Source organism: Watersipora subatra, chromosome 2 (assembly GCF_963576615.1).
Source record: "Watersipora subatra chromosome 2, tzWatSuba1.1, whole genome shotgun sequence".
Classification (NCBI taxonomy): domain Eukaryota; kingdom Metazoa; phylum Bryozoa; class Gymnolaemata; order Cheilostomatida; family Watersiporidae; genus Watersipora; species Watersipora subatra.
In genome coordinates, this window is record NC_088709.1 from 57,769,664 (window position 1) to 57,900,528 (window position 130,865).

Consider the following 130,865-nt stretch of genomic DNA (forward strand, 5'->3'; position numbering starts at 1 on the left):
AACATATCTATACAACATTAAACAATTTACAAAAATATGGCGCTTTCTAGAGAACCGCGAAAAAATAGTTTAGCTTTTGTAGAAACTGAGATCACTTTCACTAACTGCACATTACAAGAAGACATAATGAAAAAAACAATTATGTTTCCAATTATAGTTTATTAGTTTTTTATGATAAACTAATTTTTGTTATTTTCAAGACGGCCAACATGCACCGTGATTGACTCCAAAATGTTTTTTTTTAATGTATATTATAATTATATTATTTTTATGTATAGTAATTTTTTGTAATCTGTTGGTATTGTAACTTGTTGACCCTGCGTACTCTTAATAAAAGTATACACGTTTTAGTGTTCTTTTTGACGACGCATAGATAATAAAAAAATTCTGAGGGTTGTCGCTGTATGAGTTTATATATTATGTTCAAGAGGAAAGCAAATAACAAAAGTACACTAGAGTACAATAAAGTTTTGATTGAGGAAGTTTATCATTACCCATCAGCATCGGTTTGGCCAGCAAAATTCAGCGCAGATCCGCACCGTGTAGCATGATATCATACGAAATCTTGATCAGTGTATTTTTGCATTTACTGGGTCAATGATAATTATTAATTAGTTGCTATTATTGTTTCAGAGGAAAGCAAAAGTGATGTCAGTTATAATAGTGACAGTACAGCCGAATAGTGCCTTACCACCGCTGATGAGAGAACAACAATTGCAGAAGCTGAAAACCAACTGCAGGAAATAGTGAACCAAACGGTTTGTTAATTCTATCACAAATGTTTCATTATATAAGCAAATGTTTCTAGTCGATCAAGATAGTTTTCAGTAACCTAAATTGTTAGTAACCTAAGTTTTATATTACTGAATGCAAAATACAAAAGCAAGCATTTGTCATTTTATTTTATTTATATCTAAAAAAACTTTCAATTCTGTTTTCACTTGCCCCACATTAACTAGCTTATTTAACTTTTAAGGGCAGTTGAGTAATGACATGTGAGTCATCCTATTCTATAGCATATTGGATGTTTTTAAATGATAATTCACATTATTAATAATTTTGGTCAGCAGGGACCAGTGGAGTACAGAAGAAATAGAATTTTATGACCACTTGACTGAAAAACCTGGGCAGCTGTCAACAATATCAGTGTTGGACAGAGTGTTCCATGAAAGGGCTAATCAAAATCTTCAACAAAATCTCTGTAAAATTAAGTTATAGTGGTACCTCAAACATCAACCCCATAATTACCAGGCATAACAAGCCAGTACTATTGCAACCACCCCACATCGACAGGAAATGCAACTTGCAAAAATCATGAAAACTGCACCCTAAATGGAGAAAGCCTTTCAAACTGCATAATATATCAGTCAACTATAGAGTCCGAGAGATGCAATATAACTGTTACAAGCATATTTAGGCCTCACTGAAACTACTTCTAAAACAAGATTAGCCAACCACAAAACATCATGTAAGTATCTTACCTAACAACTGTGAAGAGAATTCAGTAAATAAAGATGGGATTTGAAAGACAAGAACATTCACCACAACAACCTGCAAGATCATCAAAAAAGCTTCATACAATATATCAATATAATCTTGCCAGCTCCGCCATTGAGCAAAGCATTTTAGCATATTTGAATCCAATTTAACCAGTCTTAACGCTAGTAGAACAGGCTGATATCATCAAGCCGACACGTTAAAAACTCCTAATTAGCTCAATAACAAAAGTTGACAATTTTACTGTACACCTATGCTATGATTATATAAAACAAAAATACTAGGCAAGTGCTTTACAAAATTGTATTATAATTTTATAGCTTATAAACTTTAGTCATTCTACCTAAAGGTTGCAGTGCAATTGCATGAAAGTATCTGTAGTAACGATTTCAACCTGTAATTTTCTATGAAAAGCTCAGACTCAATTATTGAGCCCTTTACAATGTAAACTACATACCAACTGTTTGTTTAAAACAAACAGAGACAATAAAAAAAGAAATATGCAAAAATTTTAAAGATAATGGGTTAAATATCACAAGTGAAGCAAACACGAAGACAACTAACTATCTGGATGTAACGCTCAACCTGAAGACTGGCAAACATCAACTCTACGTCAAACCAGGAAATACACCTACATACGCGCATCAGGAATCAAATCAACCCCGTTCTATCCTTAAAAGCATCCCAGAATCCACTAATAGGAGACTATCAGCTATATCATTCGATCGAGGAACTAGACAGCCAAGATATACTAAGAAGCTACTGATAAGAGTGGATATAAATATAGAGTAGAATACAGAAAGGAAACACGTAGACAATGTGGAAAACAACGCAAGCGTAGCATAATCTGGTATAACCCACCATACAGCAAGAGTGTAAAAACCAATATTGGCCGCGAGTTCCTGAAATGTGTGTCAGAACAACTTTCAGCCAATCACAAGCTATGCAAAATCTTCAAATGCACAACACTGAAGCTTAGCTACTTATGCATGCCAAGCATTGCTAAAATCATTGACTGCAAAAATAAGAGAACTCTAAGCAACAAAGAAAGCCCACCACCTTCAAAGGAATGCAACTGTCGACAGCCTGCACGCTGCTCGTTAATGGAAAATGCATTGAGAGCAGTGTCATCTACCAATGCAATGTAACATCTAACAACAAGACAGAAAGCTATATAGGACTCACTGAAGAAAGCTTCAAGACACGGTTCTCCAACCACAAGTCATCTTTTACGCACACAAAAAACTAAAATGCTACTGAGCAAACACATATGGAACCTAAAGAGCAACAATATAAGATATACAACATTATGGAACATTGTCACCAAAGCGCGGTCATACTCAAACGTAACCAAGACTTGTAACTTATGCCAGACAGAGAAACTGTACATTATATTTAGACCCGAGCAGGCCACTTTAAATAAACGGTCAGAACACATGTCATCATGTAGACACAGAAACAAATATTTACTTGAGAACACATAATGGTCAATTAAACCTCTATAGAGAGCAATTCCAACTTTGAGTTTCAAGCTTTCAGCTTTTTAAATCTTTTAAACCTCTTAACATTTAGTGATCAAAACAACTGCTCTGTACACATTCACACTACCTGACAATTGCAGCTAGCTCGCTGGCTGTATGAAACCAATGGTTGTAATACTAAATTGAATAAACTTTACTCAAATACTTATGTATTTTAGCTTTATTTTATATTGAGCACTCTTAGTGTACATATATGAAACGAAGTATATAAATATATTATCCCACGACCAAACGAGCAGAGCAAAGTGTGGGAGTTTTTATGATAAATGCATGTTCACACAACTTACGAAAATTATTCATCAACAATGAGACGAACCCTCGTCAAGAAATTTCATCAACAAATTTAAACATCGTTATGTAAAGTCGTTTAAGTATAATAACGACACAAAACACATTTAAACCTATTTAAATATGTTACCAAGTCTTTTTAAACCGTCGGTATTATTTTAAAACTTACCCATCCAATCGGATTATATACAAATAGACAGATTAATTTCAACGAAATTCGCCACAAAACACTTGAAAAGCTTGGTTTAATAAAAGTTAAGACCGAAAACTGAAACGCCAAGGGACAGATAATAGAACGATGAAGTCTTGCACATTTCACAAAAAAATAACGTGCACTTTTCACCAGTCTATAGCATTGTCGAATTGTCGAAGGTTTTGGCAATTAACATAGGAGTACAGAAATCGTTTCATTTTTGCCGATTTCAATTTTTTCATTTTCATTTGGTGACACATTTGAAAACTTTCTCATTTTAACTGAGGTCCAAGGCAGTATAAGTAAAGCAAATGACGATGATATTTATTAACGTTTCTTATGAGATTATTACAATAATTAATTATAAGTTTGGATGACTACAGAACAATGACTACGTAGTACAGACTTTCTAAAAATCTAACACAGTGTAAGTAAAGGCATGACGATGATATTTTTTTAACGGTTCAAATGAGATTATTGCAATAATTAATTATAAGTTTGGATGACTACAGGACAATGACAACGTAGTACAGATTTTCTAAAAATCTATATAAATATCACAACTTCGTGATATCGTTAGCTATGCCGTTTTGAAATGTAAACAAAATTGTGCATTGGTTTTTTATTATTACTATATAAATAATATTGGTTATTCTAATAATGTCAGTGCATTTTACTTCTAATATTGGCCAATATTGCATTTCTTTTTTGCAGGAGGAGAGATATAAACATATAATCTTTTCCTTTCATTATTACTATTTGTTGTATATAATAACACCCAGTACATTACAGCTACCATTGCAGTTATCCTATTGCACTGCAGTGCCTTCTGACTGCTAATGTTGCATTTCTCAACCAACAGTACCTTTTCTTTTACAATATCACTTTGGTCGTGGGCTGTATGACAGTGGAATTTCTAGTCTATATATATATATATATATTTCTCAAAGTCCGTATGTCTGTATGTCCGTCTGAAATCCGGCTATATCTATTATTAGAACAGCTGAGCTTGACAACAATAAAGACTCAAATTCATGGAATTTCATGGAAATACATGGAAATTTATAGAATTCTTACTGTCATTAGAAGCCTAACCTTATTAACTAGCTTAGTGGAGTTTCCATTGGCAATATGCCAAGCCACTAGCTTGAAAGGTACAGTTGTTTGACAAAGTTTTAAAACCTTTACAGTTGTTTTTATTTCTCTCTTAATTTAGTTCAACTACACGGACACACTTCTCTCATGATATGTAGTTTGAAAGTTAGAATGGAAAATGTTGGTATATGTTAAATACAAATCAATTTTCTGTCCAAATACTCTTCTATTACACGGGCAACGCCGGGTGGCACAGCTAGTATAATATATATATATATATATAATATATATATATATATATATATATATATATATATATATATATATATATGTCACGCTTCTCTAGCATAGTGCTCTATTACTTGAAGTTAGAGCCAAAGTATAGCAATCTGCTGCATACAACCACACATGTAATCTGTGCAGCTTGTGCCTGCTAGAAAACTATCACGTTGTTATGCACCATGAAAAAAGTAATCTGAAAAAACGAAAGGATATAATATCAATCTGCAGACATGATAGGAAATTTATTTTAGCTGACGGTATAACATAAACACTTTCTGTATAACTTTGTTTATGGATAGTTACTTTTATAAGCTCTCTCTATCCCATACGTAAGCTACAGGCCTGTACCACCTAGATTTTAATTTTAATCTTTTAATGATGCGGTTTAGAATTCGAGCCCTAACATTGGCTGTAGGGTAGTCATTTTAGCATGAGTTGTTGTCTGACGATTGTACTCTGTACATGAAACTATATTAGTAACAAAACTCATTTTAGTCATCTCCTACTTTTTATATATATATATATTATATAATATATATATATTATATATACTATACAATGTATATATATGTATGTATAATATATGTATATTATATATATAATATATATAAATGGTAACAAGCGAATCGATGTTTTCTTCAATTAATTTGTTCAATTGTGACCTCTACACAGAAAGCCATTACAACCATGCATATAAACATACACAAAATGTGCACAAATATTGTCAAAATAATACGTAATACAGAGTGATAGTAAAACAGGCAGATGTATCCATTAAATATACCATGTGGTATTTTATTGCAACTTACAGCTTTTAGTGTACATGTGCCTCACTTAACATAGGTAAGACATAATAAAAACTGGTTGTTGCATGTGGATCAATTGGCCAGTAAAGATTGCATTCTGGAAAAAAACAGCCAAGTCTGTTTTAATACATTTGTGACAAAACATTAAAGAAAGGGAAAAATTCTAGTATGAATGCCTCAAAACACATCTGGTCAAATCGAGAAACTTGACTTACACACCTTAAAATAGTCATTGAAAGTGATCTTGCAAAGCAACTAGTGACCTGACTCGTGTTAAAAGCTAAAGTCATTATAATGATAAATAGTAGTAATGATTGTACCACCCCTAAAAAACTAATGTGGTTAGTATAATGAAGGACACTAGTACTGCTTGTAGCAAATCTGGAAAAAACATATATGCACACAGGTTTACTAATTATGAAAAATAGTTGCACTTATCTTTGCTGCAGCTACTGGCAGTTTCATGACTTCTCCTGTCCTTCATCAGGCTGCTACTAAAATTCATTATGGTGGCTAATATTCCCTCCCTTTCTTCTGACTAGCTAGTGTTCTATTTGGTTGGCTGGTGGTACTGCTTCTTGCTGATTGGCTGGCTCTAAAATAAAAGAAGACAATTTAGAGAGTGTGGACAGGTTAATATGATTTCTGATTGTTTATCGAGTGTAGACGACTCTGGCTTGTCAATAATATAAATATTTTTTGCTTAACAAATGTTGGATCATTTAAATTATTAAAGTTTTTGTTCGAAAATGTTTCAACTTATTTTGAAGTTCGCGTTATTATCTTTCAAGTTTTAAGTATGCTTGTCAAGTTAAGTTGCGTGTGTTTTTTGTTGTTTTTGAAGCTTGCTTTATTGTCACGGATGTCTGGTCACATAACAGAAGTCAGTCTCACATAACCCTATAAGTCTCAGTGGTTTGTTTATCGAGTCTAATTATTGTTGGCTGGTACACCGCGAGATTTTGCAGGCGGCTTTGCTGTTAAGAACATTCTGCTTTCTTTCTGCAGTTGAAACTTTTACTTATATTGGTTGTTGTTGTTGTTGTTGAGTAGTTAGCCGTTGTCTTTATCTATGTTGCTTTTCATACCAAGCATTGAGTAGCTGACTTTCGATGTTTTTTGATTGAATACTTTGCTGAGGGGCTGCCTTTTTAAAAGCTTTTATCTACAATTGTAGGAACTGTTTTGCTAAACTTTTTCACACATTTGCATTAAATGGTTTGTTGTACATGTACCAAATAGTTTTGCGGATCTTTTTTTTCTGTTGGTGTTTACACTGTTACTCAGTGACATATATTTCGGTTCATAGTTGTAGTCGTTATTTGTGAGTGTTGTTCGTTACGGCCTTTTGCACTATTAAACTCGGCAGCAGATTATGACAGGTTGCTGACTCATCTATGTTTGCAAGTAAATTTTTTGTAATTGCCAATAGGTGGTTGCTCAGTTTGTGAACATGTTGTATGTTTTTATTTCATGTATAAAAACATTATACATGAAATAATGTATAGCAACATTATACATGTCTATTTTAGTATACGTTTATAAAAATATATAGAGTTTTTACACATAAATATAAATATTTAGAAATATATATATATGTAAATAAAATATGTGTAAAGGGATAAATAATCAAGAATAAATTTTTTGTCATCTAAAATGGTAAAAAAAGCTAAAGAGAGAAATACTTCTTAAAAGCAAAAAATTATATGTACAAATGTGCAATCTTACTTAAAAATAAATAAATAAACAAATTTAAAAGTTTAATTTGTTTCTTAAAATGAACATGATAATTGTGCATAGACGGCATCTTCTTTCAACTTGTTAATATATGTTAAGAACTTCTTGCAACTAAACTTTTAAAAATGTGGTCGAACCTAAACAACTAGTTTTTTATAAGTTGTAACAGAAATCAACACGAGAAAAATGTCAAAGTTTGTCAGTTCATTTGTAGTTGTGATTTTCTTCCTTTTCAAAAATTTATAGCTAACCAAAATAGATTACTATATATATTGTTATTATTATCACATCAAAAACTGTTTATGTTCAAAATATTTGACAAATAAATAGGTCCCAATTAGTTTTGCATCACATTAATACTAATTAAAATTATCTTTATCATAGTATATTATGCATTCAAACTACAAGCTAAGTTTTTAGCATAATTAAAATATTCCTTTTTTTTTAGTTTCACATATGCAAATTTTGTTTAATTTTTAATTGATTTAAAACTATTCAATATACATTAAAAATACACTCGCATAAAATTTTAGTTTATTTTTACAAAAAAATAGAATTTTTTTATCATTCATGATTGTTTTTTTACGTTTGATGAGCTTAGACTTCCAGGGTATTTCAAGGATGAAATCAAAATAATTCGATACAGGTTAAATGCATTGATCAATCAACTGTGCAGTTATGATGTTGACAGATGTAAAGAGACCAACAGAAAAGACACACATAACAATGTCAAATGAGTAAAATAGCCAACATCAATTATCACAGCGATTACAATCAATAAAATTATTTCACACATGTTTTTCTTTTGAGTGGTTGAATTGGGATTTGACTTTTTAAATTTTTATCCTAAAACACCCTCACGGTCAGACTACTTAAAACATTAAAGGAGTTGCTAATGAAAAATAATTATCAATAATTTCTGATAAAATCTACTAAAACTTTTGTGTAAGTTCATTTTCACTAAGAGTATTTGCTCAAATACAACGTGATTATTATATATTATTGTCATTATTTAATTGTTGATTGTAACTTCTACACAAAAAGAACAAGGGCTCTAATATTTTGAATATACAAAATTACCATTAACTTGTAACAATTTTCAAAGTATCAATTCCATGGTTAATGGAGCTGGCACACTACGGTGTTTGCGCCGTAAATTACAGGAAACAGGCACTCTTATCAATGATGGCGCATTATAATGAAGAGAGTTAGCGTAGTTTCGTGCGTGCTAAATTATGAGAGCAAGTAGTTAGCTCTTATTTGTAAGCTTAGTCAAATTAGCCATTGGCAATGTGCCAGGTTAATAGCAAGCGGCAGGCAACTAAATTATATCATTGTTTATAAGCTGATTGTTAATACCCTTTCAGACTAATACAGAGACAATTACCTTTTAAATATGTTTATTGCATCAAGTCTATTGTTATTAGAACTAGCACACTTACTGGGTTTGTACCACAAAAGGCAGGGCGCATGCCTAAATTGAATATGGTTTCATAAATCAGCATAGAATAGCAATACTAATGAGTTATAGGTAAGGTAAACTGACCATGAACATTTCACTTTAATTTAAACTTTTTTGTGACAAAAGTAGCAAATGTGTATTATTGGATAATTGAGCACCAGTAAACTAGTTGGTGGAAAATAATGTTACAGGTAACAAAAAAGTTTAATAAATAAACATAGTGCACGAGTTATAAAAACTTCATAGGTAGTTTTAATGTGATTATCCGATTCATTTTTACCGTTTCTTTTGTTTTATTGTATTTTTTTTAGAGATTATCAGCTAGCTATTGTCTTGCAGACCAAAAAAATTTAACCAATAAGTGATAGATTTTGTACCCAAAACAGTAGGTTTAAAGACGAATGCTAAGAACGCACACCGGTGAAGCAAACATAACCTTTAACCTAGAGTTAAAAAATTTTATTGTGCTACATGAAGCAATCTGATACTCTGACATACTTTACAGGGTTAAAAAAGTGGGAGTTTAGGCTAAAATATATAATTTGAGCTAAAGAGCAACAAACTGTTACTGTTACAACAACCATTTAAAATCAAAAAGTTTTACAATGGTGCTAGCATCTGGGTAGCATATATGGATGGCGACAAACTAATAGATGCTTTCGCTGGCTGATTTTTTAAAATTCTATTTTGTTTTATTAAATTTTTGTTCATTGAATTTGCTGAATTGTGTCCTGTATGTAGCAAAATATGCACATCACAAAAATAATGTGCACAAATATTATTATATACTGTGTGATTATTAGAAAAAAAGTCCATCCATGGAGTTGAAATATGGTATTAACGCTTACAATAGTTAGGAGATATCCTCCAAACACAATTAAGACGGTAAAGTGACCCAGTTAAAGAAGGGGGAGATATAATAAAGACTAGCTGTGGTGTGTGAATTAATTGGCCAGTAAAGGTTGCAGCATAGAATATGACAGTTACACCCATTTTAATACATGCGTAAAAAGACATTAACAAGAGTGCAAAATTACATGATGAACATGCCCCGAAACACTTGTAGTAAGGATAGAAAAAGATTAACTTACTATAACATCAGATCCTTCTTATGATTCGTATAACTAAGAGGTTAAACAACTTGTACACTTTTAATAGTTCTTTGAGGTAGCTTTGCAAACCAACTAATGACCAGCATTGAAAGCTGAAGCGTTTATATAAGCTGAAGTCCTTATAATGATGGATAATAGCACTGCTTGTAATGAAAAGCTAAGCTTGTTAGCTTAATGACAACCGATAGCACCGTTTGTAGCAAACCTGAAACAACCATTGACAAAAAGAGTAAACGCTTTTGCAATGAAAAATCTAACACCTTTCAGTAAATCAAAATTGTGAAGGTTTTGGCGGACTAGTAAGCATTGAAGGCTATGCAGAACAAAAGACTAGTGATTTTAGGACGTATTATAGTCTTTCACTTGGTGACATTTAAAAATATGAGCTGAAACCAACCCTACACTAGCAAAGTGATCTAGTACACAAGCAATTGATATCTAACTCAATATAAAAAAACAGCTAGATATACCATATTAAAATAAAACATTTTGTAGCTGCCCCAACCTCGCTGGTATGTTTACGAAAATTATTGCAGTTGGAATATAAATCCTAGTAGGAAGTGCAGGCTTGTTAAAATTAGCTCAGTACAATCTTAGTGAAATTAAAATAGAGAAATTTTATTAAGGTACAAATTGATGTAATTGAGTTCAAAACAGTTTTACGCAAATGAATACTAACACTGAAGACAAAGCAACAACTTGAAACAATAATCTTTGCCATAAAAGGTTTTTATAACAGATGCATCCTTGTGTCTGCCTATGGAGTAACTAAAACTGACTGGTTGACAAGTACTAACCAGCTTCAAAATGTGAGTGTCTGATTGCTCAAAGTAAACCAGTTTAAAAATAAAGAGTGTAAGATGATGATAAAATTCAGCATGCATTGTCTGAGAAATAGTTTTCCGCCACGGAGTCTTATTCAAAATTTAGATAGAATAAGTTTTTTATGGGATACTTTTTGTTTTCTCCTTTGATTATTCATAATCAAACCAAGAAAAATGGGGTTAAAAGGTAGGTGTAGTTGAGTTTTATTATTTTTTAGAGTAATCATATGACCCATAAGCCATGAATGGTATCCTACCACCCAGCCACACATAGCAACTTTAGATAAGATTCAAAAGTGTTGCTCAACAGTGTACACTCTTTCTCATGTACACTGTAGCTGCATGTTGTGCAAATAACTTGTTTTTTTACTCGGCTTGATGCTCTTATTTTCATCAGTGCATTGGCGTTATTTCGGTTCATGCCTGTTAGCTAGAGCATTATTAGGAGCGAACTTTGTGCTCTGATTGCCCTTTGGCAATGCAAATTTATTACTATGGCTGGCGATATTGATCAAAAGGTATTTTAGTAGAAATGTGGTCTAAGCCAATTTTGTGTGGGTCGTTAATTTACGAAAATAGCTGCATGCAATCATGGTCTACATCAGAGTTGCAGTAAACTTACATGTACTATCAAATGAGGTTATTGCATGAGTTTTGGCAAAATTTAGCATTGACATGGTTGCATGGACTTTATTGATAGCTTTTTTCAAGTGCTCTTTATTTGGCTGTTGACTTAATGGCCTGGCCGTTTGTTGGCTTGGCCAATAAGTTTCTTTTATGTTTGTGCCAAGCAAAATTTTCGAAAGTTTACTGCACGCAGTTAACAGACTAAATACATCTGTACTATTCATAGATAAGAGTAATAGAGGCCAAAACACATTTACAATTTTGTTGTTAAACAAGTGCGTTTTCATCCCATAACAATTTACCATAAGATTTTAAAAGGCTTCAATTGCAAGCTTCTTATTATTAGTTACCATTACAGTATTACATTATACAAATTTTCCATCTTTATTACACAAATTAAACATAAAAACCTGCTGGAGAACAAAATGTAGCTAAAATAAAAGCTTCAAATTTTTTAAACTGTACTCAGAAAACTTTATTTTCTATGACTTTATGAGTTTTTATGAAATTATTAAAACAATTCATATTTTCCTGCTTGTTAAATCAAACTTCTTCTTGTGATTTAACTCAATTGTTTGTGGGTTTTCTGTAATAAGTTTTATCAAATTTAAAGTCTGCCTTCACTCATGTGTTAAACGGGAGTTAGAATTTTACCAACAGTTTTGGTGCATAACATTTATTAACGGTAAACTTACATAAAGTCTGTTTTAGATATTTATTTTATGCCTGTCTTTGAATTTTAGCCATGATATTGTTGCTAGGATGACTTAAGATCAAAAAATGATAAAACTTGGAAGCGATGGAAATGCAGATACAAATTAAATGTAAAATGCAGTCATTAGTTGCTATTGTAAGAATTGATATTGGCTATTAACTTCATAAGTCGTGTTGCATGTTTCTTTGTTTTTGTTCCTTTGAAATTATAAACATTATAATTGAATTTTCACTCAATTTGAGCATTTTGATTACAATCAAGTTTTCCCAAAGGTAACCTTAAAGTGTCCTGGCAGCCAGATTACTTTAAACATCAAAAACACTCGCTAATGATGAAGAAATGCAAATAATACCTGATAAAATATACTAAAGGTTGTGTGTAATTTCTTCTTCAAAGAGTTATGTCTGCCAGTGCAAATTAAAAGTACACTTCAATACGAAAAGTTTAAAACAAAAAAAACAGCAAAAACACATATGTGTAAAACATGATTATGAAATAATAAATTACTCACAATTATTGAATAGAAGTAGTTACTTTCATCTAATAATTTGCAAACAACTCTGAACACTTCACTTTCCTGAAGCATAGCCTGTATATAAAGACTGCCATGTGGTGATCAAGTGCATTGCCTCTAACAACATTTATAGCTTTATCACCAATCCGTTATGCAGAACTATGAAATTCATAAACGGTCTGTCTGTGACTATCTTATTTTACCTCAGCTTTTACTTCTAGCTTTGTAGCAAATATTATTATCCTTTAGTTAATACATATAATTAATAGATAACAGATAAGATGTATAATTGGAAATTATGCTCTCTTTGCATCAATGACAGGCAATGACATAAAAAAAAAATATATGCATTTTTTACCTTTATAAAGAAAGCACTTCTAAACTTGCAGTGTATTTGGTAGAAGTTACCTAATATTGATTGGATTCCCATGGTTGTCATTTAGAAAACATACCGTTTTGACAAATTTCTCATCACCGTTATGTATTATAGTTAAGATGTTTGCAATTTAAACAAATTATTTATTTTAACTAAAATAAACCTTTTAGGAAACATGGGTGAGTCTGTTTATCGATTTACAAAAAAATTGCAAAACATACACGCCAGAACCATAAAAAACGTTTTTTCTGTCACTTTTTCTACTTATACGTCTTTTTACGAAAGTTCATAACTTTGTAAAGGCTGTTTCACACTACATTGTCGTATGTAAACATTTTCTTTCCACCGTTCATTTTTTATTATGTGAACCGTAAACTAATGGCATCAATGAGGCAATGAGGGCACGTTGGGAAAGTTTGCAGCTGTCAATCTCTCCGCTATGCAAATGTGAACCATTTCGGCGATGGAAACTCGAGGTCACAGATAGCATGATTTATTTATTTTTGCTTACAATAATTGCTGCCAGACTAGTAATTAATACTGGCACGCAAAAATAAAAAGGTTTCTTCAAAAAAATTTAAAAACAAAAATGTGAACATTACGTCATGTAGTATATCCTGATGCAAACTCTGATGGGTTTGTGATAGTTTGAAAATCGTCGTCAGCGATGATCACCAAAGTATTCTGGCATCAACACAAATAACTGCATTATATTGTAGACCAGCTTTAAGCTCTCTGGTGCTCAGTCAAAACTGTGTGGTTGTGATAGAACAATTATAAGATTTACATGCATTCTAAATTAAACTCTAATTATCGCAAGCCTTGAACTTTTTCTGATAATTACAAACAAGGTAAAACCTGATTCTGTTTTAATACAAAGTTTTGCCTGATTATTATACACCAATTTGCATTGGTACAAACTTTCCAAAAGTTTTACAAAATAAATTGTTAAAGTTTTGTGCAAAAGTGATATTTTTGTGTGAGCAGAAAATATTTGTAAAAGTATATTAAAGTTGTTGGAAGCATTGCTATTAAAATTCGAATACACCACAATATTACACTCAAAGCAAAGGTTTCTATAGTGTCCTATGTCACATATAATATACTTGGTATTAATTTCACTGAGGAAACATTTGATGAAACATCAGTGAACTAAACTCAGCATTCAGCAGAAGTGTATGTCTAAAATAATTCAAAGTTGTTGAGTCAGCAATTTTAAAATCATTCAATCACTGGTTCAAAGATGGCTGGTCTATGTGTGTTTCTGCGATAGCTCCTAGCAGACCTAGGTGCTGGAAATGGGTAAAACTCAGGAAGGTCTTGTTCGTAGGGTCCGAAACTGTCATAATATTCTCTGCCAGGTTGCCTAAAAATATGCTAGAGGTAAATAATTTTAGTTTTAGCTAAAGTAACATTTGTAAACAAATAACTCAAGGAAAACTACGGATTTGCTTACTAAAAAATCTGATAAATAATTTACCTTCAACATGTACACTTTAGCTTATTTTCCTCCAATCAACTTAAGATGAGAGAAATTATTTATTTAGGAAATATATTAACTTGTACTTTTAAATTAACAAGCCAATTTAGCTATTTTAAAAATTTACACTATATCATGAAGCTTTTGCTGAGTTTCTAAAGTGCTTGGAAAAGAGCTAATAATGCTTTCATTTATCCTAGATACTTGTGAACTAAAACACAACTTTACATAACTGTTGTTGTTGCACAGAAAGTTGATGTTTAGAAAACAATCGGAAACAATCAACGACTAGTTGTTACTATTAGTCTCCTTTGATGATAATCATAGTTTATACTAGAGTGTAGGCACTGATTACATTCGATATAGAACCATTATATTGGTCTAAAAGTACAATGCCCAGTTTATTGCTTTAATGAGAAAAGCTATTGCAACACTTTATAAATCACATTATTCTTGTAAGGAATTAGATCGATGTCACAAACTAACTTTGAAATCAATTCTTTGATCCTCATATGTTTTAATATAACACCATAGTTTCTGACATAAATATTAGTTCATTAGAATCTCGAGAATCTTATGCTTACCGTTAACTGCTTGTCACAAAACTGACATAGGGACTCATTCATGTTAAAGAATAATGTGGAATGTTTTACGTTGGAAAGATGAAATAAAATAATAGTAAATATATATATTTAAAAAAAATAAACTAGCTATATAGTCAAAAGTTATAAATATATTTTACCTTCTCATACAGAATCGTACAATCAGCAATATAATAGCGATAGTTATTGTGAAAAAGACAGCGGCTCCAAGAGATACAGCAAGAATTATGGTTGAAGATATCATCGGTAATGCCTGAAAAAAATTAAATCTATTTTAAATGAATCATTCTTTAGTTTACCAAAATGATCAAGTAATGTTACCAGTACACACTAGTTTGAAAATAACAAAGAATTTAGTGTTTAGTCAGCTCTACTAGCTTCTAAAACATTAAGTTTAAATCAAGGTTCTGTGACAATATAGGCAGGCTACTAAGTTAGTATCCTACAGCTGAAAATAAAATTGGTAAACAATGCGGGTTGCATGGTATTAAAATGAACCAGATTCAGGATAGGCAAATCAATTAATTGCGTGTTCTTGAGATAGTGAAAGTAAAAACCGGCGCATTTGATGGTTGTAGCAGCTATGCAAACAAAAGCTTTAAATCGAAACTGTTAAAGCACAGAATAAATTTTAGTTTTTAAACAAAATGAAAAGTTGAATTTGCACATTTTCATTTTAGGTAGGATATTTATTTGAAAATCAGTAATCACCAGAATTATGAAAATTCTCATTCAGAAATTGTGCAAAGCATTGTTGCCATTATCCGGGCAAATACTTGAATTGATTTATGGCTCAGCCAGCTAATAAAATCTATAAAACTATAACATTAGCTAATAATGCCTACTTATCAAAATGGTTAAAACCGATGTATTTACTAAAAATTCCACTGTCATACAGCCATCGACCAAAGTGATATTGGAAAAAAGAAAGGGTACTGATGGTTGAGAAATGCAATATTAGCAGTCAGAAGGCACTGCAGTGCAATAGGATAACTGCAATGGTAGCTGTTATGTACTTGGTGTGGGTTTTATTATATATAACAAATAGCAATAATAAAAAGAAAAGATTATATGTTTATCTTTCTCCCCCTGCAATAGGAGAAATGCAATATTGACCGATATTAGAAGTAAAATGCACTGATATTATTAGAATAACCAATGTTATTAATATTGTAATAATATAAAGCCAATGCACAATTTTGTTTACATTTCAAAACTTTATAGCAAACAACATCAAGAGTTATGATATTTATATAGATTTTTAGAAAATCTGTACTACGCAGTCATTGTTCTGTAGTCATCCAAACTTATAATTAAATATTGTAATAATTTCATAAGAATCATTAAAAAATAACATCGACATTTCCTTTACTTACACTGCGTTGGACATAAGTTAGAATACCAAAGTACTCAGAAGTGTCTAAAATGTCAGTTACTTTGAAATCGGCAAAAATGAAACAATTTCAGTACTCCTACAATAATTACAGAAACCTTCGGCAATTCGACAATGCTACAGACTAGTGAAATGTGCACGTTATTTTTTCGTGAAATGCATACGATTTAATTGTTCTATTCTCTGTTGCTCGGCGTTTCAATTTCCTGTCTTAACTTTGATAAAAGTAAGGCTTAACAAGTTTTAATAATGATGTTTGGTCAAATAAATCTGTCTATTTGTTTATAATCTGTTCAGATGGGTAAGTTTTGAGATACTGTCGACATTTTTCAAAGACTTGGTAATATAATTGAATAGGTTTATATGTATGTGTTTTGTATCGTTATTTTACTTAAATGACTCAACAAAGCGATGGTTAAGTTTGTTGATGAGATTTTGAAACGAGGGTTTGCAACGTTGTTGATGAATAATTTTCGTAAGTGTTGTCCACATGCATTTATCATAAAAACTCTCAAACTCCGCTCCGCTCGTTTGGTCGTGGGATGATTTAACTGCTGAGGCTAGAAGCAAATCATTTTTCACTGCGAAACACCCAATGTTCATGATTCATTGCAAGCATCACTTTAAAATTAATTGTTCTTTTCCTTATTGAAAACTGTGTAAATGATGTAGTTTGTAAAATTTTGCAAGCTAGTTCATTGTTTTATTAACTAAATATTATGAAAACCTAAATGCAAAAGGGCAAGCAAAAAAGCATAAGACGTACATAACTAATGGGTTATTTAAGTAGATATTGATTAAATATTGCAGAAAGAATTGTTTCAAAAAGTTTGGTTAGCACTCAATGTAATATGATTGGCTCACTATAACTTAGCCCTTGACTGGAAGGGGAAAGAAAATGTGATACTGTAAGCTAAAACTTTACATTCTCCCTTACTCCCTTAACTTGATTACTGCAGATTTTTTTTCACCTGTAGCATTGCCTTGTAAAGGACCCACTGAACTAAAAGCTTCTTAGTACACATTCTACACTTACTAAACTAATTTAATACTAAAACTTGTGAAGTTTTTGATCTAATGATTTTTGGCCTATTTACAATTAGTTTAATTCACTCTGATTCAACAATAACCCTTTAAAAAAAAACGCATCTAATGATATAATTTGTCCAGCAACACGATTGGTCATATTTGCACAAACTATATTGTTTGAATATACAGTTTAGTTAACTACTGTTAAAGTAATTTTGGTCAAAATGAGTATTTGGTGTGTGCGAGTGTAAATTTTTACTGTAAATACTGTAATAATTACAAATTGTTTATAGTTTTTGCTTAAAATTCATTATTAATTGTTAGCGTGATGTATATGACAAGAATTTATATTACTTATTGACTCCTAGTAATTCTTTTAAAAAAAACTTCTAAAAACTAAAAATATTTGAATTATTTAACTTTGTAATTAATTACATGCAGATTTAAGACAGCTAGCAATATTTATAGAAGGGAGAAACAACTAGAATAAGACAGTTTTGTATTTGTGAGCCTTTTAAAAATGCATCTCAAATAACTCTACTGCAACAAGTAAAACTGTATCACTATGTTGAGGACTTTGACCAAAAAATGTTATGAAATGTAAGTCTTTTCTTTTTCTAGATTTTAACGATTATATTTTTGAGTGTATGAAATGATTTAAATCTTCACACTCAAAAATGAAAAGTGTGAAGATTTAAAGCACACACCAAATTGAGTTAAATGGGTTAATTTTTTAGTGTATTGTAATGAGCTCTGGTTTGACTGTCATTATATTTAACTTAGCCCACATATTTCTTTTCAAAGCGGTATCTTAAAACTGCCTTTAATATAAATTGGTAATTTACAAATACTAAATGCTTAATTTTTTGAACCTGGAAGAACTTCAAATAGTTAAAAAGTGAAGCTCACATTAGCTGTGCTGTTGAGAGTAGATTCTGAAACTGGGGATATGCTGGTGTCAGATCTTGTGATATCCATGGTCTGTTAAAACATGAAGCATCGAAATTAGATATGAGAATTTCATTCTAAGTCTAACACAAAACAAACATCTTAAACTATGGAAACTGTTTTATGATTTATATGAAGCCAAATAATACAATTATTCATAAAAAATCTGGTAATAACCAAGCGTTCTACCCAATTGTTTTATTTTATAAAGTAGTTGTGTATCACTGTCATAAAATTTCATAGACACCATACAAATTTTTATGGATTCCATAGCGTTTCAACAGTTACTTCATCAATTAGATTAATTACTATCTTGATACAGCTTGTTATCAGTTTGGCATAGCCATAAATGATTGATATTTGATTATCAGTTAGAAACTTGATACAAACGTACTTCTGAAGAACTTGCTGGGTTAGTTCTAGGCATTTCAGTGGTACTGGTTGTGGTCTTCTCCTATTAATTCAAAGGCAGACAACTGCAACAAACTCAGAAACCTTGTTAGAATATTGAGCTGAATACTGCGTATCATGAGATCTTAATGGTTCAATCTCAAATAATATGTAATTCATTTTGTCTTCGGAGATCAACTTTTTTAATTTTTCATTGCAGTATGTGTTTCCTAGATTTTACAAAGCATTTTGTTGGCTCATTAAACTAGATCATCATTGTCATTGTTAGTTAGAATAAATTCTGGTAAAGGCTTTCTTAGCATAATTTAGTTAAAAATTTAGTAGCGTAGTTTTCAAACAAGGTTTCCTTAAATATGAAAACCCTTTATGTAAGTAAAATGAATTTTAGCTACAAACTTTGCTTAGGTGTATGTTTCTGCACAATCATCAGCAACCAGGCTGTACCTTCAATGTCAGTTTGATCCTATCTAGGTATAAATTACGATTATCTAGAAAGGTTGTTCTTTTTAAAGATGTTCTATTAAATATGTCGACCGGATCAGCATTTTGTTTTTACACAAAAACCATGATGGATTATAACTAAGAGGAGAATAAATTGCGCATCAGCCTATATATATACATTTATCAATAATTTGGTGTTAATAAATAGTGGCGAGCTACTTTAGTTTGGCATCAAAAAAACTGTACTGTCTGTGTGATCTAAATGTAAAAGTTTAACTAGAAATTTACTTCTTCATTGTCGAGTGAACTGGTTGTTTTCATTTTGGTGATGGATGCCACTAGTTAAAGAGTTGCTTGTCATCTGCTATAAATACAGCAGGTCAATTTAATTCAATTTTTGGAGTCGGTGAAGTAGCAATACTACGTAAAAAAATTGTAACGGTGCTACAAGCAGTCTTATAACTAAAAAAGTTATAATAGAAAAAATGTGAAACTTCCTATAAATAAAATCAACTCTCATTGCTCAACCTACATCTAATACACACTTGGTCATGTTTGGCAAGTAAAAAATTAAGGCATTAAAATTGAGCACCTTACAGCACTGCCCTTTTTAAAGAGCTTTAATCGTCTCACACACAGTCTGTATGGTCCTGTGCACCTTATTTTAGGCTACCATACAGCATAATATGCATACACAATTTACTGGTGAAAGTAACAAGTATTTATGCCAACAATAAGCTACAGAACAATCTTAATAATCTAAATATTTCAAAGGGTGCAGCAATATTTATCTTGCCTATATTTTTTAACCTTTGGTTGTACAATCAGTAATCATGTCACTGTAGTCAGCATCTTACTTGATTGTTTTTTAAGTTATGGTAAAATATCAGTTCAAGTTAATCATTAGACTACTTGATGTAAGACCTATCAGACTGAGAGATTTATTACTTATTCTGATCACGTCACTTTTAAAACTTTGAGAAAAATAATGCTAGAATTATGAAATGTACTTTAATAACAATCGCTGTTACTTATGCTGAAATGCGGCTGTTAGAGCGAGAACTCAAACCGTTCACCTTCACTAGCTAAATTTGGGAGGTTTTGTCCCGAATGCCCATATGATCAATATAAAACCACTGGGTTAATTTTTACTTTTGCAATTTTATATCACTGTGTAATTTGGACTAACCTGATAATTGGCTTTCTAAAGCACACTCATCACTAAAACCAGTGCAATCACGGCAACCACAAAAGAGAAAAGATAAATATTTTGATGCAATCAAGTCCTTATTAGTGCGATTTTAGACAGTATTTCTTACTGATCATTGCATTGTTAATTTTTGAAGAATCATAGTTACCTTGCCAACATGAAACATCTGAAATATATTTTAAGCCTTACCAATCTTTGCACCGGGATTCATAAACTTCTCAAAACAATTGCTATTCCTTTCTTGTATATAAGCAACTTTTTAATGTTACGGTACACAGTTAGACGTCTGAGGTAGGCTGTAATGCAAAGTTTATTTTCTACAGAAAGCTAAGTGCCCAAAATGTGCTTGAAAAATAACTGATTTAACATAGGAGGCAAACTTTTAAACAATGGCACAAGGTGCTTTTTTGTGGTTTCGGTGCTTTGTGGCAACAACGCAATGAAAATAATCTCAATTTTTTTATAATATATTAGATAAAAAATTAATTTTTAAGTTGAACAATTTTAAACATGTATCTATACCGTACTAGCTACAGACACAGCACTGGTCAGTGCTTGAGTTTCTTTAGTGGTATATGTAGAAGTGGTCATTTCCTTCAAACATGAAATTGTGTCAGGAACTCATATTTACCTGGCTGTTCTAATAGAGCATAAACTACATTATATGAGTGATAATATAAAATTATTTTGAATATTTGCATTTTGTTGACACTTTGATTATGTAAGCAGTGTGTGCAGTTGCTAACAAATTAAAAAAACTCCCAAAACTTTGTGATCAATAACTGCAGTTTCCTATTCAGAACCATAGCATGTTTTTTGTTTGCCATGCAATGCTAATCGGAATGGAAAATAAAATAAATTGTAGTCCATTATTATGGAACTCGGAACTTCTAGTACAACTCTTATAGATGAGCTGCGCTAGAAAAGTTTTGGAGATTCTGAACCATCTTGTGGTGGTAATGGCACTAAAAACTATACCACAATTAGGGCTGGGAACGTATGAAAAAACTCGTTGAACTTGTGGTTTATCGTCTCTCGAGACTCGGGTAATAGAAATTTTGAGCACTTCAATCTTGTTGGCTCAAGTTTTGACTGGTGAGTTTAGGTTTTGGTACATGCATATGTTGAACAGAGTAGAAAAAAACTTGATCAATTGCCCCCTGCACTAAGAAATGTTTAACATCCACCTGCTAACGCTGTGAGCATGAATATCGGTCTATTGAAACCAGTAAAAAATAAAAAATAAATTAATAGAGTTGTAATAATATTGTGAGTTTTAAGATATTTCTGTTTACAAATTTTAGACATCTAACCTGTATAAACAAACCTACTTCTCAAAAAACCCGCTGGCCAAGACGTACTGGTGCCAAGCACTACCGGCTACTCGATACTTAAAAAACTCGAATGAAAGGGGGTGAGTCTAAACTTGTTGACCAGGAAGTACTCGTGCCCAGCATTAATTACACTGGGATTATTTAGCTTTTAATAGGAAGCTTCAATTTTATTACTGAACAACTTCGGTGAATATATTCAAATTGCCAAACTTTTGCAAGACAGTAGGCCCCTACTCAAACCTTCATATTTATGACATCGAGATAAAATTGAAACATATTGTGAACAAAAAAACCTATATGAATGCAGAGGCATGTGATTTTATGTTGATGTTGGACTGACAAGAAGTGTTCCGTGCTCAAAAAGCTTTGACAAAAGTTTCAGTAATTCTTTCTAGTTTTGTTTGAGCAGTTTTTTATCTGACCGCTTTACTACATACAAATTAAAAATTTGAAATAATTAATAGCTTGCAAAAGCTCTATAAGTGAGTACATATATGTACCTATATCTTATTGATTTTTTTGTATTTGTAATATAACTAGTTGGCTGATAATTTAAACACTATGAGAGTCATAACAGAAAAACGAAAAGCGGCCACAAATAATGGTTAGCGAACGTCAAAGATCTTTTAATTCTGTTAAAAAATGTAGATAATGCTATTTCGCTCTCAGATTTTTGCGTGCAAAAGTTTAAAAACCTTACTAACTGTTTTCTTGAGTGAAAGTTGATATTTGTATAATCACTTATTTTATTGCTCAAATCATTAAGTTAAATGACTAATTTTTAAGTAGTAGGTAATAATTCATGATTTCCTTTGAGCTTAATGAGTATTAATCCTTGGAACCCTAATTGTCGTATTCTGGTATAGTGTAGATTGTGTCAGAACCCATAATGGCAGATATAACATTTGCATAACTCTGTTTACCAATGCTGTTTCTAAGCAACAGACTAAATCAACCAAAAACTAGTTTTTGTACGCAGCGGAAGACTTGCTGCGGACTTGCTGCTATGATACAACAGCTGGAACAATCATACAGGAACAGTTTTGCTTTGACAATTATGTTAATAACAAACTTGCCTTTGTGGTGCGAACGGTATTATTAGTTAGTGTCTGTGTTGTAGTGATAGTGAAGGAGTTGGTGAAAAAACCCTCAGAGCACATTCAACTTTTAGAATTAAATTTAACTTTTAACAGGAAATTGTAGGGAAAAAAGAAAAATTGGTTTACATGTAATTTTTCAAGTTTACTAATTGTGAAACTAGTTTAACCGAGAAATGTGTCTACTCACCATTGTTTGATATGCAGCAATATGCTTAGTTCTAGACTGCTTCATCACTAGCGATGCTCTTACGAAAATGATTTTTAAGAATCTTTGGTAGTTTTGAAGAAATTCTTTTGCTTGTATTGAGACTCAAATATTTCAGAACTAATTACATTCGTTGGCAGAAACAAGTCTCTATTTTTTGTCTTCTTTAAGTCTTCTAGTTTTTTCTAATTTTAATCGATTTCAAGTATTTTTAACCACTTTCTTCGTTATAATAACAGTTTTACTGAGACAATATTGCGAAGTCATTGATACGAATCATTTTTTGATATTTAATAGATGATTGCAATTCAAATAGAGATCTGTATGATACTAATTATGATTTTGCAGACTATTTTAATTTGTAAAACAAAGATGAATGTCTGCATGGTTGATATGATGCAAAGATATGATGTTGATATGATGATGTCAAAGATTTTTAGAAAGTTTTAAAAATGTATGAACTTGTATGGCTTTAGGCCTAACAAATGTGAAAATCTTTTTTTATTTATCTGTAAACATTTTCTATGTGTTTTTCATCTTTTTACTAGCCTTTCAACAAATTTGTGAATTATTATCAAGTTTAGATATACATGTAACATATAAGAGGTACAAAACTTCCAATTATTTGACAAGTTGCTTTACAATACCAAAATACACTAACAAGGGCAACCGGAGTTCAAATTTGGCAAATCTGATAATTTCACAAAAGGTTACCTTCCTGGTATTCGGAAAAAATTGTTAGTACATTGCATAAAGATTTTGATTGTCAGGCTTTATAAATTTTTACAGCAATTGCTAGGCGAGTATAAAAATATTGTTACAACAAATGATTGTTTGATGAACATTAAAAAATTAATAGTCATTTTTGCAGCAAACATACTTCCTATGAAAATGTTGCCAATTTATGCATGAAGCGCCATCCTGTTAATCAAGACTCTTTGAGTAAGCTCTTGTTTACTATGTTCAGATTTATATTATCATTAAGATGGTTGATCTATCTTGAAAATAACCTGTCTATTACATACTGCATTATTTTTAAGTTGAAGATACATTTTCTGGCTTAAAGAAAAAGTTCTGAACTTGAATATAAGTTAAAACTAAATCAAAAACAATAATTATTGTTATCATTCAAGATTGATTACTCGTTCGTTTAAAGTATCATACTATCAATCTGAACAATTAGATGATAAAGATAATAAAAAGATTAATAAAGACTTTTAGTTAGTTTTACAAATCTGTAAAGTGCCAATTTGAAAAAAAAAATTAACCTTTCTTGTAAAACTATTGACCAACAATTTTCAGGGACAAGTTTTATCAAGCACTAACAGAACACTTGCAAAGTTTAAAAAGCATATCAGAAAACATGTTTAAGCGCAAACTACATACTATTTGTCTCTTTATGATATAATTTTCCTACTTTTCTGAAAGTGTGAATGTTAAAAACTCACCAGTGTAGTTGGAACAGAATTCATGGTTGCTGCTTGGCTGGTACTGGTAGTGGAAGTAGTCAAAGCCTGGTCCTAAAAAGTGAAACATTGTTTTCATAACATTTTAGTCACAAAATGTCCTAAATTGTATTATAATCTTTTGAAGTGTTTTTTATTGTTGCATTCATGATGGTTGCCAATTTTTTTTGTAACAGCATTTTGGTCAAAAAATACCAATAGCAGAAGTTTTGAGTTTTGTTATTTACTAAGTTGAATGATTATCAGTAAATAACAAACAGCAAAAATATAGGAACTCATTGGCAAACAAGTATTATTAGAAAAGATTTGTAACTTATGTATTTTGAATTGTCCAACAGTCAATTTGGAAATATTTAATAAATAAAACAGCATTTCTTCAAGAAGGAAATATCTCACAATAGACTGCTGTAAATTACAGTTGATAATGCTTTTGAGAATGTCCTCTACCGTAATGGATAATCAAAAAACAGAAATAAACTTGTCAGCAAAGCTTGGACATGGCGAATTTGTAAACGGTTTAGATTTTGATTGAGCTGTTAGTAGATACACTATTACTAAAATTCTTTTAAACATCATTTACACTCCAAATTGTTTAAAATTATTTTTATTGAATTTCTCACAGATAAAAGTAGTTTCGCTAATTATTCTTGAACTCCCAGTTAGTTATAAGATTCATAGTTTTAACAGAAACTCCTGTGTTTAATATTTCTATGTTTCTGCCAATTGTGTAACTACTGTAGTCTTTCTTTGATTGTCTCACTTGTAAATGCTTGTACCAGCTTTCTTAAGCAAAGTTTGTAATAATCAGATATAGTACCATGAATTCCAAACATATTTTTAAGAAAAACTATGCATTAAGAAAAGTAAGCTCTCAGTTTAGTTTGAGCCAATGCTATAAAAAACTCTATACAAACGCTAGCCATTGTTCATTGATTCTAGAAAATAACACATACCATGGTAGTCTGAGACTGGCTAGTTGACGGTACTGGAGTAGTGATTTTAGTTGATGAGGTAGTAGTTACATCCTGCAAACACTAAATAGGTTCACTACTTTTCTAATTTTGTTTTCACATAGCGATCAATGGAACACTTGGTAGGTGAGTTAGAATAGCTGCTATGATACAACAGCTGGAACAATCATACAGGAACAGTTTTGCTTTGACAATTATGTTAATAACAAACTTGCCTTTGTGGTGCGAACGGTATTATTAGTTAGTGTCTGTGTTGTAGTAATAGTGAAGGAGTTGGTGAAAAACCCTCAGAGCACATTCAACTTTTAGAATTAAATTTAGCTTTTAACAGGAAATTGTAGGGAAAAAAGAAAAATTGGTTTACATGTAATTTTTCAAGTTTACTAATTGTGAAACTAGTTTAACCGAGACATGTGTCTACTCACCATTGTTTGATATGCAGCGATATGCTTAGTTCTAGACTGCTTCATCACTAGCGATGCTCTTACGAAAATGATTTTTAAAAATCTTTGGTAGTTTTGAAGAAATTATTTTGCTTGTGTTGAGACTCAAAGATTTCAGAACTAATTACATTCGTTGGCAGAAACAAGTCTCTTTTTGGTTACCAAATAAATGAAACACTTGCTGATTACACAAATGGATTTACTAATAAGTAAGCTACAATAGACGATAAATTAACATTTTAGTTCCTATTAACAATGGATTTGCTTGGTAGTAGCAAAAAACAACAACTTGAAAACTGTTCGAGTTTGTTGGTTACCATTTGTTTTTAAAAATACAACAATATCATCAAGTATGTGTTTTTCTGTTAGCTTAAATTTATGGTTTCAATTTTTTTCTAGTTTTTAGTATAGTAAAAATAGAGCTGTTAGTAGATGTAATTGTTTCTGCCAATATTTCAAATCTTTCATGCATCTAAACACGCTTATTATTAAATAAAAGGAAAAATAGGCTCAACTATAAAAGCTATGATTAGGATTACTAAAATTTAATTTTCATTAACAGAATAAGAAATTAAAATTTGATTATTACAGAATACTTTTAAAATCATGTTTGCGTAGCATTTTTTAAGTTTCTAATTGTATAGTACTTTAAATTACGTAGTCAAAAAGCAGCAATCTTATTAAACCATTTTTTACATATGGTTTATCCAACAGAAACTAAATCCACATGACAACTTTTAGACCCATCATTTGGAGCCTTTCCTGTCATTATTTTAGTAGCAATTAAACTGCATGTAAAACTTGTTGCATTATGTTTTTTTCTAAGAAAAATTTTTAAAGAATGGCAACAAGAAACACAAACTTGTCTAAATAAGTTAAGGGTTTGCTCTGGACTTATCAAAATATAATATCCAAAACTGGATAGCTTTTGTTTTTTTATTATTTAGATAACTGATTGAAAGAGCACATGAGAAAACACGGCAGTAAATAGGTGTGATTGCTGACTCCACCTTTATATACATGTATATATGTCTACCGTAAACCTCTCAAGACAAAAACTACATGTACAAAACTGTATATAATGAACAGCTATAATATTGTTAACATTATAGCTGCTTATAATATTAACAATATTTAGTTTATTTGGTTTCAGAATTTTGCAACAAACATTTAGTATGTAATGTCGCATGTTTTAAAAATTGCATTGTAAAAACTAAAATCTTTTGTCACACTTTAGTTAGTTTTCAAATTTTATGCTTTGAAATAAAAATCCATCATCATTGTTATGAACCGCTAACAAATCAACTGATTTTAAACTGTTTATTCTGATATTATATAAATTTTAATAAAATGTTCAAAAAGCTATGATAAATGTAATTAAACTGAAACCTGTCTCAATAAAAAGAACACAATTGCTAAAATATCAGCTTGCTTTGGTAGCAGCTAGTGTTTAGAAAAATTATTTGAAACTTGCATCAACAACTTCATGAACTAACTCTGTATATCCACAGAAACATACACACATCCAAACTGTAGCTTCAATCACAATTTAAGCTCTAACAGTAAAATATAGCAACAAGTATTCATGAAGGGCATTTAACACAAATTCAGGGAATCATAGGGAAGTACATTTTTTAAATGTCTTGATGAATAAAGGTTGTAAATGGTCTGCCAAATTATAGATTATATTTTTAGCTAACTGACATCTATAGTACTGACTTTAGTCATGGTAAAATTTCAATAGAGCTCATACTGAAATTACTACTCCATAAAGATCCTAATATCATCTCGCTATGATATTTATGTCATTTTTTGCAACAAGCTATATTTTTTATTGTAAGATTTGATAATCAGCAAGTATTTCAAGTTATTAGAGCCATAGTTAGTTTTTGAGATTTTGTCCCAACTTAAACCTTTGCCAATTGAATACGGATTATTGATAAATGGGTGATCAGGCAAAGGTCTAAAACATCAATCGATGTTTTAGTATGCCATGCTTTTACAGAGATTTATCATGAGTTCTAAACGTTTTATGATGAAACAACTATCATAAACACTTATTGATTCCATATTAGCACAATAGTAAGCATCTGCCATAATTAACTGGAGTCTGAGTTGCACACATACTATTGTAGTCTGAGGCTGGCTAGTTGATGGTACTGTAGTAGTTGTTCCAGTAGTAGAAGTGGTAGTGGAGCTCTGCAAACACAAAATATTAGTGCTATCTTTGATGTTATGGTTTGACATAGCGAGACCAAACTACAATCATTAGATTGAGTACGATGTAAAAAATGGCCGCTATGAGGCAGCATCTAAAATACTGGTTCAGATGCCATTTCGCTTCGAGTGTAATGCCTAATGCATGCAATGCTACAAGGATAGAAGTTGGTGTCTGTGTTGAACTGTTTGTCGACTGACGTGTGGAAATGTCAAACAATCACATCGGATTTCCTTGAAGGATCTAATAGCTTTCCTTTATATGAATGTTTGACCAAAAAATGTATGTCTTTTTTCTGTTTTACAGACATCAAGAACAATTTCTACTTTTTTATGCAAAAGGAATGTTGAGTGATTGCAGATAGTTTGTCGCAAAGATTTTTTAAACTTGAGTTTTTTGAGCAAAGAAAGCAGCATTATAAAAATATCCCAAATGTTTATTAACCTTAACGCAATGTTTTTAACTAAGCTGCAGTGTTATCATAATTATTTTTAGTAAAATATTTTATTTAGTAATTGTACAGTTAAATTTTAGACAATTTTTGTGATTTTCAGTTTAAGATAAACCTACACCAAGTTTTAATAAAATTTTTCAGAAACTTTCAGTGGAACAAAAAGTAAACCATTAGGTACATATTGTGGAGGACCGGGACATGCCTGTGTACTATTTACTGCACTCATATGTATATCCGCACTATCATTTAACCGAACTTCTCGAACTTCCCTTATTGCATACTTGAACTGCCTTTTTATGATTATATAACTGTATTACTGAACTGCCCTTGTATTACTGAACTGCCTTTTTATTATATAACTGTATCACTGAACTGCCTTTTTGTTACATAACCATCCTGTTATATCTGGCATATCCTTTGTGATATAAATAGATCAGTAGGCAGAGTTAAACGAGAGGCGCTGGCTATATAAGCCAGCGCGGTAGACAGGCAGGGTGTGCTTGATTCCACTCATACTTGTGCGTACTTGTATTGAAGATATCAATAATAAACTGCTATATACTCATACGAACTGCTTCTATTTGACGCCTGCCTGGTTGGCTCACCGATTGTACAAGCAGGCTCAGTGCAACCAACAGACGGAACTGCCAGGGTGACTCTAAGAAGGCTAGGAGGCGATCCACGGCCTTGTCTAGACTCGATCGGGTGTGCCATGGCACTAGAGATCCAGTCTTAAGACCAGCCATTAGTGGATCCAGACTAGCCTGGGATAGAGATCCAGAGGCAGGCCGGGGGTTTGGTTTCGGAGCAAGCCTGACTACTAGATTCTTGTCTTCGACTGACTTGACCGCCACAGGCAGGTCAATCAGGCCTCGGACAAGGTCAGCCAGTAGCCCAGGTTGCGACTCCCTTGTTAGGAAGTAAAGCTGACTCAGCTACCGGAGTCAGATCCTTTACAATATATTAGTATGTGGGAGGTTGGTTACCTGGATTACTAAAGATTGTCTTTTTAAAATTTTTAAAAACTGCACAAAATAAATTTTATTTGTTTAATTTTTGTTGCTTTGCATAAACTGAAAATATTTCTAACAAATTCTCTCCTTTTTCTTAATAATCAATCTTATTAACTGCTTTCTTAAATTTTGTTATACTATTAAAAGCAGAACAAAAGGCTTAGTGTTCCCACTTGTAAATTTTGGTTACAATAAGTTTTACGCTAAAAAGCAAAATGTATAATTTGAGTCATTAGGTGAATACATTTAATTAATTTACCTATTGTATTGATAAAAGAAAATAATTCAAAATGATTCAGTTTAATTACATAGTTTCTTATTATGTAAAAAAAGTTCGAAAATCTCTATTCTTTAGCTTTTTTAGATACGATGCTAACCAGCAGCAACAAGAAGAATTATAAAACTTTAAATTTTAGTAATGTTTTAAATAAATTCAGAAATAATTAATGGCAGGTATTTTCAAAAGTGTGAATCTTTGAACAAATGTGTTTAGATCGTTAAGTAGGTTATTAGGATTTTTTGATGTCTTGATCAAACCATCCAGCAAGCTTCCAAACAAAATTACAAATAAAATTTTCAACCTGTCAATTTATCTGTGCTGTCTTCAGTAGTGCTTGCATTTTTGATTAAGCTTTCAGTAGCCTGCTACTGTTTAGATCTTGGAGTTGTTTATCTGTCTAGAAATTGTTGAAAGTTGGTAGTATTTGATATTTTAATAAACAGAAATTTTTTCTAGTTTTGATTTTGCTCATAATTAGCTATTAAAACCAAGCTTTCGGTTAAACCCAACAAATTCTAATTTGCTTTGCTTCAATTAAAAAAACTAGCTAGCTTTTGATATATTACGTTACAAACAAATTTCTTAAACAACCAACCTGTTTTAACACAAATTGAATAAAAAAGAAAGCTTGTCAATAAATCAAAGAATTTTTTAACAACCCACTCTATCTTAAAAATGATCTTCATTTTCGATTTCTTTCTATAAACCCTCTAGTTGGCCACCATACTTTTGTGAAAACCACTGCCATTGGGCCACCACTAAAATAGAAGGTTTGAAAAATATAGTGTCACCCTTTAATTGAATGCTACTTCTATTTGACAACCATTTTGACATACTTTGATCTTCACGAACTCAAAATAGCAAGTGATCAGTAAAAAATTGTCCACAAATTGTACTAGTAATGACTCGGTCACATAAATAATAATCAATTGTTTATTTTTTCTGTTTGTTTTGAAGTGGGTTTTCCAATTTAAAAGTTTTTTGTTTTCTTTTTAATAATTTGAAAGCAATGCCTTAAAATAATTAATAACTGTATCAGGCTAATAGTAGTTTTTTGTTTAGCACAGTCTTGACACTTTGACGTACATGTATGTAAAAAACAGCTTACATTTAGATGCTATACGAATGACTAGTTTTAGGCTAAACGTTTATCATTACAAGTATTTGCGCAGAATCCCAAACATAAAAGTTTTGCCCTGCTTCAAAAATAGTTTGGATGCTAATATCAACTAGTTCAGCAGTGCAGAAAAAAATTTCAGGTCAGTAACCATTTTGGAAGATATTGAACTGTCAAAATGTTTTCGATTCATCAAAAGCAACAGTCAAAACATATTTGGCCAAGCAAACGATGCAAATGTTTTTGTTTCAAAAGTTTTAATATCTTGTTTCTGCATGTGTTATCCGTATAGTTTTTTTATGTCACTTGTTCATGAATATATAGTTGTAGCATGTAATAGACTATTTTTATACAGCTTATAAATTTGCATACATATGGAATATTATTTCATAGCATCCTTGCATCTATGTCAAAATGGCTTACAGTGAATCGCAGCTTATAAATCTTCTTCTATTGCACCTTAAAAGCAAGTTTTGACTGCAAACTGAAGCAAAAGTTAACGAGTGCAATTAACCTTTATGAAACATTGTTATATATAGTTATACAATACAAGTTTGCATTTAAATTTATAAGGAAAGAAAAAAATTCAAAGCTCCAAGAGTTTCAAAGCAGGGCACAGGCTGTAATACCATTGCAGGTTAATGGAAAACAATAGATATCAACTTTAGGTGATATTTTTTGGTTTTGCAATGCAGATTTATTTAGATATCTTTGACATGTTAAAGTAAGTTAAAGTAGATTTATTGCATGCAAATGTTTAATTTTCCTCTACAAAAGAGAGTGCAAAATATAGGCAATTTTTGCTTCGCCCATAAATGGTTAAATTTAGATTCTCAAAATTCTGATTAGCTATTTAAAATAGCAACTAAAGCCTCTATTTCAAAGCCACCTCTATTTGACCGTCACTATAAGGGATGGGTTGACAAATAAAGCACCAATTCGTTAAAAATAGAGGCTTTGCGGTAATTGTATCTGCTCCTGTCAAGTGAGTCTGAAGGAGAGCACATACCAATGTAGTGTGATGCGCAGTAGTTGTTGATACTTGAGCAGTAGTACCATTAGTTGAAGTAGTAGTTAAGTCTTATAAACAAGGAAATATTTTCATCAGTTTTCTAATTTCTTTTAGACATAATAAATGCAGTGCTGAATAGATCATTTGTAACTTAGAGCTTATTATCTAAAACTGCAACAGCTATACCAATGCAACCTTGCTTGAACAATAATATAAATTACAAATTGACATTTGTGGTGCTGACAATATTTGTAGCTGGTGTCTCTTTTGTACTGATGGCGAGTTAATTTGTGAAAAAGTTCTACAAACACATGCAACTTTGAAAATATTTCAAATGGCTGGACACAATAAACATAAACTATTGTGTTTGCAAATCATGATCTTTATAACTAGCTTTGTCAGTTTGCAGGTATAAGTTTACCTATTGTCCCATATAACTAAAATGTTGGTTAATTACATATTGATTTGTATCCAAATGCTCAAGAAATTGAGTTTGCCTGGTAGTAAGAAATATTGACTCTACCATTGCCTAAGCTTTTTTGTTGAACACCTCCGAGCCAAAAGCACAATGGTTTGATAAAAGTTATTTATAGTGAACTCTTCATTGGTCAGCTTACATTTAATGTTAGTAGTTCTTGTTATTTTCTGATTAGCAGCCACCATGCTGCTATGAAATGCAGCAACAGTCTGTTACAGCAAAAATTTATTACCACTTAGATCTTTAAATATATTCCTGATTAAGAAATAAGGATTAAGGTAACAGATTAATTGCTTAACTGTATCAGCTACAACCAATATTTGAAAGCATCAATGCTTATAAACATGAAAATTTATCTGATATATATAGACCTTTGATGGTTTACGCAAGATACACAAATTAAGCTATATAAGCCATGACAAAATTCATTGCTAAAGGTAATATAATGGTGGCATATTAACAGATTATCATTCAGGTCTAGGTTTTTATAGAAGGTGGTTGTTGATAAATAGTACATGATAATGCGCAGTAGTCAATAGTCGTGGATGCTGCAGCTATAAATAAAAGTCAATATGTTTAACCATTTACATTATGTATAAATGAGATGAAATCTGTATAAGATTTAGGCAACAGCCAAAAAATTTGAGTTCAGAAAAGCACACACACCACTGTAGTTTCAGGCTGGGTAGTTGTCAGTACGGTAGTAGTGGTGTCAGTAAATGAAGTGGTAGTTGTTAGTACGGTAGTAGTGGTGTCAGTAAATGAAGTGGTAGTTGTTAGTATGGTAGTAGTGGTGTCAGTAAATGAACTGGTAGTTGTTAGTATGGTAGTAGTGGTGTCAGTAAATGAACTGGTAGTTGTTAGTATGGTAGTAGTGGTGTCAGTAAATGAAATGGTAGTTGTTAGTATGGTAGTAGTGGTGTCAGTAAATGAAATGGTAGTTGTTAGTATGGTAGTAGTGGTGTCAATAAATGAAATGGTAGTTGTTAGTATGGTAGTAGTGGTGTCAGTAAATGAAATGGTAGTTGTTAGTACGGTAGTCGTGGTGTCAGTAAATGAAGTGGTAGTTGTTAGTATGGTAGTGGTGGTGTCAGTAAATTTAGTGGTAGTTGTTAGTACGGTAGTAGTGGTGTCAGTAAATGAAGTGGTAGTTGTTAGTATGGTAGTAGTGGTGTCAGTAAATGAAGTGGTAGTTGTTAGTATGGTAGTAGTGGTGTCAGTAAATGAAGTGGTAGTTGTTAGTATGGTAGTAGTGGTGTCAGTAAATGAAATGGTAGTTGTTAGTATGGTAGTAGTGGTGTCAGTAAATGAAATGGTAGTTGTTAGTATGGTAGTAGTGGTGTCATTAAATGAAATGGTAGTTGTTAGTATGGTAGTAGTGGTGTCAGTAAATGAAGTGGTAGTTGTTAGTATGGTAGTGGTGGTGTCAGTAAATGAAGTGGTAGTTGTTAGTACGGTAGTAGTGGTGTCAGTAAATGAAGTGGTAGTTGTTAGTACGGTAGTAGTGGTGTCAGTAAATGAAGTGGTAGTTGTGAGTACGGTAGTAGTGGTGTCAGTAAATGAGGTGGTAGTTGTTAGTACGGTAGTATTGGTGTCAGTAAATGAAGTGGTAGTTGTTAGTACGGTAGTAGTGGTGTCAGTAAGTAAAGTGATAGTTGTTAGTACGGTAGTAGTGTTGTCAGTAAATGAAGTGGTAGTTGTTAGTACGGTAGTAGTGGTGTCAGAAAATGAAGTAGTAGTGGTTAGTACGGCAGTAGTGGTGTCAGTAAATGAAGTGGTAGTTGTTAGTATGGTAGTAGTGGTGTCAGTAAATGGCGTGGTAGTTGTTAGTATGGTAGTAGTGGTGTCAGTAAATGAAGTGGGAGTTGTTAGTATGGTAGTAGTAGTATCAGTAAATGAAGTGGTAATTGTTAGTACGGTAGTAGTAGTGTCAGTGAATAAAGTAGTAGTTGAATTCTACAAACACAAATTTTCATCACTATCAATTAAATTTTTCTCACGACATTATTTATAAACAACCATTCACTAGATCAGATACAATGCAAAAAATGTAAATTACAAACTGACCTCGGTAGTGCTGAAGAGAGTAGTAGATGGTGTATGTGTTGTACTGCTTGCAGACGAGCTTGTTGAAATATTCTACAAATGCATTCAACAAACTAAAACCTTATTCAGCTTTTAATAGCAAACTTTGATAAAACACAAAGGGTACTAGCAATTTTTGGGTTCCCATATTTCAATAATTACTTTTACTATTTTACCATATAACAATAAAAATGTTTGGTGATAGAGCGCTTTTTTAATGAAATGCCCTCAAATCTGAGTTTTTTAACAGTAAACAATTGCAATTTGAATTCTCAAAAAAAATCCTATAAAGAACCTGTATTTTGCCTTGCTATTGTAATAGTGCCTAAACTACATTATATGAATGGTGCCATAAAGTCATTATGAATATTTACAATTTGTTGAAACTTTAGGAATGTAAGCAGGGTGTGCATATGTTAAGAAGCTTAGAAAATTATAAGAACTTCCAGTTCAATAACCACAATTTTCTATTCATAACTAGCATTTTCTTTTAAATTTTAACGCTGCTGGGAATGGCAGATAAGATATCGTAGTCAACTATTGTGAGATTCTAAACTTCTAATACATTTCTCAAGAGTTAAGTGCTCAAATATTTTTTTAGAAGCTGAAACATATTGTGACGGTTATAAAACATAATTTTTTTTCAAATTCAGATTACTATGTGTTAGTTAAAAGTTTTCATATGTATTACTGAGCAACATAATTAAATTAATTTAATTTTTCATAGTTTTTCAAGATGAGTACTAAAGAGGCAGTGGTTATGGCATCAAAATTAAATTAAACAACAAACAAACTTCATTGAAAGCTGAGGCATTTGATTTTATGCTGATGTCGATCTGTCGGTAATTCTCCCAGAAACTTAGAAAATTTTCTTTCAGTGTTTTAACGTTTCTTTATCATTGTTTTTTAGAAAACTTATGTCATAAAATGAGTGAATGCTTCATTAATAGGCTAACAACGTACATAAATTTAAAATAAATGAGTACATGCTAATATTTTCTTCTTTTATTGTTTATTTATAACATATATGTTTGGCTTATAATTAAAAACGCAAAAAAAGTAAGAGCAATGAAACAAAAAATGACCGCAAACCATGGTTAGCAGACTGCAAGAATGTTTCGATTTACCTAAAAAATGTAGGGGCATCATATTTCATACTAAACCATTTCAAGGTTCTTTACTGTAAAAGTACAAAAAACCTTGAAAACTGTTCTCTGGAGATAGTTTTATGGTTTTAATAAACGCTAAATGCCTAGCTCACAGCATTTAGTTAAATGACTAACTTCTAAGTAATATTGAAGGTTTCTGATATTCTATAAGTTAAATAAAGTTCAACCCTTTAAACTTTGACAAATAATACTCTGGCATTGTGTAGGGTATGTTAGAAACGCTAACAGCAGGACTGGTTTAGTTGCATTCACATGGCTCTGTTTGCAATGTTGTTTCTGAGTAACAGAGTTAACCAATGGAATTAATTTTTTAACGAAGCGTTAGACCCAAAATCTTATTCCAAATTGTTGCCAATGTCAGATATATTTATCCACATGTACTTTTGTTATAGTAACAATTTTACCGGGACTATATCACAAAAACAGTTGATATGACACATTTGTTGGTTTGTGATAAATGGTTATAAAGTAAAGGTATAAAAAACCAATTTATTTTAGCATGCCATGTTTTGACAAAAATGTATCGTAAGCTTTAAATGTTTTATAATGAAAGAACTTAGTCATAAAAAGTTATTGATTCCATATTTGCACAATGGTAAGAATCTTCCATAATTAAATGACATATGAGCTACATACATACCATTGTAGTCTGAGGCTGGCTAGTTGATGGTACTGTAGTGGTTGTTCCAGTGGTTGAAGTGGTAGTGGACTTCTACAAACACAAAATATTAGCACTTTCTTTGGTACTATGCTCTGGCATAGCGAGACCACACAACAGATACAGATTCAGTACAATGTAATGTAGAAAATGGTCAACGTGTGTCAACATCTGAAATACTGATTCAAATGCCATTTTGCTTAAAGTGTAATACTAATAGCCAACTCACCTCTGTTGTGCGGACGAAGGTAGTAGTTGGTGTCTGCGCTGTACTGCTAGTAGATGGGCTTGGGGTGAGGTCCTACAAACGCATAGATCTTTTTGATATACTGAATAGTTTTTATTTACATAAAACTTCAGAAAAAAATTATGTATTGATATTTTTTGGTTCACAGATATCAAAACCAATTTTAATTTTGTTTTTTTATGTTATACAAACGTGATTATAGATTGCTTTTAGCAAAATGTTCTTTAAGCTGAATCCTCTGAGCAAACAAAACACCATTTTAGAATGATCTAAAACATTTAATACTTCAACATAATGTAGCCAACGAAGTAGTCATGTTATCACAACTTTTTTATGAAACTTTTTATTGAAGCATTTTTATTACACATTTAAATTTCATACGGTTTTTTGTGATTTTCACTTTCAAGAAAACTTTCCTCAAACTTTAGTTAAAATTGATCGGAAGCTATCAGCAGACCAAAAATTAAACCGCTAGGCACATAGGCCAGCAAATGGGAAGTTGGTGAGTGAGATGACTAAGCAGAGTCATTGTACAGTTTTAAAAGCAAGAAAAAGATACTCTAGAATTAAAAATTCAGCTCTTAAATTTGTATTTTATTGCATAAACAAAAAATAATTCTAAAAACCTATTTTATTTTTCTTAAAAAGTAATTTTTCACAAAAGTTTTTTTCAATTTTGTTGTTGGATTAAAAACAAAGCAAAAAATGTTAATGCTCCCACTTGTAGATTTTGGTTACAATAGGGTTTTCGCTGAAATGCAAAAAACAGTATGAGCCTTCAAATAAATTATTTCACATAATTGACTCATTATATTGATAAAATAACATTATTCAAAAAGAGCCAGTTTGATTACATAGCTCCTTTTTCTAGAAAAAAAGGTCCAACATATTTTTCTCTGGTTTTTTTAGGTTCATTGTTAACTAGCAGCAACAAGAAGGATCATAAAACTTCAATCTCTTGTAATATTTCGAGATACTATTATTATAGTGTTTTAGACTATTACGGAAAATATTAATGACATGTATCTTCAAAGGCATGAATCATTAAGCATATGCATTTACACTGTAAAGTAGATGATTAGGATTTTTGAAGGTATCCATTAAATAAACTGGTAAGTTTCAACAAAAATCAGAGTAAAAATTTTCCACTCACTTATTTTTCCTGTGCGGCCTTCAGCAGAGCTGGATATTGTATTAAGCTTTTAGTTGTTTGGTACTAATTGATGCATTTTGAGCAATGTAACAAATATTATGCTGACTTATGGCTTAATTGTATAAGATGCAACCAACATATGAAAGGACCAACACTTATCAGCAGGAACAGAGAGTTGTCTCAAATATATAGACTTTTTATGGTTTAGGCAGAATAAAAATATTATGTTATTGAAGCCACAACAAAAAAGCATAGCCAAGGTTAACATGAAGTTGGCATATTAACAAATTATCACCCAAGTCTAGGTTTTTATATAAAGTGGTTAATGATAAAAAGTAGTTGTTAAAGTGCAGTAGTCAGTATTTGTGAATATTGCAGTGATAAATAAAATCAAATCAAATATGGTTAACAATTTGTATTTATGAATAAAATAAAAGTGGTATGAGATCTAGCGTCAGCTGAGAAGAAGTGTGTTCAGAGATGCACACATACCAATGTGGTCTCAGGCTGGGTTGTTGGTAGTACTGTAGTAGAGGTTTCAGTAAACAAAGTGGAAGTTGAGTTCTGAAAAGACAATTATCATCATTATCTTTCAAACTTGTCTCTAACATCATTGATAAAAAATCATTCACTAGATCAAGTACTATGCAAAATTTTTAACTACAAACCGACCTTGACGGTGTTGAAGAGAGTAGTAGATGGGGTCTGTGTTGTGCTACTTGTATGTGAGCTTGTTGAAATATCCTACAAATGCATCCATCAAATTAAAACCCTTATCAGTTTTTTATCGCAAACTTTAATAAAACACCAGATGAACTAGAAATCTTTGGTCAAGGTAGTTCAAGAAAGATTTTTATTATTTTACTATGTAGCAATAAGACTGTTTGGTAATAAAGTGCCTTTTCGATGACTTACTCTAAAGACTGAGTTTTTTAGAGTGATTTTAAGGAGTTAGCTGTGCCATAATAATTTTTTAGATGTCAAAACATCTTGTAGTGTTAATGGCACAAATATATGCCAAAATTTCAATATTATGTGTTTGTTAAAGTGTTTCATTTTATTACAGAGTAAAATTAATAAATGTCTTTGAGTTGCCAATTTTTTAAGATGAATGCCAAAGAGGCAATTTTGATGCAATTGAGATGCTATTAAAATACTCAGCTAGCAAAATAACTGAAATGAAAACTGAAACATTTGATTTTATGTGAGTTTTTGACTGACAGTTAATCTTCCAATGACTTTAAAAACAACATCGTCGGTTTTTTTCAATTTTTTTGCAAATTTCATGTGAATAAGTGACTGCTTCATTCATTGCAATTGAAAGATTTGAAATTTTCGCAGTTTACAAATATTTATGTAAATGAGTACATACATGTACTTATATTTTCTTATTTTTTTGTTTGTTTATAATGTATTTATTTTATTATAAAAAGCAAGTGTTTTTGTTTATTATAAACGTATTTAATGTTTAATCATCATGGTTTTTTAAATACAACGATTAAAAACAATGCTTAACCATCCCTTTTTTAATATTCATTAAAAACACGATGATTAAAAAATATAATCTTTGTGTTTTTAATTGGCTGATAATTAAAAGCATGAAGAAAGCCAGAGCAGAAAAAACAATGGCCACCAAAAATGATTATTAACACTTTGCAAAGATGTTTGGATTCAGCTGAAAAAATTTAGGCGCACCATTTGACATACTACTGCATTCTAAGATTTTTGAATGTAAAAAATTGAAAAAGTTTCTAGCTTTCTTCTGGAAATAACGTTTTATTTTTTTTAATTGCTAAATTTTTGGCTCGTAACACTAACTTAAATTACTAATATTTAAGTGGTAGTTAATGATTCATGATACCATATAAGCTGAATAACGTTTAACCCTTTAAACTTTGATGGGCGTTAATCTGGCATTGTGTACAGTATGTTAGAAAATCTAACAGCCGGTATAACTGCATAAACTTGGCTCTGTTTGCAATGCTAATTCTGGGTAACAGAATAATTTAACAAAATAATTTTCTCACCGACTGTTAGACTCCAAATCTTACTCCTAATTTTAACCAATGTCAACTATCTTTATCTAATTTTTTGTTATAATAACATTATAACTGGGACTGTATTATGAAAAAATTTATAAGAATTGTTTATTGGTATATGATAAATGATGGTAATGCAGATAAAAAAAATATTACACCACTTACAATTTTTGCAGATTATTTTGAGTTATAAAGTAAGAATGAATCAGTGCTCAGTCGATATCATGCTATTTCAAAGATTTTTAGAAATTGAAAAACTTGTTGAATATTACTTAAAAATGATTATTGATTATTGATAAATTGGTTATCAGGTAAAGGTCTACCAGGTTATCAGGTGATCAGGTAAGCTACCAGTTTACTTTAGCATGTTATTTTTTGGCAGAAATGTATCATATCGTTTGAATGTTTTATAATGCAACAAATTATTTGTAAAAAGTTATTGATTTCATATCAGCACAATAGTAAGCAGCTTACATAATTAACTGGAATTTGAGTTGCACACATACGATTTTAGTCTGAGGCTGGCTAGTCGATGGTACAGGAGTATTTGGTTCTGTAGTTGAAGCAGCAATGGACTCATGCAAGCACAAAATAATAGCGCTATTTTTGGTACTATGCTCTGGCATAGCAAGATCCCACAACAATTATTAGATCAAATATAATGTAGAAAATGGCGGCTGTGAGCCAACAGCTATAATATCTATTCAGATGCCATTTTGCTTCAAGTGTTATGCTAATAATCAACTTACCTCCGTGGTGCTGATGAGGGTAGTAGTTGGTGTCTGTGTTGTACTGCTGGTAGATGGGACTGTGGAAAGGTCCTACAAACACATAGATCTTTTTGAGATATTGAATAGTTTTACTTTATATGAAACTTTCAAAACAAAATTATGTATTGATATTTTTTTGATTCACAGATATCCAAAAACAAGTTGTATTTAGTTATTTTTGTTATACAAATGTGATTATAGATTGCTTTTTGTGGAATTTTCTTAAATCTAAATTTGCTGCGCAAACAAAAACAATGTTTTATAATTATCTAAAACGTTAATGAGTTTAACATGATGTTGTCACCTAAGCTGAGCTGTCACCATGTAATATTTTATTGAAGCAACTGCGCATTTATATTTTTACACAATATTTTTGTGACTCTCATTTCCAAGATAAACGTATACCAATTTTAGTGAAAATTATCAGAAACTGTCAATAGACCAAAAAGTAAATCGCTAGGTACATAGACTAGCATATACATGTAAAAAGTATGTTTTTTGGATTACTAAGAATAGTTATATTACAGCTTTAAAAAATATACAAAAAAAGTTTTAAAATCAAAATTTTAGTTCTTTCACCTGTATTGTATTCTATTGCATTAACCGGAAATATTTTTATCAACTTCTTTAATTTTCCTCAAAGATCAATTATTCACAGAAGCTTTCTTAAAAATGTGTCGCTATATTAAATTGCATTGACCGGAAATATTTCTAACAACTGCTTTCATTTTTCTCAAAGATCAATTCTCCACAGAAGTTTTCTTAAAATGTGTTGTTATATTAAAAGCAAAAAAACAAGTTTAATGTTCCCACTTGTAAATTTTGGTTGCATTAGGTTTTCAGCTGAAAGGCAAATTGTATGGTACGATTCGTTAAATAAATTCATTCAAATAGCTGACTAAACGTATTAATAAAATAACATGTTAGCATGGTAGCATGTTAACAGAGTATCACCTATATATTTATAAAAGGTGTTTAATGATAAAAAGCACATGATGAAGTGCAGTGGTCAATAGTTGTGAATGCTGCAGCAATAAATAAACTCAACCTAGATTAACCGTTTACGTGTATGATTGAAATAAAAGCTGTAGGAAATCTAAGCATCAGTCAAAAAATTGGGTTTAGAAATGCACACATACCGCTGTAGTCTCAGTCTGGCTAGTTGGTTTCACTGTAGTAGTGGTTTCGGTAAATAAAGTGGTAGTGGAGTTCTGAAAAATCAAATTATCATCACTTTCTTTTTATTTTTTTCTGACATATTACTAAACAACCATTCACTAGATCAGATACAGCATACAAAATATAAATTACAAATTGACCTTAGCGATGGCGATGAGACTAGTAAACGGTGGTTGTGTTTTACTACTTGTAGTTGAGCTTTTTAAAATATACTAAAAGTGCATCCAACAAGTTAAAACCTTAACCACCCTTTTTATGCAAACCCTTATTTAAAAACTAAATTGTATTAAATTTGCTTTGGGCCGCCTAAATGTATGTCAACAATAATTTTCACTTTTTTGCCATGCACTAACAAAACTGTTTTATAATTAAAAGTTGTTTTGTTAAATACCCATCAAACTTCGTTTAGCAGTAAATGGTAGATTTGTTGATATCTTTAAAAAGCCACCATTTACATACTAGTTAGCTACTAAACATAATAGTTCATTTTTTTAGTATTTTTTGAACAAGTTTCATGATATTTTTGTTGGTAGCTGGAAATCTATGTGTATATTCATGTTTTAGCAAAACTAGGAAAGTTCATGAAGCAGAAATTGAAACAAAATTTTAGCTACACTCATCAAGAACTTTTACAGGACTTAATTAAAAGCTGATACAAAAACTGCAACAATTGGGTTTAAAAAATTATGACAGCAAGTTGATTAAAAAGAGTATATAAGCAATATCAGTGGTCAAATGTTGTAATTGCTGTAGCAATAATCTTGCAGTAGCAGCAAGCTACATCAATATTGTATCTACTGCAAGTAAACCTGTAAATATTACCATTATAACATGTGAACTATGCTCATTCAGGTATAAATAGTACGCAATTAAAACTGTTTCAGAATTATCTAACAAACATTCAGTTTGGTAAAACATAGCTTTTTAGTAATTTTAATGCACAAACTTGTGCATTAAAATTTGACTTGTTTTTGAAATTTAGTTAATGTCTACCACTTTAAAATATCTGACATAACAGTTTGTCAATGCTTTTGTGTACTAGATGAAGTAGAGTCTGGCTTCTGATTAGGTAATTCAACATTCTATTGATAATAGTTATCAAGTAAAATATAATAAGTGACTAAAAAATTTTAAATAAGTAAAACTGTTTTAGTAATCCCAAATTAAATAAGCTCTAAAGTGGCTGCTCTTTATTGGTAGTTCTATATACATGTAGATCGTAAAATCGATAGATCTCTCTCTATTGAGTTTCTATTCAGCCAGCTTCTTTTATCATAAGAGTATGCAAGTGCATCACACTTTTAATTTTAATTATTGTTTAGGCATTGCAAAAAATAAACATTTAAAAATTGTATTATCTTATAGAAACAGAGGTAATTTCTAGTCAAATTTGTCTTCTGTAACTGTCGTTATCAGAAAAGACTCCAAATGGTCATAGAATTTGAGATCAGCATTTTAAATAACCGAAACTTATTGTATTGACTTTAGTGAGGTTAGATTTTTTTTCAAAGTTTTACTGGATTCAAAGCTACTGAATTCCCTAAATAACACAGATTTTTCAAAACTGTTAACAGTTACATTTCGGGTGCTTTGAACAGCTTGTATGTAGTTTATTCAAACCATAGCTAGTTCTTATAACTAGATTTAAAGTCTACCATTACTCGACGTACCTTGTTTTGCCTGTGCTAACTGAATACTAATTAATGGTAGAATGCGTCACAAGCAAAAGTATCAGCAGACCGGCTCATTTTATCACACATTGTTTGGTGAAGAAGTATATTTCGTTTCAATCATGTTTCAAGCAACACCTATTCATATAAGCCATTTGATCAGAGTTTAGTGTGACCCTATTTAAAGTCAGCCATGGGTAACTGAGCCTAGAAAATAACACATACCAATGTAGTCTGAATCTGGCTAACAGTTAGTAATGACGTGGTGTTTCCAATAGTTAAAGTAGTATTGGAGTATTGCAAGCCCAAAATACGTTTACCGCATTCAAAATTCTGCTCTACACACACTGAGTACATAATAATCATTAGATCAAGTAAATTACTGCCACTAGCCATGAAAAACAAGATCATACAAGAACCTTGTATTTTTATGGTTATATTTTTATGGCTAAATATTTGTATGCCTATATCCACTTTTTAAGATGACAAAGGATTTCCTAAAATAAAAACTTGGTCAAAAAGTAGCTTGTCAGAGTAAGGCTGTTTTTCCAACCAACCCTTGGGCTGCTTTACTTTGCACAGGGTTTTAGGCAAGAAAAGTTATAATTAATTTCAAATGTTTTAGAAAACCTACCTAATTTAAAAACATGCTATTGATTTACGTTTTATACATTTCTATTATAACAGCAGCTATTGTTAAATGAGCTACAAGCACAACACAAACCCGCGTCGTCTGGTATTGACTAATTGTTGATACTGAATTGACGCTTTCAGTAAATTAAGTGTTAATTGAGTACTGAATATACAAAATTTCGTCAAGACTTTTCAAACCGTATTTGGACATGGCCATAAACTCAAAACTCTTTAGATGAGTTGTAAAAATATTTTGGGGTAAGCCAACAGCTAAAAAGGCATTCCACCTTGTATTAATTATAATGTTAATTCGAAACTGACCTCAGTGGCACTGACCAAATTAGTAGTTGGTGTTTGTGTGGTGCGCAAGGTTGAAGAGTTTGTGGAGAGGTCCTACAAATACAGACAAAACTTTAAAAATAAAAATTGTTTTTAAAGTCAAATTTGCTTAAAAGATATTTATTTTAATTTATCTAATGTTTTATTTTGTTAAATACTCTAGTTAGCAGCAAATAAATTATTTCCGCTAGCAGGAATGGGCCTATTTTCTTTAGTTGGATGAATGAGAGACTGGTTGATTATAAATCAGGTTATAACTAAAGGCTCTTGAAGCTGAGTTTTCTTAGTAGTGGGGGGCTGATCATTATTTTAGAAGTGATTAAAAAGTATAATAATCTATTTTTTTAAAGTTGGTTGTATGTGTTTTTGTGTATTAGTGTATTCACCCATGTGATTGTCCAGCTATAGCTATTATCTTAGCACTGGGCCCGAGCATTAGATCTCACTATTAAAACATATTTTGACACTTAAGTATATGCAACACGAAGCTTCTTCGACTTTTGTTGTTAGGACAAGCTGGTTTCTCCTCGCAATATCAACAATTATTAATCTAAAACTTAAAATTTGGCAATTGGTGTACTGATAATATACATTATTAAAATATATACCTCACTGAAATTGGCAAGGTGAGTTATCCGTATCTGTTTTCCAATATACCCGGTATTGGTTATTAAAAAAAATTTGCAAAGAAATAAATGATAAGATTTTTGTTAATAGTTTGAATTTTAACAAAATACATACTAACTTTCCTTCGAGCATGTGTTTAGTAAACTAAATTTATTCAAGCAAGTTTCAACCTTTATTTTACATGCTGGTCTCAAAAGTAAGTACTTTCCACGTAGTACATTATAATTTACTTATACTTTACAGATCATAACCACAGAATGCACTAAAGTCATTGTAAGTACTTAAAGCTACTAAGTTTAACATAGTATTTTGGTACTATTTTTAATTATGATGACTTTTACCAGGAGGTGATTGCATTAGATAATGACTATGAAATTCTATATCACTCCATGCACGTCTATATCCTACGTTTTTTGCATGCCAACACTGAAACGAAGTGAACTCGTATAATGTGATTTTATAAAAGTATAGAATAATTTTTAATTGTAAACCTACTGAAATAGACTTTATCTAGCCATCAATTTCTAATGATTTTGCATTTAAATTTACATGCATTTGTATTTTTCCTTCTAATTTATTTCCACTGAACCTTTTTTCAAGTTCTGAAATTTTAAACCTACAGCTTTATGAAAACCTTTATAGTTGATTTATCTATTTTTAATTTTGCTGTCCTGTACAAAACCTTTTTTCTTCACGATTGGAACTTTCAAAATTGCAGTTGTTCGACAAAGTTTGAAGATCTTCTATACAGTTGTTTTTATTTTCTCTCTTAATTTATTTCAACTACTCAAAACATTTCTCTCATTGTACATGTATATCGTTTAAAAGTTAGAATGGCAAATGTTGTTATATGTTAAATACAAATCAATCTTCTTTCCAAAGACTAGTTATTACTTGGGCAACATCGAGTGGCACAGCTAGCTAAACTATAAATCAGGAAAATAGGCTAGCTCATTAAATCATGGAGTATTAAAAATACAGCAAAAAGCAAATAGAATTACCCTTACCGTTGAAGCTTCAAAACTGGATGTTGTTTTCGGACTGGACATCGTTTTTGGCGCAACACGGGTCATCAGTAGAATCAATTGTAAATCATTAAAAATATCAAAGAAATTTTATAATGCATAACAGGTGTATTTATATTTTATGTATGATTTACATTCAGTTATGTGATTGAAAGTTGTGGCTCATAGATTTTTAAAAGTAATTCAAAAAAATAACGGTTGTCTTTTGTTTTTATAAGTTTTATTTTGCACTCGTAGTTTAGAAGTTTTAGCTTACTAGGCTTACGTTGTTAAACAAAAACTGTTAGCATCAAATTACATAGGTTAAAATTTTCTAATAATAAATTTTTAAAAGCGACTTGCAGTAACTCCTTATCCAGTAAGATTTTCACTCAAATAAATTCTGTTGGACACTCAAACAATGTTTTTGTGACTTACGATCTAACGCTTTTTATGCTTTACATGAGTGGTACGGCTGGCATGCTTTGTATTTGTAAAAAAAGATAATATGTAATCTATTTGACTAGGGAAAGAGAAATGCTTTTCACGATTTAAAAAAATTTGTTTCAATAAAAATCATTTATTACCTGTGGTATTTTTAGGTAAACTTTTTAAACCATCTCTGATCACCTCTAAAAACAGTTTTATCTTATCTATTTCAAGTTACAAAAATAGGGTTAAATGACAAAATTATTTGTTGCTCACTGTGGTTGTGCTGCTGGTAGAGTCTGCACTGGTTAATACCTGCAATAATATCAAAATCATGAATAATAACACAGTACACTAAATGCTCTCTGGCTTTCTAATACAAGTCATTCATAATATACAGATAAATAACCAATGCTTCATTTCAGATCATTCTGGTGATAGCCTGATTAGGAGTAAATTAAAACGCATGCAAGAGTGATCGCTAAACTACAACACAGTGATACTTTTCTCATAAACAAATCATATATTTTTAGGTTATAGCAATATACAAGTTAAAATAGTAGATATAACATATATTATATAGTATATGTTACATGTATTATATATAATACAATATATTAAATTGTATTAAACTGTTCACCCAGTATTAGTTACCGTAGTAATGGTGAAATCAGCAGTCGTGGTTATCTCAGTTGTACTGCTAATAGAGGTCGTCGTAGTTGTTACCTAAAAGTATACAATAAAGTTAATTTTATATTTCATTTCATGCGCTACTAAAAGGTAATGTGTATATCTGTTTTTTTAGACAGTTAAAATGAACTGCGACCATAGTAAGAGATTTTTTTCAGGAAGTATCAGTATTTTTTATTAGTAGCCATTTTTGATGTTTTAGGTTATCTGACTGTCAGGATATTTCAAGGAAGAAATCTATAAAACCCGATTGCAAGTTCTATAGAGTAAATTGAATATTTCAAATGTTAGATTTTAGTGTTTCAACTAGAAATAAAAACCCTTGAATCAACCAAAAGTGAAATAATAGGGTCTATAATTGCAAAAGGACCAGCAAACTAGAGATGCATAGCACTGAAATGCAACAAACCTTATTAACTATTCCAAAAATAACAACTAGTGACAGCCTTTTGCACATATTTTCTTTCTGATCATCCCGATTGCAATCAATTTTTATCAGTTTCAAGGTAATTTTAAACACCATAGAAATCAAATCACTTAAAACATCAAAGACAGTTGCTAATGATAAAAAAAAACAATGCATTGGATGAAATCTACAAAAAAATTTATTAAATAAATTTTAAGATCACCTCAATTTTTTAACATCTGATAATTTTTATGTATTGCCAAGACACTAGCTAGTATATAGTAGCTTCATTTGGTTTTTTCATACCTGCTAATATGCAATCCAATACTTAATTCACACATCATTTATATACAATCTGAACTATATCAAAAGATTACTTTTAAACATTATCTGCCTTAATATCAAATTTAGTAAAAGTTATGTTCAGTATCTTACAAGCAGAGTGGCAATGGTTGCTGGATCTACAAAGGAGGCTGATGCAACATTTGACCAGCTGGCGTAGTTGTTATTAGAATCATAAGTCCTGATTCTGAAGTAGTAAGTGCTGATGTTAGCAGACTCAGGAAGTCCAAACGTCTCTGGAGTTATTGCACCTGCGTATTCAAAAATTTGTTCTACCTTTTTATCAATGTACAAGAAGCTTACAACTATGACTTTTTTCAAAACTAACTTCAACTAACACTAATACTGCCATAGCCATGCTTACACAAAAATATTTCTAACTTATAAGTTTTTGTGAACAACAAGTTTTATGTTTTAGTTATCTATGGAAAATAAATTATTTAAGTCTTGGGAAGTTTGGATTAATTTACCCAAATAATACTATTGATAGGCTATTACCGAAAACAAACAAAAAGCAAATTGACGCAAAATTAATACTGCTGCAGTTAAATTGAAATTTGTAAGTAAGGAAATTATGGTCGGATTGCACAAAAGGAATAAACCAGATAACATGTTTTTGTCAAACAATACAAAGGAGCAACTAAAAATTTTTAATATTGTACTATGTGTAATCTAGTCATGTTGATATCAAATATAACTATAGCTGAAGCATCCGCCAGGTAGTATTTGCTATACTTTGAAGCTCGAATGCTGATCCAAAATTAACTAAAAACAGACAATTATAGAAGTTACACATTAATTCCTTTAAACTGCTAGATGGTAAAATCAAATGCTGGTTGTTACACATTTCTTGATGTTTAATTAACCACAATCAATTACCATTTAACAAAAATGCTTTCAAAATTTGCAAAATTTATTAGATTTACGAAAAACTGAATAGCAGTGTTATGTCTGAATTTAACAAACTTTGGTTGCAAAGTAAATTTTTTTATAGCATTAAACATTATCCATAACTTCTCATGAGATGCTTTGCATGGTTGTAAGCAAAGATTTTTGTAACTTTTGTTGTATGGTACCTATAGTGCAATTTTTGGCTTCAGATACATTATGCAGCAGGTAACTATAACTAGATTCACTTTTTTTACTTAGATTTTTAGTAGAACTTAAAATCCAAAATTTCTTATCCGTTTTAAAGGGTATGATGCACATATTTAATTTTTAAATAGGATCAATGCTTTCAGCTTGTCAAATAGTGATTCAAAATATCTATAAGTTGACTAGGTATGTGTGTTACATAAACCCTTATTGTTTTCCAAGGAAAAACTTTTTAACTAGCTTCTTGGCAAAGTAGTAAACTATGAAAGACTGTCAGCAGGGCTAATATTGCGCAGAGAATAAGTATATTCACAGCTATTCAAATATTATGGAAATAAATTATTAGTTCAGGTTTTATAGTAGCAATCGTTCAAATCGTGCTCAAAGCAATAATTCATTCTAACCCTCGTTTTTTGGTAAACAAATATGGTTCTTACTATAGCCATGAGTGGAAGATAAAAGTGCAAGGTACATAGGAAAATGGTTGCTAGATTAGTAACTGAAAGTATTAAATAATTACAACCAAAGATTACTGTTTAGTGTGCCGAAAGAAATGGGTAGATGTAATAATAAAAATGGTTATTATCTGAAGAGGTCACCATTAGAGTGTGGCAAATTAAGGCAGCTTAGATCGACCCAATATGTATGAGGCCTGCTCAACTCGGGACTGGTCTGTGTAGGGGCAAAGCTTACCATCGAAGCTTTCATCCCACGAGCAAACGGGCGGAGCGATGTGTGGGAGTTTTTATGATAAATGCATGTGCACACAACTTACGAAAATTATTCATCAACAATGAGACGAACCCTTGGCTAGAAATTTCATCAAGAAATTTAAGCATCGGAATGTAAAGTCGTTAAAGTATAATAACGATACAAAACACATTTAAACCTATTTAAACATGTTACCAAGTCTTTGTAAACTGTCGGTATTATCTTTAAACTTACCCATCTGATTGGATTATACACAAATAGACAGATTTATTTGAACGAAAATTGCCACAAAAAGCTTGAAAAGCTCGGTTTAATAAAAGTTAAGACCGAAAATTGAAACGCCAATAAAGCCGTGCGACCGATTGTAGAACTATTTAGTAGTGCGTATTTCACGAGAAAACCGTGTTCATTTCACCAGTCTATGGTGCTGCTTACTTGTAATCGAATTTATTCGAAGGTTTTTGTAATAAACGTAGACCGTTTGAGGCGTAGACCGATTTACAGGTACGAAATTGTGGTACACCGTTTATCAGCCTATGTTTTTTGTCCAATCACCGAAGGTTTCATTATTTAAAACGTTAGCCGAAATTCTTTACAACTTACGTACAAGCTAGGGCCAAACTACAACGCCCCTTCATGACGAGAACATTTTTTATTTTGCTACAATTTTATACGAGTGCTCCTACCCGCTTTCTGTTAAAGATCGCTTATCAAAACCATTCTACATTCAACGCAACCAACTTTCAAACTGTGTATAGTACACAGTAGCTTGCCATTTTACTTCTAATTTTGCATTTCAGAGTTATAATAAACATATTTCTTTATTGTTGTTGAATTACATACATTACAGTAAATTAGGCCTACAACTTTATAACACTTTTATAACAGCTTTTATTTTGCTGCAGTTTGCAGAAATCTTCGAGACGCATTTACGCTCATAGGTTTTCTATTATTGCTGTATTACTATATTAACAATATTGGTTATTTTAATAATATCAGTGCATTTTACTTATAATATTGGCCAACATTGCATTTCTCCTATTGCAAGGGAAAGATATAAACGTAATATTTTCCTTTCATTGTTGTTGTTTGTCATGACCAAACACTTTTTAATTAAATTTTCTAAAAACTTATATAAATACCACAACTTTTCGATATTGCTACCTATGACGTTTTGAAATGTAAACAAAATTGTGTATTGGTTTTCTATTATTACTATATTAATAAAATTGATTATTCTAAGAATATCAGTGCATTTTACTTCTAATATTGGCCAATATTGCATTTCTCCTGTTGCAGGGGGAAAATATAAATATCTTTTTCATTCATTATTGCTTATTGTTGTATATAATAACACCCACACCCAGTACATTACAGCTACCATTGCAGTTATCCCATTGCACTGCAGAGCCATTTGATTGCTAATATTGCATTTCTCAACCATTAGTACCCTTTATTTTTTTGCCAATATCTCTGGCCATCTCTTTGGTCGTGGGCTGTATGACACTGGAATTTCTAGTATATATAATATATATATGAAAGCTTTGATGGTAAGCTTTGCCTTGCCTATATTATAGACCAGGCAACAGGGAGCATTTGACCTCCATGTGCTGCTATATATATTGTTGTTCATTGTATTCACTTTATAAGTGAAGCAAATATACATGTACGTATGATACTCAGAGCGTGGTGAGTCATTCATTCGAGATCAGGTGTAGCCAGTAAAAATAGCATCAAAAGTCTTTTACAGGTCTGCTATTCTAAAAATCCTGAGTTTGAATCCTGTACAATGAAACATTTTTTCCAGACCTGTAACCGTAGTTTTGGACACAGAGAAACGACTGTTGTTATAGTAAGGATTACTTACTAGCATTGATCCGCATTTGAAGGTTGTTTCCAGCATCAATCAAAAAGTTAGAAACATTATTGAGGATGACTTCGACATCAAGATGAATGAGGAAATCTAAGGAATAGTTTGATCCTACTCCAAACTCATATCCAGAGACTAAAAGTAGACACGACCAAAGCATAAAAAATATATATTTTTAGAAATCATTCCACAAGTTGATCAAAATATCTTGCAAAAATAAATTTTTACAATTAACTAAACAGAATATAAGGATAATGAGCCAAGCATAACTTTTTAATTAAAGTGGTTATTTTACGTTGCGCATAGTTCCTATATTTTAACATGGCCAATCTTTCATGCCAAAGACATACTGAATCTATAAATATTTTAATCAATGGAAGGTTTGTTGAGCATATTATGTTTAAATAAATGTACATATTTGCTGTTTTCTTAACTTCATGTTTGTTTAAACATCTAAAAGCATATAGGGCGGCTCTAAATTATACTTATAATTGAAGTATTTTAAAAAACTACAAGTGCACACATTTGCTTTTACAACTTTTCTGAATGTTAGATTTGGACCACATAACATTGATGCTCATTTACAAAATGCCTACAGCATACAGTTATGTAAAGCAAAGCTGAATAGGTCTTCGTATAACATTGGTATAAATGGGACCTTGTAAGAAAATTCAAAAGTTTGTTATTTTTTCCAAATCTGACCACAGTTGTCGTACTTGTCAGTAGTGCTGGCATCGGTCTTTATTTTTACAACATTAAAAAACTTAATCAAAAAAAAGCTTTTACATAAAATATAAATATCAATATTTTAAAATTTTTCAGTTCAATGAAAGTAGGTTTTTATACTCTGCATTTGTTTGCTGTGAAAAAAGGTGTTTAGGTGTAACCCAGTTTAAAAGTTTTTTACAGGCACTAGAAATTCTAATAATATTAGGTATATACACATTTATACGTTTATGCTAGCCTTCAATGGTAATCTATAGCAAAAAAAAACCTCAAAAAATGGTAAATATTTTAAAATCTTAAATAAATTATGTAAAGGAAAATTAAATGTAATTTCTTGTTTCAGAATTATTAATATCTATTTTGCTACCTTGCCCTTTATTATTCAGTGCATGCCAGTGTGTATGTGTGTGTGGGCGCGTGTGTGTGAGCGTGTGTGTGCGTGTGCGTGTGCCTGTGTGTATGTGTGTGTGGGCGCGTGTGTGTGAGCGTGTGTGTGCGTGTGCGTGTGCCTGTGCGTGTGTGCGTGTGTGTGTACACAAGCGCGTGTGCACAAGCGTGTGTGCACATGCGTGTGTATACCTAATAGTCTGCATGAATACTAGGTGCATGCGTTTTCAGATTTTTGCATATTTGGTCCACACTTCGCATGCATATGTTAAATAAGTTCTATTAGGCTGCCAAAAGCATTTTTTCTCAAATAAGAATTAGCCTGAGAATAAGCTTCTTAAACACCCGCATTTAGGCTATTTTTAAAAAAAGTTAAAAAAAGGTTCTACCAATTCCAGACATAATGCTAATTATAAAACTTGATGTTATACTAGCAAATAAATATTTTTTTCTTTTTCATTAAATTTTTTTGTGGAATGGTCATGTAGAGTGCGACACTACAGGCTGGCTATGACTAGTTTGGCATTTGAACGTAATGAGTCTTTTTAAAAAAGCAAAAGATAACAATACATGTTTTTTCAACTTATTTTCTTTCAGCTATTTATGTATATTTGTACAAAAGCTGTGGAGCCAAACTACAGCAGTAGCAAGCAATAACAAACTTCCTATTAAGAACCCGCAGTGCAAAAGGCGTGTTTTGCATTTACCACACCGCTATGTTACTTGTTAAATATAAAGACTATCACGTTTTAAAGCCATTTAGCATTCATCAGTTGTTTAATCATAGCCCAACTGCTTTTCAAACCAAAGAAATGGGTTCACACAAAGGTCTTTATGGCAGTGATTTTGCTGCAAAACTCAAGCTTTGTATTTGCTATCATGGCTGCTTAATGTATTAATGCTTTTTCTTACTGACAATCCAATGTCTCACTAGTTTTTTTGTTTTTAGTTTTTACCAGCATTGTATTATTTATAATAAAAGAAAAGTTCATTTTCTACTAAAATCCAGGTTCTCAATGGGTTGTGTGAAATAAAATGAAGCTAGGTCCTTTTTGAAAGTCTGAACCTTTCTGCATTTGAAGTTTCTCAAGATATGGTCACTGCTGCACTAGTTATGGTTAAAGTTGTAAAAAAAATTTGCCTTGAAAAATGTATGGTCAAGTTTTCTCCTTTTTTGCCTGTTTTCTGTAGACTAGCCTGCAATCATCTGTGTTATATTACAACCCGGCACGCTATTCTAGTGAGCATACAGTGCGTATTCCCGTTTGAACCTGAAGTGGTGACAGGAAGGCCACAACACTCTTCACAAACTCAGCAGTTTTTAAGTAAGTAGTGTTTAACCGGTTTAAAAATAATATACAAAATGTATGTTATAGTAGTTAAACAATTTAGTATGCCATTATATAGTAATATAATACTAACAGTTTGTAAATTGTTGATCTAAATTTCAATTGATTAACTAGTTTATCAGTAAAATATTGCAATGATATTGGAAATTTGGCACCGCAACAGAAAGTAAAATTTAGTTCCTCAATATTTATTTTATTTCTTTGTTTAAAAATGATCCTCTTTTGTATGCTTTCAGAAATTGAAACTTTAAAACTTCCGATTTTTATTGCACTCACCTTGTCCAATGTTTAGATCTTCTCCTGGAGCAGTCCAGCTAAGTGTAATTACACCAGTTTCTTTAGAAGCATCCAGAACAACAAGGTCAGTAATTTTTTCTGGAGGGGTGCTGTCAGGTACCGCAGACCAGTTGCTAATAACAACTACACCTCCTGAATAACATCAAGGTTAGAAAGTTTTCAGTCAAAAACTAATGTTGGCCTTCTGCTAAAATGCTTAAAATAAAAACAACTGTTTTTCGAATTTAATTTTAAATTCATTTCTAAATAATAAATTACCTGACACAGCTCTTGCAATGTTTCCAAGACTTCTGCAGTCTGTGCATCTTTTTTTTCTTCTTGAGTCATCATCACCTGGTTGAAAACCCTCTCCAGATATCTCAATCTATAAAATACTTAATGCCTTTAATATATTTTAGTACATGAGTAATCTTTTATCATGTGCATATGGTTATATATATATATATATATATATATATATATATATATATATATATATATATATATATATATATATATATATATATATATATATATATATATATGCACATGGTTGTACACACTTATATGTATATGCATATAAAATGGATATAACCATATGCATATATTTGTATATAACCATATGCATATGTTATATATATATTATATATATATATGATATATATAACATATATATATAATATATAATCTGCCCTGAGCAAGCAAAACGCCTTATCTTGATCTTTGTAAAATGTTCAGCACAAGCAGAAACGCGCTTTGGTCGAGCCTGGAATCAGTATTGACAGTATTTCAATTATTTTCTGATTTAATATGGTGAGATATCAAACAATCTTTACTAGGAAATTTGTTTGGTGAAATTTCAAAATCAAAGGAGTTATTTCACTTAGGGTGTTTTGATTGCTTAAATTGACAATTTACTATGCTGGCACTAGGCAATCAAAACGCCCTATCAAGGCAGATAGGGTGTTTTGATTGCTTAGTTGAACTGGTTTCTCATTGTAAGCTTGCCACAAAGCCATGTGCTATGACTGGATTATCAAAGGATTACAAGTTTCAATCATGATATTAATCTGCAACTAGTCAGCAAAAGAATAAATGTTGCAATTATTACACATCCAGCCAACAGAGGGATTAAAGTCCTGCGATAGCCATCCTTCAGCTCAAAAGTTATGACATGATCAAAGATCTAAGTCCATTCAAACCTGATGTTGTGAAACAAAATGAGCAAGTAAAATAGTAGTTTTAATATGATCAAACACTTCAATTGAATATAATTTAAAATGAACAATTGAGTGCAATAATGTCAGTATTTTAAGAAGGCAAAACTTTCCCATAGACATGTAATTGAAACAAGTTTCTCATCAAATCTCAGAGTCAGATTTTTGTGTCTATACTTATGTCACTTAGAGATCGTCTTGTCATCATAAATATTTTCCGATAAAAAATATAGCAATAGGATTGAGCATTTGGAAGTGCCCTAGCTTGTTAAAGCTGTATTAGAAACAACCAAATATATCTGCTTCAGTTTTGTTTCCCTTTGTTTATATACTATGTAAATACATAATGCTGCTCATCATGCCCACCTTTGTATATGTTCAGGCCAATCAAAATGCCCTATCTGCAGATAGGGCGTTTTGATTGCCACTTTATGTGTGGTAAATGTGGATAGGGCATTTTGCACATAGTGAAAAGTGATATTTCTGGTGGTCTCAGAAGTATGAAATTTCGGGACATGTTAGATCTCAAGCTAACTTACATATAAGCACAAGAAAGTGAATTTTGAAAAAATGGTCAGATGGAGTGTTTTGCTTGCTTAGGGCAGTATATAATATATATATATATATATATATATATATATATATATATATATATATATATATATGTATATATATATATATATTTACTTCTGAAAGTTTGTGTGTATGTCTGTATGTGTCTGTGTATGTCCAGCTATAGCTATTAAAATCTTGGAATTAAAACTTGGCATTTCGATGGATTGGAACTCACAAACTTGTGTCTGCAAACAAGGCGTATTGATCAAAGTCACTATCACATACCGTATAGCGCATGCACAAGCTTATTGGCGTATTATTTGAGCAATGCACCCACGCATTACGATGCACCAGTTTTAAAATACTTTTTGCTTAACTCTATGGTTTTTTACAGAAACGCTATGTTTTTTCGTTATTTTTTCATTAAGGCAAATTTGTTCTATCATACGATATTGGCAATAACTTCAATCGGAATTTAAACTTAGTGACTTGTGTACTGATTACATGTGTGTTATAATGAAATATACGTTGCTTGCCATGGCGAGTTCAGCAGTATCTAGTATGGAAAAAACAGATTCACAACCAGATAAATAATGAAATTTTAGTTGAAAGTTTGAATTTTACTGAAATACATACGAAATCTTCCTTCAAGTATGTGTTTAGAAAACTAGATTCGTTTAAGTTAGATAGAAAGGTAAGAACTCTCTACATAATACATTGTAATGCTATATTATCTTGCAGATCCCAACTACAAAATGCACTAAAGTCATTGTAGGTACCTATATTTACAAATGTTACATTATTATCTTGTTACTAATTTTAATGATGATGTTTTTAGCCGGAGGTGATCACATTAGACAACTACTATAGGTTTTCATACCATTCTATGTATGTCTATAACCTAAAATGTTTTCACGTGCCAACCCTGAAATCATATATATGTGTACAATATAACTTTTATTGTAATCGTTGCAAAACAGACTTACTTTACTTTTAGCCATTACTTGCTAATAATTTCACAATTACACTTAAACACCCTTACGTTTTTATTTTGTCTCTCAATTCATTTCAACAAAAAACTTCTTTCAAGTTATGAAGTTTGAAAGTTACAGTTGTTTGACAAAGTTTGAAAACCTTTACAGTTGTTTTTACTTCCATTCTTGAATTTATTTCAACTACCAAAATACAAGCACACTTCTACACAACTACACTATACTATGTATTTTCAAAGTTAGAATGCCAATTTTGCTATGTGTTAAATAAAAATAAGTTTTGTGTCCTAGGTCTTTTTTTTCCCCGGACATTGCCAGTAGTACCACCAATATATATATATATATATATATATATATATATATATATATATATATATATATATATATATATATATATATATATATATATATATATATATATATATATATATATATACATATATATATATATACATATATATATATATATATACATATATATATATATATATACATATCTACTATATAAACGTCAACCGTTGTCTGTGTGTGTATCTACCTTATAGAGTACCGTACTTTTTGGACTATTAGCCGCTACTTTTTTCTGATGGTTTGAGCCATGTGGCTTACATAAGGGTGCAGCTATTGTATTCTGTATTTTTCATGTAATGACATGATCTCCGGTCAGTGCGCCTCTTTATAGTGCCCAACGGCACTGTTCCGCTTTAAACAGCAAAATTGTTGTTGTGTTAAAAAGCACAGTCCTTAGTTCTGCGGCCTATACAAAGGGGCTCATACAGCTATACAAATGTACTACTCATTAAATTAAATAAATTATTGAGTAGTAATTTACATGTAACTAATATTTACTACCAACGTGTACCGAGAAGGTCATGTGAACTTTTGTTTATTGGGGCCATTGGAAAAAACGCTGTTCTCATTTACTAAATTTACATATCAGGGGAGTACTTTACAAGGTGAGTAGTTCTAATTCAATGTTGTATTGTCTATGAATTGCCACACCTCTACTATGCAACCCTTTCACTTGTGTCTATGAACAAATTTAGCTATCGGCCTACTGCCAGCCATTTCGCCGATATTGCTTCATGATATGTATACATAAATTTTTTCAATATTAAACTCCATCTAGAACGTTTGTTTTGGTTTTATATTTTAGTTTTCCAACAGTTTTCCAACAAACACTGCTATGCAAAAAACTCATCGTATCTATACTTTGCGCATTGATAAAGTGATATGAAGCTACGAAACTAAAACGATCCTCTACAATGTTACTTCTTTTTACAAAACCATTACTTCCACCACCATCAAAGTCAGTGCTGCTATCACTATTCTAATTATATATGTAATAACAAAATTCTGAATTGGCTATAATGTCATCAACATAAGTAGTTATTTGTTTTCTAACTCGAACGCGTTTAATGAACTTACACGAAAAATCTTTGTTTTTAAATTGGAAATTCCCAAACAAAAGTTAAAATATTAAACATTAGGCTAATTTTATAGAGAAATCTTAAAACAACACTGTCCCTATCATAAATTTCCTAAAGACTGTTGGTTATGTTATCAACGAATAATAAAATTCAGTTACTAGCAATTGCTAGTAACGTCGCAAAAATGCATCTACACGGTCGACCATAGAAAACGCATAAATGAGTCTACTTCAGTGAAAGGGTTTAAAACATTAGATTTGCCACTGTTTGTGATAGTAAGCATGTTAATTTATTTCCGCAGCCGAGTTACTTTTACTTTTTTTCTCGCTACAAGTACGCAGAACTACAGCTACTACAGAACTTGCTTGGGTTCTGCTACTGCGTTTTACCTACTGAATTCCTACCTCAAAAAGGTAAGTACTTGTCATTCAATGTTGTAGTGTATTGTATATGAATTGCCTCAGCTCAACTACTTAATAACGTTAGTATTGCCACTATTTGTGATAGTGGGACAAGTTCATTTCCTTCAGCAGCTGAGTTACTAATTTTTTTATCAGCTACGAGTAGGTCTACGGTAACTTACTACTACAGAACTTGCACGAGTACTCCGAGGGTTGCAATAGGCAATGGTGAAAAGAAAGGGAGGAGCTAGTATTGACTTACTGTCAATCTGCTTTAACCATGACCAGCTGTACGTCGCCTACACAAAAGTAGGCACAAGCCGAAAACTGTTTGTTCATACACCCAACAGAAAAACAAAAAATGTTGTCTATCTGCAAGTGTTGCATTGAACTAGCATTGTGTTATTGTTATGTCATGCTACGTTCTTCATGTTCTGCTATACCACATGCAAAATTTTCTAACACATTTTTTAGTATATATATATTTTCATGCATTCGTTTTCCTTATTGTATCTCATAAAAAGGCTATCATTTTGGCGTAACATTTTATTATTGTAAGGTGCTAATACTGTAACTGACTTGGCATCATAATGTCTGTGCTGTTATACAACCTCATAACTGATTCCATATACCATGTCAAAACACAGGCTATAAACGAAGAATTGGTGAACCATGATTAGCGTTTTAAGCATGTATAAGTCTGCATTCTATAAATGCTGGCGATAGCAAAATATTTTGTGTAATCTTTTCAAAGATGAAAAATTTTTTAATACTGCTAGTTTGGAGAATTTCAATTTTCCTAGCAATGTCGATTTCATTATCAGTTCCCTGTGCACAAATAGGGCAACTCCGATTTGAGTGGTTTGAGACTGATGCATTGTAGACTAGCTGTAAAACTTCTGGCTGATTTCCATTGTTCTCCCCAACATTATTGACATATATGACTGCGTATGTGTATGCATAGTGTGATAAAGGCAAAATATTTCAGTAGACTGCATATTTGGAGTTGTTTTACAGTATGAAAAACAATTCTCAATAAACCTATTGCTGTACATGAATCTGTTTCCATGGACGGATAATGCAGCTAGCAGTTTGGGGCCGTGGCGTCACTCGGGGATGCGCGGAAGACCTTTTTTGCCCCGAGTGCAGCGAGAGTCTCCAAGCGTGGCTTTCCGGATGAATGAGTTGGCGAGTGCGAGGCGATTGATTGCAAATCGATTGAGTGCTAGGCGATTGATTGTGAGCTGATTGATTGCGAGTGTGAGGCGATTGGTTACGAGGTGATTGATTGCGAGTGTGATGCGATTAATTGCGAGGCAAATGATTTTGAGGCGATTGATTGTGAGATGAGTGCAAGGCAATTGATTGCAAGGTGGGTGTGGGCCGATTGATTGCAAGGCAATTGATTGTGAGTGCGATGCAATTGATTGCGAGGCGAGTGCAAGAACGCGATTGTCAACTGGTTGGCAAATAAAGACTGGTCAGCCAAGGCGGGGCTTGGCAAAAGAAGTGCGCGATCGTCAACTGCAAATTATATAGACGGGTATGAACGGATGCATGAATCTAGACACAGGAATCTAGAATAATTACTAAATTTTACACGCATCTAGCTGTAAAACACATTGTAAATTTCCATTGTTCTCTCCAACATTATTTACATGTATATGTGTATGCATCCTCAAATCAGGGCAACATTTTCAGTAGACCGCATATTTGGAGTTGTTTTACAGTATAACAGACAACTCTCAATAAATCTTTTGCTGCACTTGAATCTGTTCCTGTAGGCAGGTAATGCAGCTGGTTTATATATATATTTCTCAAAGTACATGTATGTTTGTGGATACTTGGATCTGTGTGTCATTTCGGCTGTAGATTTTAAAATCTTGATATTAAAATTCCGCGTTCTGATGGACTTGAACTAACAGCTATAGCATCAACAAATTCATTATTCGGACGCTCTACCGCTGAGCTAGAAAACCATGGTGATCAAAAAACGTTTCCATATAACGGATACACAATGTGTGTGCCAATTATTGTTCAGAAACATCTTGGGACCTAAGTATATGCAACAAAATACTTACTCTTCTTTTTTCATTAAGGCTAATTTATTTGGCCCAACGATATCGACAATAAGTTATTTCGAAATTAAAATTTGGTGATTTGTGTACTGATTATATACAGTGGAACTTCGGTTCTCAAACGCTTTGGTTCTCGACCAACTCGGTGTTCGACCAAAGTTTTTGGGATTTGTTTGTCTCGGAGCTCAAACAAAAATTCTGTTCTTGACCAAACCGGAGCATGTGCATTAGAATTAGAACAGCTCTGAAAACAGGATGGAATCATTTGTTAACAAACGGAGAAGCATTTGACGCTTCATAAATTCTTTACAAAAAGGGAAGAACCATCTGGGACGACGTTTCCTCTACCAAAGAACTTTGCTAGGAAGATAACCCTTCCAGTTGAGTTACTCTAAATTGTTTTGGAGGATGATTCTTCTTTGAAGTTGTGAAGTAAATGTGCCATTGTTGTTTATATTTCTTTTTCCTACGACTTTTGATGTAACTGATCTGTTGTATTTTTTGCTGCATCATTATCAATTTTTGCAATTTTCAGTATTATACCTTAACTTTTATTGTTTCTGATGTTTAAGAGCCAAACATAAGAAACGTTTATCTTTGTTTTCTTTTATCATCATCTTAAATAAAAACACCTTTATATTAAAGTTAGGCATGATCTATATCTACCCGTTTTTATTTCTAGTATGCAGTAGACACTACAGTTTGTGATGTAAAATGTTTAAAAAGTACCTCATCAAAGTTGTTTTTTTGTCTTGAAATAGATTAAAATTTACATAATCTGATTGCAATGGGAAAAAATTGTTTTAGATCTGGAACAACTCGGTTTTTGAACAACCTTCTAGAGCAGGATATGTTTAAAAACCGAGGTTCAACTGTACGTTATTAAAATATATACATCACTGAAAGTTATGAAATTTAAAATTTACAGTTGTTTGAAAACCTATACGGCTGTTTTTTTTATTTTTAGTTTGGTTGTCCTTCACAAAACCTTTTCCTCATGATATGAAGTTTGAAAGTTGCAGTTGTTTAAAATTGTTTGAGAACCTCTACAGTTGTTTTTATTTTCTCTCTTAATTTATTTCAACTACACAAAACACTTCTCTCGTGATATGAAGTTTGAAAGTTAAAAGGGGAATTGTTGTTATATGTTCAATACAAATCAGTGTTCGGTCAAAAGACTCTATTAATACCCGGACAACACCGGGTAGCACAGCTAGTATATATATATATATATATATATATATATATATATATATATATATATATATATATATATATATATGTATATGCATGTATATATATAAATATATATATATATATATTTATATATATACATATACATATATATATATTTATATATATATGTATACATATATACGTGTATATATATACACTATAAATATATATATACTGTGCTATCCGGCGTTGCCCCGGGTAATAAAAAAGTGTTCTATATAAATGTATGTGAATATAAATATATATATATATTTATATATATTTAATATATTTTAGTATATGAATAACCACTTATCAAAGTCATATGTATATGGTTATATATACGTATATACATACATGTATATAGATACAAATATATATATATCTATATATAGGCATAAATGTATATAGGTTCATTTATATATACACATATATATATATATATATATATATATATGTTTATTTATAGAAATATATAATTACATCATAGATAGTTTAGGGATGTAACTTATGAATAGTTTAGGAAAAACTAGGATACAGTCAATGAGATCGACAAAGCAAGGCTTGTTCAGACGTTCTATGTTCAGTTGGATAAGAATGCCTTAACAAACCAGCAAAATATTGTAATGGTAAATAAGGAAAATTAAAGATCTACTATAATAGTTTTGGCAATACCTACTAACTACAACACATTCGGCAGAAAATAAAGATAGTGAAACTTACTGACAAGCCGTAAAACTTTCCATTTGATGTTCCTCCAATCAAATGAGTTGGATAGCTACCAGTATATATCCCATCATTTGCAACTGAATCCTTGCCTAAATATGCAAAAATAGCTAAATCCTTTTCTTACAAAGGTATGTTAAATAAGTCTATTTGAGCAATTTTTTTCAAATATTATGTTACTGTTTCCGTTTTACATATTAACAGCACTCATTAACAGCATTGAAACTATCTGACTAGCGTGTTTCTTTCTTTTCAAAAACAACAAATCAAGACGCTTACACTTTCACATTGAGCTGTTATCAGCGGCTATTTGAATCCTCACGCATACATGTAAGTATGGTAGACATAAATTTGGCAAACTAAAACAAACACTGGCATCAATTAAGTTTTCATTGCTCTTACCAACAAGCAAATTATGTAAGAACAATTGCTTGTATTGGTTTCCTAGTTTGAAAGTTGCATAAAATTTTACATCTGTATATCTATTTCTCAAAGTTTGTCGTCTGTTTTCTGCCGTTTGTTTTTGGGCATGTCCAGCTACAGCTATTAAAGTTTTGGAATTAAAATTTCGCAACTTGCTGAACTTGAACTCGCGAGGATCGCAAAAGCAGTTTTTTTCATCCAGCACTTTAAGCCACGGAAGCTCTTACAATTAATTGCTCTAACTACGTAACATATACATCATTTTTTCTTTTCCCATCCATTATGATGTATTATTTGAAACTCTGTGAACAATTTTAGATCGATGAAATGTGTTGCTTTTTTGTCGTCGCCATACTAGGGCTAATTTGTTTTTGGCACAATGATATCAACAATAGATTCTCTTGAAATTAAAGTTTGGTGACTTTTGTACTGGTTACAACAAAATAACCATTTTTAATGGATTTTCTTAATTTTTATTAATTGTATCATTACAAAATTATCTGTTTCAAAGTTTTCATACTTGCTATTTAGTGCTCAATTACATTTTTCTGCTCTCCTAATTCATTTCAGCTGCTCTGAAGATTTTTTCCCACGGCACACTAAGTTTCCTTGATCTTGATACTGATAATAATGTATTAATTTATGGGTATTTCCAGGCTAAAGGACGTATTAAGTAAAACTCCATGAACTCTACTAACTATATGAAACCGATGATTTTTGTCTTTGCTGTACATGTCTAGTTTGTTTTCTGCAAAACAATATCAAGAATAGTGATTCTCGTAAATAAAATTTGGCGATTATATCTCAGTTCAACATCATCAACTACAATAAAAATGAGTTTGCCAAAGAATAAGTGGTAAAATTTTAGTTAACAGATTTCTAAAATTCATACTAAAATTTCTTTCAGGTGTTTATTTAGTAAGCTGAGTTCATATAAGTTAGATTCAGTGTTTAGGTTACACGTCTATTTTGAACGTAATAACACTGAACGTGGTACATTGTAATGTTACATTTTTTGCAAATCAATACCCACAAAATGCACTAAAGTTATTGTAGGTACATATATTTACCAAGGTTACCATACTGCTTTGTTACTATTGTTTAATGATGATAGTTTTTAGCAGGCAGTTATTGCATTAGATAATTACTATGGGTTGTTATGGTACTTTATGGTGCCAACACTGAAATTAACTAAAATCATTTAATCGTATACCAAGTAATTTTGCATTTTAATCAATACAAAACAGATTATATTTAGCCATTATTTTCTAATGATTTAATATTTACATTTAACAATCTTTTAAGTTTTATGTGTGGTCCGAATATATTTCAACAGAACACTTATTTAATGATATGAAATTTAAAAGTTGTAGTTGTTTGAAAAAGTTTGAAAACCTCTACAGTTGTTTTCTTTTTTTTAAATTTATTGGAACTGAACAAAAATATTTTTTCATAATGTAAAGTTTAGAATTAGAATGGTAAATGTTTTATATGTTAAAAAAAGGATCTTTTTGTTGAAACACTTACTTATTACTCGGGAAATGCCCAGTAGTAACGCTAGTCTATATATAAATCAAAGTGCTTGTTAGTGTGCCGACCGTATGTCCAGTTATGGAAGAAAAACCAATTTGCACGGTAATTTAACACTAATTCCAGTTCTGAAAGCAAGCTCGCATTGAACCATACCACACTGCCAATTATTCTCATTACACCTGCCAATATTCAATGATGATTGATTAAACTATTCGAGCCTCGCGCTTCAGCTAGCACTCTTGAACTCCTAGAAGAGAAATGCGTGCCCAACTTTCCCAAATTGCTATAAAACATATGTATAGCATAAACCTAATTAAACTTACAGTAAACACAGAAATGAGCACACATCTTAATTTAAAAGTAAGAATAATAAATGCTAGATATGTTGAATCAAAATAATTTTTCTCTACAAAATGTTGTTTTTTTATAAGTGCAAAGCCAACCATATAGCTGTTATATTTTTAAAACTATTGCGATATTTTGGAATTTGTGTTTTAAAATTTTTTTACTGTCTTATCTATTTATTTATTAGTTACAATAAAACGGAAAACTATGTCAAAGAATTTGGTTCATGATCATCTTGCTACTATTGCTGCAAGTGTAAATTTGTGAAGTTTGACAACCACTAAAAGTGCATCTCTTTTTTTGAATTTTTTACCCATCCCAACCAATGCAGGCATTTCTAGCTGAGCCATTTTGCTTTGAGCATAAAAATTTGTGGTATTTATAGTACAGCACATAAAATTTTAAACCATTTGTTTTCTTTTCCAACACAAGAAATTCCACTTTCATACATCCCATGACCAATATGATATTGAAAAAAAGAAAGGGTTCTGATGGTTGAGAAATGCAATATTAGCAGTCAAATGGCACTGCAGTGCAATAGGATAACTGCAATGGTAGCTGTAATGTACTGGGTGTGAGTGTTATTATATACAACAAACAGCAATAATGAAAGGAAAATATTATATGTTTATATGTCTCTCCCAGTAATAGGAGAAATGCAATATAGGCCAATATTAGAAGTAAAATGCACTGATATTATTAGAATAACCAATATTATTAATATAGTAATAGTGTATAACCAATGCACAATTTTGTTTACATTTCAAAACGTCATAGCTAACAATATCAAGAAGTGATATTTATATAGATTTTTAGAAAATCTATTTAAAAAAGTGTTTGGTCATGACAAACAGCAATAATGAAAGGAAAAGAATATATGTTTATATCTTTCCCGCTGCAATAGGAGAAATGCAATATTAGAAGTAAAACGCACTGATATTATTAGAATAACCAATATTATTAATATAGTAATACAGTAATAATAGAAAACCAATGCACAATTTTGCAGCGATCTTTAACAGAAAGCAAGTATGAGTGTTCGCGCATCTGAAAGTTTTCTGCAAACTGGAGCAAAATAAAAAAGGTTCTCATCATAAAGGGGCGTTGTAGTTCAGCCCTAGCTTGTACATAAGTTCTAAAGAATTTCGGCTAACGTTTTAAATAATGAAGCCTTCGGTGATTAGACAAAAAACATAAGCTGATAAACTGCGTACCACAATTTCGTACCTATAAATCGGTCAACGCCTCAAACGGTTTACGTTTATTACAGAAACCTTCGAATAAATTCGATTACAAGTAAACAATGCCATAGACTGGTGAAATGTGCACGTTATTTGTTCGCGAAATGTGCACGACTTCATCGTTCTATTCTCTGTCGACCGCTGTTTAAATTTCCGGTCTTAACTTTTATTAAACGAAGCTTTTCAAGCGTTTTGTGACGATTTTCGTCCTAATAAATCTGTCTATTTGTGTATAATCCGATCAGATGGGTAAGTTTTTAGAGAAGTTCAATAATTTACAAAAACTTGGTAACATATATAAATGGGCTTATATGTGTTTTGTACCGTTATTATACTTTAACTAATCTACAAAACGATTGGTTAAATTTGTTAATGAAATTTTCAACAAGGGTTGGTCTCATTGTTGATGAATAATTTTCGTAAGTTGTGTGCACATGCATTTATCATAAAAACTCCCAACTTCGCATCCGCTCGTTTGGTCTTAGGATTACGGTTTAAAATTGGCCTACCAGCAAGTGTGCTAAAATGGCATCAATGTGAAAGTAGCACAATTATTAGCAATTGTCTGAAAATGCCAACATACTTATGGTTAATCTTTCAAAACATTGAATCTAAGCAGAATACAAATGACCCGAAGCAATATTTAGCAATATACTTACTTGATTGGAAACAACATATCTGACTTGTTTCAACTGGATGTTTTTATGCAATTTCAAACCTATAACGTAAGCAATCAAACTTAAATAGTCATGAGTCATCACCATTTTGGTGCGGCACCATGCTATGCAGAGAGGTTTCAGCCATAGTTAGTAAGAATGTTCCTATTTTAAGCCTTGTTCCTGCCTAAGTTGTAGAAATGCACATGCGTTTTTTCCAAAAATCTTAGCACTGTTGTAAATATTTACAATTTACCCAGTTGATGGAGCATATTTAATTTAAAGTTAAATTTTTACAAGAACGTGTTTCAAATCATCCAAGCATCTGCAAACTTTATTTGACATAAAATCAGGTCTGCTGACAAACTACAGCAACTTAAAAACATCTGCATCACCAAATGACATGTTAGAATGAAGGAGATATTTTACCTTTCATAAAGCAAAAGTTCCAATGCTTTGTACATGCAAGTATTTCATTTTTTTAGTAACACTAAGCCAATAAAAGTTTGCTAAATCTTTCCTCTACTTTGATTATGGTTTATTTTTATTAACAGAAAACATAAAAATTTTACCAGTTAGTAGTTTATTACTGTACTCTAGGCTTGTTTATTGATTGAAAAGGTTCTACTGTTGGCTAATCTTTCAAGTTATGATTTTCGTTGGTGCACTGAAATGTTTTTTTCATTGTTTGCCTCAAATTTATTATTAGTTTGGTCGATTTTAACAGTTAGAAACCCGATGAGCTTACTGAAATTTTGCAACACTGCTCAAACTACTGACCTGCCGCTTAAAAGGCCATTGTTTAAGCCGCTACACTAGTTCACCATGGTATACTGCTGATTCAGCTGAGGTAAGCAATATAACAAGAACTTATGCGCAAATCTCAGGCTAACGGCTAAGAATATAAGTGTTAAATTGATCAATATGAAAGTGCATATGGGCTTCTGTTGGGCTGAAATATTTGGAGTTTTATTAAACGGACTGTATTATGAAGCATGAATAACATAATTATTTTTTACATTCATAGGTTTTGAAAAACGCTTCTGAAAGCAGTAAGTTCTTACCTCTTCCATTATCATAGTACTGGAAAGGTGTTACACCTCCACTTGGGTCTTCTAAGATCACAATGACATTGAGTTGGAGAATTGGTGTATAACCTTGGAATACCCCAATGTATCCTACAAGCTAAAAATAATAACGACCCATTAGCAAACAATAAAATAATTAATAATGGTTGAAATAATGACAGAATAAGATAATGCTTTTGTGACTTAGAAGTTTTTGGTCAAATTTTAATAAGGATAAAAAATATATGAAGCATTTTGGAAGTTAGCTATATATATTGACAAGGTCTCCAGTAAGTTATATCAACTCCATGAAACACAGTTTTCACTCCCATCAACTAGAATATAATAACGAGTTAGGACCTGTGCTATGAGCAATTTTTTGTGCCATTTAATTACGTAGATTTAATTTTGACTCAAGAGTCAGAGATGCCTTTCAGCTTTCATTGTTTCAAATAAGATTTGAAGCATAATGAATCAAATTGGACATTATTTGCTACAAATAAAATAATTTTTCATACTTAAATAAAATGCCACTAGTTTTTTTGAGATAAAACACACTTTTGTGCCTATGCATAAGCTTTTCAACAATTCAAAAAAACTGGCATTTTAAAAAACTTGACTTTTGCACACACAAATATTGGTGAGCTCTATCAAAAAAGATTGTGATTCGGTTTTTAATGTTTATATTTGAATAAGTTTTTGCAAAAAGTCGACTTAGGCAGTGAAAGTAAAATTTATTTTTAGAACACTTTGTAAGCATTGGAAGAAGCAGAAAATAGTGCATATAAGTTGATTACTTAGAATTTCAACTTAATTTATGTGAGGTTACATGTTCTTGAGATAAGCATGTGATTAAATCAATTTTACAGACTTTATATGGTAATGTTGCACAAGAAGGTTAAAACAAAACATTTGAGCTTTTTATTTAAAACGATGGTTCAATGAAGTCCTGAGCCATTGTTTTAAATAAATGTTTTAATTTCTAGGATAGAATATGATTTTTAAAATGCCTTAAATTAACATCAAGGAAATATTGACATTACCTAAATAATTGCAATTAAGAACAGGTAAAATTATGACAGTTTAAAATATGATTAATTTCCATAGTAGAAATTAAACCACTTTAGTTATATAAGGTTAAAATCACACTATTGAGATAATGCAAAATCTTGTTTCCAAAAACAATAGATTTTGTTATACAACAATACATTAAATTTATACTTACATTTGCGCTAGCACTAAACTCGATGTTTTTAGAATTTAGCCGATTTTTAACTCTGATTGGCTGGACACCTGGAATCGGTGAGGATGTGACTGTGATGATTACTGAAGCATTTTCATTCAATGTATTTTTAGTGATATTATAGTCTATAAAATCCTCCTGAAAGTAAAATAAGTTTAATAATATGTAAGGATACCTTGAGTTTAGTGACACAAACTCCAGAAAATCTCTACAGAACATTACTGTCTGTAGCATGAGTATATAATATATGTATATTAACTACATATATAGTTAATATACATATATTATACATACATTGTATATATATATATATATAACATATGTATATATATGTATATATATATATAATATATATATGAATATATATATATATATTTACCTTTTTTAATGAAAATTTATTTTGAGGCTGCATTGTAGCTTGTATATATATATATATATATATATATATATATATATATATATATATATATATATATATATATATATATATATATATATATATATATATATATATTACTCATTTGAGTTTAGATTCACACAAAAAATATTATCAGCGAAACTTGCTAGAAATTTGTAAATCTATACTATTACAAAGCATTTAAGGATTTGTTTCATAGCATCATATTGGTTGAAAAAGTATAAGCAGATAAAAAACTGAATAAATTGCTAAATTTAATATAGCAAATGAGTGCTTTTACTAGAGTACTCTAATCCTTTAGATTTGAGTATCTCCTTACATACAGTTATTAAGGTATTACGTAGTAGATGTTCCTAAAAAATGTTTTAATTTCTGCAACCATATCATATCTGAAATAATACTTGTAGTTGTAACTAGCATCAGTTTGGATAGAACGCGTATGAACTCCACAGGATACCTGTTCCCAGAAAATAATTTGCTTTTTTCTTTATTAATCGACCTGACACGCCTGAAGGGGTTACAAATGAACATGGCCCACATATATGTTACAGTAGCAAATCTGTTATTTCAAATAGCAGAATGAAAAAGCAAACAGATATTCGTATCTGAATTTGAGTGTCTAAGCCTTATTACCAGTGTCTAAGCCGTTAAAAGCCTTATTACAAAGTAAAGTCTTTCTCCTAAAACTGCATTGTAATAATCTAAACGACATTAGTTCTAAGGTCTACTCACCACTGTGCCTTCTATGCTGATAATTACTGTATTTAGACTGTCTTGCTTGGTTATAGTAACTGGCAGATCAGTCAACAAGTCTATCACCACAGGAACGTTATATTTGAAGAGCAGCTTGGCATTTAGACCAACAGTTTTATCGAAGTACACTTTGCCTTGGTAAAGTAATTTTCCAGGAGGAATGATAATTTCTTTGTTCGTCAACTGTAATATATGCAAAGTAGTATTTGAATATGTTCAGGCTTAGAAAATGCAAAAGCCTTTCTGTAAGCATAGTAAAGCTTACTATTGTGACAACTGAAACACCATATACCAAAGTAGCAAGGTTTTTAGCAATTGCTGAGTCTAGCTTGCTGAGTCTACTTCAAAATTATTTGAAAGTTTAATTTTTTATAAAGAATATTTGAAAACTTCACCAAAGTTTTACACTCTGTTTAAAAGCTGTAAATGAAAATTATTAAATTATATAAATAGTGAACATACTAGAGCATCAAGACTCTGTGCATCACAATATCGATCCGCCGTCTTGAGATAAAATGACAGCAAAAGAACATTTCCTTGCTTATCACTGGCTAGCAACTCTTCACCTCCGGTTAGATTGGCTTGATTCGCTAGAAAACCTCCTTGACTGCAACCAAACAATTGGCATTTAGTATTATATTTAAAATTGAAACAAAGTGAACCACACTGGTTGCTCATTGGTTGCAGCACTGGCTTATCAGTAGATTTGAGACACATAAAGACCATTGCTGTATTTAGCAAAGTTTCTCATGATTTATTACTAAAGGAGACTTGTTTGAGGACTGACATAAGGAAATCAACTCATTGTTTCACTCTTATTATTCGAGTCTAGGCATTTTAATTTCAAAGGGTAATATCATGAAAGATCAGCGAGTAATCAATACTATGTTAATAAAATTATATTGTTTCTAACTGTAAATTAATAATATTATGTATATACATACATGTATATATACATATATATACATGCTAGCCAAATACCCTGTGTTGCACAAGTATTAATAAACAGCAAATGAAACAGCAAAAGCTATGTTAGTTGCCTGCCACTTGCCAGTAACCTGGCACATTGCCAATGGCTAATTTGAGCAAGCTGTATATGCTGTATATCTTACAAAGTATTAGGATTTATAGAACTTACCACACAATGACACAACCTGTAGGTATTCAGATTTTTCAAAACACTGCCTAGATTCAGGGTAATTTTATACTTACTCAAACAACACTGTATCGAGGGTTACTCCTTGTGCAACTACTTGTTCTATCGAATTATTAACATTACCCCTGTTTTCTTCCCCATCAGTATGAAGTAGTATTCTTGTGTTGCTAATGTCTCCTCCTGTGTATTCCTTGAGTATCTAAAATCAGACGAAAAAACTATAAGAATTATGCAAACCGGCTTTGTTTCATTAACCTCAAGTGCCAAAAATAGCCTCAACTCATGACTGCTACAGTTTCAGTATATGGTCTACGGACCTTTTTTTGTTACAGTATAACTAATTATAGGCAGGTTTAAAGGCTCTTGACTTAATATGTTCAAATTGGTGACAAAAACTTCATTTGCATATATTAGCTCAAATCTATTAATTGCAATATTAAAAGATTGTCTTTGAATGTTTTTTTTTATAAACTATCACAAAAGTGAATTAAGAGACATAAACGATTTAAATCCTTTAACATATATTCAACAACACGTAGTTGAATAATCAATCATTTCAATGTGTATGATTGCAGTGATACCATTTTATAGACAGTCACTATTGCTAGTTTTAACTCGTAGATCTCACAGCGTATATAAAATAAGTTTAGTAACCTACTACCAAACTGAAACATGAATATTGCTGGAATTAATTTCAATTCAATATTCAATTTTTAAGCGTAGTTGATAATTGACCTAATGAATGCCAAAGATGACCTGATGACTGATGTCAACCAGTGATTGCTAAATTTCTTAGTTTTATGACATGCTTAACCTAAAAGTATGTGTGATTTCTTTTACACTAAACTTATGCATGTAAAAAATAAAAAGTGACATTATCTAAAAGTTAAACGGCGCAGTCTTTATTTTTATTTGCAGATATTGATAGCATTGTGTTAAGGGAAATGAACAAATTTGAAAATTGACTGCATACTAGAAGTTTGGGTATGTCATATTATACAAATTAAGCGTATGACATGATAAACTGTGGATAAAGATCGAAACACAAACTGGATGATGGGCAGAAAAAAGTTACTTTGCCGTGACTAATGAATAACTTGATGTTTTGACATATTTTAATTAATTCTATCAATAAAATTGTGACAAAGTTTTTGTGATAATTATTGACCATTGAAATGATATATGATTTGCATGGAAATCACTCTGTCTCTGCTTGCAAGTTATTGAATCTAATACCTATTTTAAGTCAGAACAATGCCTAGAATGATCAGCTGTTGGCTCAGGTTAATTCCTAACATTTTGTCAATAATTTTAATTTGATACCCATGCATTTGGATTTTTGTAAACAGTTTAAGAATGTACTAGGCTTCAATTAATACAAGATTTCTTCCAATTATAAGCTAGTGAAATTTATTGCATCAATGGTTTAATCTACACAACACTCATCTTCACAGCATCATTCAAGTAGCAACAAAGTGTACTTTAACATTTTAACTTTAAGTGTACTTTTCTATCTTCATCAGACAACTCCAAGTCACTAACCACCTTTTCATACATAGTTGTTTGCTGCAAAGCTTGGTACAAGCATTTTAAAAAGACATCTTTCATTCTTAGTGTTGTTTGTTAGGCTTCCGAAAGATTGCTGCTTTCACCACTTTTAGACAATTTTTAAAGAAGCTAAATGAGAGTGCACTTCTCTATGTTGGGTAAAATATGGTAAGTTACACGATAGCATGGAAAAATGCTTCTTAACGATTGCTGAACTTTGTTATGCATTTTTAATATATCAAAGAACTACGAAGCAGTTTAGATACACTTACCGCTAGGCATTGACCAATGCCAGCCTCAATATTAGTTACACCGTTTGCTACTGTTGGCACGACCGCTGCAAGTCTTTCTCTTACAAAATCACTAGTAATTTCAGTCATGTTTGAGTGAACAGTGGCACTGCTACTAAAAGTAACGATTCCAATGGCCGTTCCATTTCTTAAGTAGCTGAGAATGTATGTCTGAACACCTTTAGACATAATAGTTATTCTGTCCTTGACCTGAAACACACAAAAATCTCTTTGGCACATCATTTATTGTACATTCATGTTGTCACTCTTTTTGTTTCTATCCACGCTGTAAATTTATCTTTTTCAGCAAGTACAAAGATAAATTGCTGAAACAGCCTGATGATGATTGTAAATGTTGGTACTTGTGTTATAAAGTCAATTTGCTCAACATAATATTTTGGCAGCTTTACAGTTGAACATATATGTTCTCTTTAAATAATCTGTATAAACAATAATGTTTAGCAAATAAGGTGCTTTTATATTTGAACCTTCCCATAAAGAATGTATGTCAACGGCAACTTGCATGTGTTTTTCCTGATATTTAATTAAATTATTTCGCCTTTGTAGCTGTCAAAGACTAGTGAGACGTTGAAAACTTGCGACTGTGATATCATTCACCTAACCATTACAGTGTTTTTACAAAAATGAGCAGTTACTAGATTCAAAATAACATAACTATAAAAGTTTGTGCTACATCAATTTGTTAGATCTATTGTACACAGAGCCACAATGACTCCAATGCCCTTCATGCTGTTGCTAGTTTATGGGTTTGACATCAGTCGCTTCTTACATTTATTAAAAAGCAGCCTCCAAAAAAGATTTGCATTATGAATTTATATGTTGTTAGGTCAAATAGCTAATGAGAACCATTATTGGCATGCTAGTCATTTAATCTTAAAAATTCTCAAACTTGAAATAAATTATTTCAAGCAACTATTACGGAAATATGTTTTTAAACTGTTTCTTCTTTTTTATTTATTGCTGTTTAGATAAGTTTGCTGTTTTTGTGAAGGTTTAGCAACAAGCTTAAATAAATCAAAATATTTAATCTTCTCTATTAAACTTTTCTTTTTCTTTGTGTTTTTTTGTGACTCTATGTTTTTAATACAGCTCGATATGATAAGTTTTCAAGCAAAATCTAAAATAGCTGATGCAAGTCCTAGCAACAAAGTAGTGTCAGCAGAAGGCGTTGATCAACATTTGTGTAGAGCTAATTATATTTTTCTTTGTTTTAATAACTGAAAAATGTGTCAGCATTCTCAACTGAAACCTCTGCTTTTAGTTCACCATTTAACCTTTTTAAGTTCTTCTACATTTAGGTGGTGTCTACAGTTTAAGTCTTTTGAACAAGTGGTGAAGAGGGCTGTTTTGTATGGGGTTTGCAGTAACCTGAAACCTTTCTGTAAGACAGCTGTTGTAAAATATTTTTAATGCCAAAGTGAAGCTGGTGTTAGATTTAGTATTTAAAGACTACTAGACACACACTCACGCAGTACGCGTGTGCGTACATGTGTGCATGTGTGGGTGTGCGTGCGCGATTATGCATGTATGCGTCAACAAATTTGTGTTAGTGTTGTATAATATTATTTTGTTTTAGCATGGGTAAGAAGAAAATCTGCTTATTCAAAAGATACTACAGATCTGCGCTTTCACTTATCAACCTTAAAATGCTGCTGCACAAAAAAATACGATTTGTAGTTCTCTTTGCTAAAGATTTTATTCCATTTTCCGGCACGTATTTTTTTCTTACTTAAAAGAATTTATTAGCTATTAAAATCTACGTAGTATCTTTCAAAAGAAAATAGATACTTACATCCATACTATCTGAAACATCTAAACAGAGGCATACAACATCTTGAAAGCAAGAATTTTCGCTTCCTTTAGGTCCGTCATAGCCGGTGGTAGTAAATGTTGGAAGGGGTGTTGATGACGAGTCGTCTTGATCAAAAGAGGTTGAGGTCAAAGTAGTGCCTGCATTAGAAGTAGTTTGAATATTACTACTAGATGATTGATTAGAGAAGGTTGAAACTGAAACTGTTGCTGTAGCCAAAGAGCCAGTAGTAGTAGTATTGCTCATATCTGTCGTTGTATCAACATAAATAGTTGAGCTAGAAAATGTTATATCTGCAATTGTCCTCGTTGTGCTACTGCTAGTGTTGTAACTGGTGATGAAAGTTGTTTCATTTGTTTGAGATGTTGATGTAAGAAAATGTGAAGATGGTATAACCTGAGTTGACCCAAACATTGTGGTTGGTGAAGAATTCGAAGGTGTACCAACACTTTCCATAGCAGTTGTAGACAATGTATTAGTTGACGATATAGTAAATAATGTGCTCTCTGGAAATTCAGATGTGAAGGTAGGAGCAGTAGTTGAGGTATGAACATCGGTGGTTGAGGTAGAAACATTAATTGCTTGTTTACGCACCACAGTAAATTGTGGCTTTAATACACTTTCTGGATTACGATCACTTCCAACACCTTCACCTGTAATAACAATGCTAATGAACTTGCAAGCACTGAGATAAATTAACACCCAACAAGAAAGATAGTGGTAAATGATTGTTTGAAGAATTACTACTAAAGTTTATAACAATTACCAAAGTCGCTTAAGCCCTGCATCACCTCCCATGCACTCATTTGGTCACATTTTTGGTTTTGCAGGTTTGTGGCCAGAAGGTTGTGAGTTGTTCCATTTCCATCTTTTGTGCAGAACTCTGTTGCCTGTAAATTTATAATTATTAGTAGAGCATCTTGCATGGTTAAACATAAATTTTAGCGTACAATTTATTTTCACTCGCATGAAGGATCTTTCAAAGTTTGACATTTAAAGTTCAGAGATAAAATAAATCAAATTTTGGCAAGTTGTGATGTCCCAGTTAATGTGGTGTGCATGTCCGTTTCTAACCCTGATTTTTAATGGGCATATAATAGGCATTATTACAAACAAATACTAAAGGAAAGTTATTTTATCAGTAGAAGTAAATATCATAACTAACTATGATTTCTATTTTGGCAACAGCCAAAGCAATTATAGATAAAATAGAGAAGGATTAAATTCTTAACTTTTTAGCAGGGTATGTGTTTTTCTTCAAACTTTTTTAAAAAGTTTAAGTTTTTGCAGAGCAGTATTAGCTATTTTTAAAAAACAAGTGGTTTTTAAGAATTTTCAATAATTGAATCTACTAAGCCGAAATCTCATCTATGCAAGAAACACAAAACACATAATTTTCCTATTTTAGTTACTTTCCCTAAACAAAGTTTTTGTTATGTATTTTGAAAAATATTTAATCAGTTTTCAACTTTCACATTTACCTTTAGAAATTTTTGTTACTTGATGAGTAACTTATGCATTAAAGTTACAGGATCAGTTGGAATAATTTTAGTTATGCCATCATCACTATACTTGGTGGGTATTGGTTCTTTTTAGCTGTCAGCTGGTCGGTTTTAAGTTAAATATACATTTATTTTGGATAAATTTTGTGCTTCTTATAATCTGTCAATTTGCAACAATAAATATGCTGCTTGAACAATAAATAAACTTTTAAATCCTGGTTTGCATATTGTGACTATTGATATATAATTTTAATGTAGGATTTAGATTGTAGTTAACTTAAAAAGTCTGGTAATTTCTATTTAAATGGCAAGTTCTGAACACCCCTTGACGTTGAAAAAAATCATTTCCAATGTTTCTGTGTTTTAATTTAGGTTATTATATACATGAACAGTTTAGTATCTGCAGTCAATCAAAAGCATGTGAGCTACTTAAATACAGGCTACCTTGTTTCAACTTAAGTCCTTGATTTATTCAACAGATTTTTTCAAATATAACTTTAATCAATGGATATATTCAAAAAATTTGCTATTGTGCTTTGCAAATCTTGTGATTTTCAAGCCATAGATTTATAGCATCAAACCATAAATCTTTGCATCAACCTCCTTCCAATCAATTGCAAATAAAATCATATTGCATGGCTGAACTGCATAAACTGTCGGGTGCTAATTATTTGGCAACTTCAGGTTGTGAGGAAACAATTAGGCATTTTAAATCCCAGCCTTATTGAGTTTTTAAGTAATTTCAAACTTTCAATACAAAGTAATGAGCCTATCAAACAAACATATTATTGTCGAAAAACCAAATGAGGACAACTAATATTTTTATTGCAATGCATAGCTACTTTTGTGATAAAGTCAAGCATCTCAATACCTTAAACCAGTTCTTCAAATTTAAAATTTTTATTAAAATTTGTTCTCCAAAAGTTCAGTCTAGGACTGCTAATAGTTAGTTCTGCTCGAGCAGCCTTGATGCGTTCTTGCATATTATTTAAATCTTATCATTAAAATGCAAGTCTAAATTGCCTTGACTGAACAGTTTGTAGACTTACAAGTAAACTGTAATGAAACATTTTACTCAATAGCCAAAAATGGTTTTCATCAAATGGTGTTTAAAAACCTGTCAAAGTTTATGGTTTTTTGCGTAAACCTGAACAGTCAAATAAAAACTACAGTTAAATAACAAAAAGGTAAAATAATAAATAAAAAAGCTTAGCAAGGTTAACATAAACTTTTGTTGATTGCGCCAAGTTTTGGTCTAAAACTCCTGATAGCCAAATATATATCACTATCTGGTTTCTACATCAAAATAGAAATAAAATTGTCTAATATTTGTGATTTTTGATTTGTCAAAACAAATTTACAACGTGTAAAAGATTCTTTTTTTTTCAAGCTTGTTTTTTCTGTATTTAATTTAGTAGCAAATACAACATGTATTGTATAGTTTAGTTGTAACAAGATGTATTCTCTTTTATTCCATATGGCAACAGAACAAATACAAAAAACTGGAGAAATGACCATAATATGTGTGTGGTAAGCGAAGTGCACATATGATAATTGTAGTGGTGGTTACACACAGTAACAGTTGTTAGCATAACACTTTTTCCTAACCCTAAAATATGCTAAAACAGGTTATCGTCAAGAGTCACTGCGTAATCTAGTTGGTTTTAAATTGCATCAATGCCTGTCGCGTTCTCCGTGGTAAATCAGGACAGTCAACTGTGTAGGAGGCAGTTATTGAGGTGTATCAAGCTTAATCTGTCTTGGTTCCTCAGCACTCAGGCTGATGTTGGGTGTTCTGTTGCCATTCTCTGGAATACTATGTGCAAGTACATGTAGTAAGGTGGCATTATCCGCTGTGACTTTTTACTTAGTTCATCGAGCATGGTTGCAACGGGTAATTTTTTCCTTATGCTAGATTGCTTTAATAAATCTCGGAAGCCGGTTACACCAGTTCGCATCACAAAACACATTCTTCTCCGCTAGTCAATGTCCATGGTACTTGGACTTTTTTAGCGTAGTTATACCATAGACCATATACTCCAAAGAAGTAGTCGAAAGTCCTTTAGAGGTCTGTTTTCTTGTTTGTTTTTCTGTATTAAATTTAGCAGCAAGTACAACATTTATTGTATAGTTTTGTTGTAACAACCTGTATTCTCTTTTAATCCATATGGCAACAGAACAAATACAAAAAAAGGAGAAATGACTATAATATGTTTGTGATAAGCAAAGTGCGCATATGATAATTGTAGTAGTTGTTACACACAATAACCGTTGTTAACATAACAATTTTTCCTAATCCGAAAAATATGCTAACACAGGTTTTGTCAAGAGTCACTGCATAATCTAGTTGGTTCTAAATTGCATCAATACTTGTCTCATTCTCCTTGGTTAATCAGGACAGTCCATCTGTGTAGGGGTCAGTTATTGAGAAGTATCAAGGTTAATCCGCCTTGGTTCCTCAACACTCAAGCTGATGCTGGGTGTTTTGTTGCCATTCTCTCCTATACTATGTGTAAGTACATGTAGTAAGGTGACATTATCCGCTGTGACTTTCTACTTAGTTCATCAATCATGGTTGCAAGAGGTCCTTTTTTATGCTGGATTGTTTTAATGAATCTCGGAAGCCGGTTTACACCAGTTTGCATCACAAAACAGTTTTTTGTCTGCTAGTCAATGGCCATGGTACTAGGAATTTTTTTAGCATAGCCCATAAACTCCAAAGAAGTAGTCCAAAGTCCTTTAGAGGTTTGTTTTCTTAGTTGGAGATTTTTGAAGTCGAATGATTGTTATTTGACATTTTTCTCTAAGTTTCATATCTCCGCCATCTTTTGTTTGGATGATGCAGCATCTTCTTCAATTTTTGCTAGGCTAACACAGTCACACTGTGGATCTTTCTGAGTCATGTTCTCAGGGCGGCATGCAGGGTGGCATCACAAACCCGAAGCGACTCCTGTATTGTTCATTAAAGCATTGAGCATTCCTTGTCTTAGTTCCCTCAATACACCCTATATTTTCAGTATTGTTTAATACAAGCACTTTGGACTCTGTTTTGTCCTTATTTTGAGGCTGTAGTAGCGTACGCCAGTGGTGAGTATATCCTGTCTCCTCTGCTAATCGTTGGTAAAGTAATGTGACTGAAACAAAGATCTATTGCTGCTTTTAATCCTGTGTGGTATGCCAAGTGTAGCAAAAACTGGCGGAAGTTTTGTTTTTGTCTATTAGGAGTCAGTGCAGGCTGTTTGCATTACAACTGAATATGTTCTTCTCTAGTCATTTATAAACATGTTGTATTGTCCATCAGAGTATGGCACTTTAAAATCTACTGATATTGTGTTCCATAGGTTAGTTGGTATCATTGATTGTTCAACCGGTTTTTTGCAACCACGGTTTGAAAGTCAGTTAGCAAGGGTAGCAAGATGGAATGTGTTTTTCTACCATTATGTGCAAAACTAAAAACCAATATTGCTCTTTCAAAATTAGCTTAGTCTATTTGATTCTGTCTCTAGAGTTCTTTGACTATGTATTCATGCAGTGGTTCAAAAATCACAAAGCAGCATTGTTGAAAGTTCAACCCATCAATGAGCAAAAGCTCTTTTCGGATTCAGAAATATAGTACTATTTTCTTTTTCATCTTTGCTTTCACCAGTTTCCCTTCATAATGATCTTTCTCAGCTTTTTGAGTATATTGCCCAATTCTGATGTTCTTTGAATTATCTCTCGAATAATAGTGAAGTTTTCTTTTATGGTTCATTCTATATTAATGGGTGTGTTAATAGAAAACTCATAGGTTTTTGTTTTTCTTGCTTCTGTACGTACATGAGTTGAACTCGGGGTTACAGTTTGGCAGTAACTTTGTTGAAAGTGGCTATCAATAATTTTTCCAATGGTATGCTTGTGAAATGAAGTGCTAGCAACACATGCATGCTAAGTCTTTTTAGGCAGCATGTGACGGCTGAGGTTTAGTTCTCAATTAGACTGATGCGGTTTTCAGTATTCTTCATGATGCAGCTGATGCAGATTAGTCGTAGCCCCTTTCCTTTGTCTGATGATTAAAACAGCCAACTAAACAGTCCATCATAATAGCTCACGTCTTTTCTAACTACAATAAACTGATTTGTTTTGAAATATGTCACTGTGTGCCTGTTGGCATTCTTTTCCAAAATCTTTTCAATTGTTTTGGGTTTTTTACGTTCATCTGGTGTTTGATTTGTTGAGTTCTTGCAATAGTGAGGTGAAAGATGCATATTGTGGGATACATTTTCTAGAGGTATTTCATCATTCTCAAAGAACTTCGTGCTGATTCTTGCTTTTGGTTTTTTTTTATTTGAGCACTCATGTATCACCTTTGCTTTCTTCAATACTGGTTGGTAATTGCCTTGCTGGAAAAATGAATTCGCAAAATTCTGTTTCAGATTTTTGAAATTGTCATTTTCTCCTATTGATTTACAAAATCCGTTGCTTTTTGTATTAATGTTCTAAGAGTGTCATCATACTTCTCCACAATTTTTCCTTTTATCATTATGTCATCTCTCTGATTGGTGCATTTTGGGATGTCGTCAAAGATAATGTAGATATCTTTATTGAACATATCCTGTCTTGCTTTGTCTCCACAAACCAAACATTTTGGCTTCTAGTTGCTCCAAAGTGTGAAAAAATAATAAAAAAACCTACTTTTGCAATAGAGTCTGAGTTGATTGTATCTCTGATTCATGTCAATCTTATAGACCATCGCGCAGTAGTTGAAAATGCATGTGAAATAATGATATGTCAGAATTTTACATGTATTCAGTAGCATCGATAGCATGTGATTGTCTAAATTTGCTGTCACTAAATTGCCTGATTTAATGACAGCAGCATGTAAACTATTTTAGTCAATATAGTCAAAAATTGGTTAGAAAAAAGGAAACATAATCAGGCTTAAAATATGTTTGCTGCAAACTTGATACAAATATTCTGAAAATAGTGGTTCTCACACAAAAACAGTTGTGCTCATAACACCGCTTTTAGTGCCTTTTAGTTTTGAGTAATACATAGCTGCCAATTTTAGATAATCATATTTAATTCACTATTGTGGTAAAATATTTTGTTCCTAGCTTTATAAAAATAAACTTTTAATTTTAACGTGAAAGTTTGCACTGTCAGGTACAATATATAAAAAATGTAAGTAAACAAGAAGTAGATGAGCTTTTGGAACTCAAATTTCCATTAAGATTCATCTCACAGCTTTGTTTCAACAACTTCAGCAGAACTATTAGCAGTTAATTAACATAACTCGAAGGCAACATTGGAACTAGCTCGGTATGTGGTGCGTAAATATCATTGAAAAAATGGGATTTTAAATAAAGAATTTAATGAAAATCTTTAACATGAAGAACCTTTTGAGTGTTGCAATAAGAATTATGATATATGGTTTATCAACTTTAGTTCTTACAGATATTATTTTTATTTATGTAGCCTTTATGTGGAAAACAGAAAACCAAAAAGTATAAGTTTCTGTTTTTCGTGGTAGTTATTGCCTGACATTTTTCTAAACCAAATTTTAAACGGACTTGCTGTGTGTACTTGATTATTTACTCATACACAGAAACGCGTTACTGTGTACAGAAGTGGATTTTCCCACAGTGTTGGACGTGTACCCCTCCGCCTCGCAGTGTTTCCCCAAAAAAGTAAATCTGTTTCTAACACTGGTTATAATTATATTTATCACTGATGTATTCCAATCTTGATTATTTAAATTTAAGTCGTTTTTGGATGACATTCATCAACTACTATTTGGTTGAAAATATCTTTTCCAGCAAAGCAATGCCTTACAGACTAGCGGCTTTTTAGCTAACTCAAAATCCTATTCAATATGTTTCCCAGTCATTGTTAGCCTGGGTAGGCTCTTCAACAGAAGAGCCTACCCAGGCTAAGTCATTGTAGTTTAACTTTAAGTGACATAAACTGTTGGCACTTGGTGGTAGTGGCATTCCATTATCAACCACCCACCCAATGGAATGCCACTACAGCCAACTGCCAACAGTTTATGTCACTTAAACTACAGCCATTGGAGAGTTTATAATTTCTCTCAACTGTTATTATTATATCTATTGTTAACCTAGCTAGGCCATAAACAAATTATTAGTTGGTTAATACAGGCTAAGTGTTTTGTGGACCATTTATTCAGCAAAACCGTGCCGAAATACTTTCCATGTCTCTCGCCTTTAAGAAAGCTTCGTCAATAACTCCAACCTTGGCTTCAAATAAAGTTATGTCTCAGAAGTTCTCGAATACCCGACAACGCGAATAACTCATAAATAACTCACTTTAAATGTGGTGCCAGGTTAGCCATAATGATAATCCTATTACTCACTCTAAATTTTGTTGCCACTCAATATGGCTAGTATAATAGAAGAGATGGAGGTATAGAGCTCTACCTTAGCTTAGGACAATTAAAATAATCCTTTGAATGAAGACTTATGAATAGGATTTTTAATTGAATAAAATAACTTTGAAAGTTGTGACATCAGTTGTGCATGCCAATGCTGCACCGTTTTGTTTGAGAGGCTAACCCAGCACCTTGAAGTTCGAGCAAAGGTTTAAATTTCACAGGTTACACAAAAACTAAGTAGCCTATTTATGCTTTACTTGAATTTTATTTTTAATAGGTCTGATTACGCATGTAATTATAGTCAATTTACCAATTGGTAGACACATTTTACTGATAACCACAAATGGCTCTCCGAAAGCTCAAAGTCTAATAGACCTACTCCAGTCTCAGTGCTTTTATGAAGGCTACCGTGAAAAATACAAAAATATTTCCCAATAATCAAGTGGGGCATTATGTAAACAGCTTTTTGCTATTAATAATTGTTTCGACAAAATATTACTTTAGAATTTTCCTCAAAGTGGATGGTGAGGAATGAAAAGCGAAAAATGAAATTTGTCGCACCCATCACTTTGCTCGTTTCCTCAACGAATCTCCGTAGACTCATCAAGGAAGCTGCTCTACAATCTTGCATCGAAGAGAATATGAGGCTCATTATGAGGCGGGATTAAACCACTAATTAATAGTCCTAATCATGCATCTAATTCTAAATTATGCCAATTGGTAATCCACATAGCAGCTTTTTTATATTACGGGAAAAGTGTTGGGAGCAGTTTTAATGATTATAATCTATCCCAACTTTGGTTACTCAGTTTTGGACTTTGGTTGGCGCCATAGCTGCCATGTCTCCCTTTTTGAGAAGGATATTTCTGATATTTTGGGTAAATTTTCCTCTCCACACGCGATTAGCTATTTTTTTATTCAATAATATTAACAGAGTGTCATACACTATCAGAAAGAGGGCATGAGAGAAGTCCTTAGACACACATTCAAAGTTTTACAGGGTGTAGGGTATGAACCTCAGTCGTTTAAATCCAAAAAAGCTAAAAACCTCACTTTTTCAAATCACGGTTACTTGGCACCTATGGTTGGCGCTCATTCCTATTTTGTTGACAATATCTTTACTGACACTGTAAGGTCATTCATTCAATGTGCGTTTCCCACAGTTTCCCAGCCATTTGTGAGTTTATGATTTCCCTCAACTGTTATTATATCTATTGTTACCCTAGCTTGGCCATAAAAGGATTATGAGTTGGTTAATATAAGCCTTGGTGGGATCTATGAGTTGAAATCTCCTCAGACCACTGTTATTCAGCAAAACGGCACCAAACCATTTCATTATATAAAATCCATTAAGAAAGCTTCGTTCATAAAGCCAACCTTGGCGTCAAATAAAGTTAAATCTCAGAAGTTCTCGAATACCCGACGACGCGAATAACTCACTTTGAAAGTGGTTGATTGTCAAAGAAGCATTAAAATTTTCATCGGTAAAAGCCAGTTTGATGTCAGAAGGAGTGTTCTTTAAACATCGTCATTCCAAAGAGAAAATTAAAAATCAGACTTGGCGACCATTAAAACCCTCCACTTTTGGCTAATCGTGTCTCACTAAAATTTATTTTATTATACCAAAACACCTTATTTTTTCTTTTTATTTAATGGCCTTCAATAATCTCTGCAACTGCTGTATATAACCGAAATTCAAATAACATTTTTCTAAAAAGTAATACTCCAAAATCCAAATATTAAGTAATTTTAAAAATCTAATCTGAACTGCTTTCCCCTGCGGCTGTAATAAAGGCTAAATAATCTTGAGACATCAAAAATACAGGTTTTATAACTTTTTCAGTGAACCATCAGAGAGCAAATTTATGATCAATGGGCAAATAACACCTGTCTATGACATCGTAAGCCTACAGAGTTTTACAAGAACCCTAAAGAGTCAATGGAGCCGAAGAGCGAAAGGGTCTATTTGTAACGGTATGACTTGTCCCTTCTTAACAAACGTATTAGCTTGTTTTACACCAATAGTCAGGGCCAGTAAGATTATAGGTGTCTGTACTATTGAATAAGCAACACAGTGTAGGCTAGGAGGTATGATGGATCCAAAAAACTTTGACAAACCTTTTGTGTTAGCCTACACGCCCGTTGCAGTTAACCGGTTATTCTTCATGGGATAGCAATTATGTTATTAATTATTTATATTATAAACCATATTATATCCCTCTAAACAGAGTTACCTAGCTATTTTTGGAGCAAGCAGTTAGGAGTACCTCCTAAATTTACCACTCGATATTTTTGTCCAGGCTAATTAATTCCAAATGACTTGCATTACCAACAGTGTTGCAGTTTGGGTAGGTAAGCCGACAGCTGATTGCCATTGAGAATATGGGAATGTTGCGGTGCTGACAGTATCAGAAAAAATATCGCATGCCAACATCAGAGATATAAGGCTGCAATATGTAATGTGTTTTCACCAGACTGACTTGCCACCGTCAGTTTTGGCTCCATTTGGATCTTACAAGCTAGAAAGTAATGTGGTTGTGCTGACAACTCCTTGATACTTTCAGTATTATACAAATTTCTATGCAGGTTGATTTCACTAAGGATAAAGCTATATACCATTGCGTCTCTTAGTTTGTGAACAGCACCGCTTTATTATTATAATTTTATGATTTTTATAATTTAAATATTTTGTTGAGAAAGCTATGCAATAAATTTAGCCTTAGTGGCAAAAAGCTGTCAACATCCAATCCAACGCCAAACTGCACAAATATAATAACCCTCTCTAAGATGCTCTGCGACAACCGTTTAGAATTATTTGCTGTTTCCAAACGAATAATGACTAAAAATTTTCTATCTTTCTGAAGAACATGAAAAAACACAGTGTTCACTTGAAGTTCCGATGAGATTAACCCTGTACTATATGTATACTAGTTAAAGCCACATTGTATGAGACGTGATATTTTTTCAGATTTCGCCAGGAAATGTGTGGCAGATAAGCTAAGTGGAGGATCAAGGATACCAACAGAAAACCTGTGATGCCGACAGTAAGCGCTTAGATAATCCTATTTTTTTTAACTCAAGAACATAGATTTATTATCTTTAGGCCTACATTGATATTTTTATGTAACTGAAACGACTTGAGCTTCTAACTGTGGTTTGGGAAGACATAGCTTTATTTTAGCTTTATATTAGGATTTGACTTTGAGGCTTATCAATCGTTATTGTAATATCATAGTACTCAATGACGCTCACGATTCAATGAGAGTTGCATGAAAACTCTGAGCTATCTTTACTCACATCAAATATATATTTTTAAATTAAAAAAAACATTTCCACAGCAGTCAATGTTCTTCAATCCAATCATGAGCATGGGTCATTATTGTTGGTAATTCTTATACATTTACTTTGCTAGTGATAAATGCAATAAATGGCATACCGGTATGAATTTTCATGACATATTTTAAAATTAAAAATAACAATATCTTTGGTTAGGCAGACCACTCCCATTGCAATATCCTAGTTGTGATTAAAAACTTTAAAAAAAACTTAATTTTTATTAGATATTCTTGTATCTTACCCCTTTTTACAAGGGTAGATAATATTGAACCTCCAATTCTGTGCAAGGAGGCCGCATTTTCGTTGCCCGTAAATATATCAATTGACGCCAGTTATGGAAATTTTGTTCATGATATGACAGGTCACCGCTTGGATTCCCAACCCCGTGTGTTCGGATCAGCATGGTAATCATAACAAGGAAATAGAGATATACCAGAAGTTATCTTGGCATGTCGGTAGCGGTAGCAGGGCAGTATTTATAATATAATATCTACATCTACTCTGCACTTTGAATTAACCCACTTTATAGAATGTATCCGGCAGTTTGATGGTTAATAAGACTTGTGTGGTGAAAGTGTAGCATAGGCTAAATAAGTCAATTAAATCAACATATTATTTGTATTTTCAGACAGTAGACGCGTTCTCGGTTGTGTCAAGTTGATGTCAGAAATAGACTACAAGAAGAACTCCTCATACGCCAAAAAAATTTCACTCTCAGGTGAGCACAACTATAAAACTTAGTTCTGTAGATGGCAAACCTTTGGAGCAAGCCATCCTTTTTGCAGAATACGTAGGTCCACTAATGATCGCCACTAATCGAGAGATAATTGCACTTTCACATTAGTTCTACTAGTAGATAGGCTCAAAAATCTTAGGACATCTTAATGCAGAGCAGTATGCCTGTTGTTCACATTGTTTCAAAAGAATTGAAGCGGGTTTACGATGCTTCAAAGAAAAAAAGATACATGGGCTGGTGAAGTCACAATAGTCCTGGTCTGCACTGCACTGCCGACTTGTCGATTATCACAATTGCATATTTTCCGAGCCATTGTCGATAAAATGAAAAATGAGATTTTAATTGTGAAATTAAGTTAAAATGAACGATCCACACTAGCTAAATTAGTAGCAATAGCGAGAGAGGACAATTCCACCAATTATCAATAGCTGCACTCTATGTTAGTGGTGTGAAATTTCCAACTCTAAAATGCTATAACACTTATTACCAGCTGGTTTACTGTTTTGCGGTCTATTGAAAACTATGAGTATGTAATTTTCTTGCAATTCACATTATTGAATAGAAGAAGATAATTTTTTGCGAGAAAGTTGAAGTTAGGGTAAAATGCACTATTCTCTGCGAAGTGGGAATAGTTTGGGTATACGCAGGGTGTTAATGGTAATAATAATATACTAACAGATGGTGATGGGCAAGCTAAGCTGCTTGGGAGTTGGCCAACTTTGTTTGCAGTGGCCAATGATATTAAACATGCTGTCGCTAAACTAGTATCAAAAGCGAGAGAGGACAATTCCGCCAAAGCAGGAGAACAATATTTTTGTTCAATTATCAATAGTTGCATACTATATTTAGGTTGCAGAAAATTTGCGGCTCTAAAATAATAATAGCAGTGACAATTTATAATTACCAACTGTTTAACGTAGCAGACATAAAACACTTGTGAGGGGCGTGTGAGTCGGGGCATTTATTTATAGTAGTTCGCTCACAGCTCACATCTTTGAATTAAATAAAAGTTTTTCAAGAATGGTGGAGCTATGGTGAAAATACCAAATTGATTTTCATAGAGAAGAAGTATACACAGGGTAATGGTAGTAATACTAGTAGGTGGTGATAACAGAGCTCACCTGCCAAAGGGTTAACAACTCCCGATGGAGGAAGTTAAACTCGAAAGGCGAGAGGGGGCAACTCCCCCAAAACATTACATGATCGGTTTTATTATTCAACCAATCGGTTCGCTTTATGAGTTAGGGAAATGAAAAACTTTGTCGCCTTAAAAAACTAATAATAGTTGGAGGAATTACTAACCCGTTTTATTAACTTCCAATTCAATTGGAATATTCCAATTATGTCTACCGCTCTCCACATCCCTATCAACCGTATCACTTTTCTGTAGAAATTGTCAAGTCTTATTTTGTAAAGTTGAATATACCTTGGTTTTTTTTTTGGGAAATAGTTAATTTTCTTTTGCGGAAAAAATTTCAAGGGTTTGGTTTGTCGCAAACGGAATCACATATGCAGAGTTCACCTCAAATATTGGTGTTGTTTTCCATGTCTCAAACTACTCCATGTTGGATGTAATTCAGCTGGAAATGTTGCCTGCCCTTGACCATCTCGCAAAATGACCAACTCTTAAAGCCATTGAGATTATACACACGAGATATAATCACTTACTATAATAACACAGACCTGTAGATCAGAGGATGGCCATATTAAAAGTTTAACCACTTGGTGTCTGCTTGTCAAGGTCTTCCTTTGACATGTTGAAAACCGGTAATTATGAAAACAAAGTTTGGTAATCCTTTAGATGTAGACCTATGCTCATCAGATATTACCAGCAAACAGCAATTGAAAAAAGGTAGGATTCCGCAATAGAATTGTCCCCACTCGAAATGGTCACGTGACCATTTCAAATTGGGACAACTCCAATTCAGATAAAGTGATTAGGGCCTGAGCTAGTGCAGACCTAATGAATTGATCGCATTGTAAATTAAGATGAGCTATTACATTGACAGGTCAGAATTTGAACATCTGGTAATCTGTGGAGGTTTAGTGTAAATAATACATTCAGCTCATAGGCTTTCAAAACAAACGACGCTGACTACCTTGATATATACTTAAACTAGTCAATGCATTAATATTCTCAACTATACACGCCTATTGAGTTCAAGTACAAAATCACACAACCATTGCATAAATGTGGAAATTTAATGCGCTGACTGTTTACTGTATCTTATTTATTTGTCAACTACTAAGCATGTAGTGAGTTTTTTTTGTAAACAATTCAACCAGTGCATAAATTTTTGCTAATAATGCAATGGCTGTGTTGCAAGTTTAATGCAGCTGACGCATTACTGTTCAAAATTTTAATCGCTTATCAAGTTTTTATTTAGTTAACACAAGCAGTGCATAAATGCCTGAAGCCTACACCCTCACCGCATAAAAATTATAAACAGTTAATGCATAATTATCAATGCTCTCTATGCACTCATTGTGTTTATCTTAATTTAATTCACTCGGCGCTGTTAAGCGGATCACAAACGCATCATACGCATTAGCTTTATATACAAAGTGCAATGTTTAAGCATTAAGCGCATTGTAATATACTGATAGGTAATGGCAAAATACACACTGAATGCGATTTCATTGCATTGCCTGAGAATTTAATTCAATATTTAGTTCATCACAGTGCGTTTTAAAGAAGGGGATATTTTAACAAAGTGCATTGTTTTTCGGACTGCAGAAAAATATTCATCCAATGCCTAATATTATGCATTATTCAAGCAGTCACTGCACTGAATCACTCACTTTTCACACGCACTAAGTCTGACAGTTTTTACAGTGTAAGTTTCTGTTTTTCGTGGTAGTTATTGCCTGACATTTTTCTAAACCAAATTTTAAACGGACTTGCTGTGTGTACTTGATTATTTACTCATACACAGAAATCTACACATACTTAAAAAATATTCAAACTTTCAAAGTGTAATTAAGGTATTTTTAAGGTATAATGAAAGTGATTCATTTATGTCAAACAAACGATATTTTTGTTGTAGGAAGAAACACAAATACAATCGATTTCCTAGTTCTGATTTTGAACAGAACTTATAAAAGTTATCAATTATATATACTTGCGACAACTTTCTTTTTTCTAAGAATAGCTGGATCAGATCAAGCATGTACTTTAGAATATATATATAATCACCTCGTCTCGGTATTCATAAGATAGCAATGATGCTGAGCCACGAACTTCGGAAAGAGAGAAAGTGCATGGAATTGGTGGAGGAATCATGTTAAAGTTGCAAGCTCCGGAATCTTTGATTTGAAATTTAACATCTTTGATGCATCTAAAATAAAACATAAGGCAATAATAGAATATTTTTAATTTGGATTTTAAAATTTACTGAGTATTATTATTTGATTCTAAAACACTGTTATTAAATTCATTACCACTATTAATTCAAGGATGTACTAACACATAGAAAGAAAGTAGCGCGGATAGATCAATTAACAAGTTTATGCCTTTAAAACAATTCTGAGTCATAAAATAAATGTATCAAGTTATGTAAAGACAATGATTTTTTAATTCAATCCACAGATTAAGTCATTTAGGTTTAGATACAGATACATGCTTTTGGTTTCTGCTCACCTATAGCAATCTCGCTAAACTAGGATACATTAAGTTTTGTCCTAATAAAATCCATTTGACTATCAGCTTTGCAAAGTAGTGTTTTTTTTCAAGAAAAATAAAGTATATTTTATGCAAGAATTTATCACTAGAATAATTTTTCTAGCACTATCAAGGAATATCCTAAAATAAATTAAGAAATAAAGATATTAAAGATATAAGAAATATATTTCTTACATCCTGTTAAAATCTTGATGTTTCACAAAAGCATGACCATGTTCTTAAAGACTTACTTATGGTTATTTAGCTGTCACCATTGGTTACGATATCATAAAATGTGTTTAAAACTGTTCATCACATTTCAAAGCATTTAATATGTTGGACGACAAAAAATTGGTTGTCTAATCTAATCATTTTGTGCTTGAAAAATGATCTTCGGTTGAAAAGATAAGAAGTTGGCTAATTGTAGAATGCATAACTTATACATATATGCCTAGTATCATTGCCAGATACCATGTTAATGATATGTCTTGATTAATTTTTAAAAGTTTTATTGTTGTTGAATTATATAGTGAGAAATAATATAATTAAAATATTTAAATTGCATAAATGTAAAGAAGAAACCTTTTAATCTGATATTCACTGCTGTATTTTAGGTGGTAAATCTTGCAGCTAAACGATAAAAAGCTGTCATCAATTAAGTTGTCCAACTAAGAATTGCTTTATTATGACTTTGACAAATATTTTTTTTGCTAGTTCCAGTTATTCACTTACTTTTTTTAATTAAAATAATTTTTTTAATTTTTTGTGACTCCTTAATTTTGTGACTCTTCAAACCTGCTTAATATGCGTTTAGCCCAACACAAAAATGGCAGCAATTTGATATTGTGCCTATTTAAGGACATTGGTCTATAACTGTAGTTTAAAGAATAGAGAAAGCATAATATTATTATGCTTTGTTAGTTATCTTGAGGGGTTGACTGATGTTCTAAAAAAAAAATCAAGGAGATTGACCCCCTAGAAGCTGAGATATAGACAGCCAAACACAAGTCTACCTAATAAAGAATCAGAGGAAAACCCTTCGAAAATCCCGAAAACTGTGACGTATAAAATCAACTTAATGGTCATGTGCCGGAATTGCGCACCCTTACCGCCGTTACTTATAATGATTGTTTTGGCTACGAGATGTGAAACGCTTCTCGCGATAGTAAATAATTTACATATTAGCTCTGGTTTCTCAGAAAAATCATCCAAACATTGTGTGGTAAAGGCATTTGCCCACAACCCCTCGCCATGATTTTTTTAAACAGAAGAGCAGATTTTGACTATTGTGCTTCAAATTTTAACTCGATCTCCACGGATATGCTCCGAAGATCATCTGTTCAACGAACGGCGCGTGTATAGTCTATATGCAATATCCGCGATTGCAGTTTGTTTAGAATACGAAATAGGAATGTATGGCGCCTTACAGTGCCTCGCGTTGCGCGTTCACAACTCGAGTTGTACAACTCGAGTTGCACAACTCGAGTTGTGAACACGCAACGCGACTTTTCAAAAGTAAGGTGCAATATATCGGTATTACGGTATCATAACCGTAGATCTAGTTATATTAACAATGGTATATCAATAGGCACCCGTTAGCTAATAAAAATTAAACTGTATGTACTGTAAAACTAGAGCTAATAGCGAATTATTAGAATTATACTGTGCCGAGTTTGCAACTCGAGTTGCACAACTCGAGTTGTACAACTCGAGTTGCAAACTCGGCACAGTATAATTCTAATAATTCGCTATTAGCTCTAGTTTTACAGTACATACAGTTTAATTTCTATTAGCTAACGGGTGCCTATTGATGTACCATTGTTAATATAACTAGATCTACGGTTATGCTACTGTAATACCGATATATTGCACCTTACTTTTGAAAAGTCGCGTTGCGTGTTCACAACTCGAGTTCTGCAACTCGAGTTGTACAACTCCAGTTGTGAACGCGCAACGCGAGGCACTGTAAGGCGCCATACACTGTAAGGCGCCATAGCGAAGCACTGTAAGGCGCCTTAGAATGGGACTTTTTGTTCCTTCATCATTTTTCTACTGTGTATCTACTGTAGCATTCAGTTGATTTTCATGATTATCGTCACTATTAACAGACTGGAAGTTCACTACAGCCATAATCTTAAAAAGACTAACTTGACCGTGCTGCTCTTGCTATAAGAAAAGAAAACGATAACTTTTGCTTTGATTTTTCTATTGATCTATTATCTTATCTATGATTATTTTTTATGATTTATATAATATTCATAATGCATATTATACAAAATAATAATATAACTGCGTATAGAATAAATGATGTAACTAATATAATTTGTAGAAAATTCCAAATGATAACCGAGATTGATGATTGATTTAATTGATTCTATTTATTAGCTATAGTTAAAAAATCTGAACAACGTTAAAGATGAGTCTGAATAGGGAAGCTAAGTAGGAGAACAACAAAACTGAGCTGAACTAGCAAGATACCAAAATGTTGCGAAATAATAGATGCGTGTAATTATTTTATGCTAAAACTAATCTACACGTCAGAAGGACTGGTTCGGAATTCTAGGAGCGATGATTGTTAGGCCCAATTTGATTGTTCTATACTTCCAGGGATTAAACCAATTAAAACGCCGTGATTGTTATAGGAGAGCGCATTAGTTGGCTTAATTGACCAATGACACACAAGTCGATTTCATACGTCATATATTGATGATTACCAAAACACTTTTGTTTTTTGGTAGACCTGTGTTTGGCTAGCTATATCTCAGTTTCTGGTTGGTCAATCTCCTTGATTCTTTTTTTAGAACATCAGTCAACACCTCAAGATGAATAATAAAGCATAATAATATTATGTTTTTTCTATTCTTTAAGTATCTAATATAGTTTAGCAATGCTTATTTTTTTCTAACAGGTTTATTTTAAATTCATAGTTTTATTGTTTTATTGTGGTTAAAAACTGAAATGATAAATATAATATAACCAGAATATTTTTAGATGCATGCTATTAAGAAATGTTTTATGATCATCAAAGAGTTGCTCAAAAAGTTGCTCTGATAACATCAGGGTGAGTAAAAGTCCCAATCTGATAGTAGTTATTGTTTATTGCATAGACGATGTTTAATTAAACATTGGCATTTAGTCTATTTAGATTGTTTTTCTAGCTAATAAAATTAGTCAGGCCAATAAATATGTTGTAATTATTAGGGCCACTTTAAGCTCTAAAGATCTTTCCTTTTCTGTCACTTTACCTTCTGTTGATATAAAAAATTTGCAAGTGCTGAAACATCCAAAATCATCTTACTGAATGAAAAAACGTCCAATATCAATGTTAATAGAACATATCATACTTTTTAAAAATCAACCAGAAGCCTATGATACTACGTTTCTTTTGCTAGCACAATGCAGTTTGAGCAACATATAATCAATAGAAGTGTATTCTGTTTTAATAAGTCTAATTATCCTACTTTGCAGCTCACCCTTGTGGAAAGAGATCATTTTCTTCTGAATAAAATCTTGATTTTCTTGATTCAATTATGGGAATGTTTTCATCAAATAAGCCCCACTTCAACTTTGCAAACTCTTTGACAATTCTCTTAGCTACAACGGAAGGCAACCAGTGATATATTTATTATTAAATCCAACATTTTATCCTCATGTATATGTAGGTGGGTGCAAATGTGTACAGGCATGTGCAGGTGTATGCAGGTGCGTGCAGGTGTATGCAGGTGTATGCAAGTGTGTGCTTGTTTGCAAGCGTGCATGTGTGTGCAGGTGTGTGCAGGTGTGCGCAAGTGTGTGTAGGTGTTTGCAGGTGTCCGTAGGTGTTTGAAGGTGTGTGAAGTTGTGTGCAGGTGTGTGCATGCATGTGCAGGTATGTGCAGGTACGCGCAGGTTTATCAGTCTGCTGAAAAAGTAAGCAGTAATCCTGATACTAGGATTAAGTTATAGCTCATACTTTATATATAATTTTTAGCCAAATAGTTTCATCCACAGGAAAAATTACCATTAAATTTGTTGAGAAATTTGTTGTTATTCAAACTGTACTTTTATTTTTTATGATGATGTGGTTCAGAAAACTAAAAACATGTGTTTGGCAAATTGTACACTAAAAAAAGTGTGCACCAACTGGTTTGCTAGTGCATATTTTAAACAAGCTTATACATAAATAGGTGTTCTATCATTTAACTATTTGGCTATCGTAAGCCGAAATTTCGGCTTTCGTGGTAATTCAAGTACAGACCGTAAGCCGATATATCGACATTTCAATATGGTTTCACTTTTTTTTTAATTACAAAGCCTATGCAATAGCTAGACCAATACAAAACTGTCTCTCGTGAAACAACCTTGTCGCCAATCATTTTCTACCAATAGAATTTTTTTTGGCTACTTCTTTTTAACAATTCGTGGTGATAAAAGTACTAACCGTAACACGATATATTGGCTTATCAATGGACTTTCGCCTTTCTTTTCATTACAAAGCCCACACATTAGCAAGATCAATCAAAATTTGTCTGCAGTGAAAAAAACCTGTTGAGCATCAGATGCATGTAAAAAAAATTTTTGGTTCAACGATTATATTTGTAATTACTTTTCAAAACTGCAAAACTAGATCGTAATCGCCATGGCAAGGAAAGTCACACCACTTTCGTTCAACGCAAAAAAAGTTAGAGATTGTATGATAATGGAATATACTTTAAACTTATCTTGTAGAAGATTTTGATTGATATAAGATGCATTTTACAGTAAAACAATATCTGATTTTACTCTCGAGATAATGCTTGAATACTAGCGGTATATCGGCATTTGGAAAAATTTGTTTTATTAATTCGGGCAGAATATTCATTTGGTAAGATTTTAATGCAGTATTGAAAGAGTTAATTACAAAAATGTCGTTAATTGACAATTTCTTCATCATTTGGTGCAAGACTAAAAATTCTTGTCCTGCAAATTGAACTGTAGAAATTAAAAAAACTTCTATGTTTAAGTTTTAGTAAAATTCCTTTACAAGTTTTAACCTCTTTTCAAGATCTATTTCAAACACTTTTAGAAATACTAATGAGTGACAAAGACTAACTCGTATCTATGACGAAGCAAGCTCACCAGGTTTATATCTACTTGAATCGACTGAGATGCCAGCTAAATACTCAGGAGTGATATGAATGAAGTCCCCTTCTTCTTTACATGAGCCAGGTTGAAGGACGTAAGGCTCATTTTTGTAAGCCGAACTGGCTTCTGCAATCACTATTCTTGCTCTCTCCACAGTCATGCTTCTGTCTGCCTAAAATAAATATTTATTAGTAGTTTGTAGCATATATTAAAAGTGGAATGGGTGAAAATTCTAACAAACTAAGCACACTATCAACTTGGTTGCAAGCTTAGTACTGTGTTAAAATTTAGCAACTTCAGCAATGCCAAAGATTCGTTCCACTGTCAATCAGGAACTCCGTAAGTAGATGGTCAAGAGGTTGATTCCCAGAAAGCAGATACAGCCTTGAAACAAAAATTTTTTAAGATTTGTGAGAAGCCAAAAATCATGCTCAAATGCAATGTGAACAAAACTGCTCAAATATGTGGAAGTGCATAGCATTTAAACAGACAAATACACACAAACCCACACTTGTACACAAGCACACACATGCACACACATACATACATACATACATACATACATACATACATACATACATACATGCATGCATGCATACATACATACATACATACATACATACATACATACATACATACATACATACATACATACATACATACATACATACATACATACATACATACATACATACATACATACATACATACATACATACATACATACATACATACATACATACATACATACATACATACATACATACATACATACATACATACATACATACATACATACATACATACATACATACATACATACATACATACATACATACATACATACATACATACATACATACATACATACATACATACATACATACATACATACATACATACATACATACATACATACATACATACATACATACATACATACATACATACATACATACATACATACATACATACATACATACATACATACATACATACATACATACATACATACATACATACATACATACATACATACATACATACATACATACATACATACATACATACATACATACATACATACATACATACATACATACATACATACATACATACATACATACATACATACATACATACATACATACATACATACATACATACATACATACATACATACATACATACATACATACATACATACATACATACATACATACATACATACATACATACATACATACATACATACATACATACATACATACATACATACATACATACATACATACATACATACATACATACATACATACATGCATACATACATACATGCATACATACATACATGCATACATACATGCATGCATACATACATGCATGCATACATACATACATACATACATACATACATACATACATACATACATACATACATACATACATACATACATACATACATACATACATACATACATACATACATACATACATACATACATACATACATACATACATACATACATACATACATACATACATACATACATACATACATACATACATACATACATACATACATACATACATACATACATACATACATACATACATACATACATACATACATACATACATACATACATACATACATACATACATACATACATACATACATACATACATACATACATACATACATACATACATACATACATACATACATACATACATACATACATACATACATACATACATACATACATACATACATACATACATACATACATACATACATACATACATACATACATACATACATACATACATACATACATACATACATACATACATACATACATACATACATACATACATACATACATACATACATACATACATACATACATACATACATACATACATACATACATACATACATACATACATACATACATACATACATACATACATACATACATACATACATACATACATACATACATACATACATACATACATACATACATACATACATACATACATACATACATACATACATACATACATACATACATACATACATACATACATACATACATACATACATACACACATACATACATACATACATACTTACATACATACACACATACATACATACATACATACATACTTACATACATACACACATACATACATACATATATATATATATTATTTACATATGCACATGCAAAAACTTGTAACCATGCAAATTGTATAGCACTCATACAAAAAAAACTGCCCACACACACATGTGAACACACATGCCTGTACACTCGCACATGCACAGGATTGATTGAACACACAGACACACACACACACAACAAAAACATCCACACACCCTTTACCACACATCACGCACCAAACACCACACACCCCTCGTCCAGCACCTCGCAACTTGCACCTCGCAACTCACACCTTGCACCCCACACCACACACACACACACACACAAACAAAAAATGTAAGCACACACATGCATGCACTCAAATACATTGTATATACACACACCAACAAGTAAAAATGTGCACACATGCTCACTCCCACTTTTGCACACAAACAATGACAAAGCAGGACTTGTTAAATATTGGGTGAGGAAAGGTACCTACTGCAAGAATAAAGCCTAATTATTATGTATAGGCCAGAAATTTCCTTTTAAAGCAGCAATTGTGTGTAAATAAGTACAGTTTTCTTCAAAAGTTTCAATACTAACTTTTAAAATATTTGCATAACCATTGAAAAAAAAATTGATTTGAAATATTTTTGGTTTAAAACACACCTTGATTTTGCATATAGAAATATACAACAATTTTTTTCTTCTAAATGACTCAAATGGACGATAATGTTTTGATTGAACATCTAGTACACTTGATCGCGCAGTAATTGCTAAAATAGTTTTTGAAAAATTTTGCAAGCCCCATCAGGATATAGTAGTTTATGTAAATTGGCTTAATGGGTATAAAGTTGTAGTAAGAAAATTAAAATCAACAAAACAATTTCGGTATTTGGTCGCACTGTGTACAGAGGCAGAAACTGTAGTTTGATGGTACAAAGTTTATGAATTTAAAACTAATTGAGATGACCAAAAATGAATGGTGTTTAGTCTCGAAAGAAAAATGGTGACCCAAAGCAATTATTATTAGACTAGTTTAAGTAGAAATATATCATGAATTCAGACAACTCAACTCTGTTAGGGTAATTCTAAAAATAGAGCAAAAGAGTTTTGCAAATTTCCTTATTAACTCACTCATAAACCAACTTCCTAATTTAATACTACTTAGCTCAAAGTTATTGGTTTTTGTAGCAAAACAATATAAAACAATAACTAATAAATGCCCAACAAGTCCAATTTTAATATCTCAATTATCCTCACCAGAATACGGTCACTTTATGTGTGCTGTGCGTAAACCAAGGAAATGTATGATTTCTATCAGTTAGTTGCAGAGGTGAATTGGTATAATTTAAAGATTGTTGCTACAGTAAATCTGGAGGCTATATGTGTAACTCGATAAGCTGTGACATGTTTTTTCTGGAAAGGAGTTTTGATATCCAATTGGGTGTTCACGTTACTTGTTAAGTTCAAGTTTTTATACATTTTGCTGTCTACATGAAATATTAAAAATCTGTGTGTTCTTGACTCATTACAATTAAAAACGAGAAACAGACACACTAAAAATATTTAATGATTATCAATTTCAAAGATGATCTTGCACAACTTTTAACAAATTTTGTTGGTAATAGCAATGATTTTGAATCATTTGAGTTCTTTTTTGATGTTTGAGGTCAATTTATTGCAAAGATGTTACAAGATTAAAATTGACAAAACTTAATTTCGCTTGAAATACTCAAAAGAAAAATATATGTGTGCATTGACTTCACTAGCTGCTATAGTTGATATTGACTATTGCGTTCAAGTTGCAGCCTTACATGTCTTTATTTTGCCATTCTTTTCGCAACTATACACATCTTAGTAGTACTTTCCATTGATCTGGGCATTCTAACAGTGAGGAAATTTTGTCGATTATAATTTCGAATTATTTTGACAGTCAAATCATCTCAAACATAAAAAAACAGTTGGAAATCAAAGAAAAAGATCGGAACTTGCTGATAAAATCAACCAAAATGTTGTGCCAAGATCCTATAAGTGCGAAACTTATTATTCATCCTCTTAGTAGAGAAAAGTGCTTTAAACCATATATATATTTCAAGCCATTGATTTGATGGACTATTACCTTTTCTATGAACCTTCCACAGCATCATTATTTATGCATTTAGCTAATAGTTATTATTAAAATAAATAAATAACACAATTAATAAATGCATAAATAATATGCCAAAATAAGGATTGACTTCGATTTAGAACAAACTTTCTAACGATTAGCTAACAAAACGCTGCATAAATTATTTGATTACCTGCTTTGCAAGCGAGAAACTGCTTGTCCAACTTTCTGGTATCAGAATGGTAATGCCTTTGAAGTAGAGTCGGTTTTTTGTAGCATTAAGCAGAACTTTGGAAGCTTCAGTGAAGTACTCCTATCGAAAGAAAATAACACAATTATTGAAAATGCCTAAGTGGAGTTTTGATCAATGGGCTTAACTGAGCAAGGTGATGAAAGGTTAATAGCGAGTTTTAGCATTTAATCAAAGAATTATCAGCAAGAGCAATGAAATATATCACATTTACAGATAAAAAACAGCTAAAAACAACGATAGCAGCAATAGCATCTATTGATGTCAGTTTAGTTGCATTTTTCTTTTAAAAGTTTTAACCGTGACCAATTGTTTTCCATTTTAATTTCAAAACATCCTGGCAGTCTGATCACCTCAAACATTAAAAATATTGCAAATAATTGAGGAATACTAATACGCTGTCATAAAATCTACTAAGGTTTCATGAAAGTTCATCTTTAAGGAACTCTTTGGTAATCACTGCTTGTTTTGCTACAGTGTAGTGCGTATCAATTACACAACACAAATGCCACTAGTAGTTCTGTGCAAACACATTTGATTACAAATTCAGTCAATAATAGTTATTTATTGCCTTTGATACCTAATTGTATTTCACATTTTAAATGCTAGCAGTGTTAATTTTTCTTCACAAATACCATAAAATAACTTTTTGTTCGAAACCATTTTTAATAATTTTGAGCTACTGCTTTAGTTTGAAGTGTAGAAAACTTTTCTCCATCTTATATACACAAAGTTTTTCATGCACAAACTTTTGTAAATTAATACAAATAATAGAATAATTAATACTGTTGATATACAAAAAATTCAGAGTTTAATTACATGTACTTTGTAATTAAATAGAACAATAGGCTGAACAGTGTCTAAAGAGTTTACATTAGTGACTTGATTGGCTGGCTGCAAAATCAGAAAAAAATTTTAAATTTGGAATCTTTTGCTCGAGCAAAAGATTTCACTTAAAGAAGTGTGATGTACTAAATAATTTTATGGCGTTCCTGTTTTTAGCAAGGCTTTTTTTTGAGGAAATGCTTGTCACAGCATGCTGCAGCAAGTTAAAAAGTTAAGCGAACCTTTCATCTTCGATGGGACTTTCAGAACAAAATACTTCATTATTATTTCATGATAAAGTTCATAATTTACTAGAACCAAATACAAAACAGTGTGTGGATTATTACTGTTGACTACATAAGGTCATGTAGAGATTTATAACAGTTCTACTTAAATTAAAGGATTTTAAGGTAGTGCATAAAGAGTATCAGAGGTCGCTCCCTGTTTAAACTTTTGATTGTCTCACAAACTTTTTTGATTTGCTGCCAATTAACAAATCAAAACTCCACTATATATCAGTGCACTTCATATTTAACTCCTTTCTGTCTGTAGTGGCATTGCTGCTTTCTGAATTTAATACTACCACATGGTGCATAAATTTTGCTGGTATAATACATAAAATTTCAATGTCGAGTTTTCAAGCTACAGTAAATAATCTCACTTAAAATCTGAAAATATTCATAATATAATATGCTTTTGATACGCATATCGATATTGTTTTAATTTTACTTTTAGAAAGGGTTATGGTAAAATAATTAGTCACTTGAAATACAAATTTGCTCATCAATGTACTTTAGGTCTGTGAAAAAATGTGTTCAAATTTCTCAACAAAGATTTTAGGAAACCCTTTTAGATTTATTGCAACCATATACAGTAGGTTTAAGCAGCAAAGTTGTTCGTCAGGTTGCGAGAGGAGTAAAAGATGCATGCGAGTTTAGGCTTATAATCATTCACAAGAAACAAAACACTCAGTGATCCAGAAAAAATAAAGTAATTACATTTTGCAAAAAAAAAAAAATATTTTACAAGCCATGTGTTATACAACAAAAGTGGCCAACCTATTGTCTGTAGTAATAGTGTAGCCTATTTGCATATTTAGAGTAGCTCACCTGTTTATGCTAACTTTTTGTGCGTGAAATAGTTTATGAAACGTACTGGATTTGCTCTGCACAACCAATATGTCGTATAGGTTTTGTAAAAACTCAAAAACTCTGCATCCCCCAACATAAAGTTGCGACCAAATCTACAGCTGTACCGGTATAAACAATGTGTTCTGCCTTTCATTAGCATGGAATTGTGTTACATTACTTGTTCTTGCATTACAAATTTTTTAATGCGCTTATACATGAAACCAAATCAGCATTCTATTGGCTAGTTACTTTTTGTGGCCTACTAATAAATATTCTGACACCTCAGTTTTGTTTCATATTATTCTATTAATCCGCTAATGAACATATTAATAATATTGATATTGATAATGGCTAACACAGAGAAAAAGCAAAAGTTGTAGCCTACTATCATAATTTTCAATGATGACTGGACAATCGAGCTTCTTTTTATATTGTGTGATACTATACCCCAGGGCTTGATATGCCATGAGACGGTTGATGCTATCAGAAAACTGCCTCCGCTCATAAAGCAAATTTGATAGTTAGAACAGCTAACAGTTAAAAGCGACTCTAACTGTTACAACAGATGGGGATTGAGCATGGGTCATTAGTAAACTTCCTATTGTACTTTTCAGTGTTGGAGATGCATATGAAACTACATGTATGTGACCTGCAAACTACAGAGAGTGTCTTTACCTCAAGGTTTTGAACCAAAGCTGACAAAGGCATTGTATCCCATGACTCAACTAGCACGGGCTGCGTACAATCTTCCCATGACCATATCTATAATGCCAGTCCACGTTTTGTAAGATTAGCCTTATTAAAGCTAAACAAAGATCCGTTCTCATGCACAACCCTTTACACCAATCAATGATTTTATTGTGTACCCAAACTAGACCAGTCTAAAAACATTTTGAGTGCTAAAACCCAATTCCATTCTAGTCACTAGAATTTGGTTTAAGTCTGTAATTTGTGCACACGGCATTAGTGTATGTACACATACACATTTTTAATGCATTTTAGGGTATGCGCGTGATTTATAATTTATAGTCTGTTTGAAAGTAGAATAATTATTTTTAATTGCGTGTATTCATTACTTGTGTCAATAATGGTTTATGTAAAAATACCTTTGGTTATAAAAGCAAAAACCTCTTGCCAGCCCGACTGTTTAAATTCTGGCCCATTAGCAAAGACATTTGCTCACCCCTGGTCTATAGCATAAAAATGCTCAAGTGATTTGCATGAATAAATTACGTCCCATGATTTAAGGCTTTTTTCATCGTTTGCGTTATTGAGAGTGTAGTAGTTGGCGCTGCCTGCATATGCTTTTTGTCACTGTGATATACTCACAAATATTTTTAAAACCGCTGCTTTTCATTTTTGGGCCTGGATAACAAAATTTTGAAAATGAACAGTTTTTCTACTCAATGGGATATTGGTCTTCATTAGCTGGCATATCATATCTGCATTGCTGCTACTATGTCACTAGTGTATATATCTATATATATATATATATATATATATATATATATATATATATGTATATATATATATATATATATGTGATGAGTATGGCCTTAATAAACCACAACACTGGTGGGAAGCTCTTGGTAAGGTGAATGAAAATGATCGCGCTAAGATCCTCTGGGACTTCTACATCCAAACTGACAAGCATGTCCTAGCAAACAACCAGATATTGTGGTGGTAGACAAGGAGAACAAGAAGGCTACTATAATAGATATAGCAATACCCAATGACTACAATATAGCCAGCAAAGAAAAAGAAAAGGTATAGAAATATCTCCCTCTTGGAGAAGAAATTGAAAAATGCTGGAATGTAAGAACAACTGTAATCCCAGTAGTCATTGGGGCACTGGGCGCAATAACACCAGCGCATAAAATGTGGCTTGCCCAAATACCAACAACAATCAACTCAGGTGAGTTGCAGAAAAGTGCGCTATTGGGAACAGCTAAGATCTTGAGGCGAGTGCTCAAACTCCCAGGTCTCTGGTAGGAGACCCGAGTTAGAGCAGAATTTACCACCCATACGGGGTATCCGGGGTGAGGAAACAATTTTTTTTTTATATACATATATATACACTTATATATATACATATATATATATATATATACATATTGGGATACATATATATATATACATACATATACATACATATACATACATATATATATATATATATATATATACATATATAGTGTCATAGATGAACATTCATAACTAAAAGATATGAGTTTCTGGTATCAAATTGATTGGCTTTAAATGTACGGAGCACGATTTTTATCGATAAAACATTGATACCTATATATATATATTTATATATATTTCTCAAAGTATGTTTCATGTCTGTATGTCATATGTCTGTCAGCATTCCGGCAATAGCTATTATTAGAATAGCCTAACAGGGGAACAATGCTGATGCAATGTCATTGCCTACCGGCATTTGAAGCTTCCTAACTAGCTTAGTGGAATTTTCCTTTGGCAATGTGCCAGGCCACTTGGCAATGGCCAGCCACTTGCTGGAGAGCTTGCCAACAAGCTTCTCATTGTTTATAAGCTGTTGTTTAATACCCAGGCAATGCCAGGAGGCACAGCTAGTATATATAAATATACAGTCAAACATGGATAACTCGTCCACGGATAGCTCGAACACATTGTTAATTCGAACGGTTTCTTTGGTCCGTTCCCACGTAATGATAAATTGCTATAGATAACTCGAACTTAACACTGTTAATTCGAACCGTTTTTTTACCCAACGGCTACCGAAACGGTTGTTATCGCTTTAGAAGATCACTTTATTCAAAGCCATAGAGGTAAACCTCATCTTTTCCTAATTCATAAGCGTTGTTATTGCCACCATCAGCAAAATATTTTTGTCAACGAATTTTCTAAAAGTGTGGTTATATTTGATTTATACTGCTATACGATGAATAGCACGGGCTTGCCGGGTCACGCGCGCAGGGATTTTTGCCACACACATACAAAACAAAAACAGCATGTTGTTTTGTATGTGCGCGGCAAAAATCCTTGCGTGCGTGACCCGGCTAGCCCGTGACGAATAGTTTTCTGACGTTGATTCTGTGTTGAATCAACGTCGGAATGTTGAATGTTTAAAACGTCTTAAAAATTGTGGTAATTAAACGTATACGTTGTCTTAGATAAAGAAACTATTCATCGTTTAACCTAAACACAGAAGACGTGTGTACATTCAATAAGTATCCATTCAAAAAGCGTGAGTGATATACAATGTACCGTAAAACCTCGTAAAACTTTTAATTGAACTGCCTCGGAGTGTTGCTCTTAACGAATCCCAGGTAAAGTAACGGTAGATACGAAAAGAAAAATATGTCTTTTCTTTTGAGCATTTCAACAACGATCAAGTTTTGCCAATGTCAATCTAAAAAACGTCCTGGCAATAACATCACCTCAAACAACAAACCAATCTCAAGTGATAGAAAAATCTCTATACTTTTTGATAAAAACGTTTTAAACTTTACATTAGAAGCATTTAATTTGAAACAAGCCATTTGTGCTTTTGATTTATATTATAGTTTGCATATGTTCATGTATCTACTAATAAATAAGTAAATACATGGACTTGTGACAGTGCTCTGATAACTTGAACGCTCTGATAATTCGAACACTTTTGCTCTGTCCCGTGAAGTTCAAGTTATCCATGTTTGACTGTATATATATATATATATATATATATATACATATATATATATATATATACGTATATATATATATATATATATATATATATATATATATATCAACTCTCATTGGTAATGGGATTTGTGTCCCTTGCCTAAGCTCTGAGCTGCACTGATGAGGCTTCAATAGCCGAAACAGTACTGTCTGTAGCATGAGTATATGCTCCCTTACTTTGGTTTGGTTGAGCAATCTGTGAGAGGTGCGGCACTATTAGCCTTTGTGCAAAGCTCATCACTTTTGTGATTTGAGCACTCTGGTGCCAGCGCATTGATTTTCTTAAAGTCTGTGAGGCAACCTAGTTGTTTCATGGCAGGAAATCAACTCTCATTGGTAATGGGATTTGTGTCCCTTGCCTAAGCTCTGAGCTGCACTGATGAGGCTTCAATAGCCGAAACAGTACTGTCTGTAGCATGAGTATATATATATATATATATATATATATATATATATATATATATATATATATATATATATATATATATATATGTATATATATACATGTATATATATATAATATATATATATGTATATAGTGTCATAGATGAACATTCATAACTAAAAGATATGAGTTTCTGGTGTCGAATTGATTGGCTTTAAATGTTCGGAGCACGATTTTTATTTGATGAGGGCAACATTAAAATCAAAAAATTTAATTTTTTTTTTAACTAGAAGTAATAATTCTGTGTATTTAAAATTGTTCTGCAGCAGTTTTGTTTAAACATTTGTTATCTAATGGGAAACACTAACTTTAGAAAAATAATTTATTATTTATAATTATTTCCTGCAGACTCCAACAATTTGCTGATAGTGGTAATTGGTGAGAATTAATTTTTAGCGATTAGTTGTTCAACATAACAAAGCTTTTAGTTCAATTATGGTTGCTATGTTACTAAAACAGTCAACTAAATATTGATAAAATATTCTAGTACACTGATTAGCATCACTGTCGTAATGTGAAGTTATTTTCTCTAATCAAGTAGAATATATATTATTATTATTTAAGTTTTTGTCTCCCAGCTGATAAATTAAGACTAATTTAGTTTTCGCTTTTTCAAAAGTATTAGTTTTAAAGGTTCTCGCAGTGCACTTCACAACTCTAATTCTTAAATTATAGTAAAGTGATATGGCTCGTAACTTTTTGTGAAAGGCCAAACAATCGCGGCGGCGCATCTTTAAAAAGTTACTACATTGATAAAAGTTGAACGCAGTTTATTGAATTTATGCAAATTAAAATAGCTTGATAAAAAGATAAGACCTCAAGCTAAAACTGGAATCAATTTTGGTTTTTGTAGACCTGCCCCGTCTAGAGATATATGACTTTGAATGTGGTTCTTTCTTGAAATGCTCAAATTCAATCAATGCTATAGGATGTTTTTATGTGCACTTCGGCAACAAAACCGACACAATATAAACGGGCGCCACTGCGACTTGAACGCAATAGCCATAATCAATAATGAGAGATAGGCAGACGCATAACTAGCGATGTAATTTCACACAAATCTTTCTTCTGAATGTTTTAATAGTGAACAGCTTTCGTTGATTTTATCTTGAAACATCATGGAAGTCATATCACTTCAATTATCAAAAATCATTTAAAATAATAGAAAAGTGCTAAGTTTTTCTAATACGATCAACTATATTTGTTTTTAGCTTATTTTCAAGTTTGAAAAAGTGTTTTCTAAATAGAAAGTTATAGTAGTTGTTTTTTCACTCAAACTTTACAAATGTAGTAATACATTTTATGACATCAGATTGCTAGGAATGTACTGATGGTTATGTAAATATTTGTTAGATCATTCCTTTTAAAACAAAAGCTTTTAATAAAACATCAATGTGAATAAAAGTGATGTTAAATACACTGCAGTCTTATGTAAAATAATAGTTCGCTGAACGAACATATCTTAACAATGATAGAAGTATAGCAAACATAGTCATAATTTTGTTTAATTGGTGCTGATAGACCGCCATTAACTACAGTATTTCATTCTGATCTTGTCAGGAGTACATGCAATTTAGGAAATAAGCATTTATCAGCATTTTTTGTAAAACAACTGAGAATATAATAATATGGTAGTTCATCAAAATTTCACATCATTCACACTTTTGTAATATAGATAGTGATCTCTTCATTGTGTCGAGTGTACATTATTTTGATTTCCCATTGCATGTGTTGGAGAGTCTGAAAGCAGCCAGTTGCATCAGTGATAGAACATTGCTGATAGTCAATTTTATTAAAATTAATGTTCGGGTTTTAGGCTTCTTTTTGAGTTAGTCATTTTAAAGCGAAAGGTGTTGTACTCTGACCTGCAGTTTAGAGACAATTTCTGGGTCCTCAGGAACATTTTCATCAATGGCAACAAGCACATCGGTGTAGCCTCCATCGGGACTCAAGTTGATATCCTGCCTGTCATTACCGATGTTTGATGTCATTACTATCGCAACCGCCCAGTACAGCATGATAAGTCTGGTGATGCCATGCGGAGGCAGCATGTTTAGTAGTATTCAATTAAAACAGCACCACTTTCTAAAAATAAAGATCTTTTGAATATATTTTAGCAATAAAATACTATAGCATGCAAATAATTTTAATCCGAATTGGTGAGATGGAAACTCAATTTTAATAATGAGCCATTTTTACATATTATTCTATCACCAAGTTTTTCTTTTCAAATAATATATTGTCATCTGGGGCTTATAGTGAAAAATGAAAAATTTGTCTATAAGAGTAAATATGTAGTTGTTTTTTGTCCAAGAACCAAAACAGACATATTTTCCGACCGATACAAAGTACCAAAATCTAGTTTAAACTTTTTACTATTAGCAAACAGAGTAAAGCTATTTGGCTTTGTAGTACAACTTATAAATATTTTTTGCTTTGTTCATACATGTGTGAATCCCAATTTTTTTTGGGTTTCTGTTCTTTTCACTGAGATGTTTTTTCTAAAAACTTTTCATTTAAAAAAAACAATATATCAATGTTTTTTACACTCAGTATTTGTGAGTGCATAAACAGTGTTTTTTTTGGTCTAATCACGATTTTTTTGATAGAAGAATTGCATGAATATGCGGTCAGTTCACGACAATATTAGTTGAAAGCTCATTGTTAATTTCTCGAGTGTCGCTAGTACATACATGAAATTAGATTACTAGATAGTTTGGTCGCAAAACAGGAGAAGAAACTCTAGTATACACAAACCACTCGTATTACAAATAGTATTAGAAGTACTACTAGCACTACTACTAGTACTGCTACTACTATTACTACTACTACTACTACTACTACTACTACCACTATTACTGCTACTACTACTACTACTACTACCACTACTACTCGTACTACTACTACTATTACTACTACTAACACTACCACTACTATTAATATGGCTACTACTACTTCTTCTACTACTACTACTACTACTACTGCTACTACTACTACCACTACTACTGCTGTTAGTTCTTCTACTACTACTTCTACTATTACTACTACTACTGATGCTACAATTAATGTTCTTCTTATAAAAACTACTACCACTCCGACTTATACTACTCCTGCTACTACTACTACTACTTTTATCAAAACTGCTATTTCTAATAATTTCGCAGATAGTATTTTTACTACTACTATGTTTGCAAATTGTAGATCATCAAGCATACTGGCAGCATGTTAGTTGATCTTATTCATGACAATATGATCTCAACTTATTACAAACGAATGTCGATTCTTGACGGTCTCATCTCGGCTTATGACATTCTGATCTCGACATATGACGATCGGATCTCGATTCATGGCAGTCTGATCTCGACTCATGACTATCTTGTAGTTATTCAGGAGTAATAAGTGTATGAAGAATTATCCAGTATATTTCTAGGGCTCCCAAATGGTGTAACGCTAGTGTGCTTGTGCTTTTTCTGTGCTTTTGCAACCAATCCCAGTGCAACGCATTCTTTTTATAACATTCTTATCTGAGTCGATAAAATTTAGTATTTGTCAGGAGCGCGAGTAAGTCGTCATAGCTTTTCAACCTAATAGTATATAAAAACATTTCATACCATATAATTCATCATAAAATTTTACATTAGCTGCTGCCATGAAAGATACCAAAAATGCATTATAGGATGAAAGGGAACACTTTTTCTGTCATTTTTGAAAAGGCTGTTAGTATGTCTGATTCAAAAATTAATAAATACTATTAAATTTTATGACACCATTACTACTGATAAAATGGGAACATTAGTGTTTAATAATGCTATTGCTTAATAAAAATCATGTGAAGGCCATACATTAAATTTTAGTACAAATTTGTAGCTTTAATGCATCTAATACGACTAGTCACTGCAGACAACAAACTGCAATAAACATAAAAAATATTGAAAAGCAAAATTAAGCTTTAATTAGAATTTTTAACATATTTTTATTAGCTTAAGGCATGCTGATAAGGGTACCCTTTTGTTAAAGTACAGAGATGACAGGGTCACTTAGGGGTGTAGTGTTTGTAGCGTCAAACAATGAATCTGGAGTACCTGAGTCCAACAGCCAAGCAAGACAAATTTTATTCCCAATGCTTTCATAGTGGCTTCGGATGAACTGTTTAACTGGTACCCTTTTGTTAAATTACAGAGATGACAGGGTCACTTAGGGGTGTAGTGTTTGTAGTGTCAAACAATGAATCTGGAGTACCTGAGTTCAACTGCCAAGCGAGACAAATTTTATTCCCAATGCTTTCATAGTGGCTTCGGATGAACTGACCTTGTTATTAATATGATATAGATTACTAGTACTGTTGCTAATTGTAATACCCTCATTATCAGTATGATTACTTTAGTAACTACTACTATAGCCACCAGTACTACTCCTCATATTACAGCTTCACCCTATAAGTACTAACAGCATTACTGCCACTATTACTCTAACTGCAGCTAATGTTACTGCCCATACTAATCTTACTACCTCTATTACTATCATTGCTATTACTACTAAATTCACTACTAATACTAATAGTTATATTTGTTTTATACTGAATTATTAATACTAGTAGTAGTATTATTACATCATATTTACTATTTTTGCCATTAATACTAGTTCCAGTGCTGCTATTACCCATTGATCAGTTTTACATAAGACTAAACTAGAGTCAGCAAGGATCCAAATCACCAAAACTTTAATCATGAGATTTATAAACTAAATTTAATTTTCAAAGTCTTTTGGAATGGTTGTCAGAACAGTTTCTACGAAATATACACAAATATGAAAGGTTAAAGGTGAAACTGTCGCCTTTCAAACTTGAATGTCATTTCAGACTTCTTCTTTTTATATGAGAGTCAATACCTTAAGTATGCTTGAGCTTATTGATATTGTTTAAAATAATTTCTGTAAGATTAGCCATTACATTTCTATGCCTGCGGTGTTAATTGTGTCCACATATTACTATATATAGTGACAGCTAGTTTCTCTTTAGCTCACTATCAAGTGGAGTGCAATCAGTTCTAACTTACCTGCGGGAGAAATGTTGCTAAAATAACTCCACTAAAACTTCGGCTATCAAACTTGCATTGCTAAAATTCAATGATACTGTTGCTTGATTAAATAACAAAGAAAATACTTAGCTAATTTATGTTTGTGTATTAGTTGTAGCTAATTGGTCTGACTTCTTCTGATCTTGTTTAAATATTTTGTGACCTCGCTTGATTTACAACGCGCCTTGTCTCACAACAATGTAACTTAATTGCACTCAGCTAAATTGTTTTCATAATCAACATGATTAAGCCTAAATGCTTAAAGACCAAAGGTATGCATAGCCATGAATTAATATGCGAGTGAAGCTAAGGAAGGCGGAACAAACCATTCATAGCTGTTTAGTGGTGGCCCATGCCTTTTGAAATATAACTGGTTTACATGACCTGAATATTTATTCTCAAGTGGTTTATTTTCATGTTTATCTAAATTGTCTTTTATTAGTCCCACTTCTTTGAAAAAAATGTAGTTGGTCAAATGTTATATCCTGTAGCTGTTTGGTGGTAGCCTATACCCATTGAAATATGACTGGTTCCCATTGCCTGAATATTTATTCTTAAGCGCTTGCAAGCTTAACTATCTTTTGTTGTTGCTATTCCTACCTTTCTTTTTGAAAAAAATTCAATGCATGAAATATGTTCTTTTTGTTTAGAATGTTTAGTATTATGATATAATTATTTTTGATGGTCAGGAAAAAGTATCAAGGCTAGTTCTTTCCTAGCTTTTGGGAGCTTCTAGAAGCTTCTTAAATTCATTCAAAAATAACCAAAATTATCAGAACCCCAAAATGTGCAGTTTATATAGCGCTTTGGTAAAGTTTTCCAAGAATTTTCTAAGGTGGCCTTTGCTATGCCTGTTTAGAATCTCTCTCTTCTGGTCAAAGGTTAAAGGTTAAAGGTTAAGCTTCCGACTCTCAGACTTGAATGTCATTTCAGACTTCTTCTTTTGATATGACAGTCAATACCTTAAGTATGCTTGAGCTTATTGTTATTGTTTAAAGCATTTCTATAAGATTAGCCATTACATTTCTATGCCTGCGGTGTTAATTGTGTCCACATATAAACTATGTTAGATCGTGACAGAATTCAACAGTTGCCTTGTCTGGAATAGCTAAAATGTTTCAAAACATTTAAAAATTGAAACGCTTTAGCCAAATTTTTTTGACCTTTAAAAGGTCAAAGTCAACAGTAACATAAGTTAACAGTTTATATGTGGTATGCATAATAATTGGAACAGATGTTCGAATTTGGTGATTTTCACATACCAACAAGTATATTTCACATTTCAATACTTTTGAAACAATATGTATGAAACATTTCAAGATAAGAAATAGCCATTAATTCTCCGTTATCCATAGATTCCTAATCCGCTACGCACTATAATCCAATTGCATATAGACTTCAAAATTTGATCACTGAAATTGATTTAAATAATTTGACACTCAAATGTTTTTTAAAAAACATTTATCCTTTCACAATGAAAAGCCATTTGTATAGTACATGTGATTTAATATTCAACTAATAATTTGAAATTCATATAAATCTGTAAGTGTATTAATTTTAAAATATCAAAAAACCAAATGTTCTATTGGTGATCACCTAAAACACTAAGCGAAACTTATGGTCTCTGCATAAGGTTTTAGTGAAACTGAGCAGTGGTTTTGGCATAAAGAAATATTTTATACTTTAAGCAGACACCTAAAACAGACTAATTTCTACCTATAGTATATCTCATGCAGATCATTAGATGCCTTATATAGTTGTGAAAAGCTTTGGTTGATAAACATACTTAGTGCTTTAAATGTAGGAACAAATATGGAAATGTTTGTATAGCTAACCCAAGGCTTTTAATTGCTTTCTTATTAAATTTAAAACTTAAAAAAAAACGGAAAACATTCACCCTTTGGTACAGATGGTGAAATGATTAGCTATTACTTGTGTATGTTATCAGATATTTCTAAAGCTCACAATGTTGAGAAACCAGTACTAATTATATGCTATTTACTGAGTGAGATTTTAAACCAAACTCTACATATGCATTGATTGCTAAAAGCAATGATTTTTATGGAAAAGCTCAGGAAATAATTTTCAACACAATCTCTAAACTGCTCACTTGTAGGATTATAGAACCTGGCTTCAACTTCTAGTTCTTTTTACTTCTTCAAATAACTATATATAGTGACAGCTAGTTTCTCTTTAGCTCACTATCAAGTGGAGTGCAATCAGTTCTAACTTACCTGCATGAGAAATGTTGCTAAAATAACTCCACTAAAACTTCGGCTATCAAACATGCATTGCTAAAATTCAATGATACTGTTGCTTGATTAAATAGCAAAGAAAATACTTAGCTAATTTATGTTTGTGTATTAGTTGTAGCTAATTGGTCTGACTTCTTCTGATCTTGTTTAAATATTTTCTGACCTCGCTTGATTTACAACGCGCCTTGTCTCACAACAATGTAACTTAATTGCACTCAGCTAAATTGTTTTCATAATCAACATGATTAAGCCTAAATACTTAAAGACCAAAGGTATGCATAGCCATGAATTAATATGCGAGTGAAGCTAAGGAAGGCGGAACAAACCATTCATAGCTGTTTAGTGGTGGCCCATGCCTTTTGAAATATAACTGGTTTACATGACCTGAATATTTATTCTTAAGTGGTTTATTTTCATGTTTATCTAAATTGTCTTTTATTAGTCCCACTTCTTTGAAAAAAATGTAGTTCGTCAAATGTTATATCTTGTAGCTGTTTGGTGGTAGCCTATACCTATTGAAATATGACTGGTTCCCATTGCCTGAATATTTATTCTTAAGCGCTTGCAAGCTTAACTATCTTTTGTTGTTGCTATTCCTACCTTTTTTTTTGAAAAAAATTCAATGCATGAAATATGTTCTTTTTGTTTAGAATGTTTAGTATTATGATATAATTATTTTTGATGGTCAGGAAAAAGTATCAAGGCTAGTTCTTTCCTAGCTTTTGGGAGCTTCTAGAAGCTTCTTAAATTCATTCAAAAATAACCAAAATTATCAGAACCCCAAAATGTGCAGTTTATATAGCGCTTTGGTAAAGTTTTCCAAGAATTTTCTAAGGTGGCCTTTGCTATGCCTGTTTAAAATCTCTCTCTTCTGGTCAAAGGTTAAAGGTTAAAGGTTAAGCTTCCGACTCTCAGACTTGAATGTCATTTCAGACTTTTTCTTTTTATATGAGAGTCAATACCTTAAGTATGCTTGAGCTTATTTTTATTGTTTAAAAGCATTTCTATAAGATTAGCCATTACATTTCTATGCCTGCGGTGTTAATTGTGTCCACATATAAACTATGTTAGATTGTGACAGAATTCAGCAGTTTCCTTGTCTGGAATAGCTAAAATGTTTCAAAGCATTTCAAAATTGAAACACTTCAGCCAATTTTCTTTGACCTTTAAAAGGTCAAAGTCAACAGTAACATAAGTTAACAGCTTATATGTGGAATGCATAAGAATTTGTACAGATGTTCGAATTTGGTGATTTTCAAATACCAACAAGTATATTTCACATTTCAATACTTTTGAAACAATATGTATGAAACATTTCAAGATAATAAATAGCCATTAATTCTCCGTTATCCATAGATTCCTAATCCGCTACGCACTATAATCCAAATATTTTTTCAACACAGTCTCTAAACTGCTCACATGTAGTATTATAGAATCTATCTGGCTTCAACTTTCAGTTCTTTTTACTTCTTCAAATTACTATATATAGTGACAGCTAGCTTCTCTTTAGCTCACTATCAGGTGGAGTGCAATCAATGCTAACTTACCTGCATGAGAAATGTCGCTAAAATGACTCCACTAAAATTTCGGCTATTAAACTTGCATTGCTAAAATTCAATGATACTATTGCTTGATTAAATAGCAAAGAAAACACTTAGCTAATTTATGCTTGTGTATTAGTTGTAGCTAATTGGTCTGACTTCTTTTGATCTTGTTTAAATATTTTGTAACCTCGCTTGATTTACAACACGCCTTGTCTCACAACAATGTAACTTAATTGCACTCAGCTAAATTGTTTTCATAATCAACATGATCAAGCCTAAATGCTTAAAGAATAAAGGTATGCGAAGCCATGAATTAATATATTACCTGAATATTTATTCCCAGGTGGTTTATTTTCATGTTTATCTAAATTGTCTTTTATTAGTCCGACTTCTTTGAAAAAATGTAAATCGTCAACTATTATATCTTGTAGCTATTTGGTGGTAGCCTATACCCATTGAAATATGACTGGTTCCTATTGCCTGAATATTTATTCTTAAGTGCTTGCAAGCTTATATATTTTTTGTTGTTGCTATTCCAACTTTTTTTGAAATAAATTTAATGCATGAAATATTTTCTTTTTGTTTAGAATATTTAGTGTTATGATATAATTATTTTTGATGGTCAGGAAAAAGTATCAAGGCTAGTTCTTTCCTAGCTTTTGGGAGCTTCTAGAAGCTTCTTAAATTCATTCAAAAATAACCAAAATTATCAGAACCCCAAAATGTGGAGTTTATAAAGTGCTTTGGTAAAGTTTTCCAAGAATTTTCTAAAGTGGCCTTTGCTATGCCTGCTTAGAATCTCTCTCTTTTTTTCTTTAAGCGTCATGCTCTGTTCATTTCTATCTCTTGTTATTTTTAACAAAGCTTACTCCGTTACATCGGTTTTCTCCTTTTTTGGTATTTGATCGACCATTCAATTGTTTAAAATTGCCAAGTAGGTGGCAATTGTCTATCCCTGTTGCGTTTTTCTTCAAATTTTTCTGTTACCATCAAGTTTTCCAGGCCCTCCTTTTTTCAATATTTTTTTTTTAAAATGCTAGCGGTTTTCTTCTAATGATTTTTATTAAGTTCATTTCCTTCTTTGCTGTTTTTGACACTTCCACATTTGTGAAGTAATCCGTCCAAGATTATCTAAATATTTATTTTAGAAACTATGCTTCTACCGCTCCCTGTCTTCCTTCCTCTGTGTTAAAATTGTTCAATACCCATATGTAAAATGGAATGTACATAAAAACTCGGCACACTAAATAAATCTTCAATCCAGTATTGTGTTTAAAATAAAACCACATATTCATCTAACGAAGTTTGTCAGAAGGTAGCGTAGAAAAATCTGGAGTTGCTTTATTAAAATATAAAGATCTCCCTCATCTTTTCTTTAGTTAATAATGCAATGTTTTGGCAGCAAGTGGTCTCTATTGTGATTCAGATATTGTGTTGAGTTTTCATATGAGGACCTGTGTTAGTAAATCTGGCAAGTTTTTTTATCTGCTGATGTAGTAAGGTATATGCTTTTGTAATTGACATGAAACTTTGTATCAAATAGTAATGTTTCATTTGTTGTATTTAATTCAATTATTTTTATGTCACTGAAGAAAGCGGCTACTAAAAAATGGAGAACTTATTTCAGTGGCTTTCAGCAAAAACAGATAAACAGGAAGTTCTGTGCAATGCCTTTTTTAATTTGTAAATATTCCAAATCAGTTTGGAATGTACTTTATAATAATTATATTATATGTGGATCTACACTACAGGGTTGATGTTGTAGTTTTTTATTAACAATTTTTTACTTGTGTGTAAATTAGTCATTGTCAAACAATGTTTAACCACTGCAAAGCAACTCAAAAAACAGGCATCAGACTCGTTGCTGTCATTTCAGTTTGTCTGAATAATTATCTTTGTTGCAAAAATCTTTGTTAAGCTTCCATGTTCTGAAATCAAATACTAAATTTGAAAAGCTTTAAATTATTTTTGAAATATAACAAGCTCTCTGATAAAAGAGCAGCAAAAATAAAAAAAAAACTAGTAAATCAGAGCATTACGTTTTCCTCACATTAGAATTCTAAAAATAGTTCATAATGACTGCATCAGATATATTCCTGATTTTTATCAAAGATATAAACACCACTAAAATATTTCAAACTTAATACTTTGTTAAAATTAGAAGCATTAAAATATATGTTATACATTATTAGTTTGGATATGAGGAGCAAAGACCTAGTAAGGCTAATAATAAACAGCATTATTAAACACTTGATGATTTCCACGTCTATGATCATGCTGGAAACTGAATGGCTCTTGCGGCATGGAATAATAATGATCATTATTATAAGCGGAACCATAAAAGGTTACATGAGGAGAGCCTTGTCGGTAAGAGCGCCTGAAAATAAAAGAACTATACAATGAAACTGAAACTTGTGGTAATTTGAAAATTTTATCTTTGCTAGTGAGTCTAGCTTTTTTGAAAAGATGCTTAAGCAACTGCTAAAATAATATCAGTCAATTTTTAGCTATTTTATAAATATTGAAGTTTTAGTTAGGTTCTATCTAGTTTTAACTACTCATTTTTAAATCATCACTCACTATGGAGGCTAGTTAAAACTATATGCAGTCTACGTAAAGATTATACATGATCTAAAACTGAAAAGAAATTTGCAAAATTATACAACTGCCTATGCGCCACGAAACAAAAAATCCATCCAAGTATTGTTAAATTTAAACATATTTTGCTAATGCATTATGAATAACACTCATTGCATTTAAGATTATATCATGGCCAGCTTGAAATAAAACTATAAGACTCTAAAACAAACTAAGAGATCGATATTTGTTGAAGATCAAGTTGAATACACAGTTTCTAAATTAAGATAATGAGTTTATTTGATGCCGTATGATTTCAATATATTTGAAGTGTACCATTTTTATGGCTGAAATATTCTGTATGCCTATTAGAATACTAAAATGAGTTGTTTGGTTTTTTTAAAAAGGTTGGCTTTCATTTTTTAGATTTAAAATTAAACAAAATCTAAATTGCGCATTGTATTCAAATTAAAAAGTATGTCTTTTTAAAAAATAAGTTGATTTGACTAATCAAATGCTCGTCAGTTTTTGTGCGGAGAAAAACTATCTTACCTGTCTTTCAGCTTGCTTTTAGAATTAAAGCTGTACAGGCACATTGCTAGGCCGACAGCTAAAGCGAGGAACCCTCCAAGGCCAACACAAATCAAAATAATTGTCAGAGAAGATGTCTTAGTAGTTTTCTGGAAATTAATCAATAAAACCAAGTCAAAACAATCCAGGCACAGTATGTAAATATAATGGGGCCAGATTAGCATAGTTATTTAGCAAATGCTCAAAAGTTTAACGTTTAAATTTTCAATAATTTACATCCGACATTGCAAAAGCTCAAAAGTTGCCACCAAACTATAAAAATTAGCACAAAAAACATAATTTGGCCACCACTAAAGAATAGAAATCAAAAAGTAACTTATCTGATTACCTCTAAAAATTTTGTACCATCAAGTAAGATGCTGATCAGATTTTTTGATAAACAATATTCAATTTAAAATAAAAACCAGTCATAGCAAAACCCGTTGCAATTTATGTTTTTTTTAATTAGCTTTCTTCAAAATGACAATGTTATTGACAATTGACAATTGACCCACTACATCAATAAAATAATATAGATGCAATTGTCCAATAATCATAATTAAACATCAGACAGTTATCAGCGACTTATCCTGGTGTATTATCAAATTTTAAGAATTTTGTGCTATATATCTATAAAATTTTCATTATTTTTGTTTGTCTGTTAGTCGGTGTTTATGTCCAGTTATAGCAATAAAATTCTAGAAAAAAAATTATTTGCACTGGACATGAACTGGGATTGCATGGCTCTGCAGACAGACATTAAACCTTTGAAACCAACCAGCAACAATGCTATATAGTGAAATAATTCTGTTATATTCACTACACCAGTTAAAATAGGCACGCTTTATGCCTTTACAACAACACCATTGATTAATACTTGTACTAATACGATCGTCAGATAAGTCAAGATGTAGAATTTACAAACTGACTTCATGACTCTTATTAAAGTAAGTTACCAGTGTCAGTTACTCAAATTAGTAAGTTTTCTAACTTTGCCATAGGCTAATAATTCAACCTAGCTAATGGCAGCTTTTAATCTTTAAGCTGTTTGTCATGACTTTTGCAAAACTGGGCACATAAATAGTATATATATATATATATATATATATACAGTCAAAAATGGATAACTCGCCTACGGATAGCTCAAACACATGGTTAATTCCAACGGTTTCTTTGGTCCGTTCCCACGTAATGATAAATTGCTATAGATAACTCAAACTCAACACTGTTAAGTCGAACTGTTTTTTGCCCAACGGCTACCGAAACGGTTGTTATCGCTTTAGAAAAACACTTTATTCCAAGCCATAGAGGTAAACCTCAACTTTTCGTAATTCATAAGCGTCTTTATTACCACCATCGGCAAAATATTTTTGTCAACGACTTTTCTAAAGGTTTGGTGAAATTTGAGTTATACCAAAAATCTGCATAGCGATCGCCCTTCGAAAGCAACGAAATTGGTATTCGTTAAGAGCAACACTCCGAGGCAGTTCAATTAAAGGTTTTACGTGGTTTTAAGAAACATTGTATATCACTCTATCACTCATGCTTTTTGAATGGATACTTATTGAACGTACATGTATTCTGTGTTTAGGTCAAATGATAAATAGTTTTTTGACGTTGATTCCGTGTTGAATCAACGTCGGATAGTTGAATGTTTAAAACGTCTTAAAAATAGTTGTAATTAAACGCATACGTTGTCTTAGCTAAAAAAACTATTCATCGTTTGACCTGAACACAGAATACGTGTGTACATTCAATAGGTATTCATTCAAAAAGCGTGAGTAATGTACAATGTACCGTAAGACATCGTAAAACTTCTAATTGAACTGCCTCGGAGTATTGCTCTTAACGAATCCCAGGTTAAGTGAGGTAATCTTTGCATAAACTTCAAGAAAAATCAGCAAAATTGATTGTGGGTAAAATGCTCAAAAGAAAAAAATGTATTTTCTTTTGAGCATTTCAACAACCATCAAGTTTTGCCAATGTCAAGCTAAAAAATGTCGTGGCAATAACATCACCTCAAACAACAAACCAATCTCAAATGATAAAAAAATAGTTATACTTTTTGATAAAACGTTTTAAACTTTACATTAGAAGCAATTAATTTGAAACAAGCCATTTTTGATTTTGATTTATATTATAATTTGTATATGTACATGTAACTACTAATAAATGAGTAAATACATAGACTTGTGACAGTGCTCTGATAACGTGAACGCTCTGACAATTCGAACACTTCCGCTCGTTCCCGTAAAGTTTGAGTTATCCATGTTTGACTGTATATATATATATATATATATATATATATATGTATATTGATATATATATATGTATATATATATATGTATATATATGTATGTATATATATATATATATATATATATATATATATATATATATATATATATATGTATATACAGAGTGTAAAATGTGTACAGTAGACAGTGAAAGAGGAGGAGCAAAGCATCAAAGCGTATGCAGCCTCCATGGCCATCTCAGATAAGTTGCTAGCTGAATTTCAATTGGCTGCTCTTACAACGGACCTACGCCCTGATGATGAGGAAATTGTCTGGCACACGAAACCTCTTCATTGTGCTTACCACCAACAAATATCTAAGGTTGGCGATCTTCACCAGAGATATATGTGGCTGAACAAAGGAAACCTAACGGCCAATACAGAGTCGCTAAACATGGCAGCCCAGGAGCAAGTGCTCCCAACAAGGCAACTCCAAACGAAAATCTATCACACTAGAGACGATCCTAGATGCAGGCTGTGCAAAGATGCACCTGAGAACATCCAACACATTATCAGTGGATGCAGGCAGCTAGCAGGGCACGCATACACTGAGCGGCATAATCATGTCGCAGGTATTGTGTATAGAAGTCTATGTGATGAGTATGGCCTTAATAAACCACAACACTGGGGGGGAAGCTCCTGGTAAGGTGAATGAAAATGACCGTGCTAAGATCCTCTGGGACTTCTACATCCAAACTGACAAACATGTCCTGGCAAACCAACCAGATACACTGGTGGTAGACAAGTAGAACAAGAGGGCAACTATTATAAATATAGCAGAACCCAATGACTACAATATAGCTAGCAAAGAAAAAGAAATGGTAGAGAAGTATCTCCCTCTTGGAGAAGAAATTGAAAAATGCTGGAATGTAAGAACAACTGTAATCCCAGTAGTCATTGGGGCACTGGGCGCAATAACACCAGCGCATAAAATGTGGCTTGCCCAAATACCAACAACAATCAACTCAGGTGAGTTGCAGAAAAGTGCACTATTTGGAACAGCTAAGATCTTGAGGCGAGTGCTCAAACTTCCAGGTCTCTGGTAGGAGACCCGAGTTAGAGCAGAATTTACCACCCATACGGGGTGTCCGGGGTGAGGAAACAATTTATATATATATATATATATATTTACATATATAACATAATACATATATAATATTATACTTATATATATATGTATATATGCATATATATATATATGTAATCAATAAAACAGACTGTAACTTTAATTAAAAACGTAGATTACTACTAGTTATTAGTTTCATGCTTGGTAAGAGCAATACATATATAGATATGCATATATATATATATATATATATATATATATATATATATATATATATATATATATATATATATATATATATATATATATATAAGTTTATAAATGTAATTCAAAGTTTGTCTGTCGGTGTGTTTTTCTGTGTGTCTCGCTATTAAAATTTTTGAACTAAGAGCTCGCATTGTGTTGAATTTGAATTTGGATTGCAACCGCAAGGTTGTACTGCGATTGTCTAACTAGAACTCAACGAAGGTTCTTATAATTTAAAGCTCTTACTACATACACCATTTCCTAAATCCGCGTAATAAATGACGTAATAATTAAAAGTTGATGAACTTTATTGATTTTATGAAACATGATGCTTTTTTGCCCTCGTGGTACTAGGGCTAATTTGTTTTCCGAAAAATGATTTCAAAAATTTTGTCTCTCGAACTTAAAATTTGGCGATTACATTTCAGTTCAGCATCATTTGTTATGGTAAAAACAGGTTCGCAAACAGATAAGTGATCGATTTTTGATTAAAAATGTACTAATATCCATACTAAAACTCCCTTCAAGTATGATTTTAGTAAGCTAAATTTACATGAGTTATTCAGCGTTTATGTTACATGCCTGTCTTAAAGGTAAGAACCCTGCATGTAGTACATTGTAATGTTACATTTTCTTGCACTTTCTTCCATATATATTGTATGTAAATATATTTACTAAGGTTAACATATTGTTACTATATTTACTAAGGTTAACATATTGTTTTGTTACTATTTTTTAATGATGATGGTTTTAATGATTCTACCAGTCAGTGAGTGAATTAGATATTAACTATGGGTTTCTATACCACTCTACATCAATATGACATTTTCACATTTTTTTGCTAACACAGGAACGAACTAAATTCATTTAATCGTATACCACTTAACTTTTCATTTTTGTCATAGGAAAACAGATTATATTTAGCTATAACTCACTGCTTATTTCAAATTTACAGTTAAACAGCTTTGCAGTCTTTTCTTTTTTTCGAATTTCAATAAAACACATCATTTATGCTATGAAATTTAAAAGTTACAGCTGTTTGAAAAGTTTTGAAAAAATTTTCAGTTGTTTTCTTTTTTTCTCATAATTCATTTAAACTGCAAAAAGGCACATTTTTCATGATACAAAAATTTAAAAGTTGGAATGGTAAATGTTCCAAATGTTTAAAAAAAATAAATTTTTTGTCTTCAGACTTTTTTATTACTCAACAATCAAAAAGCATTCAACAATTAGATACGTATTTTTACCAATATATATATACATATATATATATGTATACATAAACATGCAACAAATATGTTTGCGTGTAAATATGTATAATTTTATGTATATAGCCTACATGTATAAAATATTTACTGTTTGTTTATATACAATTAAATATGTAATCTTAATGTATATGCATGTCAATATGTGATCTTTGTGTATATACATTTAAATATGTATATATTTATGTATATGAAAGTGCAAAGAACTTGTTAGCATGGCAGCTTCTCAAAACATGTTGTTTGTGTTGTTTGTTTTATTTAAATTATGATTATACTCAAGCTAGTAAAAATTGAATTACGAAGTTACCTCCAATAGGTTTAAATTTAGGTTTAATTATAGAGTTTTGATTTGAAACAACCTTTTGCTGGGTGGGCTGATTTAAATTGAGAATAAACTAGAGCAGCAATGCACATATTAGTGTAAAACCTGTATGCTTAAAATTGCGTTACTGACCTCAGTTGGTTGGTTTGTGGTGCTTGTCGTAGGTCCCTGCAAAACAAATTCACAGTATTTATTGAGTACGCTATTTATTTTGTAATTAATTTCTGTCCAAGTAGTGCATTTCTTATATCAATTGTCTACAACTATAAATTATTCAATCTTTTTGATAATGAAAAACATTTAGCGTGTGCATGCATATAAAACTTATTACTATACCTAAAATAAAATTTCTATATCCATAATGGTATTTGTTTAAACTGCTTGCACACTAAGCGACATATTTAGCTCTCTTTTGCCAATAGTTTGATTATTAATTAATATCAGAATAGCTTGATTTTTGACCCGATGAAAGTGTTTTGCAAATATAGGAAAACTGGTACTTTGACATTTTTCAATTTGCAAACAACTTTTATTTGTAGATACTAATAAAAGAAATTAATTTGTGCGTCGTAGGATTTTTCTTGTCGTACAAGGTAGCATGTGCTAATGATTAATAAAATTGATGACTGCATTAGTAAGCATAATCTCACTTATCAGTGTAAATCTGGTTACATTCACTAGCATTAGCCAAACTGGTTGTGAAAAAGTTTAGTAACAAACTAATAAAATATTACTAGCTAACAAACAAAGTTCTATTTGTTATTTAAAGTCATCTGAAGGGAAATAGAAAAGTATTTCTATGACACTTCAGGTAGAAAATCTTGGGCTACATGTTATAAGTAAACTGCTAAAAAGCTGACTGCTAGATTTCAATGCTTCAAACAGCTTCAAGGCTTTTAAAGTTTGAAGATAATCATGGGATGTTTATAGTAGAAAGGTCAACAATGCTGTAAACCACGTGAGAGTTCAACAAAATACCATTTAACAGCCAAAAAAAAAGCCAAAGACAGGATACATAGTGCACCAATCTATACCTTTAAAGCAAAGGTAAAGATTTTTAGATTTCAACTACAATACGTCACTGTGCCAATTATGATAAGCTTCTATTTTTTTACATATTTAACTTTTTTAAAGCGGTTTGAACCAACTTTTTAAAATACTTTTGTATTGGCACAGTTAGTTTTATTATCTCAAACATGCTCTTTGACTGCTATTTGCTCAACTAGTTTAACGTGTTACGCTGCTGTTTTTGCATTAGCCAATATCCATCATTATCAATATTACACTATATTTCACACTGTTGTTTTTCATACCAACAAACACCTAGCAAACCATATCTTAACACATTGCATGTGGTTGTGTCTACATATTTTATTAGCAATATCTACAATTGGCAGGAATTTCATTCTCTGAAAACATGATTAATTTGGGGATTAGTGGGCATTCCAATTAGATGAGAACTCTATTGCACGCGGCCAACCAGGAATTTGAATGGGAAGACGTTAGCATCAGGTAAAGCAAACAAAGCGCTTTTGTGTAGAGAAACCCGTTACTGAAGCCACATCAAACTACAGCAAAGAAAGAGTGTCTGTTCAAAGAGACCCATATTGAATGAAGGTAAAAGTTGAATTTTCATTAATCACAAATTTGTAAGCTGCTACTTGTCAGCTTTTGCGTATTACATAATAACTCTAGAAACTACTGTATGTGCACAATCGGCGTAGTCTGGTTCAATCTTGCACAAACCAGCTCTAAAAGAAATGGCAATCTTTCACAGTGTGTTATGATTAATAAAACATTACATTGTTAATCTTGCCATTCATTTATTCTTACTATAGGCTTTCAGAGCTTCCAACAGAACTTTGTTGTATGCCTTCTAGTCCATTGCGTAAAAATGACTCGCTCAAGATTTTTCTATTAATCACATACTTTTTAATAACTTCAAATTTATCGTGCCGACATTTTAGTTTGAGTTAAACTTACTTATAATTCACTAATAATCTGTGCTGGCCAAATTAATAGCATTGTAAATTACCCAGAATAGTTTTTGGTAGCTCTTTTTCTGTGTTGAGAATGTTTGCATAATTTAAGACAATTGTACTTGCAGCTTGTATCAAGTATGTTCATGAAAAAGTTTTTTGTTTACTTTTTCATCCGTTGATGAAAAATTAAACAAAAACATTAGATACATTTTCCATAACAATATAAAATAAAACTCATGAAGCAATACTCACATATAGAGCAGCAATGACAGCAGGGTCTACATATGATGCTGAAACAGGGTTAGACCAGTTAGCGTAGTTGTTGCTAGAGTCAAATGTTCTAATCCGGAAATAGTAGGTGCTGATGTTAGCTGACTCAGGAAGGCCAAGCATTGCTGGAGTAATGGCACCTGGAACACATGTGCAAGGTTACCATTTTACTACTCCCAGCATCAGCACATTTTGAAAAAATTTAAGCTTCTTAATTGTTCAAGATTTTAACAAAATCTTGGTTGTTTCAAAAATAATTTATAAAAGATTTTTTATAAATGACCAGTATGTTGTTTCGCAAAAGTCCTGCTTCTGAACCTGTCCTCATCCACCCCTTTTGCACCCCTCCTACCATCTGCACCCCTCCTAACATCTGCACCCCTCCTCATCTACTCCTTCTTCACCCCTCCTATCATCTGCACCCCTCCTCATCTACCCCTTCTGCACCCCTCCTACCGTCTGCACCCCTCCTCATCTACTCCTTCTTCACCCCTCCTACCATCTGCACCCCTCCTCATCTACTCCTTCTGCATCCCTCCTACCGTCTGCACCCCTCCTCATCTACTCCTTCTTCACCCCTCCTATCATCTGCACCCCTCCTCATCTACCCCTTCTGCACCCCTCCTACCGTCTGCACCCCTCCTCATCTACTCCTTCTTCACCCCTCCTACCATCTGCACCCCTCCTCATCAACTCCTTCTGCACCCCTCCTACCATCTGCACCCCTCCCACCATCTGCATCCCTTCTCATCTACCCTTTCTTCACCCTTCCTACCATATGCACCCCTCCTACCATCTGCACCCCTCCTCATCTACTCCTTCTTCACCCCTCCTACCATCTGCACCCCTTATGCACCCTTGCTTCCACCTGCACCCCTTCTGCACCCTTCCTACCATCCTCATCCTTTCTGAACCCCTCCTACCGTCTGCATCCCTCCTATTATTATAGCAAAGTTGTGTTACCTTTTGTCTTGTTTATGTTACCTCATACTCAGTTGTCTCAGGATTAGAATGCTTGCAATCATGTACGCTGTGGGCAATCTGAGCTCGAAGTTTTCAATTAATATCTGTTTATGAATTTTTTTTTAGATGTTTTTACCTTTATAGTATTTTCAAATATGCGCAAATGTTCTTAGCTTTACAGAAAAGCATTCTTTTCTGAGCAGTTAGACTTCTTCGCAATGATCTGAAGATTTATCTGCAAACTTTAAGTGCTATGCAGCTTATGCAATAGCAAAGTTTTGCATATGGTATCTCATAGTCAGCTGTCTCAGATTTGGAATGATAGCATTCATGTACACTATGGGCATAACGAGTTTGAAGTTTTCAACTCATATCTGTTTATGGATTTTATTTTAGCTAGTCATTACCTCTATGATATTTTTAACTATGCACAACTGTCATAAGCTTTGCAGGAAACCAATAATTTTAGAGCAATTGGACATCGTCACAATGATCTCAAACGCTAAATGCTATACAACTAATGAATTTTGGTTAACTTTATCTTGCATGTAAGCAATCTTAAACTTTTCTGGCATGCACCGTTCTGAAAAAAATATTTTGGTTTAATTTTGCACCAAGTCAAACAATTGTTGTAGACATACTGCAACAAGTGCCATGTCAGAATATGTATCATCCAGTAGAGACTTTAAAAGCTGCAAAATAAAATTCTATGTTCTAGCCTTATAAAATTTTTTACAACGTAATAGAAAAAACATCAAATTGTTTGGGCAGTATTATTGTGCAACTTACCGGTATTGACCTGCATTTCAAGCAGGCTCCCGGCTTCAACTAAAAAGGTAGAAACATCGCTTAGAATGAGTTCTGGTGCAAGATTGATCATGGCATCTATGGAGATCTCTGCACCGACCCCAAATTCATATCCAGACACTACAAGCATTATTCGTCACTTTTTAAAAGCTAGCTTGGTTTTGAAAAGCCTTTTTGTAATGAAATTATTTTTTAAAATTAATTATTTTTAACTCACACTGAGCTTGTTATGCTCATTAAAGGCTGGTTTGCAGTATATTGCATATGCCGGTGGTAATCACACAATAATTTATTGATCGTCTATAATAACAATATTCGCACTATGATCAGACAATTTTTTATAATTTCTTATACAGTTGTACATTATTACTAAACACTTCAAAAGTTATACCGTTATGGGCGAAGTGAAACATCGCAAACTTGGTAAAAAATAAACCTGTGTTTTAGTTGTACAGTTTGTCATCAGAATAAGTTTGTTTTTAAACTGCACAGCTAACTTTAGCTTGACCATTTTTTTGTAACAACTATAGGTTTGCCAACAAGAAAGATTACCTCAAACCTATATGCTCATCAGAATTGTGGAAAACTTTCAGGTTACTATCTAGATTATAATTTAGATGGTAAAAGAAAAACTTGTGAGGCCTTCAAATTTTTTCAAAAACTTTTTGAAGTTTTTCATGATTCAATTATGATTTAAATTTGAATGTGTTTATAATTTACATAGAAGTGCAAGTTTTATGCTTTTAGATTGTGCTACTGGTGCAGTTTAATAAATTGAAATTTATTAAAGATGAAACAGACACAAGTTGTTTGTTTTCTTACACCTAATATAGGATTAGTTTTAAGTATTTATGTTAAAGAATGTATCAGCCTAAAGCTGTTCTAAAGCAATGTTACAACTGAATTATAAAAACTGATAAACTTTAATTATAAAAATTAATTGTTATGCTCACATGTTGAACACTATCTTCTTGAAAATTTCTGAGCAACATGTACATTTCAAATTTGATAAACAATGAACCAGCTTTTTTTGTACAGCTGGTCACCAGAATAAGTTTGTTTTTAACTTGCACAAGCTCAAACTGTCATTTCATAGATCATAGATCTGATATCAAGGAGATTACCAAAAACCTGTATGCTGATCAGGATTGTAGAAGACTTGCAGAATACTAACTAGAATATTGTTTAGGTAGTTCAAGGAAAACTTATGAGACATTCATTTTTTTAAAACTCACATTTCAATTTATATTGCTTTTGTGATTCAGTTCAGATTTTAAGGGGTATGTACCTTTTTATATATTTACATGGAAGTAGACTTTTTTATCTCTGTAAGCTGTATTGCTAATGTTATAAATATGTGATATTAAAAATATGATTATTTCTAAGTTTTATTGTTAAAGAATATATCAGTCCAAAGCTATTCAAAGCAATGCTACAATTAAATTATAAGTTTATAATTAAACTAATTATATTATTAACTTTAAAAATAAAATATTTTGGGTACTCGCTTGCTGAACATCATTTTCTTGAGAATCTTTGAATATATACAAATTCAAATGATCACTCAACAGAAATCATCTTTCTAACCTGTTTTTGGTGGTTTATGATTTAATTTTCAGAAATTGATTAAAAATGCTGAAAAGATTACTTTAAATGATTGATGCAAATTGTTTTCACAAATAAGTCTACATGTTCCAGGTAAATTGAAAATGATAGAATGAGCTTTTACGTACTGTAGCTATAATAGCACATACCGTTACCCATGTTGAGATCTTCTCCAGGAGCTGTCCAAGCAAGGGTAACTTTATCATTGTTTTCCGACACTGCTAGAACCGTAAGGTCTGTTATCTTTTCTGGTGGGGTGGTGTCATTGAGTTGAACCCAGTTATTAATCACTATCACTCCTCCTGGCAAGCAAATTCAATTTTTTCAACCCAACTACAATATTTGTTTTACAAACGGAAACATTTGTTTTTAGTAGCCAAAATGATTTAGGCTTTTTTAAAAATGTCTTGTCACAAATAACACTTGCAACATACATTTAGGGTAATATTTAAAAATTTACCTTTTGTTGTTGAAACATTAGGAATCTTTGAACAGTGGGATCAGCAAAATTTATTGCAAATAACAATTAATTGTTTATTCATTATGCTTTGAAAATATTGTTTCAAAATACATATTGACTGCTTTTCATGAAAGATGAACACTTGAAATTTGCTATTCTTGAATGAGTATGTTCTGCAAAATTTCAACTTATAACGCATAGAGCTACAAGTTTGTTTCTATTGATTACAGCAACTTTTGACCATTGTAAAGAATTCTATGAGATAAAACAATAAGACTCAAAGAAATGAAGTTGCACCGCTTGATGATGGTGTAATATGTATGTTATGATGATGATGTAATATATAAGTTATGATGATGATGTAATATATAAGCTATGGTGATGGTTTAATATATATGTTATGATGATGATGTAATATATATTATGTTATGATGATGGTGTAGTATGTATGTTATGATGATGGTGTAATATATATGTTATGATGATGGTGTAATATGTATGTTATGATGATGGTGTAATATATATGTTATGATGATGGTGTAGTATGTATGTTATGATGATGATGTAATATATATGTTATGATG

The 130,865-nt window shown here is 32.0% G+C and overlaps 2 protein-coding genes and 1 long non-coding RNA gene across 3 annotated transcripts; 2 read left to right on the plus strand and 1 right to left on the minus strand.

Annotated features, from left to right (window-relative positions):
- Positions 1 to 2,750: 2,750 nt before the first annotated feature.
- LOC137388368 (calcium-activated chloride channel regulator 4A-like) lies at positions 2,751 to 76,572 on the minus strand. Its single transcript, XM_068074854.1, has 19 exons — positions 76,413 to 76,572; positions 75,629 to 76,299; positions 73,798 to 74,025; positions 72,034 to 72,176; positions 71,284 to 71,428; positions 70,801 to 71,004; positions 69,633 to 69,788; positions 68,405 to 68,525; positions 54,529 to 54,681; positions 51,788 to 51,925; positions 48,208 to 48,365; positions 47,331 to 47,402; positions 46,953 to 46,991; positions 44,599 to 44,670; positions 40,775 to 40,846; positions 38,659 to 38,730; positions 36,816 to 36,887; positions 36,569 to 36,640; positions 2,751 to 2,774 (listed from the first exon to the last, which is right to left on the minus strand). Exons 1-19 carry the CDS (start codon positions 76,570 to 76,572, stop codon positions 2,751 to 2,753), a joined length of 2,772 nt encoding a protein of 923 aa, XP_067930955.1.
- Positions 76,573 to 85,358: 8,786 nt separating this feature from the next.
- Positions 85,359 to 87,660, plus strand: LOC137387742 (uncharacterized). Its single transcript, XR_010977943.1, has 3 exons — positions 85,359 to 85,492; positions 86,487 to 86,562; positions 87,216 to 87,660. It is a non-coding gene; the product is annotated as an uncharacterized lncRNA (long non-coding RNA).
- A 39,073-nt stretch (positions 87,661 to 126,733) lies between these two features.
- On the plus strand, positions 126,734 to 127,456 carry LOC137388369 (uncharacterized). Its single transcript, XM_068074855.1, has one exon. It carries the CDS (start codon positions 126,734 to 126,736, stop codon positions 127,454 to 127,456), a length of 723 nt encoding a protein of 240 aa, XP_067930956.1.
- Positions 127,457 to 130,865: the final 3,409 nt, after the last annotated feature.

What these genes read in the sequence shown, in the direction of transcription:
- LOC137388369 (XM_068074855.1), top strand. Translation starts at nt 126,734, where the DNA reads ATGTTGTTTCGCAAAAGTCCTGCTTCTGAACCTGTCCTCATCCACCCC.
- LOC137388368 (XM_068074854.1), bottom strand. Translation starts at nt 76,572, where the DNA reads ATGCAAGATGCTCTACTAATAATTATAAATTTACAGGCAACAGAGTTC. An exon ending in CAACCATTGCCACTCTGCTT is followed by an intron (nt 47,403 to 48,207) that starts GTAAGATACTGA and finishes GTATACTTTTAG; the next exon opens with GTAACAACTACGACGACCTC. An exon ending in CTACCAGCAGCACAACCACA is followed by an intron (nt 44,671 to 46,952) that starts GTGAGCAACAAA and finishes CTGTATTTGTAG; the next exon opens with GACCTCTCCACAAACTCTTC.